Genomic DNA, 144,179 nt, shown 5'->3' with positions numbered 1-144,179 from the left:
GAATACGCTGGGGATAGAATTCAAAGCTATGTGCATTGCACATCGGTCTTACTGGGGAACAGGACCCATCATCAATCGCCCCCTGATAACCGCCTACTATCCCAACCGACAACTCAGATCAGGATCCTCCTACCTCGCCATAATACCCAGATTCAAGAGAGCCAGATGCGGAGGCCGCTCATTCTCTCACAATCTCGCTAGGCTCTGGAATGCCCTTCCTCTCACACTCAGATCAGAGTCCCAACTACTCGCCTTCCGAAAACTACTAAAAACCCTGCTCTTTAACAAACCAGAGTAGGTTTCAGGGGCTCTGTCTCAAGCATGACCTCTTGCAGCGCTGGGACGCCTTAGGGTAGCCACCGCACTTTACAAATTGTCTTTTCATTTCATTTCATTTCATAGCATTATGCATGGGGCTTTATGGGGTCTGTCATTACTTCAATGTCCGGTGGTGCAACCAATTCTGATCTGAGACATATATCCAGGATACATTTGTGGCTGCAGAGCAGACAGAGACAAGATAAGTTGAATGTAGTCAAGCCAGACAGGCCTGAAGGATAATAACCAATGCTCTTCAGTTCTTGAAGTCAATGTGTAATGAAGCAGTGTACCATGTGCTCACAGCCATGCAGCACTAGCAGTGCTGTCCCCATTCTAAGTTGAACTGGGACGTCCATTGTGGAATTGTGGAGCAGATAAAATAAAATCAGGATTCCTGCCACAATCAGCAGGACAAGCAGGAGCCCTCCAAAACGCTTCCCAACATGGAGTATATGAAAGATGGTAAAACACTGCAAAAATTGTCTGAAAGGTGCTAACCAAACCAGAGCTGATACATTTAAAAAAGTACACTATTCTTTTTGTATCAGTCATGTTAGAGATATGATGAATCAGCTCCCTAAAATGCAGTGGGAATTAGTGTGAGGTAGTGTCTGTATCTCAGACAAAGACCTTGCAACCTTGAGATCAAACATCTCTCAGGCTCAACTTAAAGCCACATACTTTTGAAAAAGCATGGTCTTAAGCTTGCTCAGGGAATTAAATCTTATGTTGGAAACATTCATCGAAAGCCATACCATTACCTCCCTAACTATGCGAGAAGGTGGAAACAGTACTTGTGTACAACAAGTCACTATGGAGTTAACCATCACTAGATAAGCACTGCCAGGCTCCATTCTGCAGCAACCTTGTTCATTCAGCATTAAATAGCTCCTATTCGAGAACAGCCTAAACACCGGATGAATCACAGCAGCTGAGGAACCCTTCAGATAACAAGACAAGTTCACTACTGAAGCCTTGCATGGCCCGTGGAGAGCAATGACCTTGCAAACTAAAAATCCGCTTAAAGCAACTTCACAGTCGGAACCACTAAGAAAAACTTCTGTATGACCATTTATGCATCGTATCCTGAATGGTAATTCCCAATACTCGTGCACATTACCTTACCCTAGTGCTTCATATCTGCCTAACTGTCAGTATTGGAGACAATATTGGAATTGGAAAGTCATGAATGGTAGGGTGAGGTAACCATGGATTATATAGTCAGTGGATAGTGTCTCAGAAATGCTAAACGTAATTTGGTCTAATTTTTTAATGTGCAACATGGTATATTTTGCATCTCTGAGTGCCATTACTATCTGTCTTTCAGTTAGATCGTATGCCAAAAACAGATCTGTACTGTTAATGTTACGCCATGGCACGTGGCCAGAACGTAACCTGTGTAACGTCCGGTTTAGTATTATGATTGACCGTAATTGTGACTGTCCATTTTGTAAAATAGACTTATCTTGTTGTATTATGTCAATTTCGGAAGCCACTATGTTTCACAGAGAATACATTCTCGATGGTGTTGTGGTCAACCTCAGCCAAAGTCCTTTTTCTACATTAACCCTATCAATGTTGTGCAATCTGTCAGCAGCTTCTTGTTGAGAAATCTTCCACAGCTTGTTGTATAGTAGTATATTCCACACAAAAAGTGCTTTAGGCGGGGGTTCAGGGCACCTAATAAAAAATCCATGAGATCCAAGTCATCAGAAAGAAGGGACAAGTGTTGCTTCACCTGGGAAAGTGTTGAGGTATTTAGTCAATCGAGGAATATCTTCCCAACACTATATGACATCACCATCCCAAGTGTTCTGTTTGTACATATCGTTGATCAGGCCTATTGATCCTGAACCCAGGGGATCTAATGTATTGAAAGAGCCATTATGTATCATGTGGAGGAGTGTGGCTCACTGATTAGAGCGGCAGACCCTGATGCAGAGGTCTGGCCCGGGACCAGGGTTCAATTCCCGACGCGGCAGAGTCCTGACCCCAAAAATGTCCACGGACTCGATAATTCTCGCCTCGGTGCCTATTCTAATCATGGGGTCCCACGCTGCAACTCTGGGCAATAGTTGCTTAATCTCCACTACGGCGGCCCACCCGCTGCGGGATGCCTGGCTTTCACCCTGGGGATACCCAGTAGGGGTTATCTCACAGGGAAAAGCCAGGACGGGTTCCCAAGGCAAGCGCCTTGATGCCTTCGGGTGATACGTGCGCTATATAAGTCGCAATACATCATGATGTCTAGTATGTCGTCACTGATGTTTGTTAAGTGCTGCCAATTCTTGAAGTGTGAGAATGCAAGAATATGCGTTGTGTTCAAATCCTTCATTTTCGCTAAACCAAGGCAGGAAGTTTGTTGCACTGTTTTGTTTAGGAAAGTCATTTGATGTGGTATGAGTCATGCTCTAAAACAAGGCCTTTGTTCCATGAACCTGCCAGTCTTTAGTTAGATTTTGTGTCCATGGTGTCTGATGTTTCAAAACCTGCAAAATAAGCAAACTTCTGTGCAAATATTTTGTAACTACCTTGCGGTGGTGTTGGGCAGTGTTCCCATTGGGCCCGATTCACAGAACTAACTTAAAACAAAATCCTAAACTTACTACTTTTGGGATTTACAGAATGCACTTACTATTTTTGTTATTCACAGAATGGATTTACGACTACTAACTTTATGTCCGCACTCATGCCGGATATTCCGGCCCGGAGGTGGAGATTCCAACCCGTAGGTGGAGGTTCCTGCCCAGAGATGGAGATTCCGGCCCGGAGCTGGAGATTTCAGCCATGGCTAAATTTCCGCCACCGGCGGGAATCTCCACCTCCGGGCAGGAATCTCCACCTCTGGGCCGGAATCTATGCCTCCAGGCTGGAATCTCTGGCCCGAGTGCGGACGTAAAGTTATCCGTTGGATACTAGCTTTGTGTAAAAAACGGTAACCATAATGTTGGTAACAGAACATGTCTCCATAATTACTTGTACTATCATACAATTTATCATTAGAAAATGTAAATGTTATGAGTACTTTTAGAGTGCGAACTGATACCGGGAGGTGTCATAGTGCTATGTGAAGAAACTGCTGGGGCAAGGACAGGAGAGAATGGTACAACGGATCAATTAGTGAAAAGCCATGTTTTTAGTGCTTTCCTAAATGGCAGCAGATTGGTCTTAATTCTAAGATCCATAGGAAGAGCATTCCAAGATTTAGCCGCATTGACAGTAAAACTTCTGCCACCCCAGTTGACTTTTTGTACCCGTGGGACATTTACAAGTTTTGTAAAACATGCAGCCAATTGCTCTAAATCTGCAACCAAAGTATGCACAGTTTCAATGTCCCAATCATCAGAGAAAGTATAAGATGATATCATCTAAGGTAAATTTAAACTAATATGGAATTTGTAATATTTCAGTTGGACCATAGACATCAAATTATACCCTGTCCCATACAATTCCTTCAGGAACTGGAACTGCTGTATTGTTCACTGGGGACAGGTCCCTTAACTCACAGTGTGATGATGCATGTGGTTTAAGAACCAAAATCACAAGATGTACTGCGGTGCATTCTGGTATATAATGTCCATTCAGAAGTAGGAAAAAGACAGTCACTAAACAAAACCAGAGAACCAGGAAAGTAATCCAAAAGTAATCCAGAGATGTATCCAGGGAACAACAAAGTATGTATTTTTCAGCCAAAGATAAAAAGCATTCGTTCGTCGCTTAAAAGGAAGGGGCGGTACTGGCAGTTCAGGTTTACTGGGATCCGATGAGAAATTGTCATTATGCACAAAGTAGCCAGCACCATCCAGTGACTTGATCTGTGGCATGTTTACATAGACATTGTCAATTTTTCGAATTGAAATTTCTGTACTTGTTGATTGTATTATTGTAATTATGTTACTTAACAAAATGACAGGTACCTGGGCAAAATTGCACCTCGGTTGCATCCCCAGATATAGGGCAGGCTCTGCTCTGTACACAATCTGTATTTGTTTCAGTACATTTGGTAAAACTGTTAGGGAAGGGGTACCATGTGTTCTGGTATGAACAGCAGCAAATATTGTACCCCAAGTGACACAATCTTCTATGGGGGGAGCCATCCCCCTTGGCAAGCAAATTGTTCTTTTTCTGTGTTTTTCTTGCAGACCAGTATGTGGGAAATCTGTTTCAAGCTGAGCTGCTTTCTGCACTATCCAGAATGGGATATGTTCCGGCTGCTGGGAATCTCTCCCATAATGGCATTAAATGTTTGTGGGATAATACCTGTAGTATTCTTATGTGGTTGTGCAGCTTAATCATCCCTCACAGGTTTGTCTAAAAATGCTCTCATCATGTATTGAGTAAGATGTCTATACAATTTTATGAAATCTTTATAAAGTGTACGCCTTCCTGCTGCTGTTAAAGTAGCAATGTCAGGATGTGGTGTATATGAAGCTAAGACCAGCCAGGTCACTAATTCTTTGCTGAGTGGACCAAGTCTCATGTTTTCTGTGGTATGGGGTAGGGCGCCTTTAAATCAAATAATGTGCTCTTGGTAAGTTAATGAGATTTCTATGCCCATGTATGGGAAGTACTCTTCAGGTGGTTCGTCTTCAATTTAAGTGTGAAGCAATTGTGTACGTGCATCTGCAGGCAAGAATTTAACCCATGAATAGAATACCTCTGTTCTGAATGTTTTGTGTGCATCAACCACGAATGTATTACCCGTTGCAGGGATGCCATGTTGTAAGAATTTCATAGTAACTGCCTGTCTGCAATTTCCCCTTATATTTAGAGCTCCTATCTGCTCTTCAACATCCTCAGTTTGTTTGTTCATTGTCAGAGAAGCATTATTTAGTTACATCTATAGAGATATGGTATGCACAATGTGGGAACTTCTAATCCTACAAGCCTGATTAACCTATGCCAAAACATAGGGTATACCTGCTCACAAGAGGCAGATTTATTTTTGCTTCCCACTTCAGACCTTTCCTTTTTAAGTGTGTGCAGGGGTCTCTGAGAAAATATGACTGAACTACTCAGATTAACAATTAAATAAGAGCCTAACCAACGTTGGTGGCGCCATGTCGTTCCTACTAATCTGTAGGATTTGCCCATTTGTTGGACAACATAAACTAAGGATTTGGTGCCAAGACTGATTCCGGTTCAGTGGTTGCCAGAAACCATTTGTGCCCTGGTAGGTTAGCGGGACTCATGATGGCACTGTGAGCAAAACATTCCATAAACACTGGAAAAACACTTTTTCTGTTGTTTTTAGTGGCGCGAAAATGTGTAACCACTGATAACAACTGTTTTTCAAGATATTGAAAACACTGAAAAAACTCCACTAGAATTTACCAAAAATAGAAACCGAAAACAGGAAAGCCTACCTATAGAGCAGCTAGCTCACAGTGCCATCATGAGTCCCGCTATCCTACCAGGGCACAAATGGTTTCTGGCAACCACGGAACCCTGAACAATGACAGCACTTTCCCCTCAGGGATCATGGAAATAGAACATAACCTTTCGCTCAGTCACACATGCTCACTTATTCTCAGAGAAGTATAAAGAGAAAACACAGTGGGACATTTTCAACAAATTTATTGAAACAACGTTATTCTTGCATAACATACGTGTGCTCCAATGATTAATAAACAGATAAATGTGATTACATGCACCAAAAGCATGAATAGTAGATATAGATCCGCAATGGTGCCAAAGCAATGTACTTATGCTGACATATAAAACAAGGTGGTAATTGAGCATACTCCTACTATACTAACCCCACTCTAAGTGTACCAGTTGTATGATTGTACAACGCAGGTAAAGACATTGTATGCCTTTACCACACATTTTTTACCACACATATTTTTACCACGAACATGCTTTTACAACGCATGCCATTACCATGCATTGTTTTTTTATATAAAAACTATGTATTTGTGGGAGGGAAACCCCCCATACCCTCAACTTACCTTAAATGCGTGGTAATGGAATGCTTTGTAAAGCCATGCATGTTGCAAAAAAATGCATGCTGAAAAATGCATGGTAAAGGCACGGCGAGGTTTAAACCACGTTGCAAAGGCTGTTCCCAAGTGTACTTAGAGTGTGTGTAGGTGTAGAGCCAATAATCCCCCGAGGGATGATCTAACCCCATTACCTGATGGGATAGAATGAAGGACCACGTCTTGGTCATGAACTGGACATCCCTCTGAGATGTCAGATTGCTGCAAGGTGAATTCGCAGCATAAAAGGACCCTCGGTGTCAGCGGAAGTCTTTCTACTGAACCGGACACCACACTGATATTCCATCTGAGCAATTGTACTCCAAAATCTTTATATACAACATCTAATATTCACTATTCATTTTATTCATTGACCCAAGGATTTGACAACATGTGTATTGAGCCCTGAAGAATGCCTTGATGGAAGAAACACGTTGGCTACTGCATGATTGATGTGATTTTATGAAAGTAAAGATGAAGCATAAAGATTTATTGGAAGAAGAAATCACTTTCAAATTTGTTTATTGAGACCATAAGATGACAACTGCTTACAATTACAAATTGTGTACTATGGACTGAAGTCTAATCATGTACATTTATTCAACTTTGAAATTGAGTGCTGAATCACTACTTTGAATGTTAAGGATGTGTAAATAGCCCTGTCACCCCGTGGATGAAGATAGAGATGATATTTGTACATAAGGCAAAGCAAGACCGTGTACATGATGTTCAAGGTGTTGTGATGATGTTGTACGAAGCTAGATTTGTAAACAAGTTTAGTTTCAGGGAAACCAATACAACATTGTCATGTATGCATATGTGAGCAAATGGTCACAGTTGAAAATGTTATTGTGAGGACACAGGCATAACCTGAGAATATAAGACCTGATTGTGTCAATTTATGCATGAATGTGTGCATGTGTGTGTTAAGGTATGCATGAGTGTGTGCCTGGTTGTCCCATGGTATGTATGAGTGTGTGCTTGTGTGCTAGTATATGCATCAGTATGTGCCTGACTGTGTTAGTATATGAATCAGTGTCTGCCAGGGTGTATGAGCATATGTATCAGTGTGTGCCTTGCTGTGTTAGTGTATTCATCACTGTGTGCCTTAGTGTGTCAGTGTATGAATTAGTATGTGTGTGAGTATATTAGCGTATGCATGAGTGTTTGTCATGTGGTCTCAGTCTATGTATGACTATGAGCATGGGTGTGTGAAAGTATGCATCTGTGTGGGACTAGGTGTGTCAATGTGGGAATCAGTATCTGCCTTGGTGTGTGATCATATGCATCAGTGTGTGCCTAGATGTGTTAGTGTATACATCAGTGTGTGCCTGGTTTTGTCGTATTATTATGCATTATTCGGTCCTGGGTATGCCAGTGTCTGCATGAATGTGTGTCTAGGTGTCTCAATGTATGCATGAGTGGGTGCCTGGCTGTGCCAGGGTATGCATGAGTGTGTGCTTGGATGTGTTAGTGTATGCATCAGCGTGTGCCTGACTGTGTCAATGTATGCATCAGTGTTTGCCTGGGTATTTGAGCATAGGCATAATTGTGTTCCTGGGTATGCCAGTGTATGCATAAATGTGTGCCTAGGTGTCTTAATGAATGCATTAATGTGTGCCTGGCTGTGTCAGTGTATGCAAGAGTGTGCTCTTGGGTGTTTTAGTGTATGCATCGGTGTGTGCCTGACTGTGTCATTGTATGCATTAATGATTGCCTAGATATTTGAGTGCATGCATCAGTGGGTGCCCGGGTGTTTTAGTGTATGCATCAGTGAGTGCCTGGTTGTGTCAGTGCATGCATGAGTGTGTGCCTGGGTTTGTCAGTATATTCATGAATATGTGCGTAGGTATTCCATTGTGTCATGAGTGTGTGCCTGGCTGTGTTAGTGTATGCACGAGCGTGTACCTAGGTGTGTCAGTGTATGTGTTGTTGTGTGCCTCAGTGAATTAGTGTATGTATGAGTGTGTATCTCGATGTCTTAGCATTTGCATGAGCATGTGCATGCCTGTGTCAGGGTATGCATTAGTGTGTGCTTGAGGACGTTTGTGTATGTTTAAAAAGAAAGAAAATAATATACATAATGTTACATATAAATGTACTCAATAAGTAAGCATTAGACATTTCTTATGCTGTAATCGGGAAACATCCTTTACCACGCGGATTTTACTCCGCAAGGCTTTAACAACGCGTCCATTACAACGCAAGTCGTAACCACGACTTGTGCTGGAGGGCGCAAGAGGATTAAGAATAGAATATTTACTATTCCAACACCTTCCCTAGTGTCCACGGGGACTGGTGTTAGAATAGTAAATTATACTATTCTCAATCCGAGCCCCCAACGCGAGTCGTGGTAACGACTTGCGTTGTAAGGGACGCGCTGTTAAAGCACGCGTTGTGACGGTACGCGTCATACCGTCATACATCCGCTGTAATCTTATAAGAACTTTAACCATTTATTTTTCTGTTTTTTTTACTGTTCTGAGCTTCCATACCTTTACACCATAAATGATGTACTGCATGAAGAATCATCAATGAACAGGGGGCAAAAAGCAATCATATAGATTTTAGAAAAAAACATATCTGTACAGAATGTCACTGTAAATTAGGAACAGTATGCATTGCATTCATTACAATGATTTAACTGACTGTTTTAGCTATACTTGCTAAACTATTCTAAAGAAACATATCCTTGAAATATCTTTTTTAGTGAGAGTACTGCAATATTTCTATTATATAAAAAGATATGGAGAGCCTTATAAAGACATCACACCTGGGAGAATTAAGATATCATAAAATCTGTTAATACATAAACTACAAATAGACAATTTAAATTTTCCATGTGTAATCCTACCTATATCTCGATAGGACATTTTAACAATATCGGTTTTATTGCAATGTTCTTCTCATTATATTGTGTTCATCCTGTTTTAATTTTTAATGATATTAGTGTTGGAGTTCTCATAAAAAAGGAAAATGTTGCTTAGGAAGTCGACTTATAAAAAACTGTTTTCTACAAACAAGACATTAGCACAACTAAAGTTCAATTTCATTCAAAAAGGACAATTCATTTGTCTACCTAATACCTACACTTCAAAAGTGTTCCTGTTTTACAGAAAAATTACTAAAATTGGAAAAATTAACATATTTTGTAACTTGCAGCAAGAGACAAAAAGGAACACTAGGGTGTGACAGTACTCCTAAGTAAATAAACTACAAGAAAAATGTGATTCTTTGGAGAAATCTGTTTCCAGAACTGCAGAATTAAAAAAGTATTTAAGTATTTGCAAAAATTGTAGAGTTTTTTCGCTGTGTAATTTGAATGTTGAGGAAGGATTAGTTAATGGTGCTATGGGTAAAGTAAGTGATTCAATTCCCTTTCCTACTAGTAATGAAGTTGAATAACTAGCAAAGAAATTTGACCAAGTTGAAGGCGTAAAAGAGATTGGAAGGTCTGTTGCACAGTTCTTGCTTTTGAAAGACTTGCATGTTCGGAGGAAGCAGTTCCCAGTTTGTCTAGCAAATGTTGTGACTATTAATAGATTTCAAGGTTTAATTGAAGATGCAGCATTCATTAATGTTAGTTCAACTATGTTTAAGGAAGGTATGTCACATGTTGCCTTATTGCGAGTTAGAACATTGTCCGCTTTGTAACTTTTTTACTTTGATGATAGTAAAGTAAATGGCAATTCAAGTTGTATTAAAGGGTACAACCGATTGAGAAATGTTTGAGCTCCTCATTTAGTACAGAATCCGGTTTATCAAAAACCCACCATCTGCCCGAAGCGCAAGCTTTCAAAGGATCGTACCAATGTAGTTGAGAAGGAGTCTAAAAAAGGAAACACCTGACAATGCCGGAGATATTGTTGGTTATCAGTTGTCAAACCTTTCTGGTGTCAACTGCTTTGTCAATGTGGTTCTCAATTCAATGTTTACATTACCTCATGTTCTTCATGCAATTGTGCATAGAAAAGACAAGAGATGCATCTCCACACTGTTTGCTTCATTAGAACCTCTCTGCAGTTATAGAAGTAAAACTCATTGTGCAGCTCACATTCAAGACCTTGCAGACATAGGCACTGAATCTGTACAGTTTGCCTAAACTACCCAAAAAGATGCACCCGAATTTCCAATTGTAATCTATGGTATTTTAGAAGAAGATGAAGTACCTATTGACAACATATTTGGACTCAGTCATGGAAGCTTGAGCATGGAAAATGTTTTTTGACCAACTACAGAAATTGATTCAGAGCAATTTATTTACTTAATGCAAGGGACTGCACAACTGTCAATGTTGACAAATTACTTAAAGTAGCTTAACAGAAAAATACCTTCAGAAATTGTCAATCAAATCTTCTGTCAACTTTGCATATACAGAGAAATGGCAAAAATCTTATTCTTTTTTAAGATCAAAGAATTTTATTAAACAAGAAAAGGTGTCAATACAAGAAAACGAGTTAAACATAATGGAAGTAATAATATTCAAGTAAAGCAATGCATTAATAATAATAAGTAGAATAGACAATGAAGAAGCAAATGAGGCTATATAATAAAGAGATTTAGAAAAAAAAGAAATTGTATTAAAACATAGTAAAAATAAAATGCATATGAAACGGTAAGGTCAATCAAGGGGGTTTAGGGACTTCTTGCTGAATGGTAGGTAAATGACATGATCTTTTAGCACACACATCAAGGTACAGGTTTACAGGGAACCATAAATTGGTACGTTTCGTTGCCATATGAGGAGGAAAAACAAAGGCAGTATCCAGTCTATGATTGTGACATACATTGTACCACCATGCTCTGAAAGAGATATTCGCAAAATTCTTCCAATTGACAGTAATTTGTTGAAAAGCAACTGCTATCAGTAAGTCAATGATCTGTGCATTGAATGTAACGTCAGCCCAACAAGGAGAGAGACTCCCTAAAAAAATGTGAGCAAAAGAAAAGGGGATGTGGGTGCGGAATATATCATTAATTTGGGACCAAATTTGTTTCCAAAAAGTATGAATAACAGTACAAGAAAAAAGCATGTAAAATAGAGTTGCACTTGGTGAAGAACAGGACCACCAGAGGTCAGAAACTGAGGAGAATTTTTTACTCAACATGTGTGGCGTAAAAAGAAGTCTGTTGTAAATAAAGAAAAGTGTTTGTGTGAGAGTGGCAGCTCTAGAAGATTTGCGAAGTTTGGTCCATAATTTATCCCAAAGACAGATGGGCCAGGAAGTAGCAAAATCACATTCCCATTGCTCCTCTACCTTAGATTTTGGTCGTGGTGAAAGGGTGGTGTGAAGGGATTTGTAAATGAAAGAGGTTTTATAAGAAGTACATTACAAGGAGTGGAGTTGTGAGGTTGGATTAGGAGGCGCAGGTGGAGCAGAAGAGTGCAAGAGACGGGCATGAGTGGACAAAACCGCTTCTTTAAGTATAAGGAATTTACGGGCAAAAGAAGCAGGAAGACTAAAAGATTGCCTGAGTGTTGGGAAAGATATGAAAGTTGAATTAGAGAAAAGTTGAGAAACCCAAATTAATCCCTTTTGTCTCCAAGACTTCCAATAGAAGGGCTTGTCGTTGATAAGGAGACTCTTGTTATGCCAAATGGTAGTGTTTAGAAAATCAGCAACAGTGGAGGGATGGTCAGGAGAGGAAGATAAAGTAATTTGGTGATAAATCTATGAATAGGAGTGGATAGAAGCTGTGGTTTACGAGAAAAAGAAAGATATTCAGCAAAAGTAAAAGGGGATAAGGAAAGACGTTCTACTATAACCCATAAAGGAGAGGCATCAGCAGGGTCCCGTAACCAAAAAGAAGCCTGCCGCAGAAGGAAGGCCTTGTGGTAAGTTGGAAAATCCGGAAAATTTACCCCGCCTTCTGATTTGGGACTTGTTAGTCTGAAAAGAGACATGCAGGGTTGCTTGCCCAACCAAAAGAAAGAAGAGATAACAGTGTTAATTTTCCTAAATTTTTTTGTGGGAATAGGGACTGGAATATGGTGTAGAGAACAATAGGGGAGAGCATCATTTTAATGGTGTTGAGGCGACCCCACCATGAAAGATAAAGAGGGTGGCACCTAGTTGTGAGATAGGAAAGTTTCTGGGTGCATTTATTAAGACAGAGCGAGACTGTATCAGCAAGGGAGGGGGTAATATGCAAACCCAGGTATTTGATGTGGGAGGGGCTCCAAGTGAAGTTGGAAGCAGCAAAGTCAGGTTTGAAGGTGAATTTTGTTAAGGGTAAAATTCGCATTTGTCATTATTCAATTTGTATCCAGAAATTAGTGAATATTCGTGAACTTCAGCAAGGAAGGCGGGAATGGAATCAGTAGGGTTGGACATAAAAAGTAAAACATCATCTGCATAAGCAGCAAGTTTAATGTGTAAATGCGATGTCTGGAAACCATGGATGTTAGGATTTTGACGAAGCTTGGAGAGAAAGGGTTCCAAATCTAAGTTAAAGAGAAAAGGAGAAAGGGGACAACCTTGTCGAACCCCTCTTCCTAAGTCAAAAAAGGAGGAAACTAAGCCATTAGCACAGACCGCAGCCCTTAGGTTTGAATAAAGAAAGGAAATTAAGGAAATAAATTTGGGACCAAAACCAAACCATTTTAGGGTAGAGAAAAGATAATTCCATTCCACTCTGTCAAAAGCTTTCTCTGCGTCTAATGCAATTGCTGCTAGAGAGTGTTGAAAACGTTAGGATTTGGAAAGTACGTTAAACAAAAGTCTGGTATTGTCAGTAATAAAACGACCCTTAACAAACCCAGATTGTTCAGGACCCAGTAAGTCAGGGAGAAAGGGATCCAACCGTGCAGCAAGTTACTTAGCATATATCTTGTAATCAATGTTGACCAAAGGAATTGGCCTATAATTTTTACAATGTTGGGTATCTTTCCCTTCTTTAGGTATAACACAAATGTGGGCGTCAGAGAAAGTGCCAGAGGAGCTATCACGGGTAATGAATGAATCAATGAGGCAATGTAATTTAGGTAAAAGTAATTTAGAAAAGTGAAGGTAGAATTCAACTGTGAACCCATCTGGTCCAGGAGCTTTATCTTTTTTGAGGAGTTGAAGAGCAGTAAGTAATTCTTGTTGAGATATGGGCAACTCTAGAGAGGTTAAGTCAACAGGAAAGTTGTGAGATTGTTGTATGTTAGAGAAAAATTTAGAAAGAGAATGAGCAGTAGGGTGAGTCTCAGAGGAATAGAGGGTAGTGTAAAAGTGGAAAAATTCATATAAAATATCAACATCCTTATGTTTAAGAACGGAGTTAACATCAAAAACAGATTCAATATTCAACTTATTGTGTTTGATTTTTAAATAATTAGCTAAAATTTTTCCCGCTTTATTCTTCCCGCCATAATTTCGAATTAGATTTCAACAGATATAAAGAGGCATCCTCAGTGGATTGCTTATTAAATTTCATCTTGGCATCAATAAGAGCTGTCAAACTTTCCTGTGAATGAGAAGTGTAATAGGAGTGTTAAAAACTCTTGATTTTTTGGAGAAGATCACTAGTAAATTTACGAGCAATCTTTCGTTTCTTAGCCACGTAACCAATGATAAAATCCCTGGCTGTGGCCTTAAATGCATCCCAGATAGTGTGCTTGGAGATAGAAGGTGTATCATTAATATAAAAAAATTCATTACAAAAATCAATAAAAGAGGCAGTAAATTTAGGATCTAGAAGTAAAGTATTGTTAAAACGCCACCTCTTAGGTCCCGTAAGTTTAGGCAAGATGTCAATGTTAATCAAAACGGGAGCATGGTCGGATAACAAAATGGGGCCAATTTCTGTGTGGGTGAGAGTCTGAGAAATGTGATGAGAAACAAAAATTTAATCAATTCGTGATTGTGACTGATGTGAGGGGGAATAGAAAGTAAACTCTTTAGTTGTTGGATTACACAAACGCCAAGCATCAACAAGTTGGTGCTGTGAGACTGCTTGAACAAAGAGTTTATGAGGTTTGTTGGGGATAAAGGAAGCTTTAGAGTGTTTGTCCAAAAAAGGATCAAGAGTTTGATTACAATCCCCTGCCATAATAAAGTTATCATCAATGAAGTTGGTGATACGGGTGGCCATCGTATGCCAGCAGGTAGGGTCACCTCCTGTAGGAGCATAAACATTGAGAAGAGAGAGAGGAACACCCCTTAAGGAAAGTTTTGATGAACAACCACCTACCATCTGGATCTGATTCAGAAACCATCAAAGAATGAGAAAGAGATTTACGAACTAAAATAACTACACCATTACGTTTTCCATCACCGGGAGCAAAAAAGACATCACCCACCCAACGTCTCTTAAGTTTGACAGACTCAAGTTCAGACAAATGAGTTTCTTGCAAAAAAGCAAGGTCTACATTAAGTTTGGCTATGTGAGATAGGACTCTCTGTCTCTTAATAGGAGAATTAAGACCGTTTACGTTCCATGAAACAATACGCACTGACATTAAAGGTAATAAAGGATATAACAATGGAAAATAACAAAGCAATAGGAAAGAGCCTCAAAACGTATAAAATCGAAGAAAATGAGAAAATGAGAAAGAAAAGAGTGGAAATAGTAAAGTAGAAGTGAAAGACATAATAAAGGATGGAGGAAAAAATGAATGTATGTTAGAGAATGAGAAACATAGTAAGGGTAAAAAGAACAGAGCGAGACTGCAGCATGAGCAAGAAATAGCAATACCTATAAACCTGCAGAAAAGAAAACTGTCCAGAAGAGAAGCAATGAAAGAATAAACAAGAAAGTGAATAGAAAAAGAAGTGGAAAAAGAGTGAAAACATGAATGAAAAAAGAAGGTGAAGAGTACCAGAATGAAAAATACAGAGATAGAAGAACAAGGTAAGTAAACCCAGTAAGTAGATAAGGGGAGAAGAAAGAAGAAGAAACAGAGAAATGTAAGCAAATAAAGAAGAAGTGACACCTTTGAACAATAGATAGATAAGGAAAATGACAAGGGAGAGAAATAGGGAGCAAGGGTAAACATCTCAAGCTGGGAAGGAAACGTACTTACAAGGGAGGAATGTGAAGGAGCACAATCAGGAAGAGGACCGGACATGAAGGGAGGGAGGGTAGGGCCAACTGGAGATGGCAAGGCGTCCAGGGTCAGTGAACGGTCCAACCGGGAGAACAACACGGAACGCGAAATATGATCTGTGAAAACATGAGGAGGACAAATTAATAAAAACGACAAGGAGGTGTATAAGATCAGATGCAATGAACAAGGAGAAGGAAGACATGACAAATTTTCACAGAACAAAAGTAACAGAAAAAGGTGCATAAGAAGAAAATAGGAAAAAAAAACAAAAAAAACCAAGCACATGGTATGAAACAAATGAACTTGAGTAACTGGTAGGAGAATCAAACTGGAAGAAGAATCAGCAGCTCCAAAAAGTCAAGGAGGGAAGGAAGAGGAGGGACCAGAGGAATCCATATGAGCAGGTCCGCAGGAATTCAAGGTACTTCGGAGCCGTGCAGGATCTTCATAGGTCGTAGTTTTATTATTGTAGGTGACTTTGAATAGACAAGGATGAAAGAGCCCATATCTGGCCCCAATGGCACGGAGATCAGACCTCATATCCAGGAAGGCTTTGCGGCGATTGGCAGTGGCTTTAGCATAGTCTTGCTCAAAAAACAAGGAGGACCCCGACCATGTGAGACGAGGAGAGGTTCTGGCTGCTGAGAGAACTTTTAGAAGGTCAGTATATTCTAGAAAGTACATGATCACACCTCTAGGCCTCGGTGAAGTGGAAACAGAGGAGGGAGCCCGGCCAAGTCTGTGAGCCCGCTGAATATTGAGCGTGGTGTCCTCCGGAAAATGCAAGAGTTTAGGGAGAAAAGATTTGAAAATAGCAATGGGGTCGCTCCCCTCGCAACCCTCCACCAGGCCGTAGAGACGCAGGTTGTTACGTCTTTTTCGATTTTCAAGATACTCCACCTGCTTTTGGAGAGAGGAAATCTGTGAGTGCACAGAGAAAACCTTAGTAGCCGATTCCTGAAGAGAGGAGATACTGTGCTCCACAGTTGTGACTCTTGCGTCCATCGAAGACCAGTTTTTTTGCCTTTTAGTGGTGGTTTCCCCGGGGGCTGCGTAGAATGCTCCATCGTAGACTGCGTCGCATTGATGGGAGGTGGTTGAGAGGCTTCTAAATGAGCCAATTCTGAGAACAGCTTAGAGTTTTTAATATAGTTGCGTTTTGGGGCCTTGTTATCACAGTCCGCCGTGGTCCTGTTCATTAGGTATTAACCACCACTGAGTAGAATAAGAAATAGCACGCCAAAAAGAGCTCTACATGCGTTGAGACATGTAAAGAGTAACAAGAAGATAAAATAAAGGAGCGGATTTCACCATGCAAAAAGAGAAGTTAACAGGAGCCAATAAACTGCGTAGAAAAAAGAGACATTATAGGCTGTAGGTCCAGGTGACCGGAAGCAGAGAGCATAAAATGGCCGCCAAAACTGAGGGAGAAGTAAATAGCGTCATTGAAGAGGAGGGGAGCCTCAGAAGTTAGTAAAAGTCAGTAGAAAGTAGAAAGCAGCCCACCTTACATGAGTGGAAGCGTTGCAGGCATCATAAAAAATTGCTGGGGCCAAGAAAATATCGCGTATGTAAACGCGCAGCTGGCAAATGAAAAAACAAAATGGCGGCCGCGGCCGTCATAGAGCCGCGACCGGAGACTTTTTGACGGAAAAACGTGAAGACCAGCCGGTCAAAGGGCTGCAAATAGGCTCAAGGCATGCCCAAAGCCTTCTGCCACCGGAATCCTCCGTTTACAACTTCGGGGAGAGACGTGAACCGCGAGTTCATTCCGGCATGAACGGAGCACTCACGCCAGCGCCGCCATCCTCGCCGGGCGCCTAGCCACGCCCCCCCAAATATCTTATTCTAATACTACAGTGATGTAAAGCAGATGGAAGAAAATTGGAAACAGAAATTACAAATGGTAAAGCAGGACAAATATCAAGTTCGGGAAAAAATTATCCCACTATGGCAATCATTTATCATGAAGGAGTTAGTATTACATCTGGACACTACACCATCTATTTAAAAAGCACAACTGGATGGACAGAATGTAACAAGAGCAACATCACATTCAAGCAAAGACTGCTTTCTAAACTACCAAATTTTCATCTTGTGTTTCTCAAACCTTAGTTCTAAGGAGGATTAAAATTGGAAAAGTGAAATAATATAATTGTGGCACTTGTAATAGAACTGTTTATGACATCATGTGGCCTATCAGGGATGATGTCTGTATAAGGGTTTCCAAATGCTGATATACAATTAATGGCAAATATCATATTCTAATACTACAGTGATGTAAACCAGATGGAAGTAAATTGGAAACAGAAATTATAAATGGTAAAGCAGGACAAATATCAACTTCAGGAAAAACATATCCCACTATGACAATCATTTTTCATGAAGGAGTTAGTATTACATCTGAACACTACACCGTGTATTTAAAAAAGTACAGCTGGATGGACAGAATGTAACACGAGCAATCTCAAATTCAAGGAAATGCTGCTTTCTAAACTACCAAATTTTCAACTTTTCTTTCTTGAACCTAAATTCTAAGGAGGATTACAATTGGAAAAGTGAAATAATATAATTGTTGCACTTGTAATCGAACTGTTTATGACATCATGTGGCCTATCGGGGGTGAGCCTGTATAAGGGCTTCTAAATGCTGATATGCAATCAATGGTAGACGTTTACAGAGCAGATGCCAGTAAATTAGAAAAAAGACATTCCAAACTTAAAACCAGGGCAAGAAACTATTTTGTGGAGACAGAAATATTAATAATAATAAGGGGCATCATTACAAGGAAAGTGGTGAAGCATGTTGTTAAGCCAAGAAGGCTAACGACATGCTCTGTCACTTAAGAAATACAGGTCTGCAAAATATTTACAAGAATATGGTGCAGCCATGCATTTCTGCCTGCACTGGTGCTAAATTAAGCTGCCTAGGGACAACACAGGCACCCCGGCACCATAGGGCAAGGGTGCCTACGTTAAGGGCAGTGATTGTTTATGTGCAGGAAGGAACACCTTCCTGCACATAAACAATCTGGAAAGGCGATTTGAAACTTCTATGTGTGCTGCTTAATGTAGCACACATAGAAGTTGCAAAACATAATTTTTTTAATGATTGTTTATCTGCAAGAAGGTACACCTTCCTGCGCATAAACAAACAAAGGCGTTTTGCTGTTTCCATGTGTGTTGCACGTCACAGCACACATGGAAACAACACAAACGTGGAGAAATTAAACATTTCTCCTTGTTTTGCAAGGGTAAGATGAGGTTTCCCCTCTTCTTAATTTTGACGCAGCCCCATATTTACGCCACACTAATAAACATGAAGCAGCGTCAAAATCAATGGGGAATTGCAGTGGCACACCCACATCAACGCCCATTACCCTCCCCTTTCATGCTAAGTATACTGTGAAAGGGTGCCTTATTTTCAAGTTAAATGGCTTGCACTGCCTTGTAAGTAAGGCAAAGCCCGTATGGCCACCACAACGTCTTTAAAAAGCAATGTTGTGGTGGCGATAGGGGCTTTTTAATATGCCCTCAAGTTTATTTTTTATATGGGAGTTACTATTATTTGTGGATACTGCATTTTGTAATAAACTTCAGAATATTCCCATATTCAACATCAGATGCTTTACACACATTCATAAGTAGTTCTTAACACATTTTTATGTTTCCAATACTTCCCAAAGGATTTCTAGTTTCATCATGGAGAAGTGTCTTGAACACAGGCTGACCTTTAACTGGGGTAACTTGTAGTAGATCACCAAACACAATTAAGTGTTTTCCTCCAACAGGACATCATAGTTTACAAAGGCAAGCATTAATTCTAAGACCATGCTCACCTTAACAATGATTAAAAGTCTTAATGTCTGCAGTTCTTGTGAGACGTCATGACGGTGATAGCTTTTGGTACTCCAGTATGTTGTCATGTTCCACATGCACCCTGCCACTGCAGGCTGAGTGTCTTGGTGCAGGAAAATGCGAAGAGCCGACATGTCACAACGCCCTGTGCCTAGCCTCCCAACCACTGTGTAAGGTATAGGTAAGCCACCCCTACTGCAGGCCTACAGCCCTATGACAGGGTACACTATATCCTATGTGTGGGCCTATCTGCATGACCTCACTGATGTCAGTAGTGGATTCATTAATGAATTCAAACAGAGGGCCCCCTAAAAACTTACCAATCACTGGTGTGGTTCCTGACTTGTTCTCACCGACCTTCCACTACCAGAAATGTTTCTGACCTCATCGGGTGGGAGCCAGAACACTCAAAGTACAGAGACAGAGCCTGCTCTGGGTAAAGGTGCTTGAAACCTCCTCCTGGACAGGATGGCCTTCCTGGGCAGGAAACCAACTTTGAAATCAAACCCAGGAATATTCAGATAGTGGGGGAAGCCAAGCCCACTTCCTGCTCCACTTTTGGCAGGAGGAAAAGTGGAAAAATGAATTAGATTAGGATGAGGTTCCCCATTTATCCTTTACCACCCCTAGGGCGGAGTAAGCGATGTGAACCCCTCTCCGCAAATTCCACCTTCTTGGGATGGTAGAAAATAAACCTATCAGGGCTAGGGTAGGGCCCCTTCCCAAAGGAAGTGTCAATAGAAGGTATAGACACCCTAAAGGTAAGTAGCCCATTGGCTACTAACTATCTCCTGGTAATGCCCCTAAACTCAGTATTTAGGTTGAACCCCAGGACCAGAACATCAGATTCACTGAAAATTAGAAGACCAGGACAAAGAAGAGCAGCTGCACGAGAACTGAAGCCCTGCTGCAGAAGAAAAACAGACCAAAACCCTGCCTGCAGCTACCGGGACTCGACAATACCTGCTGCTGTGTCGTCCTGAAACATTTAAGGAGGCAAAGACCCCCAGAGCACCTCCAGGCTTATAGAAATCACCACAAGGCTCAGTTGGAGTGAAGGCATCACTTCCCTACACTCAAATTGCACAAATCCTGTGAAGCCTGGTTTGTCAACTTGCTTCTCTCCTGGTGACCTCTAGAAACAACTCTTGAGTTTGGAGACAACAAGCCTAACTGGAGCTGCTGCATACATATACCCGGGGTACCAGACCCCCAACGGCAAACACCAAGAAGAAGAATTAACACTGGACTCCCAAAAGCACCAGAAGTAAGTATCCATCAACAGACATTGAGACACCTGAGACCCACTTCCTGAGTGGCCCAGTTGTCCAGAAATGGCCCCTAAAACTTTCCTGCTCCTAATCATGAAGACCTCAAGATTCACAACACTCAGTTGGCCTGTTCAGTCTGCACCTGGCCCTACCTGCCCTGATAGCGACTCACCAGCAGTGTTCCTGTGGTCCCCAAGTCCTCAGGACCTCCTCCCTCGAAGAAGTCCCCTTGGACCTACCTGTAAGTCCACCTGTGTAGTATGTTTTCAAGTGGCCCCCTTTGTCTTTGCACACCAGTTTCAAAGGCACTCATCAATCTGCTCCTGCCTGATCCTGGATGCTCCAGGACATCTCCTAGTGTAACTTTGTACCTGGTCCCGACACAACCTAAAACGAGAAGGTGAAGTTTGTGAAAGCATTGCCTGGTTTTCTATGCATTTTTCTGCTTTTTCCACAGGCTTTTTATGGTGCGTATATCCGCATAAAAGTGATATATTTTCTAATAAATTGGTCTCAGATTTATTCTTGAGTGTATGTCTTATTTATTACCTTTGTGAAGTACAACAAATGCTTAGCAGTACCCTCCTATAAGCAAAACAGCTAGCCTACACTACCACAAAAAGAGCATTAGAACTGTCTGCTTTTACCTTCCATTTGTGCATTCTCTGGACTCTCTGCACTGTGTACTTCTTTTTTGTACACTATATAGAGAGCCTGCTTCCTACATCTGGTGGTTCCATGGTGGGATAGACTTTGCACTTGCTGGAACTATTTTGTCAATAAGTTATCAAAAAAGCTAAGAAAAGGTACTATTCAGACAGAATTCAAAATGCTAAATGTACAAATAAAGAATTCTATAAAATACTCAATGAATTTCGCAAACCAAATTGCCTAGAAGGAACTCATTCTGTTACTCAAGATTTCACATAAAAAGTGGCAAATCATTACACGGACAAAGCAGACATGTTGGCATCGTACTTAAAACAGAAACAAAGCACCAGTCCTAACCCGTGTACAAAACAACAATCCAAGAAGGCTCTAATCAAGCCTCTCCATTCCTTCCAACACATCTCACACAATTAATTTATGGATTTGGTCAAAGCAAGCAGGCCTGCCGGCAGCCCTTCTGACCCCTGTCCGCCACAAACTTTCAAGACAATTCTTTTAACAACCTCTGCTGCCACTCCAGTAAAAAGAATCATCAACGATTACTTAACTACTGGAATATATCCAGAAGAACTCAAAAAATCATACATATGCCCTTTACTGAAGAAAACAAACTTGGACCTGCTGAACCCTGACAAATACAGACCCATTACAAATGGACCGTTCCTGGGCAAACTGATAGAAAGAGCAGCGTTTGTCCAGATGTCACAATTCATTGAAGAGAATGAGATACTTTCAGACTTCCAAACAGCATTCCATCCGGGAAGAGGCACTGAATCTGCCCTCCTTGCCATCTGGAATGACCTAAAGAATACAGTTGACCGCAACAGGGTTGCTGCGCCACTCCTCTTGGACCTCTCAGCTGCCTCTGACACGGTTGACCATGACACTCTGAAACATAGACTCTATGAAGCCGACATAGAGGGAACTGCTCTAGACTGGATTGCGTCCTACCTTTGAAACAGAACTAATGTCATCCATACCTCACCTTTCTCGTCCAAACCGTACTCCACAAAAGCAGGAGTCTCTCATGAAGTCATTACCAGTACAGATCAATAAATTTCACCTGACGTGCCATAACTATGCAGATGACACGCATATAGTCCTTCAACTGGAATGCCCCAAAGACATTGGAAAATCCCCAATTTTCAGCTGTCTCAGAGCCGTGGATCAGTGTGTGACCTGGAGCCATCTCAAATTGAATGCTTTAAAAACTGAAATACTCACGTGTGGCGATTGGAAACATTTTTTCTCCTGAAAAAGCATATATAAAAAAAAAAAGTCCACATTTGTAAAGCGCACAATCACCCGTAAGGGTCTCTAGGTGCTGGGGGGCCGTCGGGAAGATTAAGCGAGCTATTGCCCAGAGTCACATGGTGCTGGGCTGACCTGCCGCCGTAGCCGGGGATCGAACCGTGGTCCCCAGATTCCAGCGTCAGTCGCCCTGGCCGCGGCGCCACACCTCTTCCACATATCCAATGCACTACCCTATTTCTCATCATGTGCCTCTATCAATATCTTTAATCTACATATACTTACCTCCTTTATGTATCTATATACTTTCAATGTAATTATGGATCTATATATTTATCACTTTCTTCTACCTTAGCATTTCCAATGCACTACCCTCTTTCTCAGCCTATACTTTGCTCAATATATCTTCTAGCAGGACCTTCTGACTCATCTCAAACTTCTTCTACTACTCCTTCCAATGCACTACCCTATCTCTCATCATATACATCAATCAATATATCCTCTACATCCACTCTCTCATTTATCCCAAACCCCATACCTCTACTATGATTGCCAAAATAAATCTTTCTAGACTCTCTCCTACTCTACCCCTCCTTGCATCATCTGACACCTCTTTAACTATACCGATCCCCTTAAACAAACCTTTCTAAACTCTTTCCTCTGAGTTCTCCCCTTCAAAACTCCTTTTTACTCATCCAAAAGCCTCCTCCTACTGCTAAGACCTAAAAAATGAAAAGAATCCTTCACTCTTTTATCCCTCCACTATCCTTTTCAATCAAAATTAACAGGCTAAAATGTTCACTTCCTAAATTCCATATTAAACTATACTAATATACTACGCAAATAACTGAATAACATATCCACTACTCAAATTACTTCATATTTTTTTACTATACTAATCTTCAACAGTAATTCTTTATGGGTTCCGGAGTGGCGTGCTACTCGCCAGAAAAGCGCTTCAACACCCATCAGGGGTAACAAGTGCTATATGAATGCAAATCTTTCTTCCCCTTTTATCCCTCCTCTATCCTTCTCACTCCAAGTAACTGACTAGTATCCACCACTGAAATTACTTCAAATGTCACCATATTAATTCACCACTAATCCTTTGTAGGCTTCCTGAATAGCGTGCGTCAACAAGCAATATATAAATACAAACCTTTGTCCTCCTCTATCCTTCTGCTATCATTCCAAAACCAATTAACTGACTAACCTATCCACCACTTAAAATGTACTTGCATGTTTCACTATACTAATTCAACACTAATCCTCTATGGGTCCCGGAGTAGCGCGCTACTCGCCGAAAAAACACTTCAACGCCTCGTATGGGGTAGTAAGCGCTATATAAATGCAATTACAGTACAATACAATACAATACAATACAATAAAAAATTTCTATAGATAGTCAGTTTTTCGATTAGTCTATTTATTCTAAATTTCTATAATTAACTGATAGGGCCTTGGGTAAGTCTCTGAAACTAACTAAATACACTTTTTAAAGTCTGTTCTTTAGTAAGGACAAATCATTTAGTGTGTAGTTATTTTTTTGCAACTTCTTATTATTGCCTCAACTTTAGTAAAATAATGCCTGATACCAATAGACAAGCTTAGGAACTCGACCTGGCACGTTACATGGACCTGAGCCATGCTCATTGTAGGGCATTCTATAAGGGCAATGGTATATTACCAGACAAAAGTCCCAAGAAAGAATATCTCAGACAACTGATAGTTCAGTTTGAGATACATCATCCAGAACTGGTAGCCCAGGCTGAGGATATTGATAATACGGAATGATGTTCAGGAAAAAGCACAAAATCTAGTTAAAGAGTGTTTTAAAGACACAACAATGAGAACAGTAATTGACCAATGGGAAAGGTTCACACAGAAAATAGTGACCCATAATGAAAACACTTTATGTGCACAAACAAAAAAGCGTCCCAGACTGAAACAAGAGAAACTAACATCTATCTCTTGTACACTGTGAGAACAATTAGACGTACCCGTAACAGACTTAGGAAACAGTTAATCAAGTTTCCGCTTAAAGATGATTTACGGGTACAATTAAAACATACTAATTATAATCTGAGAAAATTGATCTGGAACAAAAAAAATAAAGCCAAATAAGAATTTTTGACAAAAATCTTGCATACAAGTACTTTAACAAATTCAAGAGAGTTCTGGAGATTGATTAACGGTCTAGCCAGACCGAATAAATCTGTTGTAGGATCTGTCCTAACTGAAGACGAATGTGCTATGTTTCTTATAAAACACCTAAACTTAGAAACTTCTGTAAATCTTCAATGTAGCATACAGAGAAAGATGAATAAAACCGACCTAGAATGTGATTATGAAATGTGTATAACTAAATCACAAGTGCCCAAGCTGATAAAAAAACACAAGGATGGAGTTCCCAGTCCCAACGGTATTCCAATTGCATTGTACAAAGTAGAACCAGACTTTTGGTCCGTCTATCTAACTGACGTTTTTAATGAAGTGGTTCAGAGTGGAATAATTCTGAAATCGTGGAAAGGCTCACTAATTTCTCCTATTTTTAAGAAAGGAAATTGGCAATTGCCGGAAAATTATCGTTTAATTACCCTTCAAGACACTGATGCAAAACTGTTTGCTGGGATTCTATTAATGAGTTTAACAGATCGGGCAAAGGAGAAGCAGGTACTGCCCCAGAATCAAACAGGCTTCATTAAAGGTCTTGGAACCTCTACAAATATATTAATATTATCTGTACTAATTGATAAGGCAAATTTAGCAAAACACCCTTATATTTTTGTTTTGTGGATTTTAAATCTGCTTTTGATTGTGTTGACAGACAACTTTTGTGGGCAAAGCTTAAAATCAAGGAATTCCTGACATGTTATTAAAAATGATTAAGCTCCTGCATTACGATACTTGGGTCAGGGTGAGGATTGGGGACGGACGCACACTAACTAAAGAAATTCCCATGTCTAGTGGATTAAAACAAGGGAGCATCCTGGCCCCCTTACTTTTTATTCTATTTTTAGAGGATCTTTCTACACCTTTGAATGAATTAATGCACATCCTCCAAAGTTGGCAGACAAACAAATATCCAACTTGTTGTATGCAGATGATGTTATACTCTTGAGTCATACCTAAATTGGATTGCAACGATTAATCGATGGTATGTTAAAGTACTCAAAGGCAAACGGTATGGTAATAAATGAAGCTAAGACCAAAGTAATGGTTATTACAAAAAACACGAGACTTAAACATACATATGAATGGTTTTTGGAAGACAATGAATTAGAGAAAGTGGTTTCCTAAAATATCTTGGTGTTATTTTTGATGACAATGGAAACTTCTTGCCACAAAAAATGGATACCACAAGGAAAGCAAATACCCTTGTTGTGGCATTTAGGGCAGTTCAGAAAGCTTTAAGTGACTTGTCTTATCGCCCTTTTTTTAAAAGTAATCACTGCTAAATTACTACCAACTTTAATGTACGGCAGCGAGGCAATAAACGGGCAAGATGTGGAGATCATTATTAGTGCGGTTGCTAAAACCTACAACATTTTATTCTCCCTGCCAAAGAATGCCTCACAAGCGCAGGTGAGACTGGAATTTGGGCTAAACAATCAGCTATACGCAAGGAAAGGGCAAGCACTTAAAGTATGGAATAGAATAAAAAAATATCAAGATAACCAAATGTCTCAGCTATTGTGGCAAGAATTAAAATATAACAGAAAATTACATGTTTGGTCCTATTTAAACACAGCGATAGAAGAATTTGGCATAACAGCAATTTGGAACAACACAATCGCACAAGAAAGCTTCAAAAAAACAATTAATAAGCTTACCAACCAACTTTCCTTGATAAAGGATAAAGGGATGTTAGTAAAAAGAAATCATGCATAGCCAATCGTAAATGGTTTCAATGGAAAAAAGGTTGAAGAATATCTTGAAACATCATGGTATAAAAAAAATAAACACATCTTTATCAATGCCAGATTTGGTTGTTTGCCAGTTATGTCACTTACTGCCATGGAAGAGAACAGAAGATGTTAAATTATGCAGGCTCTGTAAATCCAGACAAGAGAACATTATACATCTATTGTGTCTATGCCCAGATTTGGAATATGATAGATAATTCCTCCTTAAGAGACTGTTTAATAATCGTTGAGTAAGGACATGTAGGCAAGCACTGATAGCAAATTCTGAAGACTTATTAATGAATTCTGCATCTGTAAAAGTTGTATGTGCTGTAGGAAAAAAGATGTAGGTTTTTATTTGATTTACTAATGGATTGTGCCAATATTATATAATCAAGTTTTTTTTAATATAAATCTATATGATTGATTGTTTATAACTTTTAACTTTGATGATATATTCAGCTATTTTTGTAAGATTTTAATTAATCAAACAAAATAAATAAATAAACTTGATAATACCAATGAAGATGATCCTAAGGATGGGCATGAGTCAGTCCACTCAAGCACAGCTGAGGACCTCATGATGGAAAGTTTGACCAGGAGACTGAACTTAGAGGCTCAGCTCCAGCATCTAGAAAGGCAAAGAAAAGAGATGGGCCTAAGACCTATCATTGGTGGCAGCATACAAGTAATTAGGGAGAATGGAAGTTCCTATGACTCAAAACTCCCCAAAGGGATTGTCCCTAAATGTTCAGAAGGTGATTACATCGCCAAATACTTAACTGCATTTGAGAGAGTCTGTGAAGTAAGGAAAGAAGCTAGAAAACGTTTGACTTTTCTCTTGTGGGAACTATTCTTATGAAAATGCAAGGATAGACTCCTGATATTTCCTGAAAAAGATGCTGAGTCTTATGATCTAATGAAGGGTAACCTGACTGAGGGCTTTGGACTCAAAACTGAGGAGTAGAGAATCAGATTCAGAGAGACTCGAAAAACCTAGAGTCAGTCCTGGGTGGAATTTCTTGACTTTTCAGTGAAAACACTGCGTGATTGGTTAACAGGTAACATGCCTATGAAGGGCTTCACAATTTAATCCTGAAAGAGCATCCTTTAAGTCAAGTCAAGTCAAAACCACTTTATTCGATTAATAAAAATCATAAAAGTATGCTATACATATACATAGCGGTTAAAAATATTAAAAGAGATATATATACAAGTTAAAAAATACTGTACAAATTCATTTTAGGATCGTTAACAATTATTTTGCTGATTTAAAGCAATTGGGTAGTCTGCTTTAACAATATATATATATATTTTTTTAAATCTTTATTAACATGAAGGCATAAGTTACATACACAATATTGCAATCAAAGTTCAATCTTGTTGTTCGTGCAGTTACGTATCGGCAGATCAGTATAAGTAATGTGTACATTGATATACGCTAAGTGTAGTCCCAATAGTGACATGGATGATTGCTATCAGTTGTCCTTAATACAATTCGTTGAGGCATAATGTTGCTGTCTCTCCTTGTATACAGTACACCACTCTAACCTTCAAAACATATATACTAATTTGCAAAGAAGGTATTGAAAAAAAAAGAAAAGAAAACCCAACTAGTGTCATCACTTTCCAGCATTCTTCACACGTCCATAGCCAACCATCAGTCACCCTGCTTGTTTTCAATGTGGTTTATAATAGAGCTGCAGTAGCGCAGCATTTTGTAGTACACACTAACCTAGCAATCAATCACCCATCCCCTTACTCATCCTCCCCTTCGGAGTCTAGGTCCTCGTTTTCTGGCAAGGGTTCGCAAATTTCCCCCCTATAGATATTCCATGGTGCCCAGATCTAGGGCCCGATTCACAGAACTAACTTAAGACAAAATCTTAAACTTACTACCATTTTCATATTCACAGAAGGCACTTACTAATTTTGGTATTCACAGAAGACACTTACTCATTTTGTTATTCACAGAAGTTAGGAGTCCTAACTTTAGGACTCCTAAATGCCATCTGTGAATACCGAAAGTACTAAAGTTAGGATTTTTCTCAGTTTAGGAGCAGTAAAGTTAAGACTGCTAACTTTAGGACTCCTAAATGCCTTCTGTGAATAGCGAAAGTCTTAAAATTAGGATTTTTCTCAATTTAGTAGTAGTAAAGTTAGGACTCCTAACTTTAGGACTCCTAAATGCATTCTGTGAATACCGAAAGACTAGCTCACAGTGGTAAAGTTGAGAAAAATCCTAATTTTAAGACTTTCGATATTCACTGAAGGCATTTAGGAGTCCGAAAGTTAGGAGTCCTAACTTTACTACTACTAAATTGAGAAAAATCCTAACTTTAAGACTTTCGGTATTCACAGAAGGCATTTAAGAGTCCTAAAGTTAGGACTCCTAACTTCTGTGAATACCGAAATGAGTAAGTGCCTTCTGTGAATACCAAAATGGTAGTAAGTTTAGGTTTTTGTCTTAAGTTAGTTCTGTGAATCGGGCCCCTTGTTCCACTTACGGGGGCAAGCCCGAAGCACATACACTGCCCTTTCCTTCACCATCAGCATGTCCATATTTTTAGTCCATCTAGTCGCTGTAGGCAGTTCCGGAGCACCCCACTTCTGCGCAATGTCTCGCTTAGCCACTGTCATGGCTAGTGTGGCCCATATCAGTCCATGTCTGTCCAGATCATTGGGGTCCCAGATGTTCAACAGGCATTTGCGGGGTTCAGGCAAAATAGAGATCTTAAGGGCTTGGGAGACAGTGCGCATAATTTGCCTCCAGAATTCTTGTAGCTTTGGGCATTCCTATAGTGTGTGAAATAGTGTCCCCTCCTCCCCGCATCCCCTAAGACAGAAGGGATGTGGTGCCCTTTGTATCCTGTGAAGTAGTGTCCTAGTGTAGTAGATGCGGTGCAAAATTTTGAGTTGCACTAATCTGAATTTTGCCGAAATGCCTACTTCTCTCGGGGAGGCAAGCGCTTCGTTTCATTCGACTCATCTATCTGTCCTATCTCCCCCATCCATTTCTCTTTAAGTTTTAGTGTAGGGTCTTCCAGGTTATTAACCAGTTTTTTTTATATGTGAGAGAGGTTGCACTTTGTTGCATAAAGTCCATCAGCAGTCTATCCTCTAACGGTGAGGACTCTGGTATTTCAGTGTCTGCTGTGATTGCTCGGAGCAGTGCGTGACGTATCTGCACGTATCTGAACGTCTCGGTGGGGCTTAGGTTGTATTGTTGTTGGAGTTGTGGAAACACAATCACTGTGCCCTTGTCCCACAAGTCCCCCACCGTGGAGATTCCTATGCAGTCCCACTGAGCAAATCCTTTGCATGCTCTGAGGTTTCCCAATGATTTCGTGTCCCACAGTGGCGTCATTTTGGTGCTTCTCCCTTTCCAGCCCAGTCGTGTTTGTGCTACGTGCCACAGGGCCGCCGTGTGCTGTGTCGGGCCTATCAGCTTTTTAACCTGCGATTTGTTGTATAGAACGGAGAGCATGCAGTCCGTCCCCAGTTGAGACCAGTCCGCCTTGTACGCTGGGTCCTCTCGCGAGGTGTGGACCCATTGATTAATTATTTTAAGTTGGGACGCCCAATAATATAATTGAACGTTGGGCAGAGCAATCCCACCCTCATACCAACTTTTTACCAATTTATCATGCGCTATTCGCGCCGGGCCGTTGTTCCAGAGTAGGCTGGTGACCAGTGCTGCAACTCGTTTGAAATAGTGCGGTGCCACCATATATGGGGTATTTTCCAGCACATAAAGGAATCTGGGAAGGGCCATCATTTTATATAAAGCCGCCCGCCCAAGGAGGGTCAGGGGCAAGGTTGCCCAGTGTTTAGCGTCTGTACGCAGGCGATCCATAGGTGGCTGTACATTTTTTTCAAAGAAGTCTGCGGCATTATTCGTGATGACAATACCCAAGTACTTAAAGGAGGTTGTTGTCAATGCCAGGGGGCAATCCTCTTGTAACAATGGTTCCGGGCCCTTAAGCACGTACACCACCGACTTGGACCAGTTCAAGGTATAACCGGACGATTTCCCATGTGTGTTACAGAGATGTAATAGGGCAGGGATCCCGTTGTTAGGGTCAACCATGTAGATGAGCATATCGTCTGCATATAGGGAGATCTTATCCTCCCAACCTGCCTCCCATGCGATACCTTGAATCAGTGGCGTCGTTCTAATCAGGATCGCCAGCGGTTCCAGCACCAAGGCAAAGAGCAGGGGTGACAACGGGCACCCCTGTCTAGTCCCCCGTCCCAATAGGAACGTCGGTGAAATGTGGCCATTTGCCACTACTTGTGCCACCGGTGACGTGTATAGTAGTCGCACCCATGCTATATATTTCGGTCCAAAGCCCTTACGTGTAAGTACTGTAAATAGATATTCCCATTCTACTAGATCGAATGCCATTTTGGCATCAAGTGAGAGGATCACCGCCTGTTCGGAAAGGAGGTGTGCACGTGCCAACACCCCATGAACCCTTCTCAGATTCAGTGCTGTACTCCTGTGGGGCATAAAGCCTGACTGATCAGGGTGTATCAGTGTGTGTAGGTGTTGTGTCAGACGGCTGGCCAGGAGCTTCGCCAGGATTTTGGCTTCTACGTTAAGCAGGGATATTGGGCGGTATGAGGTACATGCAGTCGGCGGCTTATTCGGCTTTGGTATGGCCACTATCGTGGCTGTACGCTGGTCAAGCGGTAGTTCCCCCCTTTCCAGGCTTTCCGTGTACATGTCCAGCAGTGGCTTACTTAGTACCGAAGCCATCGCTTTATACCATTCCACGGGTAGCCCATTGGGACCCAGCGCTTTGCCGGATTGCAATGCCTGTATTGCCAATTGAATTTCATCTTCCATCAGGTCAATCTCTAGCTCTTGCTGTGCCTCCTGTGTGAGCCTGGGAATGGCAATGTTTTCTAGTGAAGTCGCCGCCGCCTGTGCAGTGACGACCTGTTCCGGGGTGTATATCTCTTGAAAGTGGCGTGCCAGGGTGCGCACTATGTGTTCAGGGTGTGTCTGCAGCTGCCCGTCATGTGTGAAAAGTCTCTGTATGCCTCTGGTACTGCCTCCTCTCCTGTCCAACCATGCCAGCATTTTCCCAGCCTTGTCACCTACATCATATATTCTATGTGCTGTGCCTGCGATGTAGCCTTGAACTGTTGTTTTAAGGTGCGCCTGGTATTGTTGTTGACGGAGCTGTAGCAGGTGTGATGTTTCCGGGGTGGGATCGGACATGTGAGTAGTGTTCGTGCTGTGGAGTGCCAGTTCCAATTCCATGAGTTCACGCCGGGATTCCCGTTTGTGCCCCGTTATTGCTGCTATTGCAGCACCTCGGAGGACCGTTTTGTAAGCCTCCCATAGGACCGAGGGTGAGGACACCGTCCCAACGTTTTCTTGAAAGTATTGTGTGGTTGCCAATTTGAGTTTCTTCCTGATCTTAGGGATTTTCAAATAGTTCGGATATATTGGGTATATTGTAGCGCATTTCCTTTCTTTGGTAGTGAGCGATAGAGATATTGGTGAATGGTCAGATACGCCTCTAGGCAGATTATCTATCTTATCCACTGAACCCAGTCCTACCCCCAGAAACAAAAAATAGTCTATTCGTGAAAGGCTATTATGTGCAGCGGAGTAGTATGTGTATTGGGTCGCCGCCGGGTTTAGTTGTCGCCACACGTCCATAAGGCCCATTGCTTCCAGAAAACCAGGAAGCGTGGCAGTCCCCCTGGGGCGGTCTCTCATGGGAAAGGTGTCTAGCGTGGGGTCCACTATTGCATTGAAATCCCCCCCAATGACCGTGTCACCCTCTGGGAGGTCTAGGAGGAAGTTACCAAGCGCCGGCAATGCCGTAGAGTGGAGTGCCGGGGGAATGTACACGGAGACCACATTGAGAGGTCTCCCTTCCCATTGGCCATGTAGTGCGGCGAAACGACCCTGGTCATCCGCCTTGAGGCTTTCCACTAGAAAGGGTGATGTCTTTTTCACGAGTATCCCAGTCCCTCTGGAGCCTGTTGTGAATTCTGCATGCGTTGCCATCACATACCCTCGTCTATCAAGCGCCTTGCACATTGTCCCTGCGAGGTGCGTCTCTTGGAGCATCACTAGATCAGGTCCCTGGCGTTTAATGGCCTGCAAAACCAGACCCCGCTTAATTTTATCCCCTAAGCCTCTAACGTTCCAAGTAAGCATGCGCAGGGGGGGCACTGCAGTTGTTGTAGGGGTGCCCTCAACGGGTGCAGCGTTTAACTGTCGGGCCATTGGTTCGTGTAAGCAGTGTTGCAGGTGATCGGTCGCCGATCTCTTTGCAGATGCAGCGCCGTGTGTTGGTGTTTCTGAATAGTTCGGCATTTGGCGTGTTCACGTACCACAGAACATGAGTGATGACTATTGTCAATAACATTAACATTATAACTCCCCCTCCAACCTCCCACCCTGCTCCCCTGCCCCACGGACTGTCTCCCCGCCCACTTCCCCAACTTGGCAGAGTGCTTTGTCCCATTCCCAACTATCTTACTTGCTCGTGGGGTTGGTGAGTCCCCTACAGGCACCGGCTATTGCCCACCCTACTCAGCTTCACCAGCTCCAGGTTCCCCCATGCCGCACTCGCACCGCCTCAGAAGTTGTCCACCTCTATGCCAGGGCTGGCCGCCCAGAGGCAAGCGGGTCCTGTTCCAAATCGGACTCCATTCCCGCGGTGTCGTCCTGGTTTGCAGGAGGACTGGTCGGCTCATCTGTGTGTTCGTCGTGACGATGGTACGTCTGATCTCTGTGTGGATGCCGACGTTGTCCCACCTGTCTCCATCCGTCAAGCCAGTCCTGTGCCACTTCTGGCTTGTCAAAGAACCATGCCTTCCCATCGGCCACAATCCTTAGTTTGGTAGGGAACAACATCGAGTACGGCAGGCCTTTTTCTCGGAGCGCCTTCTTTACTTCAGTAAATGATTTCCGGCGTCTGGCCACTTCCGCTGTGTAGTCCGGAAAGAAGGCCAAAGTCGAGTTTTGGAGCTTGACAGGTGGTGAAACTCTCGCCGCTTGCAGGATTGCATCCCTGTCTCTAAAATTAAAAAGTCTAGCCAGCACAGGCCGCGGTGCTGCTCCTGGTTTGGGCGCTCCGCCAGGCACCCTGTGCGCCCTTTCGACTGAGAAGAAGTGAGATAGGCCTTTAGGTTGCAGTTTATTTTTTATGAGGTCCTCGACGTACAGGTCCATTGCTCTTTTTCCTTCTGTTTCCGGTAGGCCAAGGATGCGTATGTTGTTTCTTCGGGAACGTCCTTCTTGGTCGTCCAGCTTGTCTTGCAGCATCCTGGTGACTTTCTCCATGCGTTCCATTGCTACTTGCAGTTCCGAAGTGTCCTCTACAAGTGATTTTGTAACCCCTTCAACCTGAGACACCGGTTCGGTCATTTTCTGAAAGTCCGCTCGCAGCAGAGTAACCTCGGAAGAGATGGAACCTACTGTCGTCTTCACCTCTGAGAGGGTCTTCATAATGTCCTCCAAAGTCACCTTCTTGGTCCCTTCCATGTCTGGAGTAGAGCCCGTGGAATTTCTCCCATTGACTTGGGAGTGTCCGTGCTGGCTATAGGCAAATTTATCTAGTTTGGCCTGCGTCGAAGCACTCCTGGTCCCTTTGCCTGCCATGGTTCGAGGCGTGCCGATCTCGTACCCCACTCCGGGCAGCACCGCGGTTCCCGCGTGGCGATGGGCTGTGTACCTTATTTGTGGGTCAGGGGGAACGTGAATCGGCTTTCGTTCTGTTGTTTTTCGGACCCCGAGGTGGACCCCACACTGATGAGTCTGATGTCCGCCGGTCAGCAGGCTGTTTGACTGTGTTGGGGAGATGTTGGCTTGTTGTGCAGTCCACCTGCGTCTGTTGCGCAGTGATGTGTTCTGCTGCCAGTTGATCTCAGTGGCAACGACCCCTTCGGTCTTCCCACTGCACCGATTGGAATAACCCAGTGCCGGTTCTGTGTCACTGCCAGCTCAGCAGGTGGGCATCTCACGGTTAAATTGGTGGGAGTCAGCCCGGGGCCCGACCGGAGCGTTGTTTGTCGGGGTTCCCCCTGTTACTCTGTCCCCGGTGCGGCCAGCGCCGTCAATGGCTCCCCAGGCGCTCTCCCACATGTGCCAGGTCGTTGTACAAGGGTTCAGGGGCACTTACTGGTATCGCCGCTAGCCTCGCGTGTGGTCCCGATTCCCGCTGCCACAGTGAGGGGGTGTTTTCACTCCCGGAGCGCCGGCTCCCGTCCCAAGTCACTCGCGCTGACCAGGCTTCACTTCCGATATGGCGTCCAATGGTAACTTGAGGCGTCGCCTTCCACCCGGAGACTCGCACTATTTAGCCACCTCCGTGGGTCTTCTTCGGTATCTCGCAGCCTCCGGCGGTCGTGTCCACCTACTCACGTCTCGTTGGTTCCTCAGGGGCTCCCACTGTCACCATTCGTGTTGGAGCGTCTGCCGCTTCGCTCCTGTCGGGGGGCCGGCAGTCGCCACCGAGGTCAGGCCGGCCAGGTCACACTTCCGCCGGGGCTCGGCAGGTACGCAAGGCCGACGCTGTTCCGCAGTCGCAGGCCCAATGACGCAAGTGCGGGATGGTGCAGTGTCCGGCTCACGATTCTCGCCGGAGTCGGATCGAGTGATGCCGCCTGGGTCCCCGAGCCGGTTCCGCTACTTCGGGCGGGCGGTGTGTCGGATTAAGTCATCGGATTTTACCCAAGGCCGTTATTCCGTGGGGAGCTCCCGCTTCACGCTGCCGCCATGCTTGGCTGCTAGCCACGCCCCTTTAACAATATTTTAGGAGGATTGAATTTCTTGTGCGGCTTTCAGTCTCGCCCTCCTAGTTCTAACAGACATGGCACAAAAGCTGGCGACACAAAACATGATTACAGGGGATTCCAACAGTTGTAGGAACAATAAAGCCGGTCTACACTGAATAAAGTTCATATTCTTCAATAAAGGGAGAATAAACCTTTTCCTGGCATCATAGTACAGTGGACAAAAAAATGTAAAATGCAGGGTGTCTTGGGGGGAAAAATCATCACTTTTACACGGAGCTGCAACTTCAGGTCTACTCCAGCCATGCAAATCCCAAAGTACTGTATGTATTTGGTTAAACCGGAATTTTCTCAATAACCATCTATGGAAAGAATTGGTCACTATAGACAGATAGGGAGACATCATTAAAGGCAGGGTAACCAGAACGTGGCCCCTTACCGATGGTTTACTTAATTCAACAGCTTTCCGCTCTGCCTCCCTTAGCATAGTAAAATTAGAGATTCAGGATTGTAGAAAATTTCCGGTCGCCCCAGATATACGGTTAACTTTTTTATATAAGACAGCCACTGTATTTCCTTCATGTTATCTAGGTTGATACAATCCTTTAAGATCTTATGGTTTAAGGAAAGATTCGGATTCAACCAGATTCTGATCCATAAAAGAATAGGGGCTATATTGATCATATCTGCTATATAACCAATACCCAATTCTAAATGGACGGAATGAGTAGCTGTGGATTGCAGGAGGCCTAAGTAATTGTTACAATGCGACATTACACCAGCATCTGGCTGACTTAGGTCCACTTTTTCATCTAGAGTTGGGTATGACGGCAGACCACCAGGTCAAAACAAGGGGGACTGCAATTACCACTGTGGGGGCGACCAAAGGAAATAGGCCAAAAAGACCACCAAGGGAAAGATGGTGACCAAAAGGAAAAAATAAAAAATTAGTCTTCTTCAAGCCCCCAAAAACCTTGTCAGCAGGGTGGGCCCAGAAACACATCACAGCCTAAGGGTAAGTGCCAGGGTAAGACCTGGCGTCCCAAGAAGCTTAGTGTCCGAAGTGTAATGCACTTGGATACCAAACTGGATACCCTAATAAAAGAAAAGAATGCCTCTACTTCACCTGCAGCAAAGGCAGTTATAAGTCGCCAGATTGGATCACAGGTGAGCCCTGACCATGTCATCGTGCTCACTGAGGCAACCCTAGTCTCAGAGGGAGGGGTGGATTTAGCTACCCTGCCTGTCTGGTCCAGTAATCAGGATAGATGTAGACAAAAGCCAAATATCAATAGGATTAGGGTGGCCGCCATGAGGGACACTGGTACCAGTATGACCATGGTGGCCTAGCCACTGGTGTTCCCAAATCAATATCTCCATGGACAGACGTATACAATCCTCAATGCTTATAATCAGGTTAAGGATAATCCAATTGCTTTCGTGACCATAGATTGGGTAGGGGTTGGTGTCCTCAAACGAGTAGTGGTGTCTTTTGCTATTCCCATATAGTGTCTATTTGAAAATGACTTTGTGTACTCAGCATGGGTTGAGGTAGAGAGGAAAACCAATGCAGCAAATACAGCAAATACTGGGAATACCTAAATTGGTTTGTGTGAAAACCAGATCACAAAGCAATTCCCAGGGTGAAAAAGTGTTGAGGTCTGAAATTATGGACTAACCTTCCAAGAGAAAGGGTAGGAAGTCTGGAAAATCAGACTCAAAACAGACACCACACCAAGTCTCCTTTCCTCAGTGAGTAGACTTGCCAACTCCAGAGCAAACTGAGCCTCAGGAGTTTGGGCATTACACAGCAGAGCTCTTGGGCTCAGGGGAACCCTCGAGGGAAGATCTGTGCCAGGGGGACCTGTCCCACTCTTGAAAGCATGAGGCAGCAAGCTACTGATCAGGAAACATGACGTGCCAGTGGTTCCCACAGGACCTATTGGGAGGAGGGATTCCTATACACTGAGGCCTGAGCCCCCAAACATGATGCCACTAAGAGAGTGGTAGTGCCTTAGCAATTTAAAGAGTTTATCCCTGTATTTGCCCATTACATTCACATAGCTGGGCATCTTGGTCAGACAAAAACCAGGAGTAGGTTAGTCCACCACTTCTACTGCCAGGGATATCCCAGAAGGTGAATTAGTTTTGCAACTTAATTCCACTTCCAGTGATTTGGGGGTTTCCTTTGAAAGGGTAGGGATTGACATTGTTGGTCCCCTTGACCCTGCTACAGCATCAAGGAACACATTTATTTTGGTGTTAGTGGATCATGCTACCAGGTATCCTGAGGCAATTCCCCTAAGGACCACCACTACACCTGCAGTGGCCAAAGCTGTTTTTAGTATTTTTTCTAGGGTTGGATTTACAAAGGAGGTATTATCAGACAAAGGTACAAACTCCATGTCTGTATGCTTGAAATAAATGTAGACTGAGTGTGGAGTGACCTATAGGTTCACTATACTATACCATTCGCTGATAAATGGGCTTGTTGAAAGATTTAACAAGACCCAAAAAGGCATTATATGTGGACTCCCTGAAAAACTCAGGAGATGGACTGTTTTTCTACCTTGTCTGATTTTTGATTACAGAGAGGTGCCACGAAAGGGAGTAGGGTTTTCTCCAATTGAATTTTTGTTTGGATACCCTGTAAAGGGTCCTTCTGTCTTGTCAAGTAAGGATGGGAGAGACTCCTCCAGGAACCAAAGCAAGACATTGTGGATTATGTGCTTGGCCTTCTTCAAGGAGAAGAAGTGAAAGAAAAAAGCAAGCAAAACCCTTGAGGCCAGACAAGATCCCCAGAAGCACTTGCATGATCAAAAGGCTGAAACTAGGGCAAAAGGTGTTTGTCTTGGAACCTGTGCCATCTAGGGCCCTCAGGACAAATGGACTGGGCCCTACCGTATCCTTGAGAGAAAAGCAGAGGGCATCTATTTATCTGACCTTGGTACATGTAGAAACCCCAAGAGGGTGATATATGTAAATTGCCTTAATCCCTACAATGGCAGGGCTGATGTGACCATGCTTATGGTTACAGATGAGGAACAGGAGACAGAGATCTCCTTTACCACAACTCTAAAGATGAATCAGTTGATGATGTGGTCTTTTCAGACACCCTCACTGCCCAACAGCAGGCTGATTGTAGGTAAGTCCTAAATCAGTTTGCTGAACTATTTCTCTTTATCCCAGGTTAGACTAACTGGTGTACAGTAATGTCCTTTGGTCTGAAGAATTCCTCCGTCACCTTTGAGAGGTTGGTGATTAAAGTCCTAGCTGGATTGGAATCCTATTGTGCAGATTATATTGGTGATAATGCTGATTTTAGCTCCACTTGGCAGGATCACCTGCTCCATCTCCAATCATGTGTTTGTAAAGCATGACTACTCACCCGTAAGGGTCTCAAAGCACTGGGGAGGGGAGGTGCAGTTTCCAGTCCATCAAGCAGGAGATCTGTAGAGTAGCCAAGGTTTGAGGTTCCTTGTCAAGATGAGGGGTGATGTTTTCTGTCTGAGGTGGAGCAGGAGGGTGTTCCAGGCTCTGGCGCGAGGAAGGAGAAGGAGCAGCCTCCTGCTTTGGTCTTTCAGGTGCGGGAGACTACGGCCTTGGAAAGCTGGGCTGATCGTAGGGTCCTTTGGGGTCCGTGGAATTTGAGTCGGCTGTTCAGGTATGCTGGTCCGGTTTTGTGGAGGGTTTTGAGTGCATGGGTTTGAATCTTGAAGGTGATTCTAGCCTCGATGGGGAGCCAGTGGAGTGTGCGCAGGTGCTGGGAGATATGGCAGTGCCTTGGTAGGTTGAGGACCAGTCTTGCAGCGGCGTTCGGGACATTGTATAGCTTGCAGGTGAGTTTTTTGTTTATTCCGGCGTAGTGTGCATTGCCGTAGTCGAGTCTGCTAGTGATGAGGGCGTGAGTGAGGGACTTTCTGTGCTCGAGTGGGATCCATTTGAAGGTCTTGAGTAGGAGGCTGAGGGTGTGGAAGCAGGAGGATGCGACAGAGTTGATCTGGTGGTCCATTTTGAGCTCAGAGTCCAGGATGATTCCAAGGTTGTGTGTGTGGTACATGGGGGTGAGTCGGCTTCCTAGGGCAGGCGGGCTGCCTCCAGGTGTCATTCCAGGCATCGGGGTGTGGGCCCATGATGAGTACTTCTGTCTTGTCAGTGCTGAGTTGTAGGCAGCTGCTTTTCATCCATTTGACGATGGCTTCCATGCCTTCTTGTAAGTTGTGTTTAGCTGCGTTGGGGTCCATTGGAAAAGGAGAGGATGAGTTGGGTGTCGTCTGCGTATGAAACAATGTTGAGTCCATGGGTTCTGATGATGGGGCGAGTAGGGCCATGTAGATGATGAAGAGTGTGGAGCTGAGGGAGGACCCCTGGGGGACTCTGCAGGTGGTTGGTGTGGGGTCCGAGAGGAAAGGAGGGAGTCCGACCCACTGCGTTCTGCTGGAGAGGAAAAAGTGGATCCAGTCGAGGGCCTTATCCTGGATCCCTGTGTCGTGGGGTCTGCGTGTTAGGGTGCGGTGGGAGACTGTGTTGAAGGCCGCTGAGAGTTCGAGGAGGATGAGGGCTACTGTTTCTCCTCTGTCTAGGAGGGAGTGGATGTTGTCTGTTATGGCGAGGAGGGCGGTTTCTGTGGTGTGGTTTTTTCTGAAGCCGGATTGGAGAAGTCGAGGATGTTGTGCTCTTCGATGAAGGTGGCGAGTTGGCTGTTGATGGCTTTCTTGATGACTTTTGCTGGAAATGGGAGTAGGGAGATGGGACTGTAGTTTTGGAGGTCGGTGGAGTCAGCCAAGGGGCTTCTTCAGGACGGGCTTGATCTCGGCATGTTTCCAGTCGTCGGGGAAGGAGGAGTTCGCCATGGAGAGGTTGATGGTGTGGCAAAGCATGGGTGCGATGGTGTTGGTGGATCTGTTGAAGCTGTGATGGAGGCATGGGCCGGTGGGTGCCCCTTAGAGGATTGACTTCATTGTCTTCAGTGTGTCTTTTGGTGGTGAGGGCTTTCCAGCTGTTGATCGTTGGCTTCAGCGTGTTGAGGGTGGCTGGTTAGGATTCGGTGTATTGGTTGTCTTCGTCGAAATTGTCGTAAATGTTCTTGATTTTTTGATGGAAGAAGGTGCTGAGTTTGTTTCAGAGGTGTTGTGGGGGAGGGTTGTCAGTAGACTCACTGGTGGATTGGGCAAACTCCTTGATGTTGCTGAAGAGTTCTTTTTTGTTGTGTGCATGTGTGGAGATTCTGTCTTCGATCGCAGTTTTTCTCATGTTTCTGATGAGTTGGTGGTGGGTGTTGGTGGTAGCTCTGAAGTTGTTGTGGACTGCTGTGGATTTGGAGTTGCTCCAGGCCTTTTCGAGGTAGTGGCATGTGCGTCTGGACTCTTGAAGTATGGTCATAAACCATCTGGCTTTCTTGGTGTGTGTGTTCTTCTTGAGGGGGGCTATGGAGTTGGCGCTGTCAGAGATCCGTCTGTGCAGAGTTTGGGCTGCGGTGTTGGGGTGGTCATCTTCCGCGGTGGAGTTGCCGAGTGAGGAGGTGAGCTGGTCATCAATGAATTTGGTCCAGTTTCTTCAGGATGTCTTGATGCAGAGCAATCCGAAGAGTTGACATGGTACAAAGCCCTTTGTTCCATGCCGCTCAGACACTGCATAACGTATAGGTAAGACATCTCTACTCATGCCTAGAGTCCTAAGGCAGGGAGCACTATATCCTATGTGAAGGCATATCAACATGAGCAGTTATGCCCCTACAATGTCCACAAAGCCATGAAGAGTACATGGGCTGGATTCTTGTCAATACACGTTTCCTATCTCCATGATGGCTTCACTGATATCGCAGATATTTGGTACCAAACATCTTGTCTTAATAAATCCTCAATGATGCCAGTAGTGGATTTGTTAATAGATTGACACAAAAGACCCTTTTAGAGGGTCCCCTGAAAACTTACCAAGCACTGGTGTGGTATCTGACCTGTCTTCGCCAGTCTGCAACCACCAAACATGTTTCTGAACTCATGGGGGGAGAGCCGGGGCTCTCAGAGGACGGAGACAAAGCCTGCTCTGGGCCGAGGTGCTTCACATTTTCCCCAGGACAAGATAACCTTTCTGGGTGGGAAAGTTAAAAGGCAATGCCAATTTGGAATCCAACCCAGGAGCTTCCAGATAGTGAGGGAAGCCAAGCCCCCTTTCCTAGTCCACTTTTGGCAGGATGAAAGGCAGGAAAATTAGTTCAGTTAGGAGCAGAGTCCCCACTTAGCCTACACCACCTCTAGGGTGGGACATGCAAGGTGAACCCCTCTCCTGAAATTCCACCATCTTGGGATGCTGGAAAAACAACCTATCAGGGCTAGGGTAGTGTTTCTTCCAAAAGGAAGTGGTCGCTAGAGGGTCAGGACACCCTAAGGGTAGGCAACCCATTCACTAATTCCTGTCTGCCCTTGTAACACCCATAAATTTAGTATTTAGATGACACCTCAAGACCTGAACATCAGATTCGATGGACAAGAGAAGACCAGGACAACGAAGCTCCGCTGCATGGGGAAAAGGAAAAGGAAAAAGAAAAAGGTGCCAAACCCTGCCTGGTGCTCCAAGATCTCGACAATCACAGCTGCTGTGTTATCCTGAAACCTGGGAGTACTCCAAGAACCCCTGAGAACCTCAAGGCTCCAGAAACTCACCAAGAAGCTCCCTTAGAGTGAAGGTATCACTCCACTGCACTCCACAGGCATAGCTACATTGACATCCGGGTGGTTGATTTGCTGCTGCCTAATGCCCTTGATGCAGCACTGAAGCAAGAAGCGGTACAACAGCTTCAGAGGGTCAGTCTCCCCACCAAGTTTGGAGACATCAGGACCTACTGGGACTGCGGTGTACCATGACCAGGGGTACCGGACCCTCAATGGCAAACATAGAGAAGAAGAGTCCACTCCAAACACCCAATGCACCAGAAGCAAGCACCTGTTGAGGGATGTTGAAACACCCAAGTCTCACATCATGAGTGGTGCAACTGTCCTGAGACTGCCTCTCCAAACTACCAGCTCCTGACCGGGAGGACCTCAAGACTCTTGACTCCTGACTTACCCGTCCTCTCTGCACCCGGCCCCACCTCCCGACACAAACTGACCAGCTGGTCTCTCATGATCCTCAAGCCCTTGCGACCTCATCCCTCAAAGGAGACCCATCAGACTTACCTGCAAGTCCACCTGTGTGTGTGTTTCCAGGTGGCCTCCTCCATTTGCGCACTAGTTCCAAGACCCTCAGTACTCTGCTCACGCCTGATCCGGGATGCTCCCGAACTTCTCCTTGTAGAACTTTGGGCCTGATTCTGAGTTCGACCTAAAAAGAGAAGGCGAACATCGTGAAAGTATTGGCTGATTTCTATGCATTTTTCTGCTTTTTCCCCATTGTTTCCTATGGTGAGTAATTGCTCAAAAAGTGATATATTTTCTGAACTTTAAATGTAACTGCAAAAGTGTTTACCTTACAAGTGTGTTCTTGGTCTTAAAACGGATTAAAAAAACGATATTATTTTTATAAATTGCTCTTGGATTTATTCTTGAGTGTGCATCTCATTTGTTGTCTCTGTGGAGGGCGACAAATGCTTAGCACTGCCCTCTGATATACCTAGCGGCACACCCATGCTACCACTAAAAGAGCATTAGAATTATCTGATTTTACCTTACTGTACCATGTGGAGATTCTCTTGACTCTCCGCACAATGTACTTCTTTATAGTACATTAAATAGAGAGCTAGCTTTCCACAAGTAGTCCACAAAGCATAGTATTTTAACTTAACCAGCAACTTAGTATCTAGTTTTAAGTCTCAGAACGGCTACAAACCACTTACACTCACTGGATGATGTAATCAGAGATGCCATTTGAGCTGTCATCAGTGATATCACTTACCATGTTATGGGTGATGTAATATGTGAGGTCATAAGCAGTGCAATAGAAGGCATAATTTATAGTTAGCTCAGGTAACTATAACTGCTGAATTTGTATGGTTTTGTGCATGTGACATCTCAGCCTAACTATATTATCCCTGTAACCTTTGGTTTTTTAAGTGAATATAGATATAGATATAAATATAGATATATTTGCACAAGTACACTACTTGTTGCCTCAGACACAGGAAGGGCCAGTGCCTTTGTTCGTAAGAATGGATACTCACATGGGGGCATATTTACAAGCGCCTTGCGCCGCTGGTACATTGCTTTTTGTGATGCATCGGCGGTGCAATTTGGTGCTCCATATTTACAAGGACACTTAAAGCCACCCTGCTTTGCTTTTCATGTCCTTGGAAATACGTCCCCTTTTCACAAAGCACTTTGGGAGGCATAAGGAGGCAGAACAAATAAAAGTATTTCAACTAATTTTTCCTCTTTCTCTGTGTGCTGACTTCTGCAGCATGCATAGAAATAGGAAAACACCTATCATCATTGTTTTTGTGCAAGACGATGTCACTTCCTGCACAAAAATAATCATCCCTGCAATACAGGCACTCTTGCAACATGGTGCAAGGGTGCCTGCATTGGCGCATGGCAGTCATTTGTGCACCAGTGCAGGGAAGAGTATAGGGATCTGTCATAATGTTGTGCAAGGGTGCCTGTATTGGCGCATTGTAGCCAATTTTTGGAGTGCAGGGTAGAGTATAGGAATCCGTCATATTGTTGTAAATATGACGCATCCCTGTGCTATGAAAGTAATGCAGCACGGAGCAGCCAAATGGCTTGTGGCACTGCGCTGCATTACGTTCTCGTAAATTAGGCCCATGGTTTGCAATTGATGGAAACTTCAGCGGGGGTTATAAAAAGTTTCTTTATCTTGTAGCAGTAAACAGCCGCATTTGAGCTGACAAGTCTTGATAACTCTTTTAGTGTGCTACCACTCTCGCCTTAAAAACCACTTAAATCCTCGAAAGAGTAATGAGGTAATGTAAGAGAGTCCTGGTGATATCTCCCTTGTCTGCCATCTTGGCCTAGTCAAAATTAGTGCAAAGATGACATTTATTTGAAATATTTTAAATTAGAAATTCGATCAGCTATCATGATTTCTCTGAAACTGTCAAGCAAAATGAGTGTTGTTAAGTTATTACCACATTCAACATGACCAATGCATTTCTTTATGATCATTTCAAATGAATGAAAATATTGAAATAACAAACCATCCATATCTAACATAGGGAAGGCATGAATAAAAATTATATATAAATTCGTTTATTCATCATCTTTGCCAATTTTGTAATCCTATTAATATCATGGCTCAATCAATTGCTGGTAGGTTCATACATTGAAAATTAATCAACAAAGAAATTCATGTTTAAAACATTTTTACAAATTAATGACATTTGTTATGCAGTTGCCATCGGTACTCATATAACTTGACATCACTTCCAGAATATTTAGTAGCAGTGTCTAATAAGGTCCTGAATTGGCAAATTCTCACAATGCCAATGCTTTCATTAACATACATTGACCTACTGTGTCTTATACCCTACATATTAAGTACAGGTTCAACTTCTACTTGCCCACATGTATCTCTAGTTCCTCATCACTAGTGAGTCCTTGTGGAATCTTTGACTGCAAAGAAGTAATAAATCTGGACTCAGGCCTGCGTAATACCGTTACTCTATTACCCCTTCTTTCAATCAGATTCTTTCAGAAACATGGCTAGATGAATCATCCTCCCCGGATATCCTAGATGCCATCCCCCACAACTACAGTCTTCTAAGAATCGATAGACAAAGACAACGGGGGATTAGCAATGATCTGTAAAGAAGAATTAGAATGCACATTAACTAAAATAACTATTACCGATAGTGAGTGTGGGAGATTTACCATAAAACTAGATCCTACTACCACGATCACTGGTTTACTTATATATAGACCCCCTGGAGCAGCGGTGTCTTTTTGTAGGCAACTCATTGAACTGGCTACTCAACTTGCCATTAGACATAAAAATGTAATCATTCTAGGTGACCTCAATCTTCACCTAGAGGATAGTAATTCCAGGGAAGCTCAACTTTTAGTGAATGCTTTTAATTCCGTAGATCTTAAACTTCTCTCTACTACTCCCACCCATCAACAGGGTCATCTATTAGACCCTATCTTTGCAAATTGGGAAGGTATTAAGACTTCTCCCCCTATCCCACTTATCTGGTCTGACCATAGCTTGGTGCCGTTTGAGATAACTAGAAGATACATTAAAAATACAGATTCTAAACTTCCGCCTCACAGACGCCGGAATTTTAAAAAATTCACCCCTGAACTTTTTAAAGATACGTTAACTGAGCAACACCCTTCAATAGGGAACTCCCTACAAGAGGTATGGGACAACTATGAATTTTGGGTAACAAAAGCTTTGGACAAAATTGCACCATGGACTACCAAACCACCAGCTAGACAAACCAAAAACGCCCCCTGGTTCTCAGAGAAGCTCAAAAATGCTAAAGCCCTATGTAAATCTATAGAACGTAAATGGAGGAAAAACTATATCCCTCTCTCACAAATTCTCATTTACCAGATTCAGGACTCCTAACAAACAGGACCTAATGAAAATTATTAATGGAATACGCTCTGGCTCCCCTATGGATGCCTGCCCCCCGGAACAATGTAAGACTGTCATGGAAAATATATTAATAGATCAAATCAGTAACATGATTACCTTATCGTTCCAGGAAGGCCATGTCCTGAAAAGCTGGAAATCTGCTCAGGTAATACCTCTAAAAAAGAAACCAAACATCCCAATTTCTCAATTGCAAAACCTAAGACCGATCTCGCTTCTTCCTTTTTGTGCCAAAATCTTAGAAAAGGTTGCAAATATACAACTTATGGAGTTTCTGGAGAAAGAAGCTCTCCTTCATCCCTCCCAGTCAGGGTTTAGATCTGGCCACTCAACCCAATCGGCAGTCCTGTATTCGACTGAACATATCCGAAAAATGGTGGACGAGGGAGAGACAGCAGCGTTGGTCCTATTGGACCTAAGTGCAGCGTTTGATACCGTGCTGCACTCAACGCTGCTGTCTCGGCTCTCGAACATGGGAGTAAAGGGCCTAGCTCTTACCTGGTTCCAGTCCTTCTTGACTGACAGAACGTTCCAACTTCACTGCCCACCCTTTAAATCGTCGCCTCGCAGTGTGAGCCATGGGGTTCCACAGGGCTCTAGTTTGAGCCCAACATTATTTAACATCTACATGGAACCCCTGGCACACATTGCGGAGGAGTTTGGGGTGGGCATTGTCAGCTATGCTGACGACACCCAGTTGGTGTTTAAATTAACCCCAGACAGCAGTGAATTAGCTATCAACTTCTCAAACTGTATATCAGCGATAGCCAAGTGGATGAATAATAATTGCCTCCGTTTAAACGGAGACAAGACAGAGGTGCTGATAGTAGGAAGAGATGTCTCTGTATGGTCTCATGCATGGTGGCCTAGCGAATTAGGGAAACTGCCTACTCCAGTGGAAACGGTGAAAAATCTAGGCGTTATGCTGGACGCTGACCTCTCTGGCAAAACCCATGTGAATAAGGTGACAAGCAAATGCTTTGGCATATTAAAAGTACTTCGTAAAGTACTCGATCTTTTGCCTACCGAAGCCAGAAAAACCATAGTTCATGCTTTGATATCACCTCATCTGGACTATGGTAATGCTCTCCTGTTAGGCCTAAATCAGAAGGGACTGCACCAGTTACAATGTGTTCAGAATTCAGCTGCGCGGCTGGTGCTTGGTCTCCCTAGAAAAGCCTCCATCAAAAATGCATTAGTCAAACTCCATTGGTTCCCTATTAAAGAGAGAATTATATTCAAGACACTCTGCTATGCCCACCGTATTGCCCAGAACAGAGGCCCTGACTACCTGAAAAGTCTCATTACCGTTCACCGTCCGACGAGAGATTTGAGATCATCGGGCATGATGCTATTTAAAATCCCTCGCATCACAAGAGCTAAAATGGGAGGAAAGTCTTTCCGCTATTTGGCCACTAAGTACTGGAATGCTCTGCCGATCCATTTGCGAATGGAGCCCTCCGAATTGAGATTCAGAGCTAGACTAAAAACTCACCTATTCCCTAAATAGGAATCCCTATGCCGAGTCTCGGATTCTGCTCCTCTGGATTGGTTTGCACTTGCAGTTAGCGCGGGGATACACAGTTTTGTGCAGCCAGGCGCTTAATAAATGTTTTATTATTATTATTATTATTGAACCTGTCCAAACAAAAAACGCTGAGAAGATTGTAGTTACTGGCATGGAACATTTGGAAGTGTCTTCCCACAGGGAATGTCTGGTCACACTTCGTTATGGCCCTCATAATCTCTAGAATTCCGCTCTTGGTTGTATATATAATACCTACAATGTATTGTTTGCTGAAGGGACAAGTCAAACAGTCCACCATGTAATCAGATTTGATATTCTGAAATTTGCTGATCTTTACCTGCTTCCTCCTTCCTGGTACTTCATATGTTAGTACATTACTAACAGGGATAACTGCAACTGCAGTCTTCTCAGGCTTATCTGTTTAGACTGGGTCAGTACAAGTGAAAGAGCAAGTGGTGCAATCTATCTTAGAGGTGAGGGGTGCCTGTGGTCCTCTCCCTGAGTCGTCCTGATGCCCCAGGGACGCCAGCTCCCTAGACCAACGGTAAATTAAATGGGAGGGGCGCACAGCAACACTCGCCTAGACTCCCAAGGCCCCAGAGACTCCATCCTCCTGGGCTGCTATTTTAAAAGGGGAGATGGCATGTACCCCCCGAGCTTTGAAAGGCCCCAGGGACCCTGTCTCCTGAGGCCATCTCTATTGTTCTGTCCTGGGGAGTCCCCCCAAGTACATTGTTTCCCTACTCGTGCTCCTGCTGCAAAAATGCTCCTGGGTTGTAGGACATGTTTTTCCCTGCCCACGGTTTTGTGGGCAGGGAAACAGGAGTTGCTCCTGCCCAGCAGAGACAGAGAAACAAAATCTACTCCTGCCAGGTGGGAGAACAACTGACTCCTGCTGAACCTAGGATGGGTGCATTCAGGGGAGCTGGTAGGGCTGCTGGGGCCTTGGGGCTTCCAGTGTATCCGAGTTAAAGCTGACATGTGGGTGACTCGGGTAGGCACCAGGCAAGCTAACTTAGGCCCTGAGGATCGGGGTCCTGGGGCAGTGTTGGTCCGGGTAGGGGAGCAGCATTCTTTTATCACACATTCTTTAACAAATTACTATTAAAATTGAAATAGTTCTAATTTAATTACCATCCCACCCTATTCCCCTAAAAACCCAACAACCAGCTATGACACTTCAAATTACTAATAACCATTAAAAGAAAAGATTAAATCACTTGAAATTGCATACTATATCTTCAAAACTTGATATGAATTAGGCCAAGATTGTGCTGCCAGGGCATTGATGAAATCTGTTGCCGCTATTGCAGAATATAGAGAATACTGCTTCTCAGCTGGTCACCAAATATCAAAGCAACACTATGTTCTGAAATATCTTTCCAACTCTCTTCAGGTTACTCTAACTTCCTGACAACTATGACGCCTTTTTAAAAAAAGCCACACAAAACCCCGCATATACCACAAGCAAAAGACTGGTATTATACACATTTGTTGAAGCGGGAACTGCTTAACCTTAGAATTTAATATTATAAGACCTTAACCTACATTTAGAGGCAGACGGAGGATTCTGTGCTCTAAAAATGTGCTGACGTTATTTCCCTGATGTGGAAAAGCCGATGCTAAATTGCTAGTGGTACTAAGAAAAGTAATTGTACTTTAGAAACAAAATAACCTAACTATAATATATGATTTAAAGTCCATCAGGATCTTTCTGGGCTATTTTCTGTGAGTGCATTGAATTGTTTCATTTGCATAAGGACGTCAGGGACATAGGTACTACCCAGTAAAGGAGAGTCACCCCGAAAGAGTTCCAAGTTTATCATCTAAGCTACTGATAAAAATAATAAAGACAGTAGATTTACAAACTAGATATGAGTTTAAGGGCATTCTAACACATGGATACAAAATAGGCACTGGGGGCCTCATTTATAATATTTCCCCGTATGGCAGAGCCACAAGTCTTCCTTCTGCGCTGCCCGATGGCAAAAGAAAAGGGCAGGAATTCACTGTATCTATCAGATATGGCGCATTCCTGTCCTCTTTCTCTGCACTGGCACTTAATTAGCCGCCTTGTGCCAACGCAGGGACTCTTTTACCATGGGGCAAGGGTGTCTGCATAATAGGGATGATTGATTTTGTGCAGCAACAGACAACTTCTGCACAAAATAATCAATGGAGGCAATTTCCTCTTTCTATATGTGATGCTGAATGCAGCACACATAGTAAAAGGCAAAAGCAAGAAGAAATAGTGGGGCATGTTTACATTTCCCCAGCTGTAGTTTTACACCGCCGGAGTGTCCCTTTTTGGACACTCCGGAGGCGCAGTGTGCCGGCCCATATTTACAATGTCACACAATGTCACCCTGTTTGGATTTTCATGGCCTTGCAAACATGGAGTAAGGCAATACCTTACTCTGCAATTGCAGTGGTGTTCCATGGGTACTGATGTGGGTGTTCCCACGCAACACCCACAGTTTTTTGACACTGCCCCAGATTTACAACATCGCGTATATCTGGTGCAGTGCCGAAACTAACACCTTCTCAAAGCAGGCATAACAAAGAGAAATGTTTACATTTCTCCTCATTTTTTCCTTTGTCTACATGTGCTGTATTCTGCAGAACACATAGAAAAAGGAAAACTCCTCCTCTGATTGTTTTTGTGCAGGAAGGTGTCCCTTCCTGCACAAAAACAATTATGCCAACAACACAGACACCCTTGCACCATGGTGCAAAGGTGCCTGCATTGGTGCATTTCTGCAGCTTGTGCAGGGACAGAAATGCGCCGTATCTTGTGGATAAGGTGCATTCCTGCCCTTTTCGTTTGACGTTGGGCAGAAAAGCTAGAAGGCTTGAAACACTGCCCTACTCCAAAACTATTGTAAATATGCCCCAAAGTTATTTCTCCTCATTACGCCTCCCCTGGGGAGGCATAATCTTTGACGCATTTCCAGGTTTACACCTTGTTGTAATTCTGGTATTGTGTCAATTGCCATGGGTGTTACCTGGAAATATCCACTGTAATGCCCATGACCTGCCTTCCCATCATAGTGTGATGCAACACTACCTTGTGCTGTGTTGCCTCGCTCCAAAGGCCATGAAAAGCCATACAGGATACTTTTACCTGGCCTTGTAGATATGACTAAGCCCTGTGCACCACCGAAAGTCACAAAAAGAGACATTCCAGCGGCGCACATGGCTTGTAAATAAGCTCCCGGTTCTTTAATGTCTGTGGAGAAAGCAGGTGCAAATAAGGGATCTCTAAAGCAGTTTTCAAATTTTCAGACTCATTTTTGTGGTAGTTCCAGGTCGAAAATAATTAGTAGAACTTCCATGCTTCTTTTTCTTGAAATGTAGACCACCTAAAAAAAATTGTATGGAAACGTGGGTTACTAATTAGTATAACAAAATGAAACTGTGTATGCCTCTGTTGCAACTAATTGGATAGTTTGCCAAGTCGGTCTCTTGACTAGGGTTTAAGTATCAGTGCGTTGGCCGAAGGTTCTATGATTGGGAAATGGTCGCCTGTGCCCCCGTCATATTAGCAAAACTCATAGATTTTACTAAACCCAGGTCTCTCAAATGAACACATATGGCATTCAGATAAACTGTTTACACACGCTGAGAGACCTGCTTCACCCTTGAAAACAAAATGCAGCTTGCACAGACCACTGCGGCTCTTCTTTTGAAGGGGTGTTGATTAACCAGTCATTAATGTGGATTTATCTTTAGTTTGCAAATAGGGTTTTAATTCCATGTTTTTGAGCTGAGGAAAGCTTAGGAGATACTGTGCTTGCTGCGGGCAGTCTTTAATTTCAGATAGCTCGGTCTCTAGCAGAAAAGGAATCTTAATTTCTGCCACTGGATTTTTTTATCTGAATTTGTGCAAACGTTCTTCGTGCTGCTTCGTCTTAGTTTATAAAACCAACTTTGAAAAAAGCATTAGAGCATCAGATAGAAATAAGACAAAACAGAATTATACTTTCTTCTTCAATTGGGTCAAGTATATAAAGAACTTTTTCTGTCTTCTTTTTCCTTAACTCACAAAAAACCTTTTGTTCACTGAAGGACTCATACTTGACTATAGGTTCTCTAGGTATAAAAGTGCAGCTCACATGGGGAATTTAAAAAACAACAACATATAACGTTATTCGCACAATTATTTTTGAAGTTTTTTAAGGGTTGTAGGATTTGGAAAAAAATGACTTTCTCTGTCACTTAGTTATGAATGAAACAAAGTCTACTAACATTTCTGAACTCCGTCTCAAAGTGGCACATGCATCAAGGTAAATTGCATTCGCAAACGGTGCGAATCGCAAAATTCGTCCGTTTGCGAATGCAATTTCCTTTTTTGGGATGCATCTTGTTTTTTTATTTTTTCGCAATTTAAGGAATCGCAATTATGTTGCGATTTCTTAAATTGCGATTGCATTTAAGAAATCGCAATTTGCGATTTCTTAAATGCAATGCATCACACTTTAGAAATGGTGAATTCGCAAATAGGGAGAGGTAAATTTTTCAAAGTTTCATTTTACACACACACATGCCCTTGGGGCATGTGTGTGTGAAAAATGTTCTTAAAGTAAAATTTTAGGGGGGCAGGGGGGGTCATTCATTCCTATGGGCATCTAGGCCCATAGGAATCAATGGGAAGGGATTCCTTAATTGCAATTCGCAAATTGTGAATCGCAATTAAGGAAATTTAAGAAATCGCAAAAAAAATTGTGATTTCTTGATGCATAGCCGTTTGCGATTTCTTAATTGCGATTCCTTAAATTTCGCAATTAAGAAATCGCAAACGGCAACAATGATGCATGTGGTTGAAAGTGTTTAGATCAGTTGGTCCACTTTGTGGTAAAACTATAGTGCTTTTAAGTGATATTGTTGAGTTTATTTGTAAATGTAGCGCTATGGAACATTCCCTTAATTAGATATACTTCTCCAATATCTATGTATAAGTGTATATATATATATATGACATTGGGGGAGTCCTAATACAAATGGACAGATTACTCTACATCTTAGATACATAGATGAAGAAAGTCTGTGCCCTTGTTTATTCTTTATACACTTCTTCCTGTCCAGACTCATATCGCTCTGACTGTGAGTCTGCAGAGAGCCACAGGAGAAGATGCACTTGTCAGCTAGGAAGGCGGGGGTGCCAGGTGTGAAGGCTTTGTAGATGATGCAAGTAAATGGTTTTGAAGTTGGTATAGGCTTGTCAAGGGAGCTAGTGTAGTGCCGTCAGGGATGATGTAGTCATATTTCCCCAGGCCCTTAAGGAGGCATGCTGAAGCCTGTAGGATGTTATTAAAGGGGCCATATGTATCATCAACCTGATTTGCGATTCTGAAATAGCGATTTTTTAGAAATCGCTATTTCAGAAACGCAAATAGGGATGTATGTACAAATTCGCAATTTTTTTGTGAATTCTTAGGGCCAGGAGGCCCATAAGAATGAATGGGAAGTTATTTTCAGTTTTTGATTCGCAATTTGAAAATCGCAAATTGAGAATAATTTCAAGGGTGCAGGGGTGTCTAAAGGACACCCTGTTGCACCCCTGAAATAAGCATGGGTGCACATGTGGCGCACATACATGCCCTAAGGGCATGTATGTGCGTCACATGGCACTTAGAAAAATGCAAAAATTTGCATTTTTCAAGGAATTCGCAAATTACCACCAACTTGAAGTTGGTGGTAATTTGCGATTCCTTAAGGACAATTTGCATTTTTTTTTGCTTCATACATTGCATTTAAGGAATCGCTAAATGTGCGATTCCTTAAATGCAATTGCAAAATAAGGAATCGCAAATGTTGCGATTCCTTGTTTTGCACCAGATTTTCCTTAATACATACCAATTGGCAAATTCGCATTCGCAAACGCCGAAATTCGGAGAGTTTCGGCGTTTGCGAATGCAAATTTGCTTGATACTTATGGCCCTTACTGTTTAGATCCATTGCTCCAAAGCAGTCAATGACATGGACTCTATTTCGCAAAAGTGGTCACCCTGATTGCCATTGATCTTGACCCTGCAGTAGAGCCACTGGTTAAGAAAGAGAAGTATACAGAGAATGTTAAGGATCTTAAAGAGGCTAACAAAATATAGTTTTATTTGTTGAAGATGCTGTATGCATAACCCATGACAAATTAGAAACTCTTCCGAAATTATTACACTCTGTCATTGTTAGTGTGGAGTCTCGGAACACTCAGAGCTGGGCATTGCCTTCATCCAGATGTGAAAGTGTTAGGGCTTGAACAACAATTTGGAAGACATTTTCTAAGTGGAATGGTTTCACTCTCATATGGAGAAAGAGCTGTTAACAGCCCATCTTGGTTAAATTGAGGGTGAGATTGAGATCCCGTATAAATCCGAGTGATTTGGCAATGAGTGAAAAATTATCATTAAACCAAATTTGGACTAGTTGTTCCTTGTTGTGTTTGATGAATATTGGGAGTATTGCTTTGGTAGAATTAAGCTTTAGGTGAGATGCTATAGGCAGATATGGATTAGGTTCAGGTAGTGTTTGAGGTATTGGACATCTGCCTCAGAGGAGATTTTCAAATACAGTTGAGTATTGTCAGCATGTTGGTGAATGTTTATTGGTGCTATGTTTAAGTATAGTCCCAATAAGCACTATGTGGAGGTTAAAGATAATGGTGGATAAGTTGAAACCCAGGGGAATGTTGTAGGTTATTTGAATGTTTGGGGATTTGGAGGTGCGCGTATGAATGACTGGTGTCAGTTGGAAAGGTATTGGAAGAACCAGTGAAGGACATTTCCAGGGATTCCCATTCTAGAGTTAAGGTGTGGATAAAGATTGGGTGGCTGACGGTGTTAAAGGCAGATGACAGAGTCATGGATGTCAGATGTCAATGTGCCTTTTTAGTTATGATTTGTAAAGTAGCTGTTGCCATGCTAAAGTATGAACTGAAGCCAGACATGTTGTGCATTGACTGTCTTTTCATGATCTTGCTGATTCATTTTAGATGAGTGATGGGCAAGAAATTGTGAATTATTCAAGGTCTACTTTTGGATTCTGCCGAAGTGGGAGGATCTGAACTGTTGTGAGAGTTTCTGGGAAGATGCATTGAATGAAGAGATTCAGAAAAGGGGGTGGTGATGTACAGAGTGTCTGAATTAAGCAGACCACTCTTACCCAGTCCAAAGATCAGGGCTTGATCCATCACCGTTATTTAGCTCACTGCACCATCCCAGCTCAGAATCTGGCTATATGCAAATCAGTCTGTCCCTGGCCCAGTGCATCATGGGAACAGGGCAGACTAAACTACCAAGCCAATTCTTCACCAGAAAGGAGACAAGCTTCCGGGGACCAGTTTCTGGCATTTCAGCCGTCGTCGGCCCGGCGATGGATCAAGCCCTGATCTTTGGACTGGGTAAGAGTGGTCTGCTTAATTCAGACACTCTGTACATCACCACCCCCTTTTCTGAATCGTTTTTGGCCACTATAGGTGTGGCAGGGTATACTCAGACATGAGTCCCTTGCTCACTGCACCATCAGGATTCAAGCAAGCCGGGCCGACGACGGCTGAAATGCCAGAAACTGGTCCCCGGAAGCTTGTCTCCTTCCCAGTATAAGAATTGGCTGGGTAGTTTGGTTTGCCCTGTTCCCATCATGCACTGGGACAGGAACAGACTAATTTGCATATAGCCAAGTTCTGAGCTGGGATGGTGCAGTGAGCTAAAAAAACGGTGATGGATCAAGCCCTGATCTTTGAACTGGGTAAGAGTGGTCTTCTTAATTCAGACACTCTGTACATCGCCACCCCCTTTTCTGAATCATTTTGTCCACCATAAGCGTGGAAGGGTATACTCAGATGTGAGTCCCTTGCTCATTGCACCATCAGGATTCAAGCAAGCCGGGCCGACGACGCCTGAAATGGCAGAAACCGGCCCCCGGAAGCTTGTTTCCTTCCCAGTATAAGAATTGGCTTGGTAGTTTGGTTTGCCCTGTTCCCATCATGCACTGGGACAGGAACAGACTAATTTGCATATAGCCAAGTTCTAATCTGGGATGGTGCAGTGAGCTAAAAAACGGTGATGGATCAAGCCCTGATCTTTGGACTGGGTAAGAGTGGTCTGCTTAATTCAGGCACTCTGTTCATCACCACCCCCTTTTCTGAATCATTTTGTTCACCATAAGCGTGGAAGGGTATACTCAGATGTGAGTCCCTTGCTCGATGCACCATCAGGATTCAAGCAAGCCGGGCCGACGACGCCTGAAATGGCAGAAACCGGTCCCCGGAAGCTTGTTTCCTTCCCAGTATAAGAATTGGCTTGGTAGTTTGGTTTGCCCTGTTCCCATCATGCACTGGGACAGGAACAGACTAATTTGCATATAGCCAAGTTCTGAGCTGGGATGGCGCAGTGAGCTAAAAAACGGTGATGGATCAAGCCCTGATCTTTGGACTGGGTAAGAGTGGTCTGCTTAATTCAGGCACTCTGTTCATCACCACCCCCTTTTCAGAATCATTTTGTCCACCATAAGCGTGGAAGGGTATACTCAGATGTGAGTCCCTTGCTCATTGCACCATCAGGATTCAAGCAAGCCGGGCCGACGACGCCTGAAATGGCAGAAACCGGTCCCCGGAAGCTTGTTTCCTTCCCAGTATAAGAATTGGCTTGGTAGTTTGGTTTGCCCTGTTCCCATCATGCACTGGGACAGGAACAGACTAATTTGCATATAGCCACGTTCTGAGCTGGGATGGTGCAGTGAGCTAAAAAACGGTGATGGATCAAGCCCTGATCTTTGGACTGGGTAAGAGAGGTCTGCTTAATTCAGGCACTCTGTTCATCACCACCCCCTTTTCTGAATCATTTTGTCCACCATAAGCGTGGAAGGGTATACTCAGATGTGAGTCCCTTGCTCATTGCACCATCAGGATTCAAGCAAGCCGGGCCGACGACGCCTGAAATGGCAGAAACCGGTCCCCGGAAGCTTGTTTCCTTCCCAGTATAAGAATTGGCTTGGTAGTTTGGTTTGCCCTGTTCCCATCATGCACTGGGACAGGAACAGACTAATTTGCATATAGCCAAGTTCTGAGCTGGGATGGTGCAGTGAGCTAAAAAACGGTGATGGATCAAGCCCTGATCTTTGGACTGGGTAAAAGTGGTCTGCTTAATTCAGGCACTCTGTTCATCACCACCCCCTTTTCTGGATCATTTTGTCCACCATAAGCGTGGAAGGGTATACTCAGATGTGAGTCCCTTGCTCATTGCACCATCAGGATTCAAGCAAGCCGGGCCGACGACGCCTGAAATGGCAGAAACCGGTCCCGGGAAGCTTGTTTCCTTCCCAGTATAAGAATTGGCTTGGTAGTTTGGTTTGCCCTGTTCCCATCATGCACTGGGACAGGAACAGACTAATTTGCATATAGCCAAGTTCTGAGCTGGGATGGTGCAGTGAGCTAAAACACGGTGATGGATCAAGCCCTGATCTTTGGACTGGGTAAGAGTGGTCTGCTTAATTCAGGCACTCTGTTCATCACCACCCCCTTTTCTGAATCATTTTGTCCACCATAAGCGTGGAAGGGTATACTCAGATGTGAGTCCCTTGCTCATTGCACCGTCAGGATTCAAGCAAGCCGGGCCGACGACGCCTGAAATGGCAGAAACCGATCCCCGGAAGCTTGTTTCCTTCCCAGTATAAGAATTGGCTTGGTAGTTTGATTTGCCCTGTTCCCATCATGCACTGGGACAGGAACAGACTAATTTGCATATAGCCAAGTTCTGAGCTGGGATGGTGCAGTGAGCTAAAAAACGGTGATGGATCAAGCCCTGATCTTTGGACTGGGTAAGAGTGGTCTGCTTAATTCAGGCACTCTGTTCATCACCACCCCCTTTTCTGAATCATTTTGTCCACCATAAGCATGGAAGAGTATACTCAGATGTGAGTCCCTTGCTCATTGCACCATCAGGATTCAAGCAAGCCGGGCCGACGACGCCTGAAATGGCAGAAACCGGTCCCCGGAAGCTTGTTTCCTTCCCAGTATAAGAATTAGCTTGGTAGTTTGGTTTGCCCTGTTCCCATCATGCACTGGGACAGGTACAGACTAATTTGCATATAGCCAAGTTCTGAGCTGGGATGGTGCAGTGAGCTAAAAAACGGTGATGGATCAAGCCCTGATCTTTGGACTGGGTAAGAGTGGTCTGCTTAATTCAGGCACTCTGTTCATCACCACCCCCTTTTCTGAATCATTTTGTCCACCATAAGCGTGGAAGGGTATACTCAGATGTGAGTCCCTTGCTCATTGCACCATCAGGATTCAAGCAAGCCGGGCCGACGACGCCTGAAATGGCAGAAACCGGTCCTCAGAAGCTTGTTTCCTTCCCAGTATAAGAATTGGCTTGGTAGTTTGGTTTGCCCTGTTCCCATCATGCACTGGGACAGGAACAGACTAATTTGCATATAGCCAATTTCTGAGCTGGGATGGTGCTGTGAGCTAAAAAACGGTGATGGATCAAGCCCTGATCTTTGGACTGGGTGAAGAGTGGTCTGCTTAATTCAGGCACTCTGTTCATCACCACCCCCTTTTCTGAAGCATTGAATGAAGAGGGCATTGCCAATGCTGAACAGGCAAGAGAGTGCTCTCCAGAGAGGACCCTGATGATGTATGAGGTCAGGACATCATATTAATACCTGGTGACCCTGAGGAAGCTTAGAATATCAGTGAGGTCTTTGAGACAAAGTTGTTTGATGGATGATCACTTTGGCGTGCAATGTGAAGAAGTAGGTATCAGAGGCAGAGCAAGTTTGGTGTTCTTCAATGTATTGTTGTATACTCTGTATTTTTCAATGGAAAAAGTGGTTGATGGAATTGCACTTGTTGGTGGACTGAGCAATAGATTGATTCAGCAGGAAATGATCCAGTGCTTGATTTATCTGCTTCTAACGCAAGCTTAAGTGATGAATTGGTAGAGTATGGGCTGCAGTTAAGAAATATCCAGCTATTGTACAATTGGACTTTAGAACCAGAGGTTCTTTTATTCTTCCATTATATTTCCTGTCCGTAGATGAAGCTTTTGTTGAAGTTGAGGTTTTTGGAATACCAGGGTGTTATAGAACCAGCTTGCACTTTTGTGCTTTACTTGAAGTATGGGCATTCGCAAGGGCTTCCAAAAATCCTTCGAATTTAGAAGAGCTTTGTCCTGAGACTTGGAGATGACGGTATGAGAGATGATTTTGAGTTATAATAAAAGAAAAGTAATTGAAGGATCTGAATGTTTGCTGTTTTCATTTGGGTTGTCCTCAATATATTGGCTAAATGCTGAGCAGGGTAAAGCGGATAGGGAGGTGGTCGGTCTAGTGTGTAGTCTACATGTGTGGAAGGCTTGCATTGAATTGCTGGCGATGTTGAAAATACGAGAATATGTGGCCTTTGGTGTGCATTTATTGGGTGACAAGTACCATACTTAATCAATTTATGAGGTTGAGGAAGGTGTTTCTCCTTTTTTCAAGGTTTACTTAAAAGCAGAACATTTAACATTTCAACAATAAAACATTTCTTAAAGTAGCAAGGCTCAGAGAGCTATTTTAACTGCAGCAGGAGAGGCTGTTCCATAGGACATCTTTGGGATACAATATTACATTCTATAGTGTTATTTGCATGTAGGAAATGCCTACAAAATTAATTCCTGGACTTTTGAAAACATTTATTGCAAGCTAAATTTACAAAAGTTGCTTTTGTAATAAGTTTTTGGGAAAAAGTACTTTTAGATAGTTACCTTTTTTCCTGTCTAAAGCCTCTGTAGAACCATTTTCACAAGCTCCGACTTTCACCTGGCAGTTGACTAGCCTCCTTGATGAGCTGTAGAAACTACTCTCAGAGCAGGACAAAGGCCTTGGGTGTGGAAAGGTGTTTCTGTTCCTCTGACATGATGAATATTTGGGATGTGCCCACAGATGTAATTATCTTCAAAGAGACTTCCCCTGCTATAGGAACATGTTTGCTGACACCTGGGCAAGGTCCTTCTCTGTTTACCTAGTCAGTCTGGCTCCAATCATTGCGGGAGAAGAGCTGGCCCCAGAACTGATTTGGAATGACCACATAGAAAGGGTTGTTCATTTCCCTGGCGGAACCATTGGGTTGGGCACATAGGCTCTACACAAGGGGAGAATTGATTTACCATCTTGAATTTGAGTAGAAAGGGGCAGTGTGAGATGTTAGTAGTGATGCTCACTGAAACGTCTGCAAAAGTGTTTACTATTAGCCCTAGAAACTTTTCTCCTATTGGTTGGTGAGGGGTAAGGGGTCACCCCACGCATAGGCAAGTGCCCGGCATAAATGTGGCACCCATGGAATAGTACTAAATCTGTGGAAGCCATAAGTAAGACTGCACCAGCTGTTGAGACCTGTGACGGGACCCTAAAGTATGGACCTGCTCTCAATTGAACTCAGGAAAAAGAAATGAACTCCGAGGGTCAGTGGTTTATCACTTGTTATGCTACAGGGGTACGATACACTGCTAGAAGCTATTTTATGATACAGTACAGCTGACCAGTTCCCAAAGGATCGACCTGACCCTGCTGCTGGCTTCTGATAGTGTGATTAGTGATGCTCAATTAATGGTCCTGGAACACTTGGCTGTGTCAAAGTGTATTCCTCCAATCATGCTGAAAAACTTGGGACTTTAACTATTTTGGCTCCAAAGACCTCTTGAGGAGTGGGACAAACCTGCCAAGTCAATCCAATGAAGGTGAGTTGATGTTGTGCCAAAGAAGCAGGTTACTTCAACTATGAGCTTTTTTACAGCAACAAATTCATTTTGGCAGGAAGATGATATGCAGTCTTGTAGAACCTTGTTCCGCTACAGCTTGCAGCCTTGTCCCACTGAAGAAATCAGGGCTCCAAAAAAAAGTCACTAATACAAACATAGAAAACTTCACAGAGTGAAGGTGGCAAAAGTATCCAGTTGGCAAGGGCCTTCCTTGGGCATTAATTTTACATGTCTTCCACTCTAAGCTTACCTGCCGAAAATCATCTTCTTCGCCGGAAGCTTGTCACATATGTGCACATTCTCATGGAGCCCTTCTTGGACTAAGCCTGCTATGTTGCACTATGGAAGATTTTTTACTTCTATTTCGAAAACTAAGGGCCTGATTTAGATCTTGAAGAACACATGAGAGCAACTTGCAGGTACATTGTTATTTAATCACAATGCGCCTCACCAAAAAGGGCAAGAGGATCAAGGAACCGTTCCTACTTGGAACCTCCAACACCTACTATGATTTTGTCCCTTTGGAACCTACCACCGGTAATCGTCCATCACAGGTGTGGGCAATGTAAGGCCTGTTCCAACACCATCCAAATGAAGGAGTTCAACCACAAACAACACAAGATAACCCTGAAAGCCCACACCAATTGCAACACCAACAACGTCATCTACGGGATTGTCTGCCCTTGCGATCTGATCTACATAGGTAAGACCCAACAAAAGATCAAAGCGAGGGTGCTACAACACTGCAGTCGCATTTGCTGCGAGGTAGTGGGTGCATCTTTGGTTGAGCATTTCAAAAGAAAGGGGCATGTCTGACAGTTTCAAATAGATTGTTTTGGAAAAAGCCACTCTTGGACCAAGAGGAGGCAACATTGGACAGATATTGCACATTCGAGAGTCTGAATGGATGTTTTTATTTGACTCAATAAACAATCATTTGAATGAGGTAGATAGCAGTTATGCGCAATTAGCAACAATATGCCCCTAGATTCTGATATCCCACTTCCGGTCCTACTAATGTGCTGTGGTTACCTCTACATTCAAGAGATCTGTGTGTCCCTCGTGGTTAAGCTATTTAGGTTTCAATCTGTTTCAACCCTAGCTGGGGAGGTTTAGCGGCCACTTCTGGCAACATTTGGGAGGTACACGCAACCAAGTATTAACCCAAAATACCCCTTGGCCCCGAGTGTGGCCCCATTATCTTGCTCCGAATGTTTCAGTGTGTTGTGTGATGCGCCTATGCCATCCTGCGAGAGAGGTACGCCCAATGCAGTTACACCACAATACTGTCTCTATTACTGGAGACATTGTGCATTTAAATGTCTGTATACACCTCCCGGTTAGGGATACCGAGGTTGACATTCTTCGTTCTGATTGCTTTACTCTGAGTATTGGTTTTAGTTGCCAGAAATTAATTTTTTAGACTTAATTCTGTCAACAGGCGCTTTTACAGTCCTGTGAGATAGGTACGCACTGGAAGCTTTCAGCCTTTATGTTTTACTGGCGCTGATTTGTTCCTCTTTAATTCATGTATTTTGGGCATACTCATTTTTTTGCATCCTTGAATTGCTAATCCTTGGCCTGACGACTGCAGTAGATTACCCGAGCCACGTCAGACACATTCAGTCTGTTTTCACTGTCCACGCATCCAGCATGAGACGGCAGGCGTGCGCAATGCGTGCCGTAATTTTTCCGTTTAAACATCGCTACCGGCTCATTTGGCCACTAGCCTTTTCCCGGACACACAGCATGAAACCCCTCCCCCCGCCCCGGGACCGCTGATACTTCCAGCCCGCAGGTATTTCGGGTCTCTTAACGCACCCACAATCCATTTTGCCCGCATTTAACTCCCAGAACTTGGGTGGAGTTGTTGGCTAATTACAGGTTTTGTTTTTGTTATTTTGTATTCCCCAGAACCACAGCGTAATTGACTGTGCCAGGGTTATTTTGTAATGCAGTTGCAAGGAGGACGGTGACTGTTCAGCCCATCCTCCGTAAGTCCATTAATACTCCAATTTATCTTGATTTTGGCCTAATGCACATGCATGGTTTGAGTTTCCCTGAACGCTGTTCTCATTTTTGTATTCTCAGATGTAGCCATTGATGTCCCTATGAATCAATTTCCTAGCTTTATGACCTGTCGGTGATTCCCTGACTCACGGTAATCAATTTATTCCCTTTTTCCCACCACCACTCGCTTTAGTTTCACGGATCCTACAAGACGTGCACTAAGTCTGACTCCTTGTATTTCATTTTTCTAGGAAGTCTACACGCTCCCCCTTCCCCTGTCCTGAGGAAGACCCTCTTGTAAGGTTCTACTACTCACCTATCTTGCTGTGGGGTCGAAACGTCGACAACCGGTCTGCCTACCAGCTTCTAACCCTAGCATGATTTTTTCTGCAATTTTAGTAGCATGGTTTTCTGTGATTTATGAACTTTGATTTTGTTGTTTTGTGTCTGGCTCTGCTTTGAAGCCAGTTTTAAACTGCTTTGATTATGGTCATTTGACCTTCGCTGTATACACTTCCCCAACCCTGCACTATTTTTCCTCTCACCAACACCCTCCTTCCCTCATCTTATGGGGCACTATTATTTTTTGCTTCAATGAATGTATGAATTATGTGTACAAAAAAATTTGGTGAGGTGCATTGTGATTAAATAACAATGTACCTGCAAGTTGCTCTCATTTGTTCTTTAATTTTTTGCACAACGTTATGTTTCTTGTATATTAACAGTGTTCTGGGACCCTCTCCCTTAGTACTGACAAGCACCCAGGTCCCAGCTACACTCATTGGGTTTACCCTTTTCTTTGTAACATGATTTAGATCTTGGCAGATGGGTTACTCCATCACATTGGGAATGGATATCCCATCCTCTGAAATATAAATCCCATTGGATATAATTGCCTTTATATTTTCATGGATGAGATATCCTTCACTGTTGTGACAGAATAACCCATCTGCCAAGACCTAAATAAAAACTGAGTGTTACATATGTATGATACATGTACATAAGCTAAAACTAAGCTAACAACATATTACACTGATAGAGAGCGGGCTCACCTGCTCAACATACTCACCTGGGCCCATATATCTATGTATATATTAAACAGGTAAACCTACACACTCTATTCAATTGGGGTTTTTTACCATTTGGATTTTTATACCATTTATCTTACCAATCCAAGTCACTGATACCTAAAGTCCTAAAGGATCAAGGGAGTTAGAGAGAAATAGATAGCAATAATAACATTTAGCATTTCATAAATAACCACAAACTCGGAAAGTTTTTAGAATCATTATCTAAATAAAACTTTGAAAGACTTATAAAACATGAAACATCAAATTAATTTCTTATTATTTGTTTTAGACTAATGCAGATTTTAAAACAAACATTTGCAATAACTTGGAGAGAAACACTTGAACAGAGGGTGGGGAAGAGAAAAAAGGAAAACAGTACAATGACAAACCCACACTTAATAGTTACCTATTCCTGTGTGATGACCAACCCTGGTCATAGGCTGAGACAAAGAAATTAGATCCCAAAGTACACGTGCTAGCAGAAAAGAACAGGTGCAAGCCAGAATCAGAACCAGGGCAGAATACGGACCAATTTGGATCAGGACAGTACCACCACTGGTTAAGACTCGCACCAGAGTTAAAGTTCAAAACGCCAGGGTTTTAAAACCCTCTCTGCAGCTAACAGTCGAACCCCGATTGGATCATCGATCTCCTTCCCAATAACCCCAATTGGATTATCGAATCTTAATACAGAGTACTCCACCAGCAACTCTGCTCTCGATCACCTATTGAGTGTGTTGGGTCAGTGACAGGTCAGCTATTCGAACAAGTCGTACAATCTAGCTAGCTAAACCTACCCTAGTTATACTATTTTTTAGGGCAGTGTACCACCCCCAAATGTTGCAAATGTGTGAATCCCACAATTTTATTGGACAAGAACAAGGAGTAGCCATCACACCATATTTTTTTAGAAGCAACTTGTCAATCATGTATTCATGACATCCCCTCCCATAACTTTATCAACCCATGTTCTTTTTATTCCTCCCGGTAATGAAATGTATCAAATGTTTTATTTTAATAAACAATGTTATCAATTCAGCTTCCTCTGTCAAGGCAAGAAGTTCTTTCTTCTCCACCTTCCATGTCCATCTTGGCCATGATTCAAGGCTACAGCTTCTGTAACTTCAGGACTTGTTGCGCAGTCGCAGTTTCTCCAAAGATGGAGTTCAGCAAAGCATTTAGGCCAATTCAGTTTATCATGTATAAATAGAAAATAACAGTTTTAGAGACATAGAATAAATGAATACACTGTATATCACTTCTTTCTACTCTTCTCCCATTATTTTATTTTATACTATTGCGTTAGAGATTATGCGAAACAGACAGCTTAGCAAGGCAGCGGTGCAAGCTTCTTGCACGTTAGGACATATAACAGCCATCTTAGTTCTATTGCGCAGAAGCATAAGTTTTCCCTCCAAGAATATCACGTGGGCATGACAGACGCATGCGCAGTAGAAAATCCCGCGTAGCAGCAGCCATTTTAGTGCAAGCGGAATATTGTTAGTAAAAGCACATTGACAAGCTTCGCCTAGATACCTATTATGTCGTGTGATGCAATATTAATAAGACAAAACATGTTAATTAGTACATTCATGTTATTACTAGAAGGTTGAGTATGAGCAGGTCACTTTATTTATAAAACCTTGCTCCATCAATCCCTTCTTTGATGATATTTTATATCATCACTAATTAATGAAACAGATGCCAACTTTTACACTTCACCCATCTCAATTTCTTCAAACTTTCTGTTAATATTCTTTTCATTCTTCATATGGAGGTCTTTCACCTTTTTGTATAAATGTCCATTATATTCTTCTAATTCTATTTCATTGATATTTCTTTTCTTTTCTTTTTTATTTACTGCGTTTGTCTTCTTATGTTTACGAAATTTACAACAAATTATTATTCCTAAAATCATTAGGGCTATTCCCACCATTGGCATCAGTATTTTACCTACAAAAACTTTTCCTTATGTTAGAAAACCAACTACCTATGGAGAAGAGACCATCTGTTAATCTCTTGCATGCACTATCAACCTCCAATGGTTGAAGTTATTTTTCTAAATATGTAATATTTCTTACATACCTTTTCAATTCAACACTTTTGTCAGGTATGTAAGTGCAACAATGTTGCGCCCTTATCATTCTGCAGACTCCGCCCTCTTTTGCTAATAATGTATCAAGAGCAAGTCAATTTTGTAAAACCATTGATCTTACTGCAACTAATTCAGTATTGATCATCAAAAATCCTCCAGCAGTGTCAGTTGATAAAAGATTCAGTATTCAAAACTACTCCCACTGAAGGTATCATTGCACTAAATATGTCACCTACAATTTCTGCTATACTAGTTCTTTTACTGCGTATTAGTTCATTAGTATCTTCATTGCTTCCGGTGATTCTATTTATGTGTATACCTTTGGGAATACTATTCCATAATAGCAACTCCCATACCAATGATCAGGCAATTTGTAATATGCTTTGTTCCCACAAATATAATAAATTCCAGGAAATACTGGTTCAGTTCCATCTTTGAAACCCCAAACCCCAATTACTTTATAATTGTGTTCACATTCACTAGAACCAATGAATATATTGCTATAATAACTTGTTTCTCCCTGTGGAGACAGAGTTTCCCTTTCTTTTTAAAGTCCAGTAACATAGCAGCATGAGTCTTGCCATTCAAGGTGTATTCTTTATTTTCTGCCCATTTAGGAATTTCTCGTTTATTTTCTGTAGCTTTTCTTTGGAAATCCTCTCTCCTTTTCTCAACTAAATTCAAAAATATTTTCTCTTCTTCATGTAAAATGCATGTTAAAATATTCTTGTGTGCTTCAGCTATATCTATTGTACCTATTGTTAGAAAATATTCTCCCATACAACGAGCATAGTTACTTATACTATGTACAGGATTCAGGTTACTATGAATAGGAAGTTCAGAAAAAATCACATCTAAATTAGAATAATAATATTGTAAGGGTCCTTCCTTGTAAAATAAACTAGCTAAAATACTACATGAAATACCATATGTCAGGGGCAAATGGTGATAAGTAACGCCTTCTGCTACAGACAATGGTAGCTCCATACACAAATAGCAATCGCTTATTTCCATTGCCAATACATAATTTACTAATAAATTTGCAAATACATTCAAATGTGTTCTATTTCTAACTTTATCGTAATGCAATCCTTCCTCATCTGATGCTTCTACTTCTATTCTTTGCTGCCTGACATTGTGTATATTTCCATGTGTGTCTGATTTTTCAGGTGCATCTACCTTCTCATGAATGTTAGTATCATTCTTTTCACTTTTACTCATTACATAAGGAATAGCTACTGTCAATCCTAACCATACTATGAGTATTATTACTACACACCAGTGTGGATCCCACATGTAGGACCATAGGACCTAGCTCAGCTAAAGGTGTATGATTGCTTTGAATCAGTGTACCTTCAAGAAAGAAAAATTTCTTTCTAGTGTCCCCTCACACACCGGGGTTTCCCCACGGTGACATGCTTCATCATTGGGGCCATCCCAGTTCTCTACGAAAAGGGGCGTGCTGCGACTCACGAACTACGCAGGAGCACTTGAGTGTGAATGACTATGTGTGGTGCAAAAAAAGTGGTGGAGTGGGTGTGTATGAGTATTAAAAATACCGTGCTGAGTGGGCCTAACTGTTTTATTGAGCTCCTATGCAGGTATATTAAAAGTGGGGTTAATGTCACTGTAGGGAAACCTATAATGTGATTGACTCAGTGATCGATATGGTCGACATGTTTCATGCTACCCCTAGCATTTCTTCGGGACCATACAGGGACCAGCCCTGTATATGCCACTCCTAAATCCCAATTTTGGGAACAGTGAATTTATAACAATAAAATAGTGATTTCAGCATGCATTCATATTAGAAATACATACGTTTTCCTTAAATAGAAGGTGCTGAAAAATAAAACATATCATTAATAACAAACCTTCCCTGTGGGAAGGCACACATAGTATATTCGCATGCCGCTCACATTCTGTGCTTAGAAAGATGGTTTGCGCCATAATGGCGCGTGCAGGCTTACCAAACTTAGTCCAAAACGTTGTGGTGTATGTTCGTGAATTCACACAATTAAACAAGACAGGATTTAATGAGACCAAAACACTTGACACACATAACATATAGTAGGTACACAGAAAATGGAAAAAGAGTCTCCAATAGTTACTTATTAAAGCGAAAAATGACGCTTCATGGTCTCGCTGGGGGGTCAATTTCACTTATGGGACACACTGCTGTGAAACGATGAATACATACAATGTTTGTTGGGTCAATATCAATGAGACCTTAGAGTTCGTAAATAGGTTCAAATTGCGCCGTTTTCTGGACTGGCTTCGTCCGTTTTAACAAATGTAATGTACTTACTTCCTATCTCGTGAAATCGCGCAAATGTACCTACTCAGTACCTCCCCGGGACTGCATCTTACCCGGCCTCTATCGGCGTATTGTTTTTGTAAGCCTCTGTCTCTGCACGGGGACGGAGACGCCCACCGGGACTTGACTGTTACACGCGCGGCGGCCATATTACGAGTATGCCATTGTCCGCGAGGGATGGAAATCGAAAACGGCTTATTTTCTCTGAATTGTCGAGAAATGGTAGTATTTCGAACTTTGAAAAGCGGAAAAAACGGCTTTAGGTCCAGATGAAACCTCAGGTCGCGTAATTAATTGTGCATTGTTTTAAATACGTACCCCTATAATACAGAAAAATATAGGGGAGAGTAATTACAGATATTATAAGTGGTTGTATCCACGTTAATAGGTGGTGGTTTATATAGGGATTACTTTGATATTACAGAAAAATATAAGGGAGAGTAATTACAGATATTATCAGTGGTTGTATCCACGGAGAAAACAATAGATAGTGGTTTATACAGGGATTATTTTGATTGGTACTCTGTATTAGTCCGAAATAACAAGGAATCAATGGTGCTAACATTAGGGATTATAGTCAATGATGGCTCCATTAGAGATTTTCGAAGTTCACATTAGGTTGGGGAGCAATAACTTGGAATATGTTCAGTATAGAACTTCGAAATCACCCTCAAAGTTACTATCCAAACATTTTGATGTTTGTTTATGTGGCAAGAGAAAGTTCATATGAATGCACCCCAAGGGATGTCATCGTTCAAACCATGCGTATCTGTGCATAGTTTGAACACCCATCTTTGTTCGCGCTCATGAAGAAACCTTTCTTGATTTTCTTTGGTCTTGGCAGTTTCCAACACTACCCACCTCATGTCGTTGGGAGTGTGATTCGTTTCAATGAAATGGTTTGTCATTCTTGTAGTAGTCCTTTTGCACCTGATGGTGCTCCGATGCTCCACTATCCTGGTGCTCACCTTGCGTGTGTTCATTCCGATATAATGCAAATTGCAAGTGCAGGTGATCATATATACTACCCCACTTGTGTTGCAATTTGACATTTGTCTCAATTCCCATTTGGTTCCGTCATTAAAATTCACGCTCTTCGTGCTGGTTGTAAGGTGGCAAACACTGCAGTTATTACATGCATAGTGGCCCATGGGTAGAGTTTGCTGTCTGGCAGGAGGGTGATTAGATTTAGGGCGAGTGTGGGCCAAATGGTCACGGAGGTCCCTGGCTCGACGGTGGCTGAACATTGGAACTGGTATGGTCAGTTCTCCACTGTTGACGATAGGCCAGTGCTTCTTCACTATTTTTGTCACTTGGTCTGATACTTTAGTGAATGTTGTGATGCAGATCGGTCTTTTATTCTCAGTTGTATTTCTCACTTTTGGTTCCAACAATGCATCCCTATGATTGTTAGACGCTCGTTTGTTCGCATTTCTTACTATCTTCTTTGGATAGTTCCGTGCTCGTAGTTTTTTACTCAGATCATCCGCTTGTGCTTGATAGTCATCTTTACTTGAACAGTTTCTCCTCAACCTTAGGAACTGTCCGAAGGGAAGGTTCTGTTTCAGATGTCTCGGATGGAAGCTATCATACATCAGTAAACAATTACGTGCAGTAGCCTTGAAATGTGTAGTGGTCTTCAAATGTCCATCCTCAGCCATGATGTTAAGATCCAGAAACATTAGATGGGGTCTACTCAGGGTTATGGTGAATTTGAGGAATCTGTCCTGCTGATTGAGCCATTCGAAAAAAGCATCTGCTTCATTTTCATTGCCATTCCATATCACCAGGACGTCATCGATATAACGTTTCCACAATGTAATATGCTGTCTATGGGGATTATTTTCGTGCAGTATTTTTGTTTTCTCAAGATGGTGAACGTAGAGCCCTGCTATGCTCGGGGCAAAAGTGCTGCCCATGCTCGTCCCATGTAGCTGACGGTACAGGGTCTCCTCGAACCGAAAAAAAATTTCGGTGAGTGCCAAGCGACAACATTCCAGCACCACATGCCTTGGGGTTTTGTAATTCCACTGGGAATCAAACAGAACCTCTTCAAGGATTTCCAGGGTTTCTTTGTGGGGGAGGCTTGTATACAAGCTCTCCACATCCAGACTTATGAGTATGTTTGATGTGGGTTCGAAGGTCTGTTCCTTTAGTAGGCAGAGTACATCTTTCGTGCACTTGCAATTTGCATTATATCGGAAAGACCACACGCAAGGTGAGCACCAGGATAGTGGAGCATCGGAGCACCATCAGGTGCAAAAGGACTACTACAAGAATGACAAACCATTTCATTGAAACGAATCACACTCCCAACGACATGAGGTGGGTTGTGTTGGAAACTGCCAAGACCAAAGAAAATCAAGAAAGGTTTCTTCATGAGCGCGAACAAAGATGGGTGTTCAAACTACGCACAGATACGCATGGTTTGAACGATGACATCCCTTGGGGTGCATTCATATGAACTTTCTCTTGCCACATAAACAAACATCAAAATGTTTGGATAGTAACTTTGAGGGTGATTTCGAAGTTCCTATTTTTTGATATTTTTCTGTTATACTGAACATATTCCAAGTTATTGCTCCCCAACCTAATGTGAACTTCGAATATCTCTAATGGAGCCATCATTGACTATAATCCCTAATGTTAGCACTATTGATTCCTTGTTATTTCGGACTAATACAGAGTACCAATCAAAATAATCCCTGTATAAACCACTATCTATTGTTTTCTTCGTGGATACAACCACTGATAATATCTGTAATTACTCTCCCTTATATTTTTCTGTAATATCAAAGTAATCCCTATATAAACCACCACCTATTAACGTGGATACAACCACTTATAATATCTGTAATTACTCTCCCCTATATTTTTCTGAATTATAGGGGTACGTATTTAAAACAATGCACAATTAATTACGCGACCTGAGGTTTCATCTGTAACCTAAAGCCGTTTTTTCCGCTTTTCAAAGTTCGAAATACTACCATTTCTCGACAATTCCGAGAAAATAAGCCGTTTTCGATTTCCATCCCTCGCGGACAATGGCATACTCTTAATATGGCCGCCGCGCGTGTAACAGTCTAGTCCCAGTGGGCGTCTCCGTCCCCGTGCAGAGACAGAGGCTTACAAAAACAATACGCCGATAGAGGCCGGGTAAGATGCGGTCCCGGGGAGGTACTGAGTAGGTACATTTGCGCGATTTCACGAGATAGGAAATAAGTACATTACATTTGTTAAAACGGACGAAGCCAGTCCAGAAAACGGCGCAATTTGAAACTATTTACGAACTGCAAGGTCTTATTGATATTGACCCAACAAACATTGTATGTATTCATCGTTTCACAGCAGTGTGTCCCATAAGTGAAATTGACCCCCCAGCGAGACCATGAAGCGTCATTTTTCGCTTTAATAAGTAACTATTGGAGACTCTTTTTCCTTTTTCTGTGTACCTACTATATGTTATGTGTGTCAAGTGTTTTGGTCACATTAAGTCTTGTCTTGTTTAATTGTGTGAATTCACGAACATACACCACAACGTTTTGGACTAAGTTTGGTAAGCCTGCACGCGCCATTATGGCGCAAACCATCTTTCTAAGCACAGAATGCGAGCGGCATGCGAATATACTATGTGTGCCTTCCCACAGGGAAGGTTTGTTATTAATGATATGCTTTATTTTTCAGCACCTTCTATTTAAGGAAAACGTATGTATTTCTAATATGAATGCATGCTGAAATCACTATTTTATTGTTATAAATTCACTGTTCCCAAAATTGGGATTTAGGAGTGGCATATACAGGGCTGGTCCCTGTATGGTCCCGAAGAAATGCTAGGGGTAGCATGAAACATGTCGACCATATCGATCACTGAGTCAATCACATTATAGGTTGCCCTACAGTGACATTAACCCCACTTTTAATATACCTGCATAGGAGCTCAATAAAACAGTTAGGCCCACTAAGCACGGTATTTTTAATACTCACACACACCCACTCCACCACTTTGTTTGCACCACACATAGTCATTCACACTCAAGTGCTCCTGCGTAGTTCGTGAGTCGCAGCACGCCCCTTTTCGTAGAGAACTGGGATGGCCCCAATGATGAAGCATGTCACCGTGGGGAAACCCAGGTGAGTGAGGGGACACTAGAAAGAAATTTTTCTTTCTTGAAGGTACACTTATTCAAAGCAATCATACACCTTTAGCTGAGCTAGGTCCTATGGTCCTACATGTGGGATCCACACTGTTCTGTACTCAACCCAAGGAGGCCGACCTAGTCTCATTAATCCTCCTTCTCCCCCTGTTTCTCATAGTATTATTACTACACTACATATGCATATTCTACAGCATGTTTTTAAGCAATTTCTTTTTGGTGTACCATTAACAGTATGATCAGCCATTTTTCAATTAGGGAGACTTAGCCCCTCTTTGAGACTTTTTCACAGAATTTCAACCTGTGAAATTTTCAAGCTGGTCTTACTTCTTGGTCTGTTTGTTCATCAATTAGTTCATCATCTTCTTCATCACTCAATTCTAACTTTTCAAGATCGTCAAGAATGACATAAGTCCATTAAGGGCCTCTAAACTTATTATTCAGTCTTTTCAAACGTGGACTTCTTCTTTTTGGTTGTTCTGTGGAAAGCCCAGTTTGACTTGATATTTTGTTTACTTGCTCTGGATCTTCATTCATTGATTTGAGACGAAATTTTAATTTCTGAACAAAACCAGGCCAATTATTTTCTTTTCTGAGTCTTTTAGCTGGCACTATGCTTTGTTTTTCTTCAAATGTTCCTTTGTTTTCATTCAGTTGTGGCACAATTTGTATATCTTTGTCATCTGTTTCCCTCTCTATCTAACTTGGTCCAGGTCTTTCTTCTGTTTCTTCTGCCTGGATACTAAACTGACCTTGTTCAGGTATGTGCTGCAATTGACTTTGATTTGGTTTGTTTTCTTCTTCCTGAACACATTTATCTACATCTATCTGATCCTGCTCAGGTATCTCAATCTCTTGCTCTTCTTCTCCCTGAGCTCTCACCCTTTTACCTATCAGTCCCTTCTCAGATACTGGAACTGTGACAGGTATCTGGAATGTCTGAGTATATTGATCTTTCCTTATCTGTTCCTCCTCAGAATTACTTTTGACTTTGATTTGTGTAATCTGAGTACGTTCTTCTATTCCTGACTCATTCTCACTATCACTCCGTCTATCTAAGTAGGTCTGGCTTCTGGTTCTCTCAACATCTACATGAATGTCAATCACTGGAATCCATTCAACCTGACTGGTGCTCAGTTGTTCATCATCAACTACTTCGGAATCAATTTCTCGAGACTCCTCAGCTGCACAACCTTCAGCTTCAGTTTCATCAGGTTCAGCCACTCTTTTTGTATGGCTCGCATGGATCCAATTCGGAACTCCTTTACATTTTACTGCTGTAGTGCTAACCAATATCACTTGTGTTGGTTTTCCCCACCTTGGAGCTAGGCTAGATTCTCGTTTATGTTTTTTTATTATAACCCAGTCACCTGAAATCAGATCGTGTGCTGGAGTTGTTTGCCTGGTGACGGCGTCTTCTCCAACCTGGTGAGGGATAGAACGCACTTGGTCAGCCAGTTCTTTGCAGTACTCTAGTACTAAGTTATCAGATATATTTATCAACTTATGTCCTGGTACCCATGCCTGCCTCATTGCTCTTCCCATGAGTATTTCATGAGGACTCAAGCCTGTTTTTCTGCCTGGAATGCTTCTGAGTCCCATTAGAACAAGAGGTAAAGCATCTGGCCACTCTAATCAAGTTGATTCATAAATTTTTCCCAATGTTGACTTGATTGTGCCATTCAGTTGTTCTACCACTCGAGAAGCCTCTGGTCAGTATGCACAGTGCAGCTTTTTCTCAATTTTAAATGCTTCACAGATTAGACCAATTATTTCATTATTGAAATGTCTCCCTTGGTCTGACTCAACCGTTACTGGAAAACCAAAACATGGTATGAGCGAGCTCTATAAGTAGTAGTTTTGCTACTGTGATGCTATCATTCCTACGTATAAGGTAAGCTTCCACCCATTTTGAAAATAGGCAGACAATGACAAGAACGTACTTCATTCCTCTGCAAGGAGGTAACTGAATGAAATCAATCTGAAGTCGAATAAAAGGACCTTCTGCCTTTCCAATCCTACCTGACAACACTATAGTTCTTTTCCCAGGATTCATTTGTTGGCACACCAAACACCTATGGCAAAGACTTTCTGCAACGTTCCTGAACCTTGCATTGAGCCAAGTTTGTCCGAATAATCTAATCATAGCATCTTGCCCTAGATGTGAATCACCATGATACATCCTAGCCACAGGAGCAAGCATACAGTTTGGCAACACAGGCCTCCCATCAAGGTAAACAATGACACCATTTCCAGCCCTTCTCTGACATCCTATTTTTGCCCATTCTTCCTTCTCTTCTCGTTCTGCATCATTTTGCAAATCTCTCACTTCTTCCCATGTTTTCACCCCCTCAAGCAACATAAGTTGGCAGTTGTTTCTGTTTGGTTCAATTTTCGTGTTTTTTGCCATTTTATTTTTGGCACAATATTGAGCTAGTTGGTCAGCATATCGAATGCCTGCTGTCACTTTGTCATTGCCAGATTGGTGAGCAGCACACTTGACCACAGCAACAGTTTCTGGTAATTGGATTGCTTTTAGTAAATCGTTCACAAATTTTCATTTTTGATAGGAGTACCTGATGAAGTCAGAAACTCTCTTTGCATCCAGAGTTGACCAAAGTCATGCACAACTCCATAGCAATATTGACTATCAGTAAAATGGTTACTTCCAGATTTTTTCCAAATTTACAAGCTTTTGTCAATGCAATTAGTTCTGCTACCTGTGCAGATTTTACTCCTGGTAAATATGATGCTTCAACCGGACCCCATGGAGTGCAAACTACATAAGCAGCACTCAAACCTCCTTCTTCATGTCGCATGCATGAGCAATCTACAAATAGCTCATGTTCTGAATTTATTAATGGCTCTTCTCTTATGTCTGGGCGTGGTTTAGTACAGTATTCTATAAGATCAATGGAATTATGTTCGATTTCATTGTTGACCTCTGCAAAGTGCGATTCAGGTAATAATGTTGCTGCGTTCAGATTATTACACCTAGCAATTGTCACATTTTCTGCACCTACAAGAATTCGTTCATAGTTAGTCAGCCGACTAGGTGTTAGGAACTGAGTTTTTGTCCTTGTCAATAAAATCACAACTGCATGTGGAACATACACCGTTACTGGATGTCCCATGATAATGGACTCACTTTGCTCAAGACTCACACAAGTTGCTGCTACTGCTTTAAGACATCCTGGCAATGCTGCTGCCACTGAATCCAGAGTAGAGGAAAAATATGCAACAGGGTGTCTCATCAGACCATGAGTCTGAGTCACAACTGAAAGTGCACAATTGTCTATTGTGTCACAAAGCAATGCAAAATCTTTTGTATAGTCAGGGATCCCCAATGCTGTAGCTGAACACAGACAATCTCGTAATTTTAGGAAAGATGACATACTTTCATCATCCCATTCTACTGGGTCTTTTGCTCTTTTCCTTGTCATTTGTATTAATGGTTTTGCTAAAACTGCAAATCCCACAATCCATTGACTGCAGTAACCTACAACTCCAAAAAACATTCTGATTTCTTTCTGTGTGTGAGGTAGATTCATGTTTTGAATTATTCTGATTCTTTCAGAGGTAACTCTTCTGACACCTCTCTCTATCTGGTGCCCCAGATATTTTACTGATGTGGTACAATACTGCAATTTCTCAGGTGATACTTTGTGTCCACCCTTACCTAAATGACTCAGCAAAGCAATTGTATCAGTAACACAGTCTTTTCGATTCCTAGATGGCACTAGTAGGTCATCTATTCTATATACTGCACCAAAACTGACTGTCCGGGCAATATCAAAGATTTAAGACATTTTTTCAAGATCTGATTAAAGATCGATGGACTTTGTGTGTACCCCTGAGGGACGCGATTCCAAACGTAAATATAATCATTGAATTTGAACGAGAAAAGATACTTACAACTGGGTGCAATGGTATTGAGAAAAATGCGTGGCAAAGGTCAATTACGGTGAACCAGCCTCCTGCCCATGGTATGTGATATAAAATCACAGCAGGGTTTGGCACAACTGGACAACATGGGACAACAATTTTATTTATTTTGCGGAGGTCCTGTATGACCCTGTATTATCTGCTTGGATTCTTGATGTCAATTATGGGTGAATTACATTGACTGCTCATTATTTCCTGTAAAATTCCTGCTTCAACCAGACGTTTTATTTCTAAGGCAACTCCTGCTTTTATTTCAGGGCTCATTTTGTACTGACGAATATTTGGATAAACTGCACCTTCTTTTACTGTCACTTTTACTGGCCATTAATCCTACATATTTTCCTGTGAAATCCCATACTATAGGATCTACTGTATTCTGTAATTCTTCAATAGTAAACTTTGTTTTTTCAGTTGTTTCTTGTTTTGCTAACATGATTTGATAAATTCCGTCTTAATCTGGGGTTTGAATTTCAACACCATTTGGTGTACAAAAGATAGTGCAATTCATTTTGCACAGCAAGTCCCTACCTTACAGATTTACAGGACTTGAGTCACATACGACAAATGTATGCATTTCTTTAAAATTGCCTATTTTGACTTCTATTGGTTCTGTAACTGGGGTACTAATATGTTTATTAGAAACGCCCACTATTTGGATCGCTTCTCCCGAGAGGGGTAGGTTTAGAACGTCTGCTGTTTTCACAGTAGAATGGGTAGCACCAGTACACAACAGGAAAGTAACATGATTTCCTTCAACCTTTCCCTCAATGTATGGACCTGACTGATCTACCTGCAAGGATGAGCCAAGTACGCACTCCTCGTCCTCCCCCCTCAGGCACTGTAAGAAACTGTCTTCATCAAAGTACGAATCAGTCAAAAGCAATTGGGGTGTCACTGTGTCCCTTTTACCACTTCCTCACCAGCTTGTAGTATCTACACTGTATGCTGGTTGACTCCCAGGGTTTGGCATAGGCGGTAATTGATTTTGTATTACCTGTTTTTGCTGCTTTTTCGATACCTCATTCTGCGTCTGTGGATTCAAATTATTATTATTATTTAGCACAGCCTTACACTCGTTCTTCCAATGCCCCAACTTGCCGTACCCATGACAAGGACATTTTTTCTTAGCCTCTTCTCGATTAAATTTAGCTCTAGGTTTATTATCATTTCCATTTCCATGAGTCTGCATATTTTCAATTGTTGTTCTTGTTGTTCTACTAATTTTACTTGTGCCCACATTACTTTTTCTTCCAAATTCTTTCGTTTATTGTCCAATTCATCTTCACAATATTTTGCATATTTCAGTATTTCATCTACAGGTTTGGCCTGCCAACAGATTTTATTATCTTTAATCCATTGCAAAATTCTGGTCATAACCCAGACACAAACCGATAGATAAAATGTGTCATATCTTTGGTGTCAATATTCTCCAAACCACTGTACTGTTTAAAAACCTGTAAAAGACGTTCATATTATGCATGCACAGATTCAGCTTTGTTCTGGGTAGCTCAGTCTAGTCTAGTCCAATCTGTCTCTTTTGGTGGTATTTTCCCTTTCAAATACAGTATAACCTGATTATACTTTCTCATCACCTCATCTGACGGTGCTCCTGTTTTTGGGTCTCTAGGATATTATTCTTTTGGCCAATTTACTGCAATTTTAGATTCTGTCCATTAATCGACAGGAACAACAATGTCCAGTAATCCATCTAGATCCTTTAATAGCACTTTTGAAACCTTTACAAATCCTTTGACCTGTCTATACCAATCTATATGTTTCTCTCTTAGTTTCATCATATATTCTGATACAGTGCTTTTTCCTTGTGCTTCTTCCTTTTTCTTTAAACACCTAGCTTTCCATCTGTCTACGTCACCCCATTTTTGCAACAATGTTTGTAATTCTTTGATTTGCAATTTACGACCTGACACATTCATATTTTCAAAATTTTGGTCAGAAAATTCAGCTCGATATGGTTTCTGTAACACTTTTGATTTACCAATGTCAATTCCCATTTCACTTGCCAAACTCGTTAATTTTTCATGAAATGATTTTGTATTCCGGGTGACACTCCGACATATAAACAACAATTCATCTTCATTTAATACATTTAATCAATCTAATCCCACATTTCCAGCAATCATTTCTTCTAGTTCAACTCTTGATATAAAAATATCCAATATCTTTGACTGTGATTTTGGTTTTTCTATTTCTCGAGACCATCTTTCAATTTCTTCTGGAGTAACTAAAGTTGCACTTCTTGTACCTGAAGAGCTTTCTATTTGTACGTCTCTAGTATTTACAGGTGTGGTTTACCTAGCTGAACTACTTACTGGTTCTCTTATAGGTAAATCCATCAAAGACATTTCTGACCCACATTCGCTTGCTTGGTCATCCACTATTATGTTTCTTCCCTTGGTTGTACTACGGGTGTAGTTGGAACAGGAGGTCTGGCACTAGGAGTAGTCTGTTTTTCTCCATATAAAGGAAGTACTGGACCTATAGTTACTGGAATTGTCAAGGCTTCAGGACTGACATTTAACTGTGTAATTTTCTGAATTAATTCATTCCTTTGCTTAATTATTGCTTCTAGTTCTTTTTCCTGTAATGTTTTTTCTAATGATGCCTCATGTAATACTTGGGGAACTAAAGGTGGCTTTAAAAATGGAGCACTAGCATTTGTCTGATAGTGCTCTTCATTATAAGGTGGAAGATTTTTCATTAATAAATCCTCCAAGTAATCATCTTCTGGCTCAGTACTTGACATTAAATTTGACGTTTTCTCAGTACTTTTACTCCCTGTTCGTTCTTCTAGGGCTCAGACAGGATATAATCATTTCACTAACATGGACTGTCTCCATTGTTTCATCTGCTTATCTCTTGTCTCTTTAGGAAATTTAGGATAAAATGTACTAATACATTTATCACTTCTGAATCTGTCTCGCTCAAAAACCTCCCTTTCCCATTCCTCCAATGGCTCATATTGGGTTAATCTAGGTCTTGGATCTAATTCATTCATGCGTGTTATTAAATTATACAAAGCTCTACTATTAAAGGTACAATTTTCTGGAAATGCCAAAACTCCATCATCTTTTGTATATTCTATCCAATTTTCTAACCATATACAAGTATGGTAGCCCCTTTCGACCATCATGTATGATGCGGGCGTGTTCGGGGGTGGAATAATAATCCCTTCTCTGGTTTTTATGGACTCAACATTTTTCTTTTATCCCGTACATGATATAAGGTCTTCCTCTTATCATCTGTTCTTTAGCAAAATCTAGATATTTTTTATCTGGTCGATTTCCTATAAATCCTGGATATAAATGCCTCATTTTTTTTATGCTGCTTTACTTTGTGATGATATTCAGTTTGTTTACGAAAAACTTCCAATGGAAAAATGTTTCTTATTTATAATGTCCAATCAATGATTAGAATACAAGCAAGTTCAACCAATGGTTGCACGGCTTTTCTGTGAGACGATTTCTCGCGCTCTTGTACTCACCCCTCCTTAACAAAATTACCTCCGCTACACACCCGCTGTATTAACCTATACCAGCGTGGCTCTGAGTGACGTCAGCGCAGCTCCGCAACTGACTCCCTCCTTTGCAAGGTAATACGAGAGTTTATTTTGATTCACTTTAAATGTTCATTTTTATTAATTAACAACATAAAAATGTTTGCCACTGTGTCTCAGTAACTAATTCAAAAGGTAAGAATGATTTATATTCACTGCGAGTAACTCCCTTCCGTTCACTCTTCACACACTACAATACAAGCATCAGAGAACCTGTGTCTCCCCCGGACTTACCCTATCTAGGTTATTCAAGGTCACAGTTTCACCAACGAACCCCTTTGCAATCAATCAAGCTCAGAAGAACCTGCTACTGCCTTAGTGTGCCCCTTTCTAGGTGATATCACACTAAAGTTTTACTAGAAAACTCTTTGCTATCAATTATTCACATATTTATTCAGAAAAATCCCTAAAACAGTACTTCCGGTTTTACCTAACCATGCACTTTCTTCTACAAACAAGTGACCTCACTACAGAATGGCTTCCTTTTACCATCTGCTATTCTGCCCCCGGGGTTTCCAGACAAAACATAAAACAGATACGAACAGTTTTGGTTAATGCATAAAATCAATAAAATCAATAACTAATAATCAATCAATAATCACTATATACTATCTATCTATCTACATTAATCCCTAACCTCTACTCTGCTATCAAAATAACTGATATAGCGCGGTTCCACCTGCTCAACATACTCACCTGGGCCAATATATCTATGTAGATATTAAACAGGTAAACCTACACACTATTCAATTGGGGGTTTTTACCATTTGGATTTTTATACCATTTATCTTACCAATCCAAGTCACTGATACCTAAAGTCCTAAACTATCAAGGGAGTTAGAGAGAAATAGATAGCAAAAATAACATTTAGCATTTCATAAATAACCACAAACTCGGAAAGTTTTTAGAATCTTTGTCTAAATAAAATTTTGAAAGACTTATAAAACATGAAACATCAAATTAATTTCTAATTATTTGTTTTAGACTAATGCAGATTTTAAAACAAACATTTGCAATAACTTGGAGAGAAATTGTTATTAAACACTTGAACAGAGGGTGGGTAAGAGAAAAAAGGAAAACAGTACAATGACAAACCTACACTTAATAGTTACCTATTCCGGTGTGATGACCAACCCTGGTCATAGGCTGAGACAAAGAAATTAGATCCCAAAGTACAGGTGCCAGCAGAAAAGAACAGGTGCAAGCCAGAATCAGAACCAGAACAGGATATGGACCAATTTGGATCAGGACAGGACCACCACAGGTTAAGACTCGCACCAGAGTTAAAGTTCAAAATGCCAGCATTAAAAACCCTCTACAGCTATAAGTCGATTCCCGATTGGATCATCGATCTCCTTCCCAATAACCCTGATTGGATTATCAAATCTTCTGACAGAGAGCTCCACCAGCAACTCTGCTCTGGATCACCTATTGAGTGCGTTGGGTCAGTGACAGGTCAGCTATTCGGACAAGTCGGACAATCTAGCTAGCTAAACCTACCCTAGTTATACTTTTTTCAGGTCAGTGTACCTCCCCCAAATGCTGCAAATGTGTGAATCCCACAATTTTATTGGACAAGAACGAGGAGTAGCCATCACACCATATTTTGTTTAGAGGCAATTTGTCAATCATGTATTCATGACATCCCCTCCCATAACTTTTTCAACCCATGTTCTTTTTATTCCTCCTGGTAATGAAATGTATCAAATGTTTTATTTTAATAAACAATTCTATCAATTCAGCTACCTCTGTCAAGGCAAGAAGTTCATTCTTCTCCGCCTTCCATGTCCGTCTTGGCCATGATTCAAGGCTACAGCTTCTGTAACTTCAGGACTTGTCGCGCAGTCGCAGTTTCTCCAAAGATGGAGTTCAGTAAAGCATTTAGGCCCATTCAGGTTATCATGTAAAAATAGAAAAGAACAGTTTTAGAGACATGGAATAAATGAATACACTGTATACCACTTCTTTCTACTCTACTCCCATTATTTTATTTTATACTATTGTGTTAGAGATTATGCGAAACAGACAGCTTAGCAAGGCAGCGGTGCAAGCTTGTTGCACGTTAGGACATATAACAGCCATCTTAGTTCTATTGCGCAGAAGCAGAAGTTTTCACTCTAAGCATATCACGTGGGCATGACAGACGCATGCGCAGTAGAAAATCCCACGTAGAAGCAGCCATTTTAGTGCAAGCGGATTATTGTTAGTAAAAGCACATTGCCAAGCTTCCCCGAGATACCTATTATGTCGTGTAATGCAATATTATTAAGACAAAACATGTTGATTAGTACATTAATATTATTACGAGAAGGTTGAGTACGAGCAAGTCACTTTACGTGTAAAACCTTGCTCCATCAACACCATAGTGGTTAGAATAAGAACTCTAGAAGTGTACCCAATATAGAGTTGATTAAACAGTATATGATCACAAAAACATATGTATAAAATATCTAGAGTATTACAGAACCTAAATCAGGCCCTAAGTCAGAAGGTAAAATTTCAGACCGGAGTGAACCTGGTTTCTGTATCTGACCAGCCCTCCATTGTGGTGGGACTTGAATCGCACCCACATCTCAGTCAAGTGCAAACAGATGAGTGCGGTTAAACGTGAAAGATTACTGCTCTGTGTCTGTGGTAAAATGTTGAGGAGAATATTCACTAGCTGAATTACCCCTTTCCCATTTCCACTCTTAGCAGCTGAAAGGGTTTCACCCAATTCATGTTTCAGGTTCCAAAAGTAAGGGACAATGCTCAAGAAGACACAGACTTATTTAACAACAAGGTCATTCACAGGTTTAGGTTCCAGAGGGTTTGTCTATTTCTTTTCCAGTCTGACATTATCTTTGCCCAACGTATTTTGCGAAGCTTTAATTCTCTAAATTGGATTAAATTAATACTTACCCATCAAAACGTAGCTGAGGGCTTCATGAGTCTGGATGATAGATCTAGTCCTTCCATTGGCTCCACTATCCAGTTAAAATGTAATGTCACCCAATCTGATCCATCCGATCCTCCACAGTCTCTGAGATAATTTTTGGATGTGCCTAAAAGATCTTCTTTCCCCCACTTCCAACAAAAATCTTTATTTGATCCCTTACAGTGCTCCAGAACGTCCTCTGCTTCGGGTCAACCAGATGTCTCAGAAAGGTTATCTGCCTCCAAGTCTCAGTGTAATAGCCCACTAAGAAAAGTTGATTCACTGCAATTACCTGGTAACACTAGTATTTCAATATCTGATCTTTCAACTCATTCACCCAAAACTACCCTTTTCCCCTTTCTGACCAACCACATAACATTTATCCTTCCATTATTGATGATTCAACTTCTGATTCTAGAATTTGTATTTTTTCATGTAATATTGCAGATCTACATCATAAAGTTAATGATCCCGATTGGAATACTTTAATGGACACTTCATATTTCCTTAGTACAGGAATCCTAGATCATGACTCAAGTAAATAGAGTAGGTTATGTTTCCCACTGTATTGATGCTATGCTTTCTACTACTGGCAGGACCTCGGGTGGGTTGATTACCTGAATAAAGATATCTCTTCATTGTACTGGAAAAAAATTAGATATTTCAACTTCTGGTATCTTGGGGATCAATATCAGGTCCCCAATTAGGTTATCTATTAATATTTCCAATATTTACAACTAATAATTTGCAAAAAAATAAAGAATCTTCAACATTAAACATTTATAAAGATTATTTCTCCTCTTGAAAGAACCTCCTGTTTATCATCCTAGCTGGAGATGTTAACGCTATATATGAACCCCTTGACTGTATGTCTAATCTAACCAGTTGGGAGAATGAGATTGCCGGAGATCCCACCCTGGAGTCCTGGCCAATCCAACCTGGCACAAAGTCACATTGCAATTAGCATTGCTAAACTTGACTCAGGGTTTACAGGCTTTTAATGGGAGGTCTAAATCTGATAAGGGTAGAGCTTTCATATCTAAAAAGGGTAAATAGAAAATTAGAATTGATCACGGAATCCTGACACCAGGATCTGGGAGGAACTTGTGACTTTAGGTTTGTAACTAGGTGGCATTGTGATCATAATGCTCTTGAACTATCATTATCGACTAAACCTTTTGGGGTTTGAAATTGTCAAAAATATCAGGGACACCTTTTGGATCATCTTGCCCGCCCCCCCCAGAATTAAACATTGTCTGATCTATATAGAAAAATGTTCCATTCCCTAAAAGATCTTCTTTCTAGGCCCACCAAGCAGACTCCTACTCAAAGGTACAAAACCACTCCATGGTTTTGTGAAGAGTGCTGCTGGGCTAAAACAAAATTAATTCTGTCTATCAAATCTTACAATCAAGTAGCTATTACAGAAGCTAGATTATTCTATAAGCACATCTTGAACACAACAAAAAGTAGCTGGGTCAAATCTAACAGACAGGACCTCCAATAGGCAGCCCAGAACAGGTTCAATATAGCAGGTTCAAAAAATAGCCCATGGTTGTCTTGGAGCTGGTAATGTAACTGATATTCGGTGTCAACCATTGTTTGGGTGAAGCATTTCACCGAATTATACTCTCATAAAGTCCTAGAAGACATCAATCCAACTGAAATCAGTTCAAGACCTTCATTTCTAGTTATTCCCAAAGCTGTTATTGTAGTCTTCTCCTTGGCTACAATCTCTAATAATCGCCCTGGGGAATGATCATTCCTCCGAGGTCACAAATTTGTAAAGAAAAGGGGCCGCTGAATCTCCGTTAACTAGCCAGGACAGGGAAATACAATTTATTTGGAAAAACACTTGGCCAAGGTAGTTTACAACATCTTATAGGCACAAATCACAATGTTTACAATTTTCTCCAACAAATCCCTCATTATTATTACCACAAGACAACCTTGTATCACAAAATATATTTTTTATTTTTATTTTTTCTTTAAATATTTGAATTCATGCTATATATCTCAATTCAGTGTTTATAAAAAAGTGAAGCGATACAAAAGGGGATGATGGACGGAGCGCTTGAGCAAATCAAACACTCACCCCCAGTCAACTGATCCGGGTTTAATCCATCACCATTCTTTAGCCCACTCAGCCACCCCAGTTCAGACATTGCCATATGCAAATCAGTCTGACCCTGTGCCTCATGGGAACAGTCCAGCCCGAACTGCCAAGCCATGTCTTCCCTGGACCAGAAACAAGCATCCTGGGACCGGTTTCGGATTCATAATCCTCATCAGCCAGGCTATCTTGAATCCAGTGGCCAAGTGAGCAAGGGACTCACGTCTGAGCATACCCTGCCAACTTAGGGCGAACAAAGCGATACAAAAGGGGATGATGGACGGAGCGCTTGAGCAACTCAAACACTCACCCCCAGTCAACTGATCTGGGTTTAGTCCATCACCATTCTTTAGCCCACTCAGCCACCCCAGTTCAGACATTGCCATATGCGAATCAGTCTGACCCTTTGCCTCATGGGAACAGTCCACCCCGAACTGCCAAGCCATGTCTTCCCTGGACCAGAAACAAGCATCCTGGGACTGGTTTCGGATTCATAATCCTCATCAGCCAGGCTATCTTGAATCCAGTGGCCAAGTGAGCAAGGGACTCACGTCTGAGCATACCCTGCCAACTTAGGGCGAACAAAGCGATACAAAAGGGGATGATGGACGGAGTGCTTGAGCAAATCAAACACTCACCCCAGTCAACTGATCTGGGTTTAATCCATCACCATTCTTTAGCCCACTCAGCCACCCCAGTTCAGACATTGCCATATGCAAATCAGTCTGACCCTGTGCCTCATGGGAACAGTCCAGCCCGAACTGCCAAAAAAGTGAATGCACATTTCTTCAGACAGATATCTGTTCTGTTCATTGACATTTCTCTTTATGTACTTCAACTTAACTGGTTATCTTTAGGTACATACTTTAGGGTATATATGTTTCCTAATACATTTTCAAATATAATTGATCAAAATACATCTATTTAGATACATGTTCATTATATTTCCACTTAGGATAGCAACATTTAACAATTTATATTTTGGTAAATGCTGGCGGATTGTGTGGTTTACCAAAATATAAATTGTTAAATTTTGCTATCCTAAGAGGAAATATAATGAACAATGATCTTTTCTTTTAACACAAATGTTCTCGTTTTAATCTGTTTGAGGCCACATACCATGATAAAAGATTTACTAAAATGTACTTTTCAGTCCAATGCCATCATAAAATCAGTGAAAGCAATCAGTGCTTTTTGAAAGCTATTTATTGCTGTTAAAGCCAACAAAACCATATCATCAGCATATGACAATAAGGGGACAGGCTGACCTCTTATGCTAGGATAAGCCAACTGCTGCTCTAGTAAAAAAATGTTCCACCTCATTTGTGTGTGGAAAAAAAGGGGCCAAAATGCAGCCCTGTCGAACACCCTCTGTTGAGGCAATAGGCCTAGTCTTCTTTTTCCCTGGACCATAATGAATAGAGACAGTGGTTGACGCATGCAGCCTGCATAACAGGGTAATAAGGGCTTCCTCAAAGCCCATTTTCTCCATAAGTCTCCACAGCTTACCCCTACTCACTGTATCAAAAGCGCTGGATAAATCCATGAAGGCCAGGTTGATTCAAACCCCCTTGGCCTACATGTACTTACTCATGATTAAAGAAAGATTAAGACACTTTCGTTCGTCACCATTCCCTTTCTGAAACTGTTTTTTTGTGGGGGATATAAGACCAGCATCATTGGCCCACGATTCTAGGCGGGCAAGGATTACCCTCCCCAGGACTTTGCATGTAGCATCAAATAAAGAAATAGGCCAATAGCACACCAGATCTTTCCTGTTGCCTTTCTTATATATCAGTACCACTACTGCCTCTTTCCTTGAACTGAGCATGTGGCCCACTATTACTGATTTAAAAACATTTACCAAAAATGGTGCCCATAATGGGATATTACCTTTAAACAGATCCAGGGGCAATACATCTGGACCTGGGGCTTTTGAGGGAATGCCCTTTATCAGAGCGTCTTCAACCTCACCAAGAAAGATAGATAAACTTAGTTGATTTGCAGTTTCAGAATTAATTATTATTTCATTTCTTTGATCTTGCTGTGATTAACCCTTTGAGAAATGAGATTCTCAAACTTCCCCTGTTAATGTTGATTTCATGTTCCTTACATCATTTGAGAGAAGGGGACGATTTATAACTTTTCGAAAGACCTTAGAGTCATTGAGAGCGCTTGCTCTTTCAAGCTCTTCCCAGGCAAGTCTTCTTATTTCATCTTTCCTAAATCCAATTAAATTTTTATAGGTTTGTCTCGCTATCCTGATTAGTTCCTTATCACGGGGGACTATGTGCAGGGCTTTTTAAAGAACTTTTTGTGATCTGGAGCACTCAGCATGAACCATCTAATTTCATGTGAATCCATTCTTCTCACTGTTCTTGTTAAATTATTGGATACATCTTTATTGATTCATTCAAAGCACTGAAAAACAATCTCCGGGGTATGATAAGGAAACATCTACCATTCTTCCCCTCCAGCGCTGGCAAGATCCTGATGTCCACTCTGATCATGTCAAAGTAGACTACTGCAACAGACTCCTCCTAAAGGCCCAGGAGAAAGTCCTGAACAAGCTGCAGTTAGTTCAGAACTCACCAGCCAGAATTTTGTCCGGCACCCTCATGTCCAAAAATATCTCACCTGTCATACGTCAACTCCACTGGTTGCCTATCAGAACCAAAACAAATTTAAAGCACTGTGCAATGCTTATAAAGTGATCAACAACACAGGACTGGAGTTTCTAAAAAAGTACTATGCCCATACGCCCCGAACAGACCTCTGCGCTCCTCCATAGCTCACCTACTTACTGTTCCCCGCCCTAAGAAAACCTCCTGGGGAGACCGATGTTTTACAGTCGCCACAGCCAGACTTTGGAATACCCTCCCCCTCCACATTAAAACCAGTCCCACCCTCATGACATTTAGGAAGCTAGTAAATACCTGGCTCTTTAACCAGTAGTCACCACACTCAGCTGCTTTCCTCATTCTTTACTCCACAGCTCCGAGACACCCCAGGGTATTTGCGCGTTATATAAGTTGCATAAATAAATAAAATAGAATCATCAGATAAACATGTCATAACTTGACTGAGGTTAAATTTCACAATATCCTTCTCAAATTGCAGGGCATTAATTTTGTTCCATTTTAATCTGACCCCCTGATCATGATTATATGGTAATGGACATTCATCACTATTGCCCTTTCGAGCCGTGACATACAGACAAGCAACAATGGGGTTATGATCACAAGTAAGGTTCGGTTCTACCGCAAAGCTGTCTACCAGGTGGATACATTTTTTAGATAGTACTTGCCCTACCTCCTCCCAAAAAAGTAGCATATTGTATGAGTGGGGTACAAACCAGAGTATCAACAAAACATATATCATGTACAACAATGACTGTGTTTAACGCTGCACCCTGTAGAGAATGCTTAAAACAGGAAAGCAGTTGGTTTTTGATATCTAGAAGCCCACATACCATTTGCGAACTATGCTGGCACAAAGTAGAATTGAAACCGCCCACCCATATTATACATAATGGAAAACATTTAACCGCAGCCTTATTAATTTCCTCTTTGAGGGAGTTAACTACCCCACAATTGTTCTGATCAAAAATGTTATAATACAAATTAATCAATAATATTTTAACATCAAACATCAAAATACCCGCAATGTTCCATGAGATAAGTCTCAGTAGGTGAGTACTCTGATGATGTCCTGCAGCCCCTTCCCCATCCATATAAAACATGGGCTGCACTGCTGTCACGATGTTTGCATGCCAACTAACCCTCTCTTCACTTTCTGAACACAAATGTTATGGGCAATTTAAGCTGTCCTCTCGATCAGATAAATGAGAGAAGTCCATTATACCATTTAATGAATTAGGGACTGTCTCTGATTCATTGTCAGTCAGTCCATATCTCCTAATCCACTTAGTGCCTTATAGCGGTTTGGGTGATACCATAGTGATTTTCACATAATTACAGCCTTTCTGCATTTGCAACATAATCCACCATCTGTTGCATAGTCTGCAGATGTTGACAAACAAAATTGTTTCCAGCTCAAACGGTTCAAACGTTACTAAAAAATCGATGACACATGTTGCTGTGTATTGCCAGGCCTTTTGCAAAGATGGACTGGTCACCTTTTTCTTGCTTATTGCTATATTTGGATGTTAAGCAGTACTAATGAGGTGCAACCAATCCTTAGATAGTGTTACCAAGATTAAAAATGCCCAAATAATGAAGTAATATACTAGTACAAAATGTGACGTATTATGCCTTTTCTTGCTGCATAATTTACTAAACCATATAATTTAGCCCTCTCCGCCACATAATTCCAGTGGCCCTGCCTATATGTACCAGAGCTATGGGGTATTTTCAATGTAAGTTCCCTGGTAGCAAAGGAGACAAGCTCCCTTACATCTTTACTAAACTTTCTTTTAGTTCCCTGAATGATATTGGTTTTATAGACGTTGATTATCTAGCTGTCCTCAAGCCCCTTTTGTATTGGGTAAGGCTATGAACCCACAAAGAATTAGTCTCTTCTAGAGCCAAATTAATTGAAGTTTGGGATTTAGACTCTATATCTAAAATGAAGTGGTTTCCCACTTGAATGTTTGGTTTATTACACTGCATCTCCAGACATTATACATAGATCCATCAAGTACAACAAAATATCAAATTAATCCTTATTGGGATTATGTCATGATCCAATGGCACCGTTCTACTAGCATTGGGAAACGTAACTGATTTATTTTTATCTTACAAGCCAATTCCCAAAATTGAGGTGTTCTTGGATGAAAGCTTTCCACCTACTGCAAAAAAAACTTTTTATTAAATTTAGATTAAGCATTTTACCCTTAAATGATTTTAAATCTAAATGGTGCACTGTGAATGATAGTTGTCCATTTTACCCACATTTCACCAAAACTATAGAGAACATAGGACATATGTTTTTTTATAATCTTGATACATCAAACTTAGATGTAAATGAATCAGGCCCTTATGTTTAATCTCAGGCTAAGAAATATTTAAATTGTTCTTAGGATCCTTAAAAAATTGGATTCTAGCAGGCAAGTTGAGTTTGCTTTTTGCAAGTACTTGTTCTCTGCTTGGTTCCTAAAGAAAAAACCTATTGAAACGCCTGTCCATATGCTCTTAGGAGTACTTTATTTATTTTGTACTGGGCTTTGATTCTTTTTCTTTAGCAATGCAATTCTTTTTTTAACTTTTCATGGTTGCAAATATTGTCCTCTAACTTGCATGTGTTAAAGTTTCACCTTGTTGATAGCAAATCACTATAACAATATTTCAATTCATGTGTTGATCTAACTTATTGATGTTTTACTTGCCCATGTATGAACGTGATGCTGTTGAAGAACATTTTATAAATGGGAACTGGCACATTAATGAATTATTGTTTCATCAAAAAGTGGGATTTTAGTATAGATGATGAACAATTGAAATAACCAATGAGTGGGAATATAGTTGGATCCACCAATGTGTTTTTTGACAAAGGGAATTTTTTATGTAATCCTGAATAAGGAAATAGTTTTGCCCCCTTGTTAATTATTTCTTGCACAACAACTTTGCTTTGTACACTTCTTTTGTATAGCACCTTATATCATGTTTTAACCTTTCTTAATGTTTTGTAATGTACTTTTATGATCAAAGTGACTGAAATAAAGAAATAATAATAATCACATGGAGGATTACTGCATGACAGATTACTGCAAAAGGCATACCAGGTGTGGGAAAACCACACCCCGTTTAAATTAGTTTGAGCTTAAAATTGCAGTTTTCAGTCAGTAGTAGAATACCTTGTAGCAAAGTCCTTATTTCTGCATGCTCACCATGGACTTATTTTCGTTTCTGGGCCCTAATATTGCTTGCATGCTGATATGACTGTGCAGTGTGACTCTACTGTTCAAGTGTCACTGTGCATGAGTGGGAATTGGACGGCCAGAGAGCTAGGTGTATATTATAAAATTATGTTGCACGCTTCATGCTGTGATTAATCTGCAATGGAGTGAACAATTATCAAAAAGTTGTATTCACTGTGTTGGAGAGACCTTATTCCTGAAGACCTAAGGGATTCAACAATGGGCAGCAGTTGTAGTACAATGGGACTTATATTTTTTTATATTTGGAGGACTAGGACAAAGTAACAAGGCTTCCCCTAAGTGGATAAACTTTCTGCAGGTAAGTGAAGTCAGGTTTTGGTTTACTCATAGCTTTTCGACACGCTGCAAACTGGTCAATAGGACCTTGTCTTGAAGGCATCCGGCCTCATTGAGTTCTGCCTAGCCACAGCTTTTTAGCCTTGCCCCACTTATGGATTTCAAAGAACCAAAAACGTTACTAAGTCCTAAAGTAAATCCTTGGACAATGGTGAGGTGGAAAATTTATCCCAGCAGCATGGTGAAAACTGAGGGTAAGAAATCCAGCTTTGACCTACTTGTGTCTTTGGCAAAAAAATTCCACTGAATTAAGTGCACCTTACAATGCTGGAAGAGTTGGAGCTCCAAAAGTAGATCCAAGATAAAACATTGACCAGTGCAAACCCCTTAGGTATAGCCGACCTCTGCACTAATGCAGTTGGCCTGAAATCGTGCCTATGTCCAGGTGAAATTCAAACACATACTTTATTTTGGTGCTGTACTTTTTTTAGATGCTTTTTACTTTAAACACATTACAAATCATATTTTAGGTTTCCCTTGTTTAAGCCCAATTATTTTGGTGGCTGCTTATTATGTTGTTCTAAATTGTTTTAGGATTTGTTTAGCATTTTCATGGATTTAAAATCATTAGTAGTGATTGAAATGAACAGAGTTTTCTCTGCAAATCACCTGCTGCTTGGACCAACTAGGAAATGAACAGAGATTGTCTAAGAAATGTGTGTTAGCTTAACTAGAAGGAATTTCCTAAGCTGTTGAGTGTACTTCTTAACTTAATAACCCACCAGCCCACTCATACAGATTCTTTAGTGGTTTTCCTTTGTTTCATGTGATGTGATGTCTTTATTACAGTGGGATATGATCACTGCCTCCATTAACCTGATAGCTATTTGTATATGTGTATGTATAGGTATTGAAACAAGCAAAAGAAAAAACTGAAATGGTGTCCTTAGAGTCTCTGTTTTTGTGCCAAAGCAAAACTAAAAAGAAATGACAACAGACAGAGGCATACCCAGGGTGGTAACAGGATATAATCTGTATCATTAGAGAGTAAGACACATTCTGACTAGGCACTGGCACTTGATCAAAAGTGATTGAACAATTGGAATCATGGTAGATAGAAATCATATATTGACATTCAAGGCGGCAAAATCAATGAGCCAAGAACTAGCAGAGAGCAGTCTGGAGGTGCAGAAAGCAAACACTTGGTTGAAAAGGAGCCCTGGGTTTTGGAAATGTCAGAGATGTAAAGCATGCAAACATGGTAGGATTATAAAGGAAATTGGGTCACCATTGTTAAGAAATCCATTGAAGATATGTTACTCTTATACCTGCAGAAGTGATTATGTGCTGTATTTACTGCAATGTCCCTGGCCAAAATGTTATGAGGGGAGCACCATGCATATGGTGTATGTAAGAATATTTCAGCATTTAAGGGCAATTTCAAAATGATGATAAGAGTTATCCAGTTGCCCACCCTCACATCACAATAGCAGATGTGAGGGTTTACAATACTTCATCATAGACTTGTTACCAAAAAACAGGAGGGGGCAATAGAGAGTTCAAATTAGGACAGCTTGAGTCAAAATACATTGTTATCTTGAAGACTAAAATCCCCTCAGGTTTGAACTTGGATAAGGAGCTTTATATTCATATCCAGAATTTCCAAGAAGGCATGCTCTTGATTCTTTCAGAAGAAAAGAACACCATTTTCAGGACAAGATGTGAGATTTTAGGACCAGTAAATTTTTGTCATTTAGAAGGCACTGATATCGAGCACTTTAGCAATTTATTAGTTTAGTAATAGGAGATGAATCTGCAATCATGAGTTTACCATTTCTGTATTTGTACACAGTAGGTATATAAAAGGAATTGAATTATACAGAATAAGCGGAAGTCTTCGTAAAATCAAGGTCCCTAGAACAGAAAGCACGGTTGAAAGCCTAGGGATCCTTTTGGAGGTTGATAATAATGTAATTTTTATAGTGATTTTTTTATGGCGGCTAAAGGAGGAAAATTGGCGTGACTAAACAAGCGAAAATAGATTTAATAAAATTTGACATGATTTTCAGGACTTTAGCACTAGAACTTTGAAGGTGAGACAAACTAAGTTTTGGAAAATCGAAATGAGATTTGAGAGAACTGAATTAAGTTGAAGAATTGCGCAGTATTTTTTTTAGCACTTGCACTTTATACATAATATGAACTGACATAAGTTTAAAATGTATACATTTATATGTTTAGCACTGACACTTTAAATGATTCTGAAAAAAGTTCTTAAGAATGAAAAATAATGAGATTTGTTTAAGATTGTTTAAAGAAATGTAGGAAGTATGTCTTCCATCTCTATATTCTAGGAGTGGAAAACTAAGTGATGTGTATTCAAATCTTTAACTTGACCATCTATGTCAGGTCAACAAGGCAGCTGCGTCTGCCAAAACATGTTATGCCATACTGCAAAGGAATACACTTTAAATTTAAGATCTGATCCCCAGTAGTGTCGTTACCTGTGTGTAATGCTGTAGCAGGAGTAGCGAGTGTATATATATATATATATATATATATATATATATATATATATATATATATATATATCAATGCACGAAGGTGTCCACCTTTGAGTAGCACGCGAACAGCAGCTTGGTTTATGTATAGGTGAAGACGGGGATCCACTCGTAGACGCCGCTCCGTACGGGATCTGCCCGACGCGTTTCGAAGCTCCATATGCTTCTCTTCAGGGGCTTTAACGGAAGCGGTGTGCGCAACCGCCGACCCACTTCCACATTTTATATATAGCACACCCACCTATGGGAGGCTCAAATGAGACTGTGCATTCTGGGAAGTGTGGTCCGGGAAGCACACAATCAAGTCCTGTATGGACTCCACAAGTGGGCCCGTCCTCGATTCCAAGTACGACTGCTGCTTCACTTTCGTGACCCCCAGGGTACCGGGGTGGTGCATACTCCGCGGCTGGACGGCCGCGTTTAAATCAATGCTCGAAGGTGTCCACCTTTGAGTAGCACGCGAACAGCAGCTTGGTTTATGTATAGGTGAAGACGGGGATCCACTCGTAGACGCCGCTCCGTACGGGATCTGCCCGACGCGTTTCGAAGCTCCATATGCTTCTCTTCAGGGGCTTTAACGGAAGCGGTGTGCGCAACCGCCGACCCACTTCCACATTTTATATATAGCACACCGACCAATGGGAGGCTCAAATGAGACTGTGCATTCTGGGAAGTGTGGTCCGGGAAGCACACAATCAAGTCCTGTATGGACTCCACAAGTGGGCCCGTCCTCGATTCCAAGTACGACTGCTGCTTCACTTTCATGACCCCCAGGGTACTGGGGTGGTGCATACTCCGCGGCTGGACGGCCGCGTTTAAATCAATGCTCGAAGGTGTCCACCTTTGAGTAGCACGCGAACAGCAGCTTGGTTTATGTATAGGTGAAGACGGGGATCCACTCGTAGACGCCGCTCCGTACGGGATCTGCCCGACGCGTTTCGAAGCTCCATATGCTTCTCTTCAGGGGCTTTAACGGAAGCGGTGTGCGCAACCGCCGACCCACTTCCACATTTTATATATAGCACACCCACCGATGGGAGGCTCAAATGAGACTGTGCATTCTGGGAAGTGTGGTCCGGGAAGCACACAATCAAGTCCTGTATGGACTCCACAAGTGGGCCCGTCCTCGATTCCAAGTACGACTGCTGCTTCACTTTCGTGACCCCCAGGGTACCGGGGTGGTGCATACTCCGCGGCTGGACGGCCGCGTTTAAATCAATGCTCGAAGGTGTCCACCTTTGAGTAGCACGCGAACAGCAGCTTGGTTTATGTATAGGTGAAGACGGGGATCCACTCGTAGACGCCGCTCCGTACGGGATCTGCCCGACGCGTTTCGAAGCTCCATATGCTTCTCTTCAGGGGCTTTAACGGAAGCGGTGTGCGCAACCGCCGACCCACTTCCACATTTTATATATAGCACACCCACCGATGGGAGGCTCAAATGAGACTGTGCATTCTGGGAAGTGTGGTCCGGGAAGCACACAATCATGTCCTGTATGGACTCCACAAGTGGGCCCGTCCTCGATTCCAAGTACGACTGCTGCTTCACTTTCGTGACCCCCAGGGTACCGGGGTGGTGCATACTCCGCAGCTGGACGGCCGCGTTTAAATCAATGCTCGAAGGTGTCCACCTTTGAGTAGCACGCGAACAGCAGCTTGGTTTATGTATAGGTGAAGACGGGGATCCACTCGTAGATGCCGCTCCGTACGGGATCTGCCCGACGCGTTTCGAAGCTCCATATGCTTCTCTTCAGGGGCTTTAATGGAAGCGGTGTGCGCAACCGCCGACCCACTTCCACATTTTATATATAGCACACCCACCGATGGGAGGCTCAAATGAGAATGTGCATTCTGGGAAGTGTGGTCCGGGAAGCACACAATCAAGTCCTGTATGGACTCCACAAGTGGGCCCGTCCTCGATTCCAAGTACGACTGCTGCTTCACTTTCGTGACCCCCAGGGTACCGGGGTGGTGCATACTCCGCGGCTGGACGGCCGCGTTTAAATCAATGCTCGAAGGTGTCCACCTTTGAGTAGCACGCGAACAGCAGCTTGGTTTATGTATAGGTGAAGACGGGGATCCACTCGTAGACGCCGCTCCGTTCTGGATCTGCCCGACGCGTTTCGAAGCTCCATATGCTTCTCTTCGGGGGCTTTAACGGAAGCGGTGTGCGCAACCGCCGACCCACTTCCACATTTTATATATAGCACACCCACCGATGGGAGGCTCAAATGAGACTGTGCATTCTGGGAAGTGTGGTCCGGGAAGCACACAATCAAGTCCTGTATGGACTCCACAAGTGGGCCCGTCCTCGATTCCAAGTACGACTGCTGCTTCACTTTCGTGACCCCCAGGGTACCGGGGTGGTGCATACTCCGTGGCTGGACGGCCGCGTTTAAATCAATGCTCGAAGGTGTCCACCTTTGAGTAGCACGCGTACAGCAGCTTGGTTTATGTATAGGTGAAGACGGGGATCCACTCGTAGATGCCGCTCCGTACGGGATCTGCCCGACGCGTTTCGAAGCTCCATATGCTTCTCTTCAGGGGCTTTAACGGAAGCGGTGTGCGCAACCGCCGACCCACTTCCACATTTTATATATAGCACACCCACCGATGGGAGGCTCAAATGAGACTGTGCATTCTGGGAAGTGTGGTCCGGGAAGCACACAATCAAGTCCTGTATGGACTCCACAAGTGGGCCCGTCCTCGATTCCAAGTACGACTGCTGCTTCACTTTCGTGACCCCCAGGGTACCGGGGTGGTGCATACTCCGCGGCTGGACAGCCGCGTTTAAATCAATGCTCGAAGGTGTCCACCTTTGAGTAGCACGCGAACAGCAGCTTGGTTTATGTATAGGTGAAGACGGGGATCCACTCGTAGACGCCGCTCCGTACGGGATCTGCCCGACGCGTTTCAAAGCTCCATATGCTTCTCTTCAGGGGCTTTAACGGAAGCGGTGTGTGCAACCGCCGACCCACTTCCACATTTTATATATAGCACACCCACCGATGGGAGGCTCAAATGAGACTGTGCATTCTGGAAAGTGTGGTCCGGGAAGCACACAATCAAGTCCTGTATGGACTCCACAAGTGGGCCCGTCCTCGATTCCAAGTACGACTGCTGCTTCACTTTCGTGACCCCCAGGGTACCGGGGTGGTGCATACTCCGCGGCTGGACGGCTGCGTTTAAATCAATGCTCGAAGGTGTCCACCTTTGAGTAGCACGCGAACAGCAGCTTGGTTTATGTATAGGTGAAGACGGGGATCCACTCGTAGACGCCGCTCCGTACGGGATCTGCCCGACGCGTTTCGAAGCTCCATATGCTTCTCTTCAGGGGCTTTAACGGAAGCGGTGTGCGCAACCGCCGACCCACTTCCACATTTTATATATAGCACACCCACCGATGGGAGGCTCAAATGAGACTGTGCATTCTGGGAAGTGTGGTCCGGGAAGCACACAATCAAGTCCTGTATGGACTCCACAAGTGGGCCCGTCCTCGATTCCAAGTACGACTGCTGCTTCACTTTCGTGACCCCCAGGGTACCGGGGTGGTGCATACTCCGCGGCTGGACAGCCGCGTTTAAATCAATGCTCGAAGGTGTCCACCTTTGAGTAGCACGCGAACAGCAGCTTGGTTTATGTATAGGTGAAGACGGGGATCCATTCGTAGACGCCGCTCCGTACGGGATCTGCCCGACGCGTTTCGAAGCTCCATATGCTTCTCTTCAGGGGCTTTAACGGAAGCGGTGTGCGCAACCGCCGACCCACTTCCACATTTTATATATAGCATAACCCACCGATGGGAGGCTCAAATGAGACTGTGCATTCTGGGAAGTGTGGTCCGGGAAGCACACAATCAAGTCCTGTATGGACTCCACAAGTGGGCCCGTCCTCGATTCCAAGTATGACTGCTGCTTCACTTTCGTGACCCCCAGGGTACTGGGGTGGTGCATAATCCGCGGCTGGACGGCCGCGTTTAAATCAATGCTCGAAGGTGTCCACCTTTGAGTAGCATGCGAACAGCAGCTTGGTTTATGTATAGGTGAAGACGGGGATCCACTCGTAGACGACGCTCCGTACGGGATCTGCCCGACGCGTTTCGAAGCTCCATATGCTTCTCTTCAGGGGCTTTAACGGAAGCGGTGTGCGCAACCGCCGACCCACTTCCACATTTTATATATAGCACACCCACCGATGGGAGGCTCAAATGAGACTGTGCATTCTGGGAAGTGTGGTCCGGGAAGCACACAATCAAGTCCTGTATGGACTCCACAAGTGGGCCCGTCCTCGATTCCAAGTACGACTGCTGCTTCACTTTCGTGACCCCCAGGGTACCGGGGTGGTGCATACTCCGCGGCTGGACGGCCGCGTTCAAATCAATGCTCGAAGGTGTCCACCTTTGAGTAGCACGCGAACAGCAGCTTGGTTTATGTATAGGTGAAGACGGGGATCCACTCGTAGACGCCGCTCCGTACGGGATCTGCCCGACGCGTTTCGAAGCTCCATATGCTTCTCTTCAGGGGCTTTAACGGAAGCGGTGTGCGCAACCGCCGACCCACTTCCACATTTTATATATAGCACACCCACCGATGGGAGGCTCAAATGAGACTGTGCATTCTGGGAAGTGTGGTCCGGGAAGCACACAATCATGTCCTGTATGGACTCCACAAGTGGGCCCGTCCTCGATTCCAAGTACGACTGCTGCTTCACTTTCGTGACCCCCAGGGTACCGGGGTGGTGCATACTCCGCAGCTGGACGGCCGCGTTTAAATCAATGCTCGAAGGTGTCCACCTTTGAGTAGCACGCGAACAGCAGCTTGGTTTATGTATAGGTGAAGACGGGGATCCACTCGTAGATGCCGCTCCGTACGGGATCTGCCCGGCGCGTTTCGAAGCTCCATATGCTTCTCTTCAGGGGCTTTAATGGAAGCGGTGTGCGCAACCGCCGACCCACTTCCACATTTTATATATAGCACACCCACCGATGGGAGGCTCAAATGAGAATGTGCATTCTGGGAAGTGTGGTCCGGGAAGCACACAATCAAGTCCTGTATGGACTCCACAAGTGGGCCCGTCCTCGATTCCAAGTACGACTGCTGCTTCACTTTCGTGACCCCCAGGGTACCGGGGTGGTGCATACTCCGCGGCTGGACGGCCGCGTTTAAATCAATGCTCGAAGGTGTCCACCTTTGAGTAGCACGCGAACAGCAGCTTGGTTTATGTATAGGTGAAGACGGGGATCCACTTGTAGACGCCGCTCCGTACGGGATCTGCCCGACGCGTTTCGAAGCTCCATATGCTTCTCTTCAGGGGCTTTAACGGAAGCGGTGTGCGCAACCGCCGACCCACTTCCACATTTTATATATAGCACACCCACCGATGGGAGGCTCAAATGAGACTGTGCATTCTGGGAAGTGTGGTCCGGGAAGCACACAATCAAGTCCTGTATGGACTCCACAAGTGGGCCCGTCCTCGATTCCAAGTACGACTGCTGCTTCACTTTCGTGACCCCCAGGGTACCGGGGTGGTGCATACTCCGTGGCTGGACGGCCGCGTTTAAATCAATGCTCGAAGGTGTCCACCTTTGAGTAGCACGCGAACAGCAGCTTGGTTTATGTATAGGTGAAGACGGGGATCCACTCGTAGACGACGCTCCGTACGGGATCTGCCCGACGCGTTTCGAAGCTCCATATGCTTCTCTTCAGGGGCTTTAACGGAAGCGGTGTGCGCAACCGCCGACCCACTTCCACATTTTATATATAGCACACCCACCGATGGGAGGCTCAAATGAGACTGTGCATTCTGGGAAGTGTGGTCCGGGAAGCACACAATCAAGTCCTGTATGGACTCCACAAGTGGGCCCGTCCTCGATTCCAAGTACGACTGCTGCTTCACTTTCGTGACCCCCAGGGTACCGGGGTGGTGCATACTCCGCGGCTGGACGGCCGCGTTCAAATCAATGCTCGAAGGTGTCCACCTTTGAGTAGCACGCGAACAGCAGCTTGGTTTATGTATAGGTGAAGACGGGGATCCACTCGTAGACGACGCTCCGTACGGGATCTGCCCGACGCGTTTCGAAGCTCCATATGCTTCTCTTCAGGGGCTTTAACGGAAGCGGTGTGCGCAACCGCCGACCCACTTCCACATTTTATATATAGCACACCCACCGATGGGAGGCTCAAATGAGACTGTGCATTCTGGGAAGTGTGGTCCGGGAAGCACACAATCAAGTCCTGTATGGACTCCACAAGTGGGCCCGTCCTCGATTCCAAGTACGACTGCTGCTTCACTTTCGTGACCCCCAGGGTACCGGGGTGGTGCATACTCCGCGGCTGGACGGCCGCGTTCAAATCAATGCTCGAAGGTGTCCACCTTTGAGTAGCACGCGAACAGCAGCTTGGTTTATGTATAGGTGAAGACGGGGATCCACTCGTAGACGCCGCTCCGTACGGGATCTGCCCGACGCGTTTCGAAGCTCCATATGCTTCTCTTCAGGGGCTTTAACGGAAGCGGTGTGCGCAACCGCCGACCCACTTCCACATTTTATATATAGCACACCCACCGATGGGAGGCTCAAATGAGACTGTGCATTCTGGGAAGTGTGGTCCGGGAAGCACACAATCATGTCCTGTATGGACTCCACAAGTGGGCCCGTCCTCGATTCCAAGTACGACTGCTGCTTCACTTTCGTGACCCCCAGGGTACCGGGGTGGTGCATACTCCGCAGCTGGACGGCCGCGTTTAAATCAATGCTCGAAGGTGTCCACCTTTGAGTAGCACGCGAACAGCAGCTTGGTTTATGTATAGGTGAAGACGGGGATCCACTCGTAGATGCCGCTCCGTACGGGATCTGCCCGGCGCGTTTCAAAGCTCCATATGCTTCTCTTCAGGGGCTTTAATGGAAGCGGTGTGCGCAACCGCCGACCCACTTCCACATTTTATATATAGCACACCCACCGATGGGAGGCTCAAATGAGAATGTGCATTCTGGGAAGTGTGGTCCGGGAAGCACACAATCAAGTCCTGTATGGACTCCACAAGTGGGCCCGTCCTCGATTCCAAGTACGACTGCTGCTTCACTTTCGTGACCCCCAGGGTACCGGGGTGGTGCATACTCCGCGGCTGGACGGCCGCGTTTAAATCAATGCTCGAAGGTGTCCACCTTTGAGTAGCACGCGAACAGCAGCTTGGTTTATGTATAGGTGAAGACGGGGATCCACTTGTAGACGCCGCTCCGTACGGGATCTGCCCGACGCGTTTCGAAGCTCCATATGCTTCTCTTCAGGGGCTTTAACGGAAGCGGTGTGCGCAACCGCCGACCCACTTCCACATTTTATATATAGCACACCCACCGATGGGAGGCTCAAATGAGACTGTGCATTCTGGGAAGTGTGGTCCGGGAAGCACACAATCAAGTCCTGTATGGACTCCACAAGTGGGCCCGTCCTCGATTCCAAGTACGACTGCTGCTTCACTTTCGTGACCCCCAGGGTACCGGGGTGGTGCATACTCCGTGGCTGGACGGCCGCGTTTAAATCAATGCTCGAAGGTGTCCACCTTTGAGTAGCACGCGAACAGCAGCTTGGTTTATGTATAGGTGAAGACGGGGATCCACTCGTAGATGCCGCTCCGTACGGGATCTGCCCGACGCGTTTCGAAGCTCCATATGCTTCTCTTCAGGGGCTTTAACGGAAGCGGTGTGCGCAACCGCCGACCCACTTCCACATTTTATATATAGCACACCCACCGATGGGAGGCTCAAATGAGACTGTGCATTCTGGGAAGTGTGGTCCGGGAAGCACACAATCAAGTCCTGTATGGACTCCACAAGTGGGCCCGTCCTCGATTCCAAGTACGACTGCTGCTTCACTTTCGTGACCCCCAGGGTACCGGGGTGGTGCATACTCCGCGGCTGGACAGCCGCGTTTAAATCAATGCTCGAAGGTGTCCACCTTTGAGTAGCACGCGAACAGCAGCTTGGTTTATGTATAGGTGAAGACGGGGATCCACTCGTAGACGCCGCTCCGTACGGGATCTGCCCGACGCGTTTCAAAGCTCCATATGCTTCTCTTCAGGGGCTTTAACGGAAGCGGTGTGTGCAACCGCCGACCCACTTCCACATTTTATATATAGCACACCCACCGATGGGAGGCTCAAATGAGACTGTGCATTCTGGAAAGTGTGGTCCGGGAAGCACACAATCAAGTCCTGTATGGACTCCACAAGTGGGCCCGTCCTCGATTCCAAGTACGACTGCTGCTTCACTTTCGTGACCCCCAGGGTACCGGGGTGGTGCATACTCCGCGGCTGGACGGCTGCGTTTAAATCAATGCTCGAAGGTGTCCACCTTTGAGTAGCACGCGAACAGCAGCTTGGTTTATGTATAGGTGAAGACGGGGATCCACTCGTAGACGCCGCTCCGTACGGGATCTGCCCGACGCGTTTCGAAGCTCCATATGCTTCTCTTCAGGGGCTTTAACGGAAGCGGTGTGCGCAACCGCCGACCCACTTCCACATTTTATATATAGCACACCCACCGATGGGAGGCTCAAATGAGACTGTGCATTCTGGGAAGTGTGGTCCGGGAAGCACACAATCAAGTCCTGTATGGACTCCACAAGTGGGCCCGTCCTCGATTCCAAGTACGACTGCTGCTTCACTTTCGTGACCCCCAGGGTACCGGGGTGGTGCATACTCCGCGGCTGGACAGCCGCGTTTAAATCAATGCTCAAAGGTGTCCACCTTTGAGTAGCACGCGAACAGCAGCTTGGTTTATGTATAGGTGAAGACGGGGATCCATTCGTAGACGCCGCTCCGTACGGGATCTGCCCGACGCGTTTCGAAGCTCCATATGCTTCTCTTCAGGGGCTTTAACGGAAGCGGTGTGCGCAACCGCCGACCCACTTCCACATTTTATATATAGCACACCCACCGATGGGAGGCTCAAATGAGACTGTGCATTCTGGGAAGTGTGGTCCGGGAAGCACACAATCAAGTCCTGTATGGACTCCACAAGTGGGCCCGTCCTCGATTCCAAGTACGACTGCTGCTTCACTTTCGTGACCCCCAGGGTACCGGGGTGGTGCATACTCCGCGGCTGGACGGCCGCGTTTAAATCAATGCTCGAAGGTGTCCACCTTTGAGTAGCACGCGAATAGCAGCTTGGTTGCACCACCCCGAAGAAACGGGGGCCACGAGACTCGCTATCCAAGGAGTCTCGTATGTGGGGCTGCGTGATGGATGAGGACAGGAGTGATGTTTGGGGCTCATGGTAGAGCCTTGGAACGAGCAGTAATTTGAGAGTGCATCCATCCAGGATATATGGACTACATCTCCCACAAGCACAATATGTGTTTTCATACAGGGGGATGGTAGACGTCATGCACTTTACTGCTGGCCCCTGATGAGGAAAATAAATTTCCGAAAAGCGTCGGGCCTATTTCAAACACGCAACTGCCCATACCAACTAACGCTTTGGGGAAGGCGCACGCAGGCTCGGGTGCTACCCGCTACTTGGACAACCCCATGGAGTGTAATATATATATATATATATATATATATTGCCTACTGGCGGTCGCCAGTAGGTATATATAGTTAGGATTGATTTCCATAGGGAAATCGCTACATTCTATTGGGAATAACTTTGGCGCCGGTTGAGGAATCTGCCTGAATTTTTCAGCAACTTTGCCTCGCGGCGCTTCGGTCCTTCCCTGAAAGTGTGGGGGGGATTCGTCAAGCGGGGGCCGAGATAAAAGGGGGGTCCCAAAACATGTTTTCCCTATGTTCATTTCCATAGGGCGGTCTGTCGCACTTTTAGCTCGAACGGCTGAATGGATTTTCACCAAACTTGGCAAAATTTTAGGGACTGGTACCCGGATGTGCCTTTGCTATGTCTCAAGATATATGCTCCAGTGGTTTTTACGAAAATTAACTGTGAAAAAATATATATTGGGCTACATTGGGCTATATATATGTTAGAGCCCAAATGTAGCCCAATGTAGCCTAATGTAGCCCAATGTAGCCCAAAGATGGCCACCAGAGACAGAAAAAACAAATGTAGCCCAAATATCAGCCAGATGTAGCCCAACTATAGCCCAATGACAGAATGTCCCAGAGTGTTCTAAAGAACAACTAGAGCGCTAACAGTCTTACTTATGACAAAAGTATGGCACACCTGAAGTCATCTTGATTGGAATAAACACTTAAAACATTTAATTTGCAAAGAAACAAAATGAGGGGGTTCATTTTGCCATAGAAATTATGATTAGTGCTGAAGAAAGAAAAATTAGGGCACATTTTGAGTGACTTCTCAAATCCTCTTATATTTCATTAAAACAATTCTGATATGCAGTCTCCCAAGATGGCCACCAGAGACAAAAGAGCCCAAATGTAGCCCAAATATCAGCCAGATGTAGCCCAACTATAGCCCAATGACAGAATGTCCCAGAGTGTTCTAAAGAACAACTAGAACGCTAACAGTCTTACTTATGACAAAACTATGGTATACCTGAAGTCATCTTGATTGGAATAAAGTGGTAACACTTAATACATTTAATTTGAAAAGGAACAAAATGAGGGGTTTCATTTTGCCATAGAAATTTTATATATATATATATATAAATATATATATATATATTCACAGAAAAAACCATAGGTTATAGACCATATATAGTTAGGAATTAGCATTTACAAAACCTTGAAAATTCACTGAAAAAACCATAGGTTATAGACCATATATAGTTAGGAATTAGCATTTAGAAAACCTTATTTTACTCACACAAAACCATTGAAATTCCATATATAGTTAGTTGCACTAACTATATATCGCGCACCCGCAATCCACTGCTGATGATGTCACATATTACATCATTCATGACATGGTCAGTGACATCACTGATGACATCACTGATGACATCTCAAATGACATCACTGATGACATCACTGATGACATCTCAAATGACATCACTGATGACATCATGACACACCAATACCAGTTACTACATACGCACTCACTGATTCCTACGTCTACACACACATTCACTCATTCACCCATACAATCACTCATACATACAGTCACTCATTATTACAACACTATCATATGCACTCATACACCTATGCAGACAGTCACACACTGCCACTCATCCATGGAGTTACTCACACACCAAGTGAGTCCTGTAAAGAATCAATCACACTTCCATTTCTTCATCTATACAGTTAAACACAGAACACCATACTTCAGTGACATCACTGATGACATCACTAATGACATCTGAAATGACATCACTGATGACATCTCAAATGACATCACTGATGACATCATGACACACCAATACCAGTTACTACATACGCACTCACTGATTCGTACGTCTACACACACATTCACTCATTCACCCATACAATTACTCATACATACAGTCAGTTATTATTAGAACACTATCATATGCACTCATACACCTAGTCAGTCCTGTGAAGAATCAATCACACTTTGATTTCCTCATCTATAGTTAAACACAGAACACCATACTTTTCACACATATACTAACACATACTTACTCTCTTATACAATCACTGATACAAGTACACATTGATATGCACAGAGTCACACACCTCCCAGCCAGCCACACACACACTCAGTCTTCCATACATCCACTCATTCTTCAATATGTAAAACGTATTTAAACTTTACAAAAACACACAGACACTAGATGATGTCATCAGTGATGTCATTTGAGATGTCATCAGTGATGTCATCAGTGATGTCACTGACCATGTCATGAATGATGTAATATGTGACATCATCAGCAGTGGATTGCGGGTGCGCGATATATAGTTAGTGCAACTAACTATATATGGAATTTCAATGGTTTTGTGTGAGTAAAATAAGGTTTTCTAAATGCTAATTCCTAACTATATATGGTCTATAACCTATGGTTTTTTCAGTGAATTTTCAAGGTTTTGTAAATGCTAATTCCTAACTATATATGGTCTATAACCTATGGTTTTTTCTGTGAATTTCATTGGTTTTTTAACAGCTAATATCTGTAGCTGTAAAATGTATTCTTCTTTAAATCCAAAAATATATTTTATATGTTTATGAATAATTTTTTTTTTAAATATTTTTTTTTCTTCGTTCCCGCTTCGCGAATCGGGAAGCTTCCCGTTAGCTGACCTTGATGCCGCGAAATAGACCGCGAGCCGGTAAACGTTTCTTTACCGCAAGTGCCGCGTTAGAAAACAACATCGTGACGCCTCCCGTCCGCATGACGTTTCACGTTGTCGCGTGATACGTCATATGACGTGCTACGTTAGCGAACTGGTACGCGAAGCGAGTCGCAAAGCGCAGGTTTCTGGAAGCAAACCGGGAGGCCCTGCAAAGCGCTTAACGTAAACACAGCAAGTCATGTGACTTGGTAATAACACTTTTCATTGGTTCATTTCACTTTTGGTTTCCTAATGATGTAAGACTAGGTCATATAATCTAAAATGAACACTTTTGATTGGTTGAGAACTCTTGTTTTTCCCAAATGATGAAAATCCCTCCTTCTTTCCTCACTCTGACTTTCATCATTGTGAGAGAAAGACCCTTTGTGATCACTGAGCAATGGCTTCTTTAGTAGCTTCAGCTGGTGCTTCCCCACCACCTCCACCACATCCAAGGAAGAGTGGACCACCTGCTCAAGTTATAATTCAACAAGAAGAGGAAGAAGAGGAACAGGACGACGAGCACGAAGAGAGGCAGTTTTTGCCTGAGCAGCCCAGGACGTCTCACCGGAAAGAAAACTTCATTTGGCAATTTTTTAAATTCCCAAAGGTCAGAAAAAAGTAAATGCAAGATACGTAACTTGCCTTATATGTCAAGATAGACTGTCCAGAGGAACCGAGAAAAAATACAGTTTCGGAAACTACACAATGCATCGCCATATGACTAGGTGGCATCCTAACAACTACAGTGCTGCACAGTTTCGGAACGACCTAGATAATCTCCCTATTATGGCCAGAAGATCTGTTGTACCGGAAGTAACGGGACCAGAGGGCAGGGAGATGGTGCCAAATATACAAATGAAATTTGGTGAAGTAAAACACATCTGCGTATTTTGCGATGGATTCATTTCCTACGGAGAAAGAAGCATCACTCTGATCAACAGAGCTATTGACTATCATATGCAAGTTTGTACGAAACGCCCAAAATAATAAATACTTCTTTTTTTGTTTTGTTGCTCCTGTTGAGCCCTTTACAATGAATCGTTTTCATTGCCCCCTCCAAGAAAAACCCAAAAAAATATAAAACTGTTCAGAAAAATTCAAAAAAAGTAAAAAAATGTTCCGAAAAATAATAAAAAATATATAAAACAACAAAAACAATAAAAAAAAAGTTCTTTTCAGAACTACCTCCCCGTTATTAAAAAATTGGTACAATATTTGGAACTGTGCCAACCTCTATTTCTCTTAGTTCGCTTCCCAGTTCGCTCGCCGGTACGCGAACCGGAAGCGAACCAAAAACAGTAAGTATAAGGGAAGGAAACAGACACTTATGTTAAAAGAAAGACAGCTATAGGGGAGTAAACTAGAGATACTATTACCCGTAATCCACTGCTGATGATGTCACATATTACATCATTCATGACATGCTCAGTGACATCATCAGCAGAGGATTGCGGGTTTTTTGGCAACGTGCCTTATCCACGGTTTAATAACGCTGCCTTTTGCTTTATATAAGTTTTCAAATTGTATGAAATATATACCAATAGGTCGTTATGAACCTTTAGGTAGTGCTTTTCTTCATGAGGTCTGGTCGCTTCCATACACATACAGATGTTTCAAAGATGATCAAGAAGTTTATCTGAATGGAGCGGAATGCACTGAGACGCCAGATCATTCACTAATGTGTAGGCACATACAGTTACACGGTTCATGCAACAAACACCGACCAAATATGGCTTGCGTGTTGCAAGGCACGCCAGTTCCTGCTATCATCCCCACGTTCAAGTTGTTGGAAAATGGTAGTTATTTGATGCTCAATAATGAAGATTGTTCTGAGTTAATTAAAAGTATTCCTTTTATCGTAACAGTAAATGAACGGGTTATTTGCTGCAGAAATGTTCTATTTCCTCCCACACATGAACATAGGGAGTTTTCAATCTGGCCACAAATACCAACCTTGGGACAGATTTCAACGGCATGGCAAGAATAAGAGCTCTTTTGTCTCAGAGAGAGGTGGCCTTGAGTTCGGCCCGTGAAACTTTCGTGCTTCACATAGCGAACACCCGTACAGAGGTGCAGACCCTTTTCAATTCAGATTTGCCTTTCAATTTCAGCAAGATGGTTCCGACTATCTTTAACGCATCCTCCACAAAGGCCCTGGCGCACTTTTTTAAAGTTGTTACCAGTGGTCTCGTGACTTCATTTGAGAAAATCTTTGGAGTCATCCCTGCTTCCTTTCATTCTATTTTCTCCACTCTGGTTCGTGGATTGGCATTTTTACTTGCATTACCAGCGGACGCTCTTGTGCTTTTTTACATTTTTAAATATGGATGTCCCTCCTATGCAACCTCCCACCCTGCAGCTGCTGACACTGTTCCGCAATCGCATGCTAGAATATTATGGCACAATGCCGTTGGCGATATTAAGCACGGCATATGGATTATCTTTTCGATTCTCCTACTTCACCTGTGTCCAGCCTGTATTTCACTGCCTGACCTGTGATTTCGATTGGGCCATTGATTTGTGTCTCTGCGGACCGGTTTCTCCTGACGTCGACTTTAATCAGCTGATGACTCCTATCATTACTCACGAGTTGGTTTGTCCTGGCGAAAGGATTATGGCTGTGGCATTGATGCATGGACTACTTGGTCCCTGGAATTTACTGGCGGCAGCACAGTCTTTCTTGGAACAGAGCTTTCTTGAAAACCCACCGAGCTGTCCTCTGATGGTGATAGAGGATCCGGTGCTGGGAGAGCACGTATGTTCTTTTCCGCTTTTAAATTGGATGGCTGAACTGTTTTCGGATGAAGATGGTGACTTCCTATTGGAGGCTGTTGCAGCTTATTTTGCATACACAGTTATGTCATAGACCTTTTTCATGTTTGATATGCTGAGTACTAGCATTTCATTGACAATTCATTGACTTATTTGTCAAGTTTTTATTATTTACCTTGCCTATTGGCTTAAGACTCGATAAAGTACTTGGCTGTTTTATTTTTCTTTAGCATTAAATTTTCCTAGTTTTTAATGCTTTACCTTGCGGACCGTCCACATATAAACTTGCAATCTGCTCTCATGAGATGGCACTTCTATTATCTTATTCAGTTTGTTTCCGGATCATGGGGAGGTGTCATCTAGGTCCTGGATATCTTTACACCGTGTTAAGTTAGCATGGGCTCATTACCGGTTTAAACGCCATTTTTCCTTTTTTGCAACTTCTGCACACGACACTTAGTTGTTGCTTTAGCTTTCCACCTAGTAGTTCATCGTGGTTTACATGAGAATAATATGTTATTGCTCTACTATCTGCTTTGCTTGTTAAACTATATCTGTACAGCGAGTGCTAAAGTTTCAAGAACAACACGATACAGAATTGTTATGAGGTCTGATCTCCACGACTTCATACTCATAACATAAGTGCAACTTCTGCCAATTCTGGGCATGAGGCGGGTTTTATATTGCTTTGCCGAACACACATACACAACAGTTGATGCGGTTTACATGAAGAGAGAGCTGGTGTATGCTGATGTGATTCCTTCAAATCTAAGACACTAAAGTATGGGCACGCCCTAAACCAACACAAAGAGACCTTCTTAGCAAATAATATAATATGTGTATTAGGGAGGGTGAGATATAAGCAGCCGCGGGCCGTGGAGGGAGTTACGGTGAGGCAGGGAGGCGGGGAGGGGGAGAAGCAGGGTGGAGCCCTCTCTACCTTGCCCCTCCCCCTCCCTGCCTCCCTGCCCCACCGTAACTCCCTCCACGGCCCGCGGCTGCTTATAAGTGTTGCTAACTCTTATTCATTTACAGCATGTTAACATACTGTCACCATTCGCTTTTTATGTACTAGTAACTATGCTGGTAATTTTGCTACTGATAATATGTGTACTTGTATTCTCCACCCTGCTTCTCCCCCTCCCCGCCTCCCTGCCTCACCGTAACTCCCTCCACGGCCCGCGGCTGCTTATAAGTGTTGCTAACTCTTATTCATTTACAGCATGTTAACATACTATCACCATTCGCTTTTTATGTACTAGTAACTATGCTGGTAATTTTGCTACTGATAATATGTGTACTTGTATTATCTAAGATACTACGCCTGAGAAGACGGCATTAGTAAATAAACATTTCAAATACACATGTGTTCTTCTTAACTCCATGTTCTGGTTTCTAAGAAATATATAACGACCGACTGTTCATGAGTTCCACGTATCCTGAGGTACTATAAGTTCATATTCTGGATTGTCTAAACATTGAGAGTTTGTTATATCCAATGTGACACTGTACCTAGCTTACTAAGGAGTTTTTGATTACTAACGTGAGTTTTGGGACACCCTAATTCGCCGAGGTTCCAATCCTCTGTCCACAGTTCTGTGTGAGAACAGAAACCCTGCGACAGGGGCACCCCCGACCCTTGCTGGAGCTTCATCACACTTGCGATACAACTCCAGCAATGCGCCACCTTTACGGCACAGATACATCACGCATCTGTGCTGTTTTTGCCCCATGATGCGCCGCATTGTAAATGCAGCACACCATAGGTGACGGAACAGCGGCACAGAATGACTAACACATCCCTGGTGATGCGCCAGTCATCATAAATGTATCCCTATGCTTCTTATCTTGTTAGAGATGAACCGCCATATGTATCATCAAAGTTTTTTGCATTTCCTAAATAGCGAACTTTAAGGAATAAATAGCGATTCTTTACCATTCCTAGTTTGCGATTAGCTATTTGCTAATTACAAATTACCCATTCATTTCCTTCATTTCCATAGGGCGGTTGGACTCACTTTTAGCTCGAACGGCTGAATGGATTTCCACGAAACTTGGCAAAATTGTAGGGACTGGTAGCCCGATGTGCCTTTGCTATGTCTCAAGATATATGCTCCAGTGGTTTTTACGAAAATTAACTTTGAAAAATATATATTGGGCTACATTGGCCTATATATATGTTGGAGCCCAAATGTAGCCCAATGTAGCCCAATGAAGCCCAATGTAGCCCAATGTAGCCCAAAGATGGCCGCCAGACACACAAAAAAACAAATGTAGCCCAAATATCAGCCAGATGTAGCCCAACTATAGCCCAGTGACAGAATGACCAATCAGCTTCGCAAACCTCCGTTACGCGAAGCGGAGCGCTGTTACAGATATATATCTTTTTTTGAACGTTAATTTCTCAAAATCCACTGGAGCACATATATTGAGACCTAGCAAAGGCACATCGGGCTACCAGTCCCTAATATTTTGCCAAGTTTCGTGCAAATCCATTCAGCCGTTCCATTATTATTATTATTATTATTTTTTGCCCCGCGGGGCCCTTTTAAAACCTCCACATCAAACCTAGGGGGTCAGCGAGGATCTACTATGCCCCCTTATAGTTATTTCCCCCTTTGTTTTGACCTCCTCTTGTCTCTCGATCCTACCGAGAGACAAGATGGCGGCCGCTACGGACTTTTTGGAATGTTGACAGACGCCGGAGAACCAATCAGCTACGCTTCACAAAGCTCCGTTGCGCGAAAAGTACGCGTCCTGGGACGCTGCCAGGTCCGCTGTTACAGATATATATCTTTTTTTAAACGTTAATTTCTCAAAATCCACTGGAGCACATATATTGAGACCTACAAAAGGCACATCGGGCTACCAGTCCCTACAATTTTGCCAAGTTTCGTGCAAATCTATTCAGCCGTTCGGGCTAAAAGTGAGGCCAACCGCCCTATGGAAAACTCAATGTTAAAAACACGTTTTGGGACCCCCCTTTTTTCTCGGCCCCCCCTTGACGAACCCCCCCCCCAAATTTTCAAGGGCTGCTCAGAAACAAAATGTGCCATTTTCCTGAAAATTTCAGCCAATTCCGTCCACAAACGCCAAAGTTATTAGACATAGCATTTTCAAAAATCCCATAGAGAAAAAATCCTAACTATATATACCTACTGGCGGCCGCCAGTAGGTAATATATATATATATATATTACCTACTGGCGGTCGCCAGTAGGTATATATAGTTAGGATTTTTTCTCTATGGGTTTTTTGAAAATTCTATGTCTAATAACTTTGGCGTTTGTGGACGGAATTGGCTGAAATTTTCAGGAAAATGGCACATTTTGTTTCTGAGCAGCCCCTGAAAATTGGGGGGGGTTTCGTCCAGGGGGGGTCGAGAAAAAAGGGGGGTCCCAAAACGTGTTTTTAACATTGAGTTTTCCATAGGGCGGTTGGCCTCACTTTTAGCCCGAACGGCTGAATGGATTTGCACGAAACTTGGCAAAATTGTAGGGACTGGTAGCCCGATGTGCCTTTTGTAGGTCTCAATATATGTGCTCCAGTGGATTTTGAGAAATTAACGTTTAAAAAAAGATATATATCTGTAACAGCGGACTGGGCAGCGGCCCAGGACGCGTACTTTTCGCGCAACGGAGCTTTGTGAAGCGAAGCTGATTGGTTCTCCGGCGTCTGTCAACATTCCAAACAGTCCGTAGCGGCCGCCATCTTGTCTCTCGGTAGGATCGAGAGACAAGAGGAGGTCAAAACAAAGGGGGAAATAACTATAAGGGGGCATAGTAGATCCTCGCTGACCCCCTAGGTTTGATGTGGAGGTTTTAAAAGGGCCCCGCGGGGCAAAAAAAAATAATAATAATAATAATCGAACGGCTGAATGGATTTGCACGAAACTTGGCAAAATTGTAGGGACTGGTAGCCCGATGTGCCTTTGCTAGGTCTCAATATATGTGCTTCAGTGGATTTTGAGAAATTAACGTTCAAAAAAAGATATATATCTGTAACAGCGCACCGCTTCGCGTACTTTTCGCGTTACGGAGCTTTGCGAAGCGAAGCTGATTGGCTCTCCGGTGTCTGTAAACATTCCAAACAGTACGTAGCGGCCGCCATCTTGTCTCTCGGTAGGATCGAGAGACAAGAGGAGGCCAAAGCGAAGGGGCAAATGACCATAAGGGGGCATAGTAGATCCTCGCTGACCCCCTAGGTTTGATGTGGAGGTTTTAAAAGGGCCCCGCGGGGCAAAAAAAAAAATAATAATAATAATCGAACGGCTGATGACCATAAGGGGGCATAGTAGATCCTCGCTGACCCCCTAGGTTTGATGTGGAGGTTTTAAAAGGGCCCCGCGGGGCAAAAAAAAATAATAATAATAATAATCGAACGGCTGAATGGATTTGCACGAAACTTGGTAAAATATTAGGGACTGGTAGCCCGATGTGCCTTTGCTATGTCTCAATATATGTGCTTCAGTGCATTTTGAGAAATTAACGTTCAAAAACAAGATATATATCTGTAACAGCGCTCCGCTTCGCGGAGATAAAATTATATGTGTATTACCTAGCTGTTGCTAACACCAGTTAGCGACGGCTAGTAGGAGATAGCGACCATCTTGGGTCCCACTTTGCATGTGAGTGATATTTATCACTAATGACATGCAAAGTGGGCATGCCAAGATGTTAGCGACTGGAAACAGTCGCTAACATCGCTATCTCCTATTATCAACTTTTGGAAATATTCGAGATAAGCGCGAATATCTCCAAAAAGTAACAGCTGCCCTGAGCAGTTCTTAGCCATGTTATCCAATGGGAGGTGGATAACATGGCTAAGAGCATTAGCTCGGTAATGCATGAATATCGCGGAGTTTTCAGCGACATTAATGCATTGCGCTCGTTTTTTATCGTATTTGCGATAAACCTTGATAATAGCAAGGTTTATCTGCGATAATTTCTGACGGTAAAAAAATCTTTGCAATGCATCGTTAGGGATAAATATCGCTTAACTTTGGTAATATGCCCCAACGTCTGTTAACGTTCGATTCGAAGGAAATCAGGAATTGTTGAAAAACATTGTGTGCGCCATCTTGTCTTTTTTCAAATGCCACACTTTTGTCGTGCACGGCAGCCATTTTAGATGCCTTGACCAGATCCACTCTGTGAACGCTGTCGATCCTTACCATGGCTCCCCACCCTCGCAAGCATCTCCCCCAGGCAGTGGTCACCCCCGCTCTCTGTTTTATGCATGGGTAATAAACCTCCCCCCATCTGCGCTGTTCTTCCCTGAGAATCACACCCTGTGCCCGCCCGACACCTCCCTTTCGCCCTATTCACTACCGCACCCTCTGACACTCCTTTTCCTCTGTGTCCGATTGTCCAGGCCGGTCCTAGGCTATCAGCTAGCCCTGCAGATGTAGTTTATGGCCACAGCTGTAAAGAATCACCCGTCTTCAAAGGAGTTATAGTAGATCAAGGCCCACACTCGATGAGATCCGTCACAGCAGAAGCGTTGCTATTATCTGAAAACCATCCTGTATTGTGATTGGGGAGGGGACCGAGCGTGAAGCGGAAGATTCCAGGGATGACTCTTTGTACATCAAAGTTTTTACAATTATGTGTCACATTAAAAATATATAGCACTCCGACAAAGTAGTAAGATTATAAAACTTTAATAATTTATAAATATATACAAGAAAACAAAAATAGTAATAACATATAAACATTTTTAGAGAAAAACAACGAAGTAGCGGTCGGCTGTGCGAATAGTCCCAACGCAGCACAACGTCCAGATTTCCGGCGTGGGGCGTCGCGGGGGGTGGGTGATCAGTAGCAAACTGTTGTGCGAATAGTTCCAAGGCAGCAGAACGCGCCGAAATCTAGATGACACAAAAGTGATGTCTAGTAAGTTGCCACCCAGCAAATAACGGCGTGGGGCGTCGCGGGGGGTGGGTCATCAGTAGCAAACTGTTGTGCGAATAGTTCCAAGGCAGCAGAACGATGGCACCAAGGTGATGTCCAGTAAGTTGCCGCACTGGTTTTGGTATCCTACAATGCTGCTCCGAATAACGGCGTGGGGCGCCCCGGGGGAGGCGGCGTGAACGGGCCTCTCCAGGTGGAGTGTCATCTGTTGTAGTGGGGCGCCCCTTTACCGTTTCAGTTGCCATTCCGTCCGCTTTTGGTCCACTGTGTCAAAATCCGCCATTCAGCTGAGTTGCGCCCACTCTTGCGGTGCAGCGATAGGCGGCTGCCACAGGACTCTCAAAATGGCGGCAGGCTGTTTCCTTTTTGGGCCTGGTCCACTGAAATGGCCCTGGGACACCTTGGAAATCGGACGCTTGTCTGCTAGGTCTTGGACCCCATTCTCGAAAGCGTCCCCTCCGCCTTGAGAATTCATCAAAAGTTTTGGGGGCCCCGACTCCTGCAGGCTTCTGGTGGGGAGCGGCTGCCATGATTGCTCGCGGAATGACCACGACGGAGCTACGAGATGGTGGTGCTCTCATGGTGACGCCAGCTTCAGTCTGAAACATCCAGAAACAAGGTGGGGCTTTCATCGTTTGGGGGGAAAAAAAAGTTTTCATCCAATGAAAAGTGTTGTTTTTAGGTCATATGATCAAGCCTTCCATCATTAGGAAACCAAAAGTAAAATGAACCAATGAAAAGTTTTATAAAGAAGTCACATGACCTGTTATGCGGCATAGGGTATAAAATGTGGAGAAAATACGTTGGCACGTGAGGCGGTGTCAGTAGCGGACCGATGTGCGAATAGGCCGAAGGCAACACAACGCGCCAAGATCCGGATGGCATCGAGGTGGTGTCATAGTTGAGAGTTCTGAGCAGCGGTTGTAACACTGTCTGAAGCTTATTTGCAGCTGCTGCAGCTTCACTACGCGCGAAGATCCGGATGGCACCGAGGTGGTGTGTAGGAAGTTGCCGCACTGGTGTGGCCATCCTACAATGCTGAAAGTCGGCGTGGGGCGCCCCGTTGGCCTGTGAGTTTGCGTCAGTAGCGGACCGATGTGCGAATAGGCCGAAGGCAGCACAACGCGCCAAGATCCGGATGGCACCGAGGTGGTGTCTAGTAAGTTGTCGCACTTCTGTGGCCATCCTACAATGTTGAAAGTCGGCGTGGGGCGCCCCGTTGGCCTGTGAGATGGTGTCAGTAGCGGACTGATGTGTGAATGGGGCTAAAGGCAGCGCAACAATATTTTCTACTATATTTCCGGTGTAGAAGAGACCACAAGGCGCTGAGATGCCAAGATCCGGATGGCACCGAGGTGGTGTCTTGCAAGTTGTGGTACTGGTGTGGCCATCCTACAATGCTGAAAGTCGGCGTGGGGCGCCCCGTTGGCCTGTGAGATGGCGTCAGTAGCGGACCGATGTGCGAATAGGCCGAAGGCAGCACAACAATATTTTCTGACTGACACCACAAGGCGCTGAGATGCCAAGATCCGGATGGCACCGAGGTGATGTCTAAGTTGCGGACTGGTGTGCGAATGGGGCCAAAGGCAGCGTAACAATATTTTTTGTATGGAAGATACCACTAGGCGTTGAGATGCCAAGATTCGGATGGCACTGAGGTGATGTCTAGCAAGTTGGTGTGGTCATCCTACAATGCTGAAACTCGGCGTGGGTCACCCCATTAGCCTGTGAGATGGCGTCAGTAGCGGACCGATGTGCGAATAGGCCGAAGGCAGCACAACGCGCCAAGATCCGGATGTCACCGTGGTGGTTTCATAGTTGAGAGGCACTTCATCTGCAGTGGGGCGCCGAGATCCGGATGGCACCGAGGTGATGTCTAGCAAGTTGCTGTACTTGTGTGGTCATCCTACAATGCTGAAACTCGGCGTGGGTCGCCCCATTAGCCTGTGAGATAGCAGTTCTTTGGATTTGCGAATAGGCCGAAGGCAGCACAACAATATTTTCTGACTGACACCACAAGGCGCTGAGATGCCAAGATCCGGATGGCACCGAGGTGATGTCTAAGTTGCGGACTGGTGTGCGAATGGGGCCAAAGGCAGCGTAACAATATTTTTTGTATGGAAGATACCACTAGGCGTTGAGATGCCAAGATTCGGATGGCACTGAGGTGATGTCTAGCAAGTTGCTGTGGTCATCCTACAATGCTGAAACTCGGCGTGGGTCACCCCATTAGCCTGTGAGATGGCGTCAGTAGCGGACCGATGTGCGAATAGGCCGAAGGCAGCACAACGCGCCAAGATCCGGATGTCACCGTGGTGGTTTCATAGTTGAGAGGCACTTCATCTGCAGTGGGGCGCCGAGATCCGGATGGCACCGAGGTGATGTCTAGCAAGTTGCTGTACTTGTGTGGTCATCCTACAATGCTGAAACTCGGCGTGGGTCGCCCCATTAGCCTGTGAGATAGCAGTTCTTTGGATTTGGGCCTGGCTCGTCTGCTGTAGTGGGGCGCCCCTTTACCGTTTCAGTTGCCATTCAGCTGAGTTTCGGCTGCTCTTGATGCTACAGCGACAGGCGGCTGCAACAGGACTCTCAAAATGGCGGCCTGTTCTTTGGATTTGGGCCTGGTCCACTAAAATGGCCCTGGGACACCTTAGAACTCGGACGCTCGATTTTTTTTTCCTTTCCTGTACATGCAAAAAAAGGTAAATGCCCGGTACGTTACACGCTTCATCTGCCACGATGAACTCTCTAGAGGAACCGAAAAAAAATATAGTTGTGGTAACTATACCATGCATCGTCATATGGAGAGGTGGCAACAATTAATTATAGTGCTGCATAAAAGAGAGATTTGGAGGAGAACCCCTGACCTGCTAGTACATTCATCAAAGAAGTGGCACTGAGAGCTTCAGAGGCAAGGGAAACGGTCCCAAATATTTAGAAGAACTTTGGAAAGATTAAAATGACATGTTTAGATTGTGGCAAATTTATTTCATGTGGACATCTGAGTGTTACTCTAATAAATACAGCATATGAACATCATCATAGTCGATGGTTGGTAGAGACATTTTGACTATATCCTGGACCTGCCCGTCCTCGCCCAAAATGGCGCCAGAATAAATGGGACTCGTAACTCCTTGTTGTGTACTGGTTGCAGAACCTTGAAATCACGAGATACGTATGCAGTTTTGAAGCACATGGCGGGCGGGGACGAGAATTGATTGAATATTTCGACATCCCTATTGATATTAAGTTCTGATGTGTTATTGATTACTGTACTGTTGAAAGTTCGAATTAACGTCACCCATGGTACTTGCCCGCAAATGTATATCTAGATAATTTTATTGTAACTGGCCCTGTCGTATTTTAATTATAAAATGTACGTCCACCGATTCCGTAACTGTTAGACACCTTAGTTCTTGCAACCTAATGGCCCGCCCGTTACGTTCCTCTACAGTGTAAATGTCTATTCATCATATACGATTACAGTTTGCTCCGTGGCCGGCCCACGTGGTTATAGGCTCGTATTTGTATAATGAAATTTTCACAATAAAGGTTTTTAAAAGAAAACATGGTAGTAGTATATACATTGGTAAAGTTTTTAATAATAGTCACTGTTTTAGAATCATTAAAAGGCAAGTGAAATAAAGCAGACCAATTACATGAAGGGTAAAAGGTATAATACGAAGGAACGCAGTAAAGATAAATGGTCAAGGGCTGTTGTGTTTTCTATTCCTGCAACATAAAGTGATCGATAAGAATCTCATATTCAGGCGTATCGGCGACTAAGACAGCAGGTCGACCCTCTTTTGCTCAACGGCTCCGTCATGGGACGAAGAAACGCTCTTTTTCTCGAAAAAAGAATATATTTTACTTGCAGGACAGTTGTAAAATTTCCGGGAAAGTACATTAGCCTGGAACATTATAACATATATTTAAGAAAAAATAATGTTCGGAAGTAATGAAAAGCGTAATTTTTAGGTCATATGATCAAGCCTTTCATCATTACAATAAGAAAAGTAAAATGAACCAATGAAAAGTTTTATTAACAAGTCACATGACTTGTTATGCTTACGTTACGCGCTGCGCGCCCCGGATGACTTCCGGATGCGCTAACGCGGCGCGTCATATGACGCATTACGCGACAACGCAGGTACAGAATATAGTCAAAATGTCTCCACCAACCAGCGGTCGGAACACAACCCCTTTCAGCAGGCTAAATAGTTCTGTTAAATGACAACAGAAGGGACAGGCAACAAGAACCATCAGTCAAAGAGGGGAGGGCTAGTTCTTCTCTACCGGGTTACATTGGGGCGCTACCGGAACTGATCGAATTGGTAGTCTACAGTGTTTCTGGATGTTTCAGACTGAAGCTGGGGTTAGCATGAGAGCAGCACCATTTCGTAGCTCCGTCGTGGTCATTCCGCAACCAATCATGGCAGCCGTTCTTTATCGTTATTTTGGGCGGGGTGGGTGGCGGAGCCGAGCTGTTTTGCAGCCATCATTGTGTGGAGTTCAGTTCATCTCACTAGTTTTGTATTTGTCATGAGGGGTTGTTCCTAATGTTTCTATTTTTGCGAGGTCAAAAAGAGATCCCATTAGTGGCCTACTGATTTTGCTCGATTCTTTTTCTTTTTTTTTACACGATTTTTCGTTATCTGCAAAGACTAAACAGAGTATTGCGACTCTGTGTTTGTTTGTAAATAGAGAATGAACCAAAGAGAACTAATTCTAAAACAGTAAATACTTGGATAACAATGAATCAAATGGAGAGAGAAGCAGGCACGACGGATTACAATGGGGGCAAAGACCTGCGTTAACTACCTTTCACTATCTGCAAAGAGAGAGTACTCCTAATAGAAATGAGGGGGGGGGGCACCATTCAAAGCAGATCAGTGTGCATAAACACGAAAATGTTTTCACTTACCACGTACTTGACATTCGACAGCTTATGATATTTGCTATTAAAAAACCATTGAAATTCACTGAAAAAACCATAGGTTATAGACCATATATAGTTAGGAATTAGCATTTACAAAACCTTGAAAATTCACTGAAAAAACCATAGGTTATAGACCATATATAGTTAGGAATTAGCATTTAAAAAACCTTATTTTACTCACACAAAACCATTGAAATTCCATATATAGTTAGTTGCACTAACTATATATCGCGCACCTGCAATCCACTGCTGATGATGTCACATATTACATCATTCATGACATGGTCAGTGACATCACTGATGACATCACTGATGACATCTCAAATGACATCACTGATGACATCACTGATGACAACATCCAGTGACTGTATGTTTCTGTAAAGTTAAAATGTGTCTTACATATTGAAGAATGAGTGGAAGTATAAGTGTCTGGACAAAGGATTTAGTAGGTGCATGACTGAATGCATGAGTGAGTGATTAAATGTGTCTCACTGAGTGCATGGGTTAGTGACTAAAGTGTCTTAATTTGTGCATCATTATGTCTGTTGTTCTGTAAACTGCTGCATGTTTTGATCAGTAGCTATATGATTAACTATATGGGTTACTGATTGATTGTCCAAGTATTTGTATGGGAGACTGAGTGTGTGTGTGGCTGGCTGGGAGGTGTGTGACTCTGTGCAGATCAATGTGTACTTGTATCAATGATTGTATAACAAGGTAAGTATGTGTTAGTATATGTTTGAAAATGTAAGGTGCTCTATGTTTAACTGTATAGACAAGAAAATGGAAGTGTCATTGATTCTTTACAGGACTGACTAGGTGTGTGAGTAACTCCATGGATGAGTGGCAGACTGTGAGTGTCTGTATAGGTGTATGAGTGCATATGATAGTGTTGTAAAGATGAGTGATTGTATGTATGAATGATAGTATGGGTGAATGAGTGAAGGTGTGTGTAGACGTAGGAATCAGTGAGTGCGTATGTAGTAACTAGTATTGGTGTGTCAATGGTTTCAAAAATTATATTCTGTATTTAACACTGGGTGAAACAGAGGTTATATTAAAATGTGAGGAGATGCATTGTATTGTCACATGAATGATATCATCAGTGATGTGGTCATTGATGTCAAATGAGATGTCATCAGTGATGTCATCAGTGATGTCATTTGAGATGTCATCAGTGATGTCATCAGTGATGTCACTGACCATGTCATGAATGATGTAATATGTGACATCATCAGCAGTGGATTGCAGGTGCGCGATATATAGTTAGTGCAACTAACTATATATGGAATTTCAATGGTTTTGTGTGAGTAAAATAAGGTTTTTTAAATGCTAATTCCTAACTATATATGGTCTATAACCTATGGTTTTTTCAGTGAATTTTCAAGGTTTTGTAAATGCTAATTCCTAACTATATATGGTCTATAACCTATGGTTTTTTCAGTGAATATATATATATATATATATATATATATATATATATATATATATATATATATATATATATATATTCACTGAAAAAACCATAGGTTATAGACCATATATAGTTAGGAATTAGCATTTAAAAAACCTTATTTTACTCACACAAACCATTGAAATTCCATATATAGTTAGTTGTACTAACTATATATCGCGCACCCGCAATCCACTGCTGATGATGTCACATATTACATCATTCATGACATGGTCAGTGACATCACTGATGACATCACTGATGACATCTCAAATGACATCACTGATGACATCACTGATGACATCTCAAATGACATCACTGATGACATCACTGATGACTACATCCAGTGACTCTATAATTCTGTAAAGTTAAAATATGTCTTACATATTGAAGAATGAGTGGATATATAAGTGTTTTGATGAAGGATTTAGTAGGGGCATGACTGACTGTATGAGTGACTGATTAAATGTGTCTCACTGAGTGCATGGGTTAGTGACTAAACTGTCTTAATTTGTGCATCATTATGTCTGTTGTTCTGTAAACTGCTGCATGTGTTGATCAGTAGCTATATAATTAACTATATGGGTTATTGATTGGTTGCCCAAGCATTTGTATGGGAGACCGAGTGTGTGTGTGTGGGTGGCTGGGAGGTGTATGACTCTCTGCATAGATGTGTGAGCAGTTGATTGACTAGATGTATGGGTTCAAAAGTGCATGTGGAAACAGCTGTATGGGCAGTTGACTGTGTGCATGAGTGTATTGGTGAGTGAATGGATATCTCAGTGCTACATGTTAAAGTAAGTACATATGTCAAATACAGTACATGTGAGAGTTGACATATATAAATAACTGTGCATAAGAGCCAGTGAATGTGTGAGTGGCTGTATGGATCATTGTGAACTTGTATCCAGGATTGTATAAGTGAGTAAATATGTTTTAGTATATGTTTGAATAAGTAAGGTGTGTATAACTGTATAGTTGAGGAAATGGAGGTGTGATTGATTCTTTGCATGACTGACTAAGTGTCTGAGTAACTCCATGGATGAGTGACAGTCTATGAGTGTCTGTTTACACTGAGTGTATCTAAGGTTATATTAGAGTCTGAAGAGGTTCATCGTATTATCACATGAATGATGTCATCAGTGATGTGATCAGTAATGTCAAATGAGATGTCATCAGTGATGTCATTTGAGATGTCATCAGTGATGTCATTTGAGATGTCATCAGTGATGTCATCAGTGATGTAATTTGAGATGTCATCAGTGATGTCATCAGTGTTGTCATTTGAGATGTCATCAGTGATGTCATCAGTGATGTCACTGACCATGTCATGAATGATGTAATATGTGACATCATCAGCAGTGGATTGCGGGTGCGCGATATATAGTTAGTACAACTAACTATATATGGAATTTCAATGGTTTTGTGTGAGTAAAATAAGGTTTTTTAAATGCTAATTCCTAACTATATACGGAAGCGCGACGTATCACGTTGTCGCGTAATGCGTCTTATGACGCGCCGCGTTAGCGCACCCGGAAGTGCTCCGGTACGCGAACTGAGACGCGAAGCGCTGCTCCCCGGAAGCGATCCGCGGCGCGTCGCGAAAGCGCGACGTATCGCGTTGCCGCGTAATGCGTCTTATGACGCGCCGCGTTAGCGCACCCGGAAGTGCTCCGGAGCGCGATCCGGGGCGCGTTCCGCAGCGCGTAACTTAAGCGTAAGAGGTCATGTGACTTGTTAATAAAACTTTTCATTGGTTCATTTCACTTTTGGTTTCATAATGATGTAAGGCTAGGTCAGGTGACCTAAAAATAACACTTTTCATTGGTTTAGAACTATTGTTTTTCCCAAATGATGAAAACCCCTCCTTCTTTCCTCACTCTGACTTTCATCTTTGTGAGAGGAAGACCTTTTTGGATAGTTGAGCAATGGCTTCATTAGTTGCTTCAGCTGGTGCACCCCCACCACCACCTCCACCTCCTCATGGGAAGAGAGGACCACCTCCCCAGTTCATCAGCAACACAGAGGAGGAAGAGGATGAACTAGAGGAAGAGGAGACAGAAGGACCACAGTTCTTACAAGAGGTGCCCCGGGTTTCCCATCGGAAAGCCAGTTTCATTTGGCAGTTTTTAAAAATCCCTCGAGGGCAGAAGAAAGTAAATGCTAGGTATGTCACCTGCCTCATTTGTAAAGACCGGTTATCTAGAGGCACTGATAAAAAGTATAGCTTCGGTAACTATACAATGCATCGTCACATGAACAGGTGGCATCCATTGAACTACAGCCAGGCAGAGATACGTGACATGCAAGATAACCCAACAACAACTCCTGTGGCCAGGTCAACATCACTGATATCGTTGACAGGAGCAGAGGTACCTGTATGTATTGCGGTGCATTGCTGTCATGTGGTAACATGAGCATTACGTTAATCAACCTAGCTTACGTAAATCACAATTGCCCTAACCGCCCCAGACAGTAAAAATGTTTTTTGCTCCTGTTGAGCCCTTTTCAATGCCTGTTTTTTGTTGTTTCCCCTCCATCAAAAGAAACAAAAAACATAAAACTGTTCAAAAAATACAAAAAAAAAAAAATAAAAAAATATATAAAACAACAAAAACATTAAAAAAAAAGTTCTTTTCAGAACTACCTCCCCTTTCAAAAAAAAATTGCTAGAATGTTTAGCACTCTGGCAAGCTCTATTTCTTTTAGTTCGCTTCCCCGTTCGCTTCCCGGTTCGCGAACCGGGAGCGAACCCAAAATAAAAAAAAATAAAAAAAAGAAGAGTAAGTATAAGGGAAGTAAACAGAGAGTAATGTTAAAAGAAAGACAGCTATAGGGAGTAAACCAGAGATACTGTTTAATAGATCTATTTACCGAAGAAAAGATGGAAGAGGGTATAATTGTGAAAAACAAAATAGATAAGGAAGTGAAAGAAAAAAAAGAGAGTAGAACAATAACAAAGAAGAGTTTCTTGGAGAATGTGAGTGAATGTTCAAAATCAGATTAAAACATGTGGAATAACAGAGAGAAAAAACTGAAAACAGAAAAGAAAAAATAACAGAAAAAGATTAATTGAAACAGCAAAGAAATGTAAATAACATAGAGCCATATCATCAACATAGGCAATAAAAGTTTTGCAGCTTTTATCGGCAGAAATGTGTCGCTAAAGCCGCTTTTGCGGCGGAAAACTGCCGCTAAAACCACTTTTGCAACAGTTTTCTGCCAATAAAAACAGCAATAATTTTATTGGCTGTGTTCATAATATGCCCCTTAGTGTGCTTCAACTACACAGAAGAAGCATAATGAACAAGTAGTGAAAGAGTGATCAGTCAAAGACACTAAGAGTAATAGAGACGGAGTGAGTGAACAAGAGTGAGGAACTATGAGAAGAGAGGGACTGAGAAAAGGAGTGGAAGGAGTAGAGTAAGTAGGTAATAGAGAAAGGAATGAGGGAAGTAGCAAAGGCAGGAAACTGAGGGTTAAAGAAATGAAGCTGTCGAACTACTAGTAGGTGAATGTGATAGAAATGTAACGAAAAGAGTACAAAACATTTACCTTATAATTGTCGTTAACTTACTCACTTTTTATTTTTATACTTTCAATCTGTGAAAGAGAGAACAAACATTTGAAAAATATTAAAACATGTATTTAAAAATTAGAAAAGACAAGGGAAAAGATTGAAGGACAAACAGTTTTTCAACAACTTTGACACTTACAGAAGCTTCTGCTTCTCCAGGCCCCCTACACAGTCCTAAAGATATACATTTTAAACTAACAGTATCTTGATGCAGATGAAGTGAGGCCTATCTTAAAACATGGTGCATCTTTTGCACTGCTGTTGTCTCACAAAAGTGTCGCAAGACACTAACATTTTAAATGATTGTTTCAGAATGCCAATAAGATGTGTCCTATCCAGAGGTTTGTTTGAGGTGAGGCCTACTCAGGGTTCCAAATGAAATTTCGAGTTGTTGAAGAGAACAGAGGACATAATACATGTGAAGGCCTACCAATGAAGTAAGTCATGTCCACTTCACTCTTGAACAAAGGCCAGACCTCTTCTGTGTCCGTGGACAGACCTAAACTTCATCTGCACAATGTCATTCGTAAACTTAGGAAACACAGGTGATGTAATTGAAAAATGTGGAGTTTCTTTTCCTCATTTCACAATCACATCATCTGTGTTGCCTAGGCTTAGGTATCTCATAGTGCAGATGTAGTCCAGCATATGAAACAGTACCCAGAAGTGCAGCACTGCATGCAACAACTTTGACACTTACAAAAGCTTCAGCTTCTGCATGCCCCCTACACAGTGCTAATTATATACATTTTAAACTGATGGTATCTTGCTGGAGATGAACTGAAACCTATCTTGCAACATGGTGCATCTTTTACACAAAAGTGACCCACAATGGAGCAAAGGAGGCGCACGGCCACCATAAATCTGACCCTAACATTTTAAATGATTGTTTCAAAATGCCAATAAGGTGTAACCTATGCACAGATTTGTTTCAGGTAAGTCCTACTCAGGGTTGCAGATGGAATTTAGGTTTGTTGAAGAATACAGAGGAGATAATACATGTGGAGGCCTACCAACGAAGTGAGTCATGTCCACTGCACTCTTGAACAAATGTCAGACCTCCTCTGTCTCCAGGAACAGGCCTAAACCTCATCTACACAATGTGATGTGTAATGTTAGGAAACACAGGTAATATAATTGAAAAACGTGCAATTTTTTTTGCTCATTCCACAATCATATCACCTGTGTTTCCTTTGCTTAGGTATCTCATTGTGGAAATGTAGTCTATCATATGAAAGACTACGTAGAATATGAGCACTGTATGCAACAACTTTGACACTTACAGAAGCCTCTCCTTCTCCATGCCTCCTACACAGTTCTAAATGTACATCATAAATGCAAACAGTACAGAATTAATTATACATGTTAAATGGTTTATTTTTGCTGTTCTCAGAATGTATCAAATTTCACTAAAAACAGTGACTTGACGGTATTCATCATATGACAGCGGGGGAAAAAAAACACAATCAAAATGATTGTGTTTAAAAAACCCATACAACATAACAAATCAGAATTCCGAACTCCTTAAAGTTAACTTACTTTCCATGACGTCGAAGGATGTCCTATGAACAGCTTACACTCTGTTGTGCTGTTATTACTTTCAGACCGCCACTTTCTGAAAGAAAACCTCCATCGTTTTGAAAAACATGTTACATACAATAAATGACTTCTTGCTCTCTACCACACGTTTCCACAAGGCCAAATCATGTCAGAGCCATTTATAACTCTTAGAATTCTTGTAAGCCAATCCCGTCGTGTTGTATTTCCGCAACTTTCACAATTAAAATGTTGAAGATCATTTTCACAATCCTGGACTAGTAAGATCTTCCCCTTCTTGCTCAGTCATGTTCTACATTTCCTATGACACTGATACTGCTTACTATGAAGCAGACTTACACTATCTCTATGACTACTACAATTATTTAATTCTCTACATCACTTTTAATCACAAAGCAATATAAAACAGTAGACAGCATTGCAGACTTACATTCCCTCTACTCCATGTTTTGATTGGCTGCTTCAATTTGCTTATAAAAAGAAACAGTTTTTCTGAATTCATTCAAAGTGCAGTTATTTCTCCATGACGTCCAGTGTTATGGTAAGAAGTTGTGTCTCTGTACTACACTTATCCTCAAGGCCAAATCGTGTAGGAGCCATTAGAACTTCTTGAAATTCCTCAGAGCACATCCCGAGATTCTTTCCCTAAAATTTTGGTTTTAAAAACACCAGGTAAGAGTTTTTAAGGTCATACGGCAATTTTTTTTTGAAAATTAAAACAGAATCATTGCAGAATGACCAGCCATTTATAGACTTTAAATAAGCTGTGTAATGTCCTGATGTTATTGAAGGACCATCATGATATATAATTGCTGCAGTTACAAAAGTCCTTCCTGATATTGACAACTGTGATGCCACAACATTTTTAATTAAAGTTGTCAATTTTGTTCCATCAGGCCTACATCGTTGGAACATTAAAATAACATACTGGCCATATGTTCGTATAAATAATGTGGACATCATTTCAGATTTACATTGGCTACACTCCATGTTGTGATCAGCTGCTTTTACTAGTTTATTAAAAGAGACTGATTTACTGTCTGGCAAAGTTAAATATATAAATCTTTCTGAGTCTACACTAGTAGTACTTGATACCCTACAGTTCTCGCAGTCATGCTGCCATTGATAAGAAAGCCCAAACAGGTGATCTACATCTACACCTTCAGCATGCAATACATCAAGCATATACATTAAAAACTCCTGACAATCTTGCTGAATATTTTGAGAGAATTGTGTTTGGCCTGAACATCTGTCTAACAGATTTCGAATTTCAGACACACTTTCTATTTTTGTTCTATCAGTGCTACATTTCTCTAACACAGAATTTAACAAACTGCAAAATCTTTGATCAGAATTGACCACAATCTCTTCTTTTACATTTTCTAGAGAAAACAAAACATTAACCACTACATTAGCATAGCAGTTGACACCAGAACTGTTTTCAAATTGAAAACCAACAACATCTTCAACAGAATCCTTTTTGTTTCTGCTTATAATTTCAGGTTCATCAACTTTTCGTCTTTTTGCTACAACCTCCCCAGTATTGGTCACATTTCTTCGTTTCCGGCCTACCACACGTTTCTCAAACAAAGGATATTGAGGCAAATGTGGCGCATACTCTCTTCTTAACCTATTGTATTCCTTAACACAATCTAGATCCGCACAAATGTTTGTGACATCACACTCAATCAAGTACAATCCCGATAAAGTTCTAACTCGTGACAATGCCACATATGCCATACCCTCCTTGAACACAGAACTGCCAATATTCACCAATGCACTGTCTACACTTAAACCTTGCGATTTATGGATTGTCACTGCATATGCCAAGCAAACAGGAAACTGCTTACGGCGAACATATAAGTCTTTTACAAGCAAAAATCTAGCAGAACAACGACCAATTAGCTGTACTTCCTCAATGCCATCAAATTTAATTTTTAAAAATTCAATTCCATCTCTATTTCTGTATTTTACAAAATCAACAACATTACCCATTGATCCATTTACCAGACCTCTTTCAACATGTAAATTCCTTCTTAAAATTATACGGCAGTTCAAGCACACATTCAGAATCTTTTCAAAACCTGCAGTTTTAGATATAGTCTTCTCTAATGAATCCAATTTTGTTTTCAAATTCTCAGACAAAATAATTGTTGATCCCATATGCTCTACTCTGTCAATAGCTTCCAGTTTCACAATCTCTTGCTTTTCTAAATGCAACATTTTGTTGTTGAATTTGGCACATTCTGCAAGAGTTGGCGTCAAACATATTCCAGATTTCTTCTCAGTAATTTTCTGAAAAATATTCTCAGGCACAACTTCTTGTTCTGGATATAAATTTGACAGTAATAGTGCATGTAAAGCTTCTTTCCCATGCTCGGTCACTTTTCCAATTCTAACATCTTGTAGAATAGTCTTGTAAACTTCATCCTTCGCCTGACGCATATTTTCATGCAGTTCAGCATAATTGAAGTTTAACCATATATTGACGTTGCCAAAGCTCCCTAGGCACTTCCTGGTATCTTCATGCGTGAGCATTTTGAACACAGGTTGCCCTTTCACTGGTGTCAGCTGCAGAAGATCTCCGAAAACAATGATGTGTTTGCCACCAAATAACACATCATACTCTGTTTTGAGAACTTCTTGCATTCTCAAATGCACAAAGGCAAGCATGACATTAGAAACCATGCTTACTTCGTCAATGATAAGATGTTTCATTTTCCTCAAGATTCTTGAAACTTCACAACAAGCATCTCCAGATAGCTTGTGATATTGTAATTTGTTGTCATGCTCCACTGGCAGCATCAGTAAACGATGTAAAGTAATCCCTTTAATGTTATGTGCTGCCAGTCCAGTTGGAGCGGTGACAACACAAGACAGCGATGACTCTGTCCTTTCCTGCAAATAACATGAAATTGCTTTAATAAGGAAACTTTTTCCAGTTCCCGCTTCTCCACTCACGTACAGTCGGACAGGCTTCAACGACGTACATGAGCACTCTTTCTTGTCATGACTTAATCCATGATCAATTTGCATGGTAACTTCGTCATATATTTTCCTCTGCTCAACGTTGAGTTGTCTTTCCAACTCTTCTAAGTTAACCGCATCCTCCTGAGCATGTACCATGGCTCTTTCCACTTCATTCATAGCAGTGGCAGCTTCATTTTCGATAACAGGTCCTCCTAGTGGATCCTGACTCAATGAAGCAGAACTCTGACTGTCCTGAGAACTGTCTCTGGCAATCTCGGCTGCAATCGTTGCTTCCTGCTCAATTTCCGCATTCAACATTTCTACATATTTGGGAAAAGCAGGACATTCTATGGTCTCCTTGGCAGCATTGAAAAAGTCTTCGTAACAGAGGAAATCTCCAAGCAGTTCCTCTTCTGCACGCCAAGGCTTGAAAAGTTGCAAAAGTGCTAAATAGAAAAACTCCTTTTTTTCAGGAGATTCGCCACTCAATTTTCGATGGTTTACCAAGTGGCATTTTCTTTGCTTGACCAGACATCCCTCACTTCCTATTACAGCATACACTCCTTTCTCAGTATCTTCTTTGATGTTCCTCTTGAATATGTAAGTTTGAAGAACCTCATACAGACAAACATTCTCGAGGTGACTGCTTCGATTTGGATAATATGTATCCAACATGTTGGTCTTCAAAATGTCGGTACTGTTTGGCTCCTTTTCCGCCAAATACTCAATTTCCTGCACAGGTTTCAGAACTCGATTACGCGTTGCAGCAAGACCAAGACTCGCCCAAACGATACTCCTGGACTTGGCATAGAGACTTGCTGAAGACAACCGGTCAGAACATTCGTAAGCTCCGATTTCTCGATGCGACAACATCTTCAGACTGAAACTGTACAACTTCTTACTGAGGCTCTTTTCATGGGAAATGTCCTCCCACATATCCTTCAATTCTGTCTTCTCTTTTTTGGTGATGTAAGATGTCACATACCGAGCCACAGCCATACAGTTATCAGCCACAAACTGTATATCCATGTTAGCATTCCACATGGACAAAATCACCGGGTTGTAGTCGTTGATGTACTTAGTCTCTTCGTTCCTCTTCAAATTGTATGTGTTTTTAGGTGATTTCTTCATCACATTATGTCGCAGCGAAGACATCAAACTGTTTACTCTTCCTTTAGAAATCACCGGTCGTGGAAAGCCGAAACGACATTTGGTGTAGAACTTGTCCTTGTTTCGGAATTTACGACGGCAGTACTTTCCACATCGATGGCTTTGGAAACGTAGAACTTTTTCTCTTAGGCTTTTCTTCTCCTTTGCGTTTGGAACAGCACACGTAGAATACTGTTGTATGAAACTCATCACTGAGTCTTCTGGATCCGTTCCAAATTTAGGTGCATCCTTGATCCACAGCAGCATATGTATATGAGGAGCACCTCTTGCTTGGTACTCCTTTCTCCAGAAGAAATCCAACACCTCTCCAAGAGGTGGATTCTTCTTATTCATGATGAAAGACATCATAGCTTCAAATCTATGATTGAAGTACCTGCATACATTGACTGGATCCAAAGAGCACAGTTCTCCGGGTGTCTTGAATTCGATGTTTTCGATGTTTCCATTTGCCTCTCGTAGAAATTCAAGTAAGTCTTCCCAGCCATACTCGGCACAGCTCAGAGTGAGGAACCATGTGGTAAGTTCCTCAGCATATATTTTAAATCACCATGACGACGGTACCAGTACTCATTAGTACCACGCTGACACACCATGAGATTAATCAGGTGAGAATCCAAAATACTGTCTTGGACATTGACTTTATCCATGTGGTTCACTGCATATGACAGTCCAGACAGATCGCTTTCAAACAGGAGATGAAACAAATAGGGAATGCATTGTCGAAACCTAGCATCTCCTGCATACAATCGCAAAGTCCGGTATTCAGAAGCAGGAATTTGATGAAGTCGCTCATCATATCTTCCTCCCTGACCTGTTGGAAAAAGCTGTGGGAAACACCGAGCTTCCAAACTTTCCTCCCAAACACTAATGGGACTCCCTTTGGCTTGTTTCATTTGAAACAACTCAATAGCATTCCCCATGACTTCCTTGGAATGCAAAGGATGAACACTATAATGTTCATATATTTCTTCACTAGTACAGGGTTCTACTTTCTCAATTTGACCAGCACACAAATCGCTATCCTCTTCCTCACTTACTTCCTCTTCTGCAACATATACATTCTTATAGTATTTATTATTTTTTTTCAAATACAATGTTGCCTTTTTAACTTTCCTAACATCCACTAAATCTTGCCATATTTTCTTATTCTTTGTCGGAACCCCATTAACTAAGATAACCAGAGGTTCCTCTTCCACTTTTTCTACTCCAATTGTGTTAATGTTTTTCTTCAAATCTAGAGGCAAATAAACAACTCTTCCCTTTAATCCTCTCTGTAAATCTGATGGAGGCAATTTCCCGGTCTTTGGCTCCATTCTTACAATAGCCTGAAAGGGATGGATACTTTGAATCAAAATAGATTCATAAGTATTTAAATCCTTCAATTCAGAAGGAATCTCAACCAATTCCAGATTATTATGAACTGCTCTAGCAGGCATCTGGTTTTGATTTAATTTGTTACAACAATAAGTACACACACGTTGATCCAATCCCAAATCAAAACAATTTTCTACCATCAAGTATGTTGTGAAATCCTTCCATTCACTATTATTTTCCCTTTCACTTTTTGCATATAAATCCACTAACTTAGTCTGATTCTTATAATAAGTGCGTCGACAACACACGTCGCAATTTCCCTCTGGAAATTATCTGTAATGGAAACCTGTACACTATCTTCCACATTACCCTCTTCTTCTTGGTCAATTTCAACATTCTCCTCTTTACTTCCAAAGTAACAAAACTCAATTTCTTCACATATATTCTTCACATCTATTTCAGAACCATGCAAAAGAGCAGCGCATAATTGTTTAAGCATAATTGCTGGACTCTTAGCATAATACAACATTCTAACTAATTTCCTCACTTTATTATGATGCACTGCTAGCATCCTGAAATGATGAGAAACACTCTGGCATACTCTCCTGGAAAGACAAGCCAGTGAATGACCATGCAAACCTGTCACTTCTCTCACTCTGCAAGGATCTAATTCTTGCAACAACTTCATTTTCTGCTTCAAACTTTTCTTATTAAATGACCGTACAAAATCACAAAGCAAATTGATGGAATCCTGTCGCACACTGCAAATACTACTACACTTCCAGGTGTACACAGGACCCTTAGGACGTCTTCCTAAAACCTCATTACCTAACACCTCTTCTATCTCTGTTGTCACAAGTTTTCTTTTTCAACTGGACAACCATCTTTCACTTCATAAGCTCGACCACTGGTGTCAACTGCATGCACCAAATCATTATCCTGGAAATAACTCTCCTCATTAAAAAATGCCTCACAGCTTGAACTATGCATCCATTCTCCAGAAAAAACTTCACAAAAATTACTACGATTAACTATTCTCTTCCATCTACTATTTCTTTTGAAATCATAAATTGCCTTGTTTAGCTTCCTAATTCTATTGATTATCAAAATAAATAAAAAACCACTTTCTGTTGACCTTTCTTAATATTTTTTAACAAATTGCCAATTATCCTGTTGCGGAACATTCGTTTACGAATGTCCCTAAACTGTTGTTTCCTTCTACTATCATGCACAGAGTTATCTCTTGCTCTAGCAGTAACATTTTTCATTGGCCTTTCCTTTCCGTTTGAATTGCTTCTCTTTTTCTGGACTGAAACATTTTCTGTAGTAATATTTTTTTTACTACAGATATTTCTTATGAATGTTCTTGTACTCTTACCCGGTGCTTTCTTGGTGACTTGACAAATCTTTTTGTTAGAGGACTGCTGCTTTTTTTCATTGACCTGCTGTCTTTGACGTTTTGCAGCCTTTCTCAGTCTTTCTTTGGTTGGCATGCTGAAATCTTGAAATGATCTGCAGTTGAATCTGTGGTAAAATATAATAAAAAATGTTATTAACCACTATTACCCAACAGTAAATCAATAACAGTCATCAAAAACTTAACACACTACTTGACATTTTTACATAGAAGATTTTTTAGTGCTTGGCAAATTTAGAATACAGAAATAGCAGAAAAGAAATGGAATTTATATTCATTTTACCTGTGCTGTTTTATATGTGAATCTGATCTAATTTTATGAGCATATTTTAATATTTTATTGAAGACACTACACATAACCTGTTTTTGAAGGTGTCTTTATTTTTAAATTAAACGGTTTACATTTTTACTTTTTATTTATTATAAATGTTTAAAATAAATGTTTATAGTTCCATAGGCTCAAGCACGTCAGCTTCCCATCCTATGTCATACAATTCTGACAAATCTGCATCCTCATCACGTTCTTCTTCATCCTCAGGATTTAAATCATCCAAAGGATCAACATCCACTGATGTTTCAATTACGAGTTCAATGATGAGGTCGAAATCAACTGATTGCTGATTGTCGCTCATGTTGATGTTGTCTTTATCTTTAAAGAAAGATAACAACAATGAGATGTTGCAGAGTAAGAGACAAATCTCAGAGATTATAATAGTAAAATTGTTTAACAAGAGTAACATTTTGCAGCTATTATTTAGCCATGTCCAGCGATGCTGAGGAGGTGAAGCCTATGTCCAATTTTTCAGTGACCAGGACTCATCTCTTCTTAACCTTGGATAAGCCTCACCGACTCTGTGTCCCCTGCACATACTTAAATGTAAAGGGGCAGATTTATGTTAACTGGCACATCCCCAGGGATGCACCAGTTAACGTGCACCGCTGCTCTGCCACCCATGGTGTGCCGCATTTACAATCAGATAGGACAAAGCTGCGTCAAAACCCTGCGCCTGCTTGAAGCAGGCATAGGTCTTGACGCAGCATTGTGGAGATGGGGCACCCCTGAGCCTTGCTGGAGCTGCATCGCACTTGCGATACAACTCCAGCAATGCGCCACCTTTACGGCACAGATGCGTCACGCATCTGTGCCGTTTTTGCCCCATGGTGCGCCGCATTGTAAATGCAGCACACCATGGGTGGCGGAACAGCGGCGCAGGATGACTGGCACATCCCTGGTGATGCGCCAGTCATCATAAATCTATCCCTAAGCTTCTTATCTTGTTAGAGATGAACCGGCATATGTATCATCAAACTATTTTGCATTTCCTAAATAGCAAATTTTAAGGAATAAATAGCGATTCTTTACCATTCCTAATTTGCGATGAGCAAATTGCTAATTGCAAATTACCCATTCATTTCCATGGGCCAGGAGGCCCATAGGAATGAAGGTGCAATTTGCGATTAGCAATTAGCTAATCGCAAATTAGGAATTTTTCCAAGGGTGCAGGGGTGTCTCAAGAACACCCTGCTGCACCCCTGAAAAAGAAATTTGGGGGCATATGGCACACATACATGCCCTAAGGGCATGTATGGGCGTCATATGGCACCTTTTGTTTATTGGAAAAAAAGCTTTTTGAAAAGAATTTGCAAATTACCACCAACTAGAAGTTGGTGGTAATTTGCAAATCCTTAATGGCATTTTTTGCATATTTTTTGTTTGATACATTGCATTTAAGGAATCGCAAAATTTGCAAATCCTTAAGTGCAATCGCAAAATAATGAATAGCAAATTTTGCTATTCCTTATTTTGCATCACACTTGTTTGATACATACCATTTGTCTAATTAGCATTCGCAAAGGCCGAAATTCGCAGAATTTCGGCCTTTGCGAATGCTAATTAGCTTGATACATATGGCCCCAAGTGAGGCCTGTCTTGCAACATGGTGCATCTTTTGCATCACTGCTGCATCGGTTTCATGTGGCACGTTTTTTTTACAGCATGACACATCTGCCTAAATGCATCAATTTGTAATTTTGTCGCCTCATAGCAAATCTTTTGCACCGCCACTGCATCACAAAAGTGACGCACAGTGGCGCAAAAGAGGCATACACCTATCATAAATCTGTCCCTAGCATTTTAAATGATTAATTCAGGATGACGATAAGGTGTGGCCTATCCAGAGGTTTGTTTAAGGTGAGGCCTACTCAGGGTTGCAGATCAAAGTTACACTTGTTGAAGAATACAGAGGAGATAATACATGTAAAGGCCTACCAATGAAGTAAGTGATGTCCACTTCATTGCGCCAGTCATCATAAATCTATCCCTAAGCTTCTTATCTTGTTAGAGATGAACCGCCATATGTATCATCAAACTATTTTGCATTTCCTAAATAGCGAATTTTAAGGAATAAATAGCGATTCTTTACCATTCCTAATTTGCGATGAGCAAATTGCTAATTGCAAATTATCCATTCATTTCCATGGGCCAGGAGGCCCATAGGAATGAAGGTGCAATTTGCGATTAGCAATTAGCTAATCGCAAATTAGGAATTTTTCCAAGGGTGCAGGGGTGTCTCAAGAACAGCCTGCTGCACCCCTCAAAAAAAAATTTGGGGGCATATGGCGCACATACATGCCCTAAGAGCATGTATGGGCGTCATATGGCACCTTTTGGTTTTTTGGAAAAAAAGCTTTTTGAAAAGAATTTGCAAATTACCACCAACTAGAAGTTGGTGGTAATTTGCAAATCCTTAATGGCATTTTTTGCATATTTTTTGTTTGATACATTGCATTTAAGGAATCGCAATATTTGCAAATCCTTAAGTGCAATCGCAAAATAAGGAATAGCAAATTTTGCTATTCCTTATTTTGCATCAAACTTGTTTGATACATACCATTTGTCTAATTAGCATTCGCAAAGGCCGAAATTCGCAGAATTTCGGCCTTTGCGAATGCTAATTAGCTTGATACATATGGCCCCAAGTGAGGCCTGTCTTGCAACATGGTGCATCTTTTGCATCACTGCTGCATCGGTTTCATGTGGCACGTTTTTTTTACAGCATGACACATCTGCCTAAATGCATCAATTTGTAATTTTGTCGCCTCATAGCAAATCTTTTGCACCGCCGCTGCATCACAAAAGTGACGCACAGTGGCGCACAAGAGGCATACACCTATCATAAATCTGTCCCTAGCATTTTAAATGATTAATTCAGGATGACGATAAGGTGTGGCCTATCCAGAGGTTTGTTTAAGGTGAGGCCTACTCAGGGTTGCAGATCAAAGTTACGCTTCTTGAAGAATACAGAGGAGATAATACATGTAAAGGCCTACCAATGAAGTAAGTGATGTCCACTTCATTGCGCCAGTCATCATAAATCTATCCCTAAGCTTCTTATCTTGTTAGAGATGAACCGCCATATGTATCATCAAACTATTTTGCATTTCCTAAATAGCGAATTTTAAGGAATAAATAGCGATTCTTTACCATTCCTAATTTGCGATGAGCAAATTGCTAATTGCAAATTACCCATTCATTTCCATGGGCCAGGAGGCCCATAGGAATCAAGGTGCAATTTGCGATTAGCAATTAGCTAATCGCAAATTAGGAATTTTTCCAAGGGTGCAGGGGTGTCTCAAGAACAGCCTGCTGCACCCCTGAAAAAGAAATTTGGGGGCATATGGCGCACATACATGCCCTAAGGGCATGTATGGGCGTCAATGGCACCTTTTGGTTTTTTGGAAAAAAAGTTTTTTGAAAAGAATTTGCAAATTACCACCAACTAGAAGTTGGTGGTAATTTGCAAATCCTTAATGGCATTTTTTGCATATTTTTTGTTTGATACATTGCATTTAAGGAATCGCAAAATTTGCAAATCCTTAAGTGCAATCGCAAAATAAGGAATAGCAAATTTTGCTATTCCTTATTTTGCATCAAACTTGTTTGATACATACCATTTGTCTAATTAGCATTCGCAAAGGCCGAAATTCGCAGAATTTCGGCCTTTGCGAATGCTAATTAGCTTGATACATATGGCCCCAAGTGAGGCCTGTCTTGGAACATGGTGCATCTTTTGCATCACTGCTGCATCAGTTTCATGTGGCACGGTTTTTTTACAGCATGACACATCTGCCTAAATGCATCAATTTGTAATTTTGTCGCCTCATAGCAAATCTTTTGCACCGCCGCTGCATCACAAAAGTGACGCACAGTGGCGCAAAAGAGGCATACACCTATCATAAATCTGTCCCTAGCATTTTAAATGATTAATTCAGGATGACGATAAGGTGTGGCCTATCCAGAGGTTTGTTTAAGGTGAGGCCTACTCAGGGTTGCATATCAAAGTTACGCTTGTTGAAGAATACAGAGGAGATAATACATGTAAAGGCCTACCAATGAAGTAAGTGATGTCCACTTCATTGCGCCAGTCATCATAAATCTATCCCTAAGCTTCTTATCTTGTTAGAGATGAACCGCCATATGTATCATCAAACTATTTTGCATTTCCTAAATAGCGAATTTTAAGGAATAAATAGCAATTCTTTACCATTCCTAATTTGCGATGAGCAAATTGCTAATTGCAAATTACCCATTCATTTCCATGGGCCAGGAGGCCCATAGGAATGAAGGTGCAATTTGCGATTAGCAATTAGCTAATCGCAAATTAGGAATTTTTCCAAGGGTGCAGGGGTGTCTCAAGAACACCCTGCTGCACCCCTGAAAAAGAAATTTGGGGGCATATGGCGCACATACATGCCCTTAGGGCATGTATGGGCGTCATATGGCACCTTTTGTTTTTTGGAAAAAAAGCTTTTTGAAAAGAATTTGCAAATTACCACCAACTAGAAGTTGGTGGTAATTTGCAAATCCTTAATGGCATTTTTTGCATATTTTTTGTTTGATACATTGCATTTAAGGAATCGCAATATTTGCAAATCCTTAAGTGCAATCGCAAAATAAGGAATAGCAAATTTTGCTATTCCTTATTTTGCATCAAACTTGTTTGATACATACCATTTGTCTAATTAGCATTCGCAAAGGCCGAAATTCGCAGAATTTCGGCCTTTGCGAATGCTAATTAGCTTGATACATATGGCCCCAAGTGAGGCCTGTCTTGCAACATGGTGCATCTTTTGCATCACTGCTGCATCGGTTTCATGTGGCACGTTTTTTTTACAGCATGACACATCTGCCTAAATGCATCAATTTGTAATTTTGTCGCCTCATAGCAAATCTTTTGCACCGCCGCTGCATCACAAAAGTGACGCACAGTGGCGCACAAGAGGCATACACCTATCATAAATCTGTCCCTAGCATTTTAAATGATTAATTCAGGATGACGATAAGGTGTGGCCTATCCAGAGGTTTGTTTAAGGTGAGGCCTACTCAGGGTTGCAGATCAAAGTTACGCTTCTTGAAGAATACAGAGGAGATAATACATGTAAAGGCCTACCAATGAAGTAAGTGATGTCCACTTCATTGCGCCAGTCATCATAAATCTATCCCTAAGCTTCTTATCTTGTTAGAGATGAACCGCCATATGTATCATCAAACTATTTTGCATTTCCTAAATAGCGAATTTTAAGGAATAAATAGCGATTCTTTACCATTCCTAATTTGCGATGAGCAAATTGCTAATTGCAAATTACCCATTCATTTCCATGGGCCAGGAGGCCCATAGGAATCAAGGTGCAATTTGCGATTAGCAATTAGCTAATCGCAAATTAGGAATTTTTCCAAGGGTGCAGGGGTGTCTCAAGAACAGCCTGCTGCACCCCTGAAAAAGAAATTTGGGGGCATATGGCGCACATACATGCCCTAAGGGCATGTATGGGCGTCAATGGCACCTTTTGGTTTTTTGGAAAAAAAGTTTTTTGAAAAGAATTTGCAAATTACCACCAACTAGAAGTTGGTGGTAATTTGCAAATCCTTAATGGCATTTTTTGCATATTTTTTGTTTGATACATTGCATTTAAGGAATCGCAAAATTTGCAAATCCTTAAGTGCAATCCCAAAATAAGGAATAGCAAATTTTGCTATTCCTTATTTTGCATCAAACTTGTTTGATACATACCATTTGTCTAATTAGCATTCGCAAAGGCCGAAATTCGCAGAATTTCGGCCTTTGCGAATGCTAATTAGCTTGATACATATGGCCCCAAGTGAGGCCTGTCTTGGAACATGGTGCATCTTTTGCATCACTGCTGCATCAGTTTCATGTGGCACGGTTTTTTTACAGCATGACACATCTGCCTAAATGCATCAATTTGTAATTTTGTCGCCTCATAGCAAATCTTTTGCACCGCCGCTGCATCACAAAAGTGACGCACAGTGGCGCAAAAGAGGCATACACCTATCATAAATCTGTCCCTAGCATTTTAAATGATTAATTCAGGATGACGATAAGGTGTGGCCTATCCAGAGGTTTGTTTAAGGTGAGGCCTACTCAGGGTTGCATATCAAAGTTACGCTTGTCGAAGAATACAGAGGAGATAATACATGTAAAGGCCTACCAATGAAGTAAGTGATGTCCACTTCATTGCGCCAGTCATCATAAATCTATCCCTAAGCTTCTTATCTTGTTAGAGATGAACCGCCATATGTATCATCAAACTATTTTGCATTTCCTAAATAGCGAATTTTAAGGAATAAATAGCAATTCTTTACCATTCCTAATTTGCGATGAGCAAATTGCTAATTGCAAATTACCCATTCATTTCCATGGGCCAGGAGGCCCATAGGAATGAAGGTGCAATTTGCGATTAGCAATTAGCTAATCGCAAATTAGGAATTTTTCCAAGGGTGCAGGGGTGTCTCAAGAACACCCTGCTGCACCCCTGAAAAAGAAATTTGGGGGCATATGGCGCACATACATGCCCTTAGGGCATGTATGGGCGTCATATGGCACCTTTTGTTTTTTGGAAAAAAAGCTTTTTGAAAAGAATTTGCAAATTACCACCAACTAGAAGTTGGCGGTAATTTGCAAATCCTTAATGGCATTTTTTGCATATTTTTTGTTTGATACATTGTATTTAAGGAATCGCAAAATTTGCAAATCCTTAAGTGCAATCGCAAAATAAGGAATAGCAAATTTTGCTATTCCTTATTTTGCATCAAACTTGTTTGATACATACCATTTGTCTAATTAGCATTCGCAAAGGCCGAAATTCGCAGAATTTCGGCCTTTGCGAATGCTAATTAGCTTGATACATATGGCCCCAAGTGAGGCCTGTCTTGGAACATGGTGCATCTTTTGCATCACTGCTGCATCAGTTTCATGTGGCACGGTTTTTTTACAGCATGACACATCTGCCTAAATGCATCAATTTGTAATTTTGTCGCCTCATAGCAAATCTTTTGCACCGCCGCTGCATCACAAAAGTGACGCACAGTGGCGCAAAAGAGGCATACACCTATCATAAATCTGTCCCTAGCATTTTAAATGATTAATTCAGGATGACGATAAGGTGTGGCCTATCCAGAGGTTTGTTTAAGGTGAGGCCTACTCAGGGTTGCAGATCAAAGTTACGCTTGTTGAAGAATACAGAGGAGATAATACATGTAAAGGCCTACCAATGAAGTAAGTGATGTCCACTTCATTGCGCCAGTCATCATAAATCTATCCCTAAGCTTCTTATCTTGTTAGAGATGAACCGCCATATGTATCATCAACTATTTTGCATTTCCTAAATAGCGAATTTTAAGGAATAAATAGCAATTCTTTACCATTCCTAATTTGCGATGAGCAAATTGCTAATTGCAAATTACCCATTCATTTCCATGGGCCAGGAGGCCCATAGGAATGAAGGTGCAATTTGCGATTAGCAATTAGCTAGTCGCAAATTAGGAATTTTTCCAAGGGTGCAGGGGTGTCTCAAGAACAGCCTGCTGCACCCCTGAAAAAGAAATTTGGGGGCATATGGCGCACATAAATTTTAAAAACATTCCTTTACCTCAAAAACGATTTTCAAGTCATAATTTGAAAACACTGCCCACGGGGAAATGACTTAAAATGTCCTTAAGACACATGAAAGTGTTTTTTTAAAGCCTTTGCAACTTTTTTAGGTCACTTTTAACATGGCTATGTAACTCAATCAATCAAAATCTAAATTTACCATGCACAGGTGGGAGCATATTTACAAGGAATTTGCTCCACGGGGAAAGGTCTTTTAATTTAATATGGGAAAAATAACATCAGAGACACTGAAATGCCTTATAAAGAAGCATACACCATTATGTCCTTGTCATAAATTTTAAAACCATTCCTTTTCCTCAAAAACGATTTTCAAATCATAATTTGAAAACACTCCACATGGGGAAATGACTTAAAATGTCCTTAAGACACATGAAAGCGTTTTTTGATTGCCTTTGCAGCATGTTTGGGTCACTTTTTACATGGCTATGTAATGCAAACAATCAAAATCTAAATTTGCCATGCACAGGTGGGAGCATATTTACAAGCAATTTGCTCCACAGGGAAATGTCTTACATTAAAATGGGAAAAATAACATCAGAGACACTAAAATGCCTTATAAAGAAGCATACACCATTATGTCCTTGTCATAAATTTTAAAACCATTCCTTTTCCTCAAAAACGATTTTCTAGTCATAATTTGAAAACACTCCACAGCTCCTATGCACAAAAACACCCTGTCAGTACTAATACTTCACATTTTCTCCAATTACAATTTCTCAAAGAAACAAAATCTATTTGTAAAACACTTGAGGCAAAGCAACATTTGAAAAACACAACTTTCTTCATAATTTTCTCCTTAAAGCACACTGCTCTCTATCTAAATTAAATAAATCTTTTCTCACCTTAGCAAATACTTTATGAGTTTCAAAACCGTCTCAGAAACACACCACTTTGTCTTTAGCAGAGCAAAAGGTATGCACTCCAGAGTCTGCAGCTATCAAAAGCACAGAAATGCTGTAATTCTTCACACATATCTCTCATGTCACCCAATCAAAACTCTTCCCTCACTTTTTTCAAATCAAAACCCTTCCCCCCTCTGCCCTCTCTGCCTTTTCTGCATAGCAACCACCTCTTGGAAGACCTCTGGTGTTTGCAAGTTCACACAACAATGTTTCAATTGAACTCTGAACTCTCAGTGCACCTGCATATCCAGTGCAATCTTTCATTTAATGATTTTTTCTTGACCACTCAAAATACATCTTTCAAAGAACTCATCCATGCACCCTAACTTTCTGTTTTCAGCAATCAAAATCCACCAATCACTGTTACTGCTTCATTAACACAGAAACTCCACAGTTTTTTTCATTTTAAACTCTTATTTTTTCAACTGCCATTTCATTGCCACACTTCATCTGACTGCAGCAGAACCTTCTCTCACCATGTTTTCTGTCTGGATTGTTGGACATAGTTACATCTACTGGGCTCAGAGGTATGCTTATAACAGAAATTCACCTAACCTCAATTTACAAGATGTGGAAATTAAGTGGTTTGGCCACAGAGGATTAAAATGTCACCAATTGATACCATTGGTGAAAACCTTTATGCATTTGCCAAAACCTGACCTGCACTGTGGAGGTAATGACTTGGGCACTTTGACTGGGGTAGGTCTGGAAATGCTTTTAAAGGACACCTTTGAGCAATTAATGGCACTTTTTCCTCAGACTGCCTTGGTATATTCAAATATATGCCAAAGACAGAAATGGAGGTGGTCGAACCAATTTTGTCCACAAATTGAGAAGTCGAGGAAGCATGTAAACAAATCTGTTTCAGCTTACATGAGAGACCATGGAATGGGCTCCGTGTACAACAATAACTTGCGTTACTACATGCAAGATATCTACAGAGGAGATGGAGTTCACTTCTCAGATGAGGGCAACAGAATTTTCATTCTGAATTTAAGACTGTGCATTGGTACCTACTTATAAGTACCTAAATGTACCATAAACCCAAAAGCTCTTCTCAGAGCTACCCTACATCTGATCACTCACAATTATTATTTTACTCTAACTTTTTTCACTAATTTTCCACAAAGTACGCTCCCCGGGGCGCTACCCGGTACGCGAACCGGAAGCTAACCTCGCGACATTTTTAAAAAAAATGGTTTTTTTTCGCACATATGGGCCGCCTCAGAAAACCTAGGGGGTCAAGATAAGTCTACCGTGCCCCCTTCTACCCATTCTGAACATTAGTTGCCCTCCATCTTGTATCTTAATTCGACCGAAACACAAAATGGTGGACTCCCGTAACGCTTCAGGTTCGCGTACCGGGGCGCTCGCCAGTTCGCGTACCGGGGCGCTCCCCGGGAAGCGCTCCATCAAAAAAGGTGGGAAAGTAATTTACAGAAAAACGACTGGAGACACTTTCACCAAATATAGATTAGCTCATACTACATACCAATCCCTATCATTTTCACAAATTTGATTGAAATTCCATTTAGCCATTTAGCCTGTAGACCTCTCTAAATACCCTGAGGTAAATTACTTCACAAAACACATCTGAAGTGTTGGAATTGACAACCAATGAAAATGTTACTTTCATTTTCTACTTTTTTTACCTGACATTTGATTGGTTATATACCTGAATATATATAAAGGAAGAGAAGGAAACACACCCATTTTGACTACTACTTCCTGGTGTACATTTCAATTGGATTTTCACTAATCACTTCAACTTCTTTGTAAAGGTAAGTTGTTATTTTAAAAACTGAAGTATATTGTGCACTATCAGTTAATATGGTAAACTTTTTCTGATAGTTATATACTATCCCTCTGTAGTAGTTATAGATTTAGATAGACTTCTCTGTTATAGTTATGGATGGAGTTAGGTTTCTCTTGTATAATTATGAATTTACTTACGTTAAATCACATACACTTTTTTATATTCCTACTTCCACTCTGATACTATACACTGCCCAAAGATAAATTCACTGATAAAAACTGCCTATCTAAAATTAATCCCAAAAGTGCCCTATCTCTACTAATATATATTTTTTACACTTTTTTATATTCCTACTTCCACTCTGATACTATACACTGCCCAAAGATAAATTCACTGATAAAAACTGCCTATCTAAAATTAATCCCAACAGTGCCCTATCTCTACTAATATATTTTTTTTTAATCCAAATTTCAGGCAACATGGAAGGCGAACAGAAAGTTTCATTTCAAATTGTCCTGCAAAAGAGCAGCCAAGAATTAATTGATCCAAATTATATAGAATTTATGGATGAAACTTGGGACCAAGAACTACTGCAATGTGTGCAAGCAGTAGATGACCTCCTTCAAAATGAGGAAATTTTACACCCTCAGAGATTACAAACTATGTTCAATGAAAATGACGACATTTCAGACAGTGAAATGTTAGAAATGTTATTAAATTTTGAAACACAATCACAATAATAAATAATTGCTTAAAAAATAAAGAAATTAAAAAATAATCAACAAAACCAACAATCAATTAACATACAGTATTTGAAAAGTCTATCATTCTTTTTTCCTTATAGTACGCTCCCCAGAACGCTTCCCGGTTCGCAAACCGGGCGCTCCCCACGCAAAAAAAAAAAATTTTTTTTTTTTTTTGCCCTGCGGGGCCTTTTTAAAGCCTCCACATCAAACCTAGGGGGTCAGGGAGGATCTACTATGCCCCCTTATGGTCATTTCCCCCTTTGTTTTGGCCTCCTCTTGTCTCTCGATCCTACCGAGAGACAAGATGGCGGCCGCTCCGGACTGTTTAGAATGTTGACAGACACCAGAGAGCCAATCAGCTTCGCTTCGCGAAGTTCCGTTACACGTAAAGTACGCGAACCGGAGCGCTGCCCAGAGCGCGCTTACAGATATATATCTTTTTTTGAACGTTAATTTCTCAAAATCCACTGGAGCACATATATTGAGACCTAGCAAAGGCACATCGGGCTAACAGTCCCTACAATTTTGCCAAGTTTCGTGCAAATCCATTCAGCCGTTCGGGCTAAAAGTGAGGCCAACCGCCCTATGGAAATTAACATTGGAAAAACACGTTTTGGGACCCCCCTTTTTTCTCGGCCCCCCCTTGACGAACCCCCCCCCAAATTTTCAGGGGCTGCTCAGAAACAAAATGTTCCATTTTCCTGAAAATTTCAGCCAAT

Source organism: Lissotriton helveticus, chromosome 6 (assembly GCF_964261635.1).
Source record: "Lissotriton helveticus chromosome 6, aLisHel1.1, whole genome shotgun sequence".
Lineage (NCBI taxonomy): Eukaryota > Metazoa > Chordata > Amphibia > Caudata > Salamandridae > Lissotriton > Lissotriton helveticus.
The sequence above is the reverse complement of the archived record's forward strand: the minus strand, read 5'-3'. Positions refer to the sequence as shown.